Source organism: Mytilus californianus, unplaced genomic scaffold (genome assembly GCF_021869535.1).
Source record: "Mytilus californianus isolate M0D057914Y unplaced genomic scaffold, xbMytCali1.0.p SCAF_2, whole genome shotgun sequence".
NCBI classification, from domain to species: Eukaryota; Metazoa; Mollusca; class Bivalvia; order Mytilida; family Mytilidae; genus Mytilus; species Mytilus californianus.
Window position 1 is genome coordinate 115,176,474 of NW_026262668.1, and position 144,179 is coordinate 115,320,652.

General features: G+C 32.4%; 5 protein-coding genes and 1 long non-coding RNA gene across 14 annotated transcripts; 3 read left to right on the forward strand and 3 right to left on the reverse strand.

The window, feature by feature from the left end:
* The first annotated feature begins 10,749 nt into the window (after positions 1-10,749).
* On the forward strand, positions 10,750-15,888 carry LOC127727771 (uncharacterized). Its single transcript, XM_052234887.1, has 8 exons — positions 10,750-10,910; positions 11,606-11,655; positions 12,352-12,405; positions 13,359-13,412; positions 14,175-14,228; positions 15,229-15,282; positions 15,574-15,645; positions 15,878-15,888. Exons 1-8 carry the CDS (start codon positions 10,810-10,812, stop codon positions 15,886-15,888), a joined length of 450 nt encoding a protein of 149 aa, XP_052090847.1. The 5' UTR covers positions 10,750-10,809.
* A 10,405-nt stretch (positions 15,889-26,293) lies between these two features.
* On the reverse strand, positions 26,294-33,597 carry LOC127730799 (uncharacterized). The gene is made up of 7 exons (XM_052239385.1): positions 33,518-33,597; positions 32,958-33,047; positions 32,228-32,314; positions 31,450-31,507; positions 30,169-30,210; positions 29,429-29,613; positions 26,294-27,264 (listed from the first exon to the last, which is right to left on the reverse strand). The coding sequence occupies exons 1-7, from the start codon at positions 33,591-33,593 to the stop codon at positions 26,654-26,656; spliced, it is 1,149 nt and encodes a 382-aa protein (XP_052095345.1). The 5' UTR covers positions 33,594-33,597; the 3' UTR covers positions 26,294-26,653.
* An 18-nt stretch (positions 33,598-33,615) lies between these two features.
* LOC127730797 (uncharacterized) lies at positions 33,616-50,339 on the reverse strand. 9 transcript variants are annotated; one of them, XM_052239376.1, is made up of 17 exons: positions 47,657-47,732; positions 47,290-47,366; positions 46,824-46,886; positions 45,474-45,539; positions 45,108-45,184; positions 44,109-44,174; positions 43,358-43,412; positions 42,676-42,913; positions 41,835-42,067; positions 39,955-40,063; positions 38,802-39,034; positions 38,253-38,384; positions 36,847-37,008; positions 36,017-36,152; positions 34,838-34,943; positions 34,123-34,206; positions 33,616-33,698 (listed from the first exon to the last, which is right to left on the reverse strand). In XM_052239376.1, the coding sequence occupies exons 8-14, from the start codon at positions 42,911-42,913 to the stop codon at positions 36,030-36,032; spliced, it is 1,230 nt and encodes a 409-aa protein (XP_052095336.1). In that variant the 5' UTR covers positions 43,358-43,412; positions 44,109-44,174; positions 45,108-45,184; positions 45,474-45,539; positions 46,824-46,886; positions 47,290-47,366; positions 47,657-47,732; the 3' UTR covers positions 33,616-33,698; positions 34,123-34,206; positions 34,838-34,943; positions 36,017-36,029. The 9 variants fall into 9 exon arrangements, with proteins under 9 accessions (XP_052095336.1, XP_052095337.1, XP_052095339.1 ...); XM_052239377.1 differs by lacking the exons at positions 47,290-47,366; positions 47,657-47,732 and adding an exon at positions 50,007-50,339; XM_052239379.1 differs by lacking the exon at positions 46,824-46,886.
* Positions 50,340-54,686: 4,347 nt separating this feature from the next.
* LOC127730810 (uncharacterized) lies at positions 54,687-81,224 on the forward strand. The gene is made up of 2 exons (XR_007995308.1): positions 54,687-54,824; positions 80,882-81,224. It is a non-coding gene; the product is annotated as an uncharacterized LOC127730810 (long non-coding RNA).
* Positions 81,225-83,377: 2,153 nt separating this feature from the next.
* LOC127730805 (uncharacterized) lies at positions 83,378-85,326 on the forward strand. The gene is made up of 2 exons (XM_052239392.1): positions 83,378-83,592; positions 84,163-85,326. Exons 1-2 carry the CDS (start codon positions 83,508-83,510, stop codon positions 84,501-84,503), a joined length of 426 nt encoding a protein of 141 aa, XP_052095352.1. The 5' UTR covers positions 83,378-83,507; the 3' UTR covers positions 84,504-85,326.
* A 28,029-nt stretch (positions 85,327-113,355) lies between these two features.
* Positions 113,356-128,367, reverse strand: LOC127730802 (uncharacterized). Its single transcript, XM_052239389.1, has 11 exons — positions 128,354-128,367; positions 125,316-125,439; positions 123,850-123,873; positions 123,473-123,575; positions 123,186-123,218; positions 122,163-122,219; positions 121,762-121,809; positions 120,593-120,721; positions 119,494-119,754; positions 119,121-119,191; positions 113,356-118,800 (listed from the first exon to the last, which is right to left on the reverse strand). The coding sequence occupies exons 2-10, from the start codon at positions 125,430-125,432 to the stop codon at positions 119,145-119,147; spliced, it is 819 nt and encodes a 272-aa protein (XP_052095349.1). The 5' UTR covers positions 125,433-125,439; positions 128,354-128,367; the 3' UTR covers positions 113,356-118,800; positions 119,121-119,144.
* Positions 128,368-144,179: the final 15,812 nt, after the last annotated feature.

Below are 144,179 nucleotides of genomic sequence, written 5' to 3' on the forward strand. Positions count from 1 at the left end.
CTGTCAGTCTGTATGTCCTAAAGTTGGTTTCTGTTCTCTTACTTTAGTTTGCCTCAACCAAATGTTATGAAACTTATACACAATGCTAATACACAAATCACAGATCAAGTTTGAATTTTGGCGGCGTCACTTTAACGGTTCTAGAGTTATCCCCCTTTATAAATGGAAAAATTGCTGAATTTTTCATTTCCGTTCTCTAATTTTAGTTTGCCTCAATCAAATTTTATGAAACTTACACACAATGCTTATTACCACGTGTGATTTTTTTGTGGCGAAACTTTAATTGTTCTAGAGTTATTCCCCTTTATAAATCGAACAAAATTTTGCGGTCATATATTGGTATGGTATGACGTTGGCGTCGTCGTCATCGTCCGAAGACACATTCGTTTTCGCACAATAACTTTTATTTTAAGTGAATGGATCTCTATGAAATTTTACCATAAGGTTCAATTCCACAAAAGGAAGGTCGGGATCGATTTTGGGGGTTATGGTACCAACAGTTAAGGAATAAGGGGCCAAAAGGGGCAAAAAATAAGCATTTTTATAACTTCCAGACAATAACTTGTGTTTTAGTGTATGGATATCTCTGACATTGTACCACAAGGTTCCATATCACAAAGGGAATGCTAGGATTGATTTTGGGGGTAATTACCTCAAAATTTTAGGAATTAGGGGCCAAAAAAGGGGCAAAAAACAAGCATTTTTCTAGTTTCATGACAATAACTTGTAAGTGTATGGATCTTTCTGAAATTGTACTACAAGGTTCCAAATCACAAAGGGAAAGCTGGAATTGAGTTTGGGGGTAATAATTGCCCAAAACGTTTAGGATTAAGGGACTAAAAATAAGCATTTTTCTAGTTTCCAGACAATAACTTGTGTTCAAGTTCTTAGACCACATTCATTCTGTGTCAGAAACCTATGCTGTGTCAAATATTTAATCACAATCCGAATTCAGAGCTGTATCAAGCTTGAATGTTATGTCCATACTTGCCCCAACTGTTCAGGGTTCGACCTCTGCGGTCGTATCAAGCTGCGCCCAGCGGAGCATTTTATTTTTTATTTAGATTAGACAGTTGGTTTTCCAGTTGTTTTACACTAGTAGGTTCCTCAGGATTTATTACTTGCTAATTGGTGTGAGCCAATGCTCCGTGTTGAAGGTCGTACTTTGACCTATAATGGTTTACTTTTTACACATTGTGACTTGGACGGGAGTTGTCTCATTGGCACTCATACCACATCTTCTTATTTCTATGGCTGCTGAAAGAATAGTTTATTATAATTTAAAAAACAAATAAACATCCATTAATGGGGAAAAGACCAATGGGCATATTTTGAAGTAACACATACAATATCGTAAGAAAAAAGTCAAATAATAAATAAAAAAGTATAAAAATATACACGAATCTTAAACAGGAATCTCAAATGATCCAAAACGGGTTACCAGATTCTGCTTGGTTTGTAAACTCCATTGTAATCAGAGGCAGGCTGCATGAATTAGACTGTATATTGCACCCTAGATGTATTTTGGTTATATCAATTGTTGGGTTGTTGTCTCGTTGTTTTATAGAAAAATAAAATGTAGAATGAGTGTCAATGAGATAACACTCCACCAGATACTAAACAAGGTAGAAGTTTACAACTATATAGACTTCAAATTGGACGTCGACCAGAAGCCGGCACAAATATTGGACATTAATTTGAGAACATACCTTTACATAGGACGTAGATTTGAGAACATACCTTTACATAGGACGTAGATTTGAGAACATACCTTTACAAAGGACGTAGATTTGAGAACATACCTTTACAAAGGACGTAGATTTGAGAACATACCTTTACATAGGACGTAGATTTGAGAACATACCTTTACAAAGGACGTAGATTTGAGAACATACCTTTACAAAGGACGTAGATTTGAGAACATACCTTTACGTAGGACGTGGATTTGAGAACATACCTTTACATAGGACGTAGATTTGAGAAACGGGATGTCGATCTGCATGAGTCTAATTGGATTAGAATATAATTACAAAATTGTTATGTATATATGAAATAAATAGACTGCTGATAAACTATACCCAGTCGTAGTTGAATGGCGTTTCAATGTGGGAAAACAATGCATGCTTTGAAGAAAGGTTGATATTGTGTTTTGGACAAGGTTTAAGTAAAGGCGAGTGTTCACCAGTTGTTACTTTGTGTTCTTCGGACTAATTTGATGAGCGGAACCTGTGACTAACATATAAATGATCATAAATGTATAAGTCCCAATTGAAACCTTCCAACTGATTTTAATACTGTGTTTTCATGTTGTTACGTTCCATCTCAGGTTTAACTCGCCACATTCTTTATGCGACCATGTGGTGACCTGCATGTGTTCCCATCATTGTCCGCTGATCTCTATGGATAGTTTGTTTTCATTGACAACCATGCCACCCAAACTCCGGCATTTGTATATTGTGTATCAATTCGTTGCATAAATTCACAATACATACATGAACAAATATATAAAACAAAAACAAAGAGTTTGCACTGCTGTTTTTCATCCAAAAGACAACTAGGCTTTAAACTAGCTACATATGTGCTTATATCGAAAAGTTCAGGGATATTTGAAATTTATTTTCGGAAAGAAATATATAAAAGATGCTGTTATAAATTGTTTCAGATCTTTCATATATAACCTTCAAACCAAACAAGCACCACAATGAATGTATATGAAATAACTTGAATCAATAATTAAAGAAGAATGAAGAAGCACACCTTCTCAAATTTATCTCAATGATATGACGGCATTGCTTTTAGATTATAAGAATATAGTTGAACGCCTGTTGCATTGGTAAACTGTGTACGCAGCAAACTACAGGGGCGTAGAGAGAGAGAGAGAGAGAGAGAGAGAGGGATAAAGTTAAAAAATAGGAATTGGTCTTTCTATGTATGCATTTTAAAAACTACACACAGAATAAAAGCAAGAGGAATACACATGCAACGGAATTTTTAATCCTGTAAGACATGTATGTGTACGATAAATACATACAACTGGTGTAAACTTAGAGGAACTTTTTATATTACGGGCATTGTTTAGGAAATACCAGCTACATAGTTGTTGGTAACACAACCATACCGTATACTCGCTTTGAGTGCAAAAAAAAACATAATCCCTTTAGGGATAACAAAAAAACTTGAAAATTATTATTTTCCGCTTCGCCCCAAAGCACACATCTTACTAGAATGAAGACTCTTCAACTCGTATCGATCCGGGAATAATGAATGTTACCCTGTGAACTAGTTCAATATTGACTAAGTATGTAGGTCTTGACAACACGAATAGTTCATTTTCACATCACGTCAACGTATCTCGTCCTGTGTGCATGTAATATTTGCTACCGGACATTAATAACCATTCAATCAATCAATAGTTTTCGTATACTAGTAGATGAAAAGTTGGAACTGCTGTTATTATAAAAAAAAAGTACACATTTTCCAGTACATGTTTTACGTTTTTATTTATTTTACAAACAAATCTTTTATATAGATTCGATAATTCGAAGTCGTTTCTATATGGGCCGGCTATACGAATGGTTGATTGTAAAACCATTTAAATAAATTGTTAATTCTAACTCGTTTTACTGGACTATTAGGTCTTTCAATTTTAAAAAGAACTGTCTGTCCGAGTAGGACACTAAACTGCTGATTCTTGTTCGAAAGATACACCAAACTTTTATTACACTTATCTTCACTGTTATCATCTAGATATTGCCATACAACTGGTCGAATGCATATGCATTTGTTAATTAGCTGGCTAATTAAAAACGCAGATCATGAAAAAGATCGTGATCAAAGTACCATTTACTCTGAAAAAGTTCATTAATTTCAACTTCGAATATTCCTAACTACGTAAAATTCGAAATTCCCATCTCTCTCTTGTAGAGTTTACCCTCAAAATTTTTAAACATTTAAATACATATGTTAAGCAAAATATATGAGAATGTGTCCACCAAGTATTTGGTATCCAATGATGTTTACGCTAACAGAAATTCCACATATAGTATTGTGTTTATGTTTAATGTTTGTTTTTTTTTAAATCTACTTTGCTCAATACAAATACTAGCAAACAAATCTCCGTGCTTTTAAAAGCTTGCACGTACTAAAAAAACGCAAGCGACAATGTTAAGTCTTCATTCGACTCGAAGTTAAACAAATAGTTGACCAAAAAACCACAACAAAAATGTCCAAGTTTTATTTCGGTTGTGATTGTTTTGAAACGCTATATATGCGGAGCTTCCGGGGGGCTTCGCCCCCCTGGCCCCCCTACCAGGGCTTTGCCCTGGACCTACTAGGGGCCGGCCGCCAGACCCCTCGCCCTATAGTTTGTGATTCCACTTCATTAAGAAGGTAGCTACGCCCCTGAACAACTATGTATCATTGTTGCCTTAATTGGTGTACAATTGTCCTGTATATTCTTTACCGTAATAGTGACCCAGATTGATAAACCACATTCTAAAAAAAATGGAGAACATGTAAAATGTTCATTACAGAGAGAAGTTTGTCTTTTTAAGATTTTGTTTTTGTTTTTCATCTTCTAAAAGAATCTTGTACGCACACCATTGATAAAGGCATTATATAAAATTACTTGAAATGATGATTCACTCATTTTTAAAGAAGACATTACTAGTTACTAGTACTAGAAATTTAATATGCCGCGCCAAATGTCAAAGTTATAGTGCATATGCTTTTATTCTAGATTTTTGTTGTTGAAAATAATGAGTATATTGTTATTTCCATTAATTGTTTTCCTCTATTTCTTATTTATCATAGCTGCGGTAAATCTTGTGATCATATTTGCCCGTATATGTTCGGACCAACATCATCAAATACTGTTTGATTCAATTTTAACTTTGAAGATTTTTTCATTATAATAAGCAAACATCACTATGTAAAGGGTTTTAGAATTGTTTATAATCTAGACCTTTACCTCTTATACCTAAAAATGCATTTATACCGTTTTCAAAATTGACCATGTCATCGCCACCCTTATCGCATGTACTCGAATTTTAGTACAGTGATAATATACAAACAAAGGATATAGAGTATCCATCCATGACAAAATATCAGTAAATGCACTAGAACAAAAAAAACATACTAAAAGCAAAGGAACAGCGTTTTTATTGCTGTTTTTCATCTAGATTTATACAGATGTCCATTAAAAAATAATAAACATCATTCCGATTTCCGTTCAAACAATTAAAACATTTTTGAAATGTTACCTCAAATGTCTATATCAGATACATATGAAACCTTACTTGCATTTTTTTGAAAATTTAGTTCAAACTTTTGTTAATCTAGGGGTCAACTAGAACAAGACTTGACTTTTCAAAATTGCAGTTAGAAAAGCTTGAGGATGCATGGCAGAAAGGCCTTACTTCAACAAGTAAAGACCATGCAACAGAAATTGATGTTTTAGTAAATGAAACATCAATTAGCAGAGAGAGGATTGCGGTATGCTAGTTATTTAGCTTTTGTCCAAAGTGGAAATCACGAGTTTACAAACTTTATTTGGGGGACCATAGAAATATAGGAATGTCATTTATTTTGTAAAGAAATAGCACTGTCATGCTAAATGTCGAATAAATGTGATTAAAAAGTGAAGCGAAAGATACCAAAAGAACATTCATAAATAAAAGGTCGAAAATAAACTTTCAATGCCATGGCTAGCAAAGAAAAAGACCAGCAGACAAGCCAAAATACACACAACGCAACATAGAAAAATAAAGACTGAGCTACACGACACCCCCCCCCCCCCCCCCCAAAAAAAAAAAGAAACACACAAAAAACTAAAACAAACTGGGGGTGATCTCAGATGCCCTGGAAGGGTATGCAGATCCTGCTCCACACGTGGCACCGCCAAGAATAGCCAATATTACTGAAAGTGGTGTTAAACACCAATCAATTAATCAATCAAACAATCATATCATATCATCAATGTCCTGTACGTTTTTAAATGTTCAGCAATAATGAAAACGTTTTAAATGTTTATTTATTGTTAAATATCTGATCTGATGAAAACGTCCTCATGACAGTAAGACATTAATTATTATATTTTTGTAACATAATATTTTAAGTATTTTACCTCCAGGTCTGGATTGGTAACAGAAGGGCCAAACAGAAGCGTGGTGGCCAGGGAGTTGTTCCTACCAAAAAAAGAAAGACGGTAAAAGGCCCAACGGCGTATTCCCTCTTTTCACAACAGTTTAAAAGAGGCAAGTGCAGAATAGTATAAATAGTCAAAACATGTTTAATTATTATTTTAGCTTATAAGAACTAAATATCAAATACGATCATTTTTTTTTATATTTTATCTATTTTGTACAATATTGTTTCACATGTATGCATATCATATAAGAAATATCGTTGTCTATTGTCTACACAATATTTATATATAAACTATAAACAGTTTACTTCATAACACACATGTAAGTTAATACAAAATTGTGAAATGTGGCATTCAAAATCCAAATGACGTGGATGTAAGCAACTATAGGTTATCGTGTGGCCTTCAACAATAATGAAAAGTTGATGCGAACACAAACTAATAAGGCGAGGCAAACATGTGTGTCAATACTAGTAGTTAAAAGTCATCTAACTCTTAACTTTTGTCGTAAAACGTTGAGAGCTCCTGTATGAATTTCCAGGTGTCTTTGCGATTCTTGAAATAACGATGGTCCGTTCATAAAGTTGCGTTATTTTAAAATTTGAATGAATGTTCCTGCTCAGGCAATATCAAATGTTCTATTAAAACTTACTGGTTCATTTTAAGATGACTTTACATCTTGGCATTTCATTTCACCAATAAGATTGTAATCCCCGTTATTAGGTGATACACCCAAAGAGGAACACCTGAGGTCACTAGGGGAGAAGTGGGGAAGAACTTCAGAGGAAGAAAAGGAGGCCTTCCGACAACAGGCCAAAGAAATTAGGAATGACCCATTGAAGGGCAGGACAGCAGAGGAGTTTGCTGAATTTCATATGAACTCCATAACAAATTCGGTTGGTTTATTTTTGCAAAACCTGTCATATTTAATAAAGACAAAATTATCTACATTTCTGTTTTACGACAGCATCATCATGTATGGGTTTTAACTTTTATATGTTCACAGTTTTGTTTTTTAAAGACTTAAATTTAAACTATAATGAAGATAGGTTTATAAAAATGGTGCAAAATTTTTAGATATTTCTATGACATACCCACAGGCACTTGTCTCAGAAAAAAATTTCCTATATACCTTAATATAACATTAAGGTATACAGGGGAAAAAAATTCTGAGACAAGTGCCTGTGGACATACCAAAGAATATGTAAGAATTAATGATCACAATATTGCCAATGGAACAAAACATACTTTATTTGGAAGGTACACGAAAGCAAATACAGCAGTTTTCTTTTAACATTTTTTTCTGCAACTTAATCTTTTCGAAATTTTAACTGAAATTAAATAATGCATTAATCTTTTTTATTTTATGATATGCAACTAAATGAAGTCTTTAAGGTAGTTCAGGAGTATAGAAAAAAAATGACAGAATTTTCTTATACTTTGCCAAAATGAAGATTTTACTATGCTTTTTTCCAAAAAAATAATAAAAAGTATGGGTCACCGCGCGATTTTTCAAAGTACGAGTCGTTCAAAATTGCCAAAATTTGATTAGATTGTTCATGATAAAACACATTTTTGTGCATAAAAGGAAATCTATGAATCAGAATTTTGAAATAAAGTATGAGAAGATAGGCTTTATAATATATTTTAAGAAAATAAAAAGAAAAAATCGTGTCACCGAACTTGTTTTCTTGCTACAAGTAAAAAATGAAAATTTCCTTATATGTCCAGTATAAATTTTGTACTAAAAGAGTTATCTTCCCTTAAATGGCTTATTTGAAAAATTAATTTTAAAAACACAAATATTTGGTATTTGTTAAAACATGTTCGATAATGCAATGAATAACTAAGTTTTCCTTATATAAATATACAGTGTAACCAATAAATTGCAAATCTATCTTCAAATTTGCAGATTTGGGCAAAGAACTAGACCGATTATTTACTGTGATGGTACAATTCAAGATGGCGGTATACCCCTGAACTACCTTAAAATAATGGAAACTTTGTATTGAAAGCACTTGCCGACCATGCAAGGGCTGTATAGCCAGTCAAGGTCGTTAAAAACTTCCATATATATATGGAAAGCACAAAAAATTGTCGAAAAAAATTCTGAAAACATTATGTCGTTAATTTAGAAATCTATATAATTTTTCTATGATTATTGTTGAAACATGTACACAAAAAAATCCGTTTGATTGATATAATATAACCATATGATGACTGACTTTGTAATTGGTTAACTTTCAACCATAGAAACGCAGTGACTGATCCTATTTTTATATTACACCATTAAAATTGTATGTATCCACAACATATCATTTTTTTTTTTAAATTATACTGTACCTTGACCTTAAATGTATTTTAAAGTGCAAAGGTAGCTATAAATGTATATTAAATTATATATTTATATTTCAGTGTGCTATATTGCAATCATTAGGGTATGAGGTTGCCGCTATCGCCGCAAAGGAGAGCGAGTCATCGCAACTGTTTGGGACCCCAAGAGGCTTGGAATTCATCCAAGACGTGAAATTACAAAAGGAATTCCGAGAATCTGTATTCAGTTAGTAATAATGAGTTAAATATTATAAGATTATACTTCATGTTTTTTTCAATGGACGACCGGAGAATCAAGATATTCATACAACGTACTTGTAATTCAAAAACCTTTTAAAATACAGCCTACAATATAAGTCCTATTCTTGCCTCCATTCAGTCACGTATATGATAAGAATTATTTTAAGCACATACACATATACCCTGTAAATTTCTAGGAACCAAAGAGTATAAATTTACACTTAATTTTCATGGTGTTTGACACATTTGACATGACAACATCATGACGAAAAAGATTAAGCAGAAATCATGATAACACTTTACAGAATAAAAAAGAGTGAGAAATTCGAATGTTGACAAAATTAGGAGGTGAATATATGTTCCAGATGAATAAGCAATTCGTGCTTCAATATTGCAACCCGTCAAGTCGCTCGTTGCATATAAAGAAGCTGCAATAACTCACATTTGGTAATGCAACAATAAATGAAAAGATGAAGGGAAGTGTACTCGAAAATGTTTTATATTTGTTTTACTATATTTTTAAGGACACATTGTGTATGTTGGAGATAGTATAACATGCAAAGAGACCAAAAAAGAACTAACTGAAAAAGTTAGAAAAATTTTCAATTCGTGTTGGGGTAAGTCTATTAAAATATGTCGAAAAAAAAACGAAATAAAAGAAACATGCAAACTTAAAAAAAAACATCTTAGGGACAACTTAATTTTCTAAATGATTTTTAAGAAGTCCTTTATTTACCAGTTGATCTTATAGCAAAAATTATCCCTTCTCACTTAAAAAAAAAATAATGTGTAAAAGCTACACTGTAATTTGGGATGGGCGTTTATGTCTTTTCCCTAAAGTAAGCACAGTGTATGAACAATTTTTTTTTTTATAATTTTAAGAACACGTAAGGAATACATTCGAAATATTTTATTTTGCGAAAATGTTAATCAACCTGTTCATATCAAACACGCTGTAAATTATGAGTACTTTTTTTTATCACAATTTCTATATAATGTATAGTTTAGAAACTAAAACAGTAGAATATATCAGATTTAGAGTGTCTATTAAATGATGAAACTGCCGTATATCTTTGGATGGTCAACAAACATGTTGATTTATGAGAAACGATTGGATAATTCCTTTTTGGAATTATTGCCCTTAACTGATAAGGGGAACTTCTCTTAGGCGGAACAGACAGCCTATGTTTACGAAAGAATAATAAAAAGACAGACGCAGCAGGCAAACTACAATATGTACTAGATTTACAAAACGCTGCAGACATATCGATCAATTGAATGTTAAAGTAAATGCTGATTACTGGTTATTAAATATATGTTTACATAGATATAAGAAGATGTGGTATGAGTGCCAATGAGACAACTCTCCATCCAAGTCAAAAAATATAAAAGTAAACCATTATAGGTCACAGTACGGTCTTCAACACGGAGCCTTGGCTCACACCGAACAGTAAGCTATAAAGGGCCCCAAAACAATTACTAGTGTAAAACCATTCAAACGGGAAAACCAACGGTCTAATCTATATAAAAAACGAGAAACGAGAAACACTTATGAACCACATCAACAAACGACAACTACTGAACATCAGATTCCTGACTTAGGACAGGTGCAAACAAATGCAGCGGGTTTAAACGTTTTAATGGTACCAAACCTTCACCCTTTTTCTGAAACAATAGTGTAACATCACAACATAGAAAGACACACTATAAAATATCAACTGAAATAGCTTAACTCAATCAAAGGACATATTAACACCATTGAACATACACTGAACAAATAAATTTGACCTATGACACAATGTAAATACAAAATAAGTAAACCAAGGGAAGAATAATAAAAGTAACATGTTTATATATATCAAGTTAAAAAAAAATATTGTCTTATGGCTGTCTATGTAGTATTTTCATCTTTAAAATTCTGATTGTGACATCTTAAAATAAGAATTGGCTTATTGTAGCGATTTTTTGATAAACTGAAGTTAATTAATACTACTCCTTCTTATGTGATGACATATCTCTTTTCAGCATCTGTCAGTTTGAAGAATCAGGCAGTACCCTATGGGAATATCATTAAAAACAACTCATATAGAATGGAGGGTCTGCCTGATGGTGTTATTTTCAAAGACCCTAATTCTTATGGTTTGTCTACTCTTAGGCAAATCATAAGCCAGAAAGAATCCATCAAATTTGTGTATGTATTACCCGTAGAACATGTAGAAGTAGTCACACATTTAATATTATGAAGCCACGAATATTTTTTATTTAGAAACTTGAATTGCATTTTAAGTTTTAGATTTTTCTCAATTTACAACGATTGTCTATGCTGATTTTAGTGCTAGAACAAAAGATTTGAAATAACAATATAAATGAGTTGAGTCAAACATTTAGTGCAGACACTTTCAAATGCTCCTTGAAAATACCATAACAAGTGCTAGGAATATGAAGCATCTATCGATAGTCATAGCAAGGGTATCAAGCTTTATCCTGCTTATTTTGTACCAGTGTCGATCAATTGTGAGTTTTGATAATGCAAATATTTGTAAAGAAACCGTTTATAAGATAAGATAAGATAAGATATTTTTATTCCAATTAAAGGGCCCATGACGAGCAAAAACATGTATTACAATGATTTTGATAATTGACACAATAATGTTGATATAAATCATATATAAATATGAATATAATCATCTCAATTGTAAGATGTTAAACCACAGCCAGATCAGAGCCATACACATATTAGTAAAAATATTAGTCAATTATATTTAATATTAACAGGCAAATATTCTCAATGGGTTACATACAAACATATCTGTACTATTTTGATAGTTTTCTGAGTTCAAAATAATTGTTAATATAAATTGCAATAATTGTAATAATCTCTTGAAGAAACGTGACACCAGCTTCCACACTTGCCTCATCTGCAACATCATCCAAGGGTATGTAAATGGGTAAACGGACAGAAAGTCACAGGACATGTATTCACTTTTAATTGTAGGAAATTGTTCATAAGCCTTGATAAATGAAATTTTTTTAAATTTTAATTATTCAAGGGATTTTTTCTGACATTTTGTTTTCATAACAATTTTTTAATCATTATTGATATTTATTGAATAACTTTTAATAACAAAGTTGTGATATATACTATATTTCAAGAACAAATATTTATAAAATGAGTGTTTTCTTGTTCAATGAAATATAATAACAAAACGGTATTGTGACTTTTTGTCTGTGCCTTTTTGTCCTGTGACTTTTTGTCCTGTGACTTTTTGTCTGTGACTATTTGTCCGTGACTTTTTGTCTGTGACTTTTTGTCGTGTAACTTTCTGTTTGACATTCTGTAAATCTTGTATAATATATGTAAATAAGGTTTGTACAAGTAATTCGTATTTTGCGAACATCTTGAAACAAGCAGGCCATCGGATGATTTTTAGATTCAGAAAAACAAAATATTAAGTTCTATGTTTTGCCAATTGGTTCATAAAAATTTTTCCTAAACATCTATATCTACCTCAATCAACCGAAATCCATCATAAAGATGAATATATTTCTATTTTTCAAAACGTTTATAATGCATGTGCTGAAATAAAATATCACTGATTTTATTTTAAGCTTGAGTAATTTTATATTTACAGAATTAGAAAATGGAAATATTACGGATGTCACGGATGCTCCAGCTATTCCTTTAGGTTGGTATTTTGATCCAAAGTTTGTACAGTGTATGAGATTTATTATGTTATCCACTTCAAGTTAAAGCTTTTGATTAGATTAAATTATCAAGGATGAATTTGTGTTTTCTCGGTGGTTTTGTATGCATATGAAAATATGAGTTTTATAAATTGTAAAGATATACAAACGAAATAACACAAACACATATCAAAGTCTTTAAATATGCAGTAACAACTTTACGTTATAACATATTAATAAAGTACATACAATATCATAATGATATTTACACAATATTCAATTTTATATACATACACACGAGTCACGATTGTAAATGATAACCTGTACAATGTATTAACTTCACAATATTTCAGAGTCCATGAATGTATAGAATACGCTACATATATTTCATATTCTTATTTTCAAAATGTTTATACGGCTTGAGTTCATAATATGGCGCGGAATGAAGGTCAAAAATACTTATTTACGTATATACATAATTCGATTTACGCATAATTCGATTTACGTATATACAAAAATAATTACGTATATTCGTTAATCGAATTACGTATATACAGAATTAATTCCGTATACACAGAAATCGAATTACGTATAAACAGAAATAATTCCGTATACACAGAAATCGAATTACGTACATACAGAAATATGTTATAACAATGAATTTCATTGGCAGGTTGTATTAATGTCTAGTATACAAAAATATTAACGTATATACACGAAGAATTCCGTATATACAAAAATATTTCTTTACATACGTAATTATTGACGTATATACATAATTGTATATACGGAATTCGATTTACGTATATACGTAATTATTTCTGTATAAACAGAAATAATTATGTATATACGTAAATAAATATTTTTGACCCTGATTCCGCGCCATATACCAATACATATACATATACACTCACACATTACACTTGTATAGCAGAATTATATTTATTTTATATAGAACTGAGAGAAGTACCCATGGAGGAAGTAGCCGATGCTATAGATATTACTATAGGTTAGGTTTTTTTTATCCACCATTTGTACTAAGGATGTGATGAATAAAAAAAAATAAAAAATACACTGTACGATCTTTTTTTCGGTTTTGATTATTTATGTGTTTTATTTACATTTGTTAAAATCTAAACCGATTATGTATGGTATTTTTTAAATTTTAATTATCCAAAGGAATTTTTTGGACATTTTGTTTTCATAACAATTTTTTAATCATTATTGATATTTATTGAATAACTTTTAATAACAAAGTTGTGATATATATTATATTTCAAAAAAAAAAACAAACAAATATTTATAAAATGAGTGTTTTCTTGTTCAATGAAAAATAATAACAAAACGGTATTGTGACTTTTTGTCCTGTGACTTTTTGTCCTGTGACTTTTTGTCCTGTGACTTTTTGTCTGTGACTATTTGTCCGTGACTTTTTGTCTGTGACTTTTTGTCGTGTAACTTTCTGTTTGACATTCTGTAAATCTTGTATAATATATGTAAATAAGGTTTGTACAAGTAATTCGTATTTTTCGAACATCTTGAAACAAGCAGGCCATCGGATGATTTTTAGATTCAGAAAAACAATATATTAAGTTCTATGTTTTGCCAATTGGTTCATAAAAAATTTTCCTAAACATCTATATCTACCTCAATCAACCGAAATCCATCATAAAGATGAATATATTTCTATTTTTCAAAACGTTTATAATGCATGTGCTGAAATAAAATATCACTGATTTTATTTTAAGCTTGAGTAATTTTATATTTACAGAATTAGAAAATGGAAATATTACGGATGTCACGGATGCTCCAGCTATTCCTTTAGGTTGGTATTTTGATCCAAAGTTTGTACAATGTATGAGATTTATTATGTTATCCACTTCAAGTTAAAGCTTTTGATTAGATTAAATTATCAAGGATGAATTTGTGTTTTCTCGGTGGTTTTGTATGCATATGAAAATATGAGTTTTATAAATTGTAAAGATATACAAACGAAATAACACAAACACATATCAAAGTCTTTAAATATGCAGTAACAACTTTACGTTATAACATATTAATAAAGTACATACAATATAATAATGATATTTACACAATATTCAATTTTATATACATACACACGAGTCACGATTGTAAATGATAACCTGTACAATGTATTAACTTCACAATATTTCAGAGTCCATGAATGTATAGAATACGCTACATATATTTCATATTCTTATTTTCAAAATGTTTATACGGCTTGAGTTCATAATATGGCGCGGAATGAAGGTCAAAAATACTTATTTGCGTATATACATAATTCGATTTACGTATATACAAAAATAATTACGTATATTCGTTAATCGAATTACGTATATACAGAATTAATTCCGTATACACAGAAATCGAATTACGTATAAACAGAAATAATTCCGTATACACAGAAATCGAATTACGTACATACAGAAATAATTCCGTAAAGACAGAAATCGAATTACGTATATACAGAAATATGTTATAACAATGAATTTCATTGGCAGGTTGTATTAATGTCTAGTATACAAAAATATTAACGTATATACACAAAGAATTCCGTATATACGTAAATCGAATTCCGTTTATACAAAAATATTTCTTCACATACGTAATTATTTACGTATATACATAATTGTATATACGGAATTCGATTTACGTATATACGTAATTATTTCTGTATGAACAGAATTATTATGTATATACGTAAATAAATATTTTTGACCCTGATTCCGCGCCATATACCAATACATATACATATACACTAACACATTACGCTTGTATAGCAGAATTATATTTATTTTATATAGAACTGAGAGAAGTACCCATGGAGGAAGTAGCCGATGCTATAGATATTACTATAGGTTAGTTTTTTTTTATCCACCATTTGTACTAAGGATGTGATGAATGAAAAAAAAAATAAAAAATACACTGTACGATCTTTTTTTCGGTTTTGATTATTTATGTGTTTTATTTACATTTGTTTAAATCTAAACCGATTATGTATGGTATATTAATTCATTCTGCAAGAAAAGAGGAAATCCTATATTTTTTTTTTGAAAGATTGCATGATTTAGTACAAAAACTGTATTGAAAACACTATAAAAAAGATAATACTTACATTTAGGTACAAGTGTTTACTCTTTCCATTTCAGGTGTTTCAGACACATTAGCCCATGCTGTTTCCAGTGATGCTGTAGAGGAGCATGGTGTTGAAGTACTTACAGGTTTGATTACAGTTTTTTCTGCATTATTTTGGTTTATATATATATATATATTACGAAAATATAGCTTGTCTGCAATCATCATAAAATTTTGCATTGATTGATCGTTGATTGCTTAATGTCCAATGCCCGCGCAGTGGCGTAGCTGCCGTTAGGCACTTTAGGCAGGTGCCTACACATAAGTTTTTCACAAATTTTTTTTATTAAAAAAAAAAATAAACAACGTTATCTGTAGATGCACGCTAGTGAAGTCGTCAAAACTCTTTAATAATCGAATGTCATGTGTACACTAGTCTATCATCCTTAGTGAATGGAGTATTGGATAGAATTGTATGTCATTATATTCCCCCTTATATAGAAACTATAAACTAGAACTTTGGTTCAGATCATTTCACTTCTATCAACAAATACTGGAATGAACCTCAACTTAGACACATGATTTTTTTTAATTAGTTGTTGTTGGCTTTCAACTAGCTTTCCACTTGTTCTTCATCCGATCTACAATAAAACTCTTGCCAAAGTTGGGCGTTCGTTCGTTCTGTGCAGGATGTATAAATACACAGTCACGTCTGGTCAGAATGGAGACGTTAAATCCGATACCTAGTGTAGAGAGAATGCCACGCTCTCTGCACGTTAAGAAACTTGCAACAACTCTTTGAGGGGTTCGTAGGTTTACTGAAAGGCAAAATTTCTGTTTCTATCCAATAAACCCTCATTTTCCAATGCATTTTCCGCATTTTTGCGCCTGTCCCTTTGTTGGTCTTGTACGATTTTTAATTTTAGTTTCTTGTGTATATTTCAGAATTCATTTCGTTGCTATAACCTAAAAGTCAATTTATAGTCGTATGATTATGTTACCAAATATTTTATTATTACAATGACAGCTGGCAAACATTAATCTTTAAGTGTTTATCCTTTCATTTCAGATGTTTTAGATTCATTAGCTGCAACAATTCATGGTGATGCTGTAGAGGAGCAAACAAGTGTTATTATACCTAAAGGTTTGTTTTGCTATCTTCCTTTAATTGCTTTTTGGGCTCAACACTGTATTGGCCGGATGAATTATAAAGTGGTTGTTTTTACCTAATTGGTGAAATCACTTCCTTGTTTTTTCCATCTCAGATCCCCGAATGTTCATAAATAGATAGCACAAGTTGAAGCTATTATAGAATTGTTTGGGGCATTTTTTTACAATAAGACTTAGTTATATTTTAACAAAATTTATAGAAGAGTGTACAAGATTCGTATCATTAACTGGTACAGTTTTGAACCCAACTTTTAAGTTGTGCATCTGATAAGCATCTAATATAATGGAATTGTTAAAGAAATTATTCAATTTTAAGAGAAAAAAATAGAACATTCACAGAACGATTGCACATTTTTTATATTAATGAATTGTTTGATAAGTGTGAGGGGTTTTCAAAACACTTGTAGACAATTACAATGAATTTCTTCTAAAGATATAAACAAGAAGATGTGGTATAATTGCCAATGCGACAATTCTCCACCATAGACCAAATGACACGGAGCCTATCTAAATTTGAATATGTACAAGTCATAAGACATGGTATAATGAACATTTGAGTTAATCAATTTATGAATAATATTTTGTTTATTTCATTTTTTTCCTTTATTTCAGAAGAAGAAGAGTCAAATGACATGTACAAAGTGTCCAGTCTTCTTGCCAAAAAGAAAATTGGAAGAAAACAGTTCTTTTTGGTGCACTGGGAAGGATATGAATCTTCCGAAGCTACCTGGGAACCAAGAAAGAACATTCCAAATTGTTTCATAAAATGTTTTAATAAAAATCTAACAAAAAAGTGAAAATAAACTATCTTATTGTTTAGGGCTGCATACAGTTATTTCTCCTTTTTAGTTAAGTTTTACCCTTGTCCGTCTGTACGTTCGTCCGTACGTCCCCAAATTGGTTTCCGTTCTCTAACTTTAGTTTTCCTCAACCAAATGTTATGAAACTTATACACAATGCTTATAACCACAAAACACAGATCAAGTTTGAATTTTGTGGTGTCACTTTTACCGTTCTTGAGTTATGCCCCTTTACAAATGGAAAAAATGCATATTTGCGACTGCACATCAAGCAATCAACCACCAAGATTTAATGTATGTGTTGCAAATGATTATGTTTAATATAAACAACTGACAACTGACATTGACCACAAACCGTTGCCTGTACATACCGGGCTACTTAATCAATAGTTAGAGCACTGAGAAACTAGTCTAGTAAAAACTGGCAAACCCTTGTCAGTCTGTACGTACGTCCGTACGTCCCCAAATTAGTTTCCTTTCTTTAACTTTAGTTCTCCTCAACCTAATGTTTTGAAACTTATACACAATGCAACCACAAAACACAGATCAAGTTTGAATTTTGGTGGTTTCATGTTTACCGTTCTTGAGTTATGCCCCTTTACAAATGGAAAAATTGCTAAATTTTTTGTTTCCGTTCTCTTTCTTTAGTTTGTCTCAACCAAATGTTATGAAACTTATACACAATGCTCATTACTACAAAATACAGATCAAGTTTGAATTTTGGTGGTGTCACTTATACCGTTCTATAGTTATGTCCCTTTACAAATGGAAACATTGCTTAACTTTTCATTTCCATTCTCCTACTTTAGTTTGACTCAACCAAATGTTATGAAATGTATACACAATGCTTATTACCACAAAACTCAGATCAAGTACAAATTTGTGTAGCGTCACTTTTACAATTCTTGAGTTATGTCCCTTTATAACATTATATCCAAGCGGGGGCATCATATGATTGTGTCCCATGGACACATTCCTCATTTATTCGTTTTGTTCTCTAACGTAAGTTAGCCTCCAGCAAATGTTATGAAACGTATAACCAATGCTTATTACCACAAAACACAGATTAAGCACACAATTGGGTAGTGTCTCTTTTGCCGTTCTTTAGTTATGCTCATCTATAATCATATATGCAAGCAGGGTTATCATCTGTGTCCCATGGACACATATCCCATTTATCTTATCTTGTGTCTGTTTACCCATCATTAAATGTCGTAAACCTTTGTGCATAAATATTGAGGACATATTAGAGCTTAAAGTTTTATCAAGTGGACAAGTTTTTTGCCAATAACAATTGTTGGACATGTTAAATTTGGGAGAGTACTGTTTGTTTACATGTTCGTTAGTAACAGGAAACACTTATGGGAAGTCAATGATACGTGGTATGTACGTGTTCTATAATACAGTTGGAGGAGCATTTGCATCTCTCATTCTATTGATATAAGGGGGTCTGACCCCAAAAATCATTGATCAGTTCATATGCTAAATCTGATTAGTTCAGTTTGAAGGACACCAGTAATGGTAAATCAACAATATTTGGTGTGTTGTTGGCAGAATTACAACATCGCATCCATGAAAATTAGTTGGTCAACCCCCTTAGTCATGGTGGTCGTGGACAAACCCAAGTAAGAAATTAACACCTCAAAGAAACATAAATAGAACCATACAAATATAACATTCTTGCAGGTTCTCGGATACCATCTCGCATATTAAAATAACATCTTGCAGAAATGCGCCTTGTGTGATATCGATCCTCTTCCTATTTTGAGCTTTTCCTGCTATCCGAAATAAAAATTGTGGAACTTATTTTATCGGAATCATTTGGCAATATTTTCAATCTACTGTTTCTTTACGTAAATCTCTGCAGCATTGGGGCCCACTCAGCAAGCTGTGTTCCCTTAAAGGATCGTTGTTAAAAATATAAATGTATTGAATTAGAAGTTATTCCAAATGTTGAAAGAAATTTCCCGAAAGGAAAGTTGGGCATGCACAAAATTTAATTACAGGAATATACATATTATATACACGAAGCAGTCATAGAATGTTGGCCAATATATAGATTTGATATCAATAGCAGTTTTTATCTAAATAAAATTTATGAACGGTTGGTACTGATTTAAATTAGTGTATCTTTCATAACAGTCTTGAACATTGAAACTAAATATTAGATAAAAGACACAGGTTGGCTGTCACTGTGCACCACAGTTCAACATAGAAACCTATTGGGAAAAACCAGAGAACTCTCTATGTCAGAAAACACTGTCAAACATCCAAATATACTATCCAGACTGATCTGTTTCCACACTTGTTGTTGAATAAATATGTATGTATTAAAATGTATTATTATACAATTAATACAAAATGAAACTTATTACTTGACTTTCTTATATTTTTATATATAGCCAAATGCTACTTTAAGATCATGTTATGTATAATATGTGAAATAATCAGTGTTTTGTTTTTAAGTTTTGGCGTAAATGAGATATAGCATTGTGGTGAAAATGCAAGATGACCGCTACCTAAAACAAATAATGTCACATACATTATTAAAAAAGACAACTTCTGATAAAATGGATGTGGATATGAGCAACTATACGCTACAATAGACAATATTTATTTGCACAAACAAATTAACATTAACATTACATTTACATGACGACCTATAATAATAACAAAAAAAAAATCTTGTACGTTCATGTATTTCACATCCACTTTTTTGATGTAATATTATTTGCATAGCACAAAAATGTCGGCATTCACCGCAAAAGCTAACCAAACCTTTAAACAGACTTAATCTGAAGGGATATAGTTCCGATATTTTTGTAAAGTCATTAAGAATGGCATATTTTGGTATTAATATTGATTCACTCATATAGGGTCTTTGCATCGGAAATAAACTCAACGTATTCTCAAACCATGACACGGGTTATGTTCTTTTCAAATATTTTATGATGGTATGATACTAAATCCCTAACGGGAGGGATTGTGCTTGATTCTCTGTATGAAGACATGATCTTTATATCAGTTTAATAGAGGTCTGGAGCTAGCATGTCTGTAACTGTTAGTAGTCCTTTGTTAATCTATGTATCGTTAACGTTGTCATTTTCCTTAGTTTCTTTTGTTACCTATTCTGACATCGGACTCTGAATACTTTTAAACTGAGTTTTACTGTGCGTATTGATGTGTGTTTCTTTGTTCTATATTGGTTAGATGTATAGCTGGAGGGTTGAGATCTCACAAAACATGTTTAATCCCGCCGCAAGTTTGCGCCTGTCCCAAGTGAGGAGCCTCTTAACTTTGTAAGTCTTGCATTTTTTTTAGTTCATTTATATGTTTTGGAGTTTAGTATGACGTCCATTTTTACTGACTGACTAGTACATATTTTTATTTAGGGGCCAGCTGAGGCCCACATCCGGGTGCGGGATTTTCCCGCTGCTTTGAAGACTCATTGGTGGCCTTCGGCTGTTATCTGCTCTTTGGTTGGGTTGTTGTCTTTTCTACATATTCACAATTTCCATTCTCAATTTTATTAATCAATGATAAAATATATATGACAGACAAAAAATACAATGACTGATTTATTAGTTATTTGGTATCCAACACCGAATCTACGTACGGCAGAGATAAAGCAACATAGATACCTAAAACTTGTTATGGAGTATAAGTCATTCAATCAGTAACCCAGCAATATAATACTAGTATACCATTTGACGACAATGAAGCCAACTAAGAGGCGTTCAGTTAAACACTGGTGTAGACAGAAAGACCTAAATTACACTTTACTAGATATTCTGTGTGTAATTAGTTGTCGTTTTTTTTTAAATCTAAATCAGTAGACAATTCATACAATATGTTGGTGAAATATCCCCGGTTGTTATAAAAGAACGAATTAAATATTCTTGTGTTTTCCAAAAAGTTCACCAAGTCGTTGATGGTTTTCTGTAACGAAAGAAGAAGTCTATATCAACACATAACTACACTCAATGGCAGTATCTTTCACATGTTCTGTAAACGATTAACAAATTAAATTACTCGTTTAACATACTTTATGAGCTATATAAATAACATCAACACCGGGTGTGAACCTGAGTCGTTGCATGGTGCTTAACGGCAGTGGCGGATCCACTGACTGCATTAAGAGGGGGTACAGTTCGCTCCATTCATGCTTCAGTGATTCCTTATATAAGCAACCATAATTTTCCCACAAAAAGGAGGAGGGGGTTTGATTGGCCTTTTAACGCATGCACTTAGTCAATTAAGATATTTTCCAACAAAAAGGGGGAGGGGCCTGATTCGCTTTTGAACACATGCACTTGTAAATGCTCTTTTGTTCCGACGTTGGAAAGTTCCGGGCGGAAAGAACTAACTAGCCGAAAAGTTCCGGAGGAACTTATTAACTAGTTACTTTGTTCTTCCTCTGGTTTAAAAGTTCCACCGGAACAAAGTGACTAGTTGAAAAGTCCCAACGGAACATATCAACTAGTTAGAAAGTTCCTTTTTGCCAAATTAGTCAAAACCGAAACTAACAAACTAGCACAAAAGTTCAAACGGAACTTATCAACCAGGCAGAAAGTTCCATTTGGAGAATTGATGCAAAGTAAAAGCGCAACATATTATATTTGAACCTTTCAAAGGGAAACCAAGATACTGATTACAAAAGTCAAAAGGAACTTATCAACTAGCCACAAAGTTCCTCTTTGGCAAATAAGTCAAAACCGGAACTAACAAACTAGCCCAAAAGTTCCAACGGAACTTATCAACCAGTCACAAAGTTCCATTTGGAGAATTGATGCAAAGTAAAAGCGCAACATATTACCTTTGAACCTTTTCAAAGGGGAACAAAGATACTAGCCACAAAATTCAAACGGAACTTATCAACTAGTCACAAAGTTCCTCTTTGTTAGGGTTAGGGTTAGGGTTGTGGTTAGGTTAGGGTTAGGGTTAGGGTTAGGGTTAGGGTTAGGTTAGGTAAGGTTAGGTTAGGTTAGGTTAGGGTTAGGTTAGGGTTAGGGTTAGGGTTAGGGTTAGGGTTGAGGTTAGGGTTAGGGTTAGGGTTAGGTTAGGGTTAGGTTAGGTTAGGTTAGGGTTAGGGTTAGGGTTAGGGTTAGGGTTAGGATTAGGGTTAGGGATAGGGTTAGGGTTAGGGTTAGGGTTAGGTTAGGGTTAGGGTTAGGGTTAGGGTTAGGGTTAGGGTTAGGGTTAGGGTTAACTATTCAACTAGCTACATTGTTCCGGGACTTTTCAACTAGCTACTTTTTTCCGGAACTTTTCGACTGCACTCGGAATAAAACAACTAGTTGGAAAGTTCCATCGGAACGAAATAACTAGTTCAAAAGTTCCGCCGGAACAAAGTAAATGACGGAACATAGTGGCTGTTACACACTTAGTCTATTAAGATTTATTCCCACAAAATGGGGGAGGGGTTTGATTCGCCTTTCAACGCATGCACGTAGTCAATTAAAATATTTTCACACAAAAAAGGGGGAGGGGGCTTGATTCGCCGTTGAACGCATGCACTTAGTCAATTAAGATTGGAGTCAAAAGCACATAACACCTGTTCTGTGTTGACATTATAGCTTGTGTTTATGTAGTTTATTGAATGTCTTGACGGCGATATTTTGGCATGAACCGCCACTGATATCTGTGTGCAGTACACGCAAAATGGAGAAACAACCATTTTGCAAAATTTATCTTTTTCTTTACAGACCTGTCCTATATCTTTCTTTATTGTAGCTTGATGAAAGGCATGTGACATGGACTACTCTTATCGGGTTGTAGAAATCCATCAGTTGATTCATTTACATTAGCATAATCGTAATGATGAAGGAGATCTGTTATCCGCAATAATTATTGTTTGGCGGTGTTGCCTAGAAGTGAGAAATGAAAATTGCCACACGTTACAGCCACGAACGTGCAGGGAGTAAAGAACCAGATCTCCTGTAATATATTTAGGTTAATTTCGCTGCATTTTATATATATATATATGATATTTTTAAATTGAAATTGAAGATGATGTATAACAGCTTGTCGTCCAGTGGCAAGTTATATATCTATTATATATATACTTAGCAATTATGAATGTGATATATATATATATATATATATATATATATATATATATATATTTGTATCAATCTGATGCGTTACGCCTTTTTCAACAGATTTTTATATTTCGTTCTTATATCCCAAGTCAGGAGCCTGCAATTCAGTGGTTGTCGTTTGTTGCTGTGTTACATATTTGTTTTTCGTTCATTTTTTTGTGTGTACATTAATCAGTTCGTTTTCTCGTTTGGGATGCAGTTTGGTCTTTGTTCATTGTTGAAGGTCGTATGGTGACATATAGCTGTTAATATCTATGTCATTTGGTCTCTTGCGAAGAGTTGTCTCATTGACAACCATACCACGTTTTCTTTTTTATGTGAATCAAAATAAAACTTTCATATTCGCATTCGTATGAATGACCCAATGATTTCTCTTTTGTTTCTTTCTTCCAGAAATGATTTAGCCTTTTTTATGAAAAATTTACTGTTAAAAAGGATATCATCTTGATCATTTAGTTGTTAACAGTTTCAGACTAAGCCATAATCCCCCCCCCCCAGACGAACATTTTACTAAATGGTAATTTTGTCTTGTGATCTGTAGTGACAGTAATAATTTCCCAAATTCTTTAGAACATTATTAAAGCAGTCTATCCATCATATTAATTAGTTCTTGACCAGAATATGCATTTGGGTATTTGATAATGGCATTTAAAAAGCCACAAGAACGTCCTATCGTCTAAAATGTGTTCTTCTCACTGATGTTGTTCACCATCCAGAGCTTGGCTTACTTAATGCAGATGACCAGTCCCAGACTTTTGACTACTGGCTTATACATATCTTAAGATATATTAAGTGTATACTACCATCTTGGATTCAGAAATATAGCAGTACACAATCGGACTAGTTCATTGCATAAATCTACAAGTTATGAGACATGTTGGCAATTTTTGTGTAAGACTGTGTATTGAACGGAATAAACTTAATTGGCGAATTGCATTATTTAGTCTGTTTTATCAAATACCAAATATTTGTGTTTTGCCAATGCATTTTTTTAAATAAGCCATATACGGGGAGATAACTCTTTTAGTAAATTTGTTGTGAGATGAAAAATTTTGCTCCATGATTAAGGCATCTCTGTGAATTTGAGATGACAAACAGAAATAAAAGTGATGTGCCTTCGATTCACTGATGGCTTATTACATGTGCTTATAGTGATTTTGTAACATGATTTGAAACTCAATACTATATTTTTTTCATCAGGTTTTGACTGCTAGGTTATGCATTGGTCATCAACAGTTTAAATTGTCAGAGAAATGATGAAAATGGCCCTTTGTGTTGACCATGAAGAATGGAGTTTGCTCATTGATGAAGACTGTACAGTGCCCTATAGTTGTTTATTTCTCTCTTGTGGAGAGTTGTTTTAATGGCAATCATATACCACATCTTATTTTTATACTAAATGGATTCTCCAGTCATAAATTGCATTGTAAAGTGTTTTTCACACTTTTCAGGGAATATACAAAACATATTGTCATTGGTATACAATAGTTGAAAAAGACATTAATGATCCATGACTTTAGTGTGACAGAATGGCTGCAAATTTATAATTAGAGGGGACCTAGCTATGCTGAGAAGCATTGCGTTAGTTGTAGTTTTGAGAAACAGAAACAGTGTATGATGCAAGTAAATATATTTATTAAAGAAATTGTACATTTAATTTATGTATACAGTGTTTTTTTGGGGGTTTACATAAAGGCTCATTGAATAAAAAATTATTATGCATCCAATAAGAAACAATTTCGTTGCTTACAGTTTCTCTCTGTCTCTCTTTAACAAAAGTAATTTTTCAATACAATAGCCTTAAACTCTTATTTTCATTAATTAATTTGTATTGCAGTAAAGAATATAAAATTCAGCTTGTGGTAAAACAAAATGCAAGTTACAACATGTATACAACAAATATTATACCAATCAGTTGATGAACTTCTGAGATCCAATTTTTGTAGTTCTCAATTTTGCTCCTGACACATTCACTCCATCTTAAGCAAAAACCTTTATTTCCAATACAATGTTTTGAAACTGTTAAGATTATTAGTTAATCTTTATTGTTGTATAGTATAAAAAACTCAGCTTCTTTATTGCTGTGTTACAAACAAAATGCAAATTACAGCATAATATACAACAAACAACAAATCTTATAACAATAAGTTTATCAAGAGTCACTTGTCCTCAGTTCCATTGATGATTTAGAAAAGGAACCTAAATTTTGTAATTTGAGGGCTTGAGTATGTATTGTAACTTTTTTTTGTAAGTACAACTCATAAAGTCAGCTTTTTTAGAAATAATTTCAGAGAAGTAACTTTTTTTTCATTTTTATTTCTTTTGGAAAAAGAAATGAAATTCATCTTCTATATCATATTATAATATTTAGAAATTCTTGCTTTAATAACATTTCTATAGATTCAATTTCCTTTATAGTTTTGCATGACAATTAATTTTCAGAATCATAATATCTTTGAAATATATATACCATGAATATACATTCTGTGCATCTAACATCTTAAAGATTTCAATCAATTCCTTTTAATAGCCAAATAATAACTTTAGTATGTAGCCTAGAATAAATTATAAGTCCACAGAACATGCATATATTTTTTGATATTTTTTTATGCAAATATTTATTAATCAAAGCTTTCAAAGTAAAAAAAAAGTGTTGAATATTATTTGTTTTTTCCTGAAACAAAACTGATAGACCAAACACCGACTTACATAAATGTTTTAGCCTATTATTCAGGATACTACTAAATATTTTAGATAGACAGTTGTTTTTAGAAATACTTCTGTAGATATCGATTCCAGAATGAAATTTTATATAATCATAAAAGATGAATTCCAATGTTTTGGATATTAAATAACCATTTTTAAATTAGATTAAAAAGTTGAAATTCTCATTAAAGAGTGATGATTTGATGAGGAATCATCCTACATACTTTGCAAGCACATTTACCTCTGTTAAATTTTGTATTTTCTTATTGTTTAAAGCTGTTTTTTGTTTAAATACATTGAAAATAAGAAAATCACAGTAATTTTATTATAATATCCAAAAAAGTATGCCCAGAAGGAACGCTAAGAGAAAGACAGTTTTAGAGGTCCTCCATGTCTTCTTCATCACTACTCTCTTCCTCATCATCACTTTCAATGTCCTCAACTGATATCTCCTCCTTTATAGCCATTTCTTTCAACATTTGTTGCATCCTTTCATGATCATCAGTCAATATGCTATCAGTTAACTGAGATTCAACAGACACTTCCCCAATGTACTCTGAAAACTGCCTGTTTAATCTTATAATAACCATTTCATAGTACATTCCTTCTTTTATTAAGAATGCAGTTTCTCCTGCAGTTGGATGTTCCCCTAGTTTTACTTTCACAATATTGTACTGATGTTTGTACCAATTAGTGACAGACCTCATTTCTTGCTTGAGCAAAGTTTGTTCTTCGATGGCTCGATCAATGAGGCATTTCAGTTGAATAATTTCCTGTTTTATTGTGTTTGGAATATCTGACACAACCTCCAAATCTACCATGCATTTATAAATTTCACTGTCAATGTCCTTGACAGTATCAAAAGTGATCTGCTCTGGTAAACCTTCAGAGGAATCCCCAATCATGTTGTAAGCTGCAATGGATTTGTGAATTTTTTTTGATATGCACTTTAACTGTTTTGACAGTTTAATGAAAACAGCCTGTCCTTCTGAAATATCAATAAAATGTACAATATTATAGTATTATATAGTGTTATACATATGAGATAAGTATACAGTGCTAACACATCTTTCATAGAGGAATTGGATGTCAACAAGAAATAATGTTTAAATATTTATTCTAATATGACGTGCTTCTTTCGCTTTGTAAACAACACCGTGATAAAATTCTCGATATATCTATACTTAGCGCAAACTCCGAGATATACATAATAATGGATGTTACAATATACCTCCCATGTAAATCCACATGTATCGAAACCTATTTGCAAACGCTATGCCGATTTTTTTTTAAAAATTGCAATTAAAAAAAAGACTACAGAACTTTTATTCTTATTCGGATGCATAACAAAAAGGAATAAATGCACAAGTGCTCGGTGAAATCTACAAAATCCAAATAAAATAAAATTCCGCGAAAGTCCACTAATGCTTTTGGCTCCTTAGTAAGGAAATGTCAACTTTGGATTACGAGAAAAACATGTAATCAAAAATGGTAAATGTTGGGTTTGAAAATTAAAAGAATTAAGAACAATTTTTCTAGCTGTTATTCACGAAATATTTATGCAAGCTACAGATTTATTAGAATTTTTTAGCTTTATCTAAAATGGAGTAAAAAAGAACAGCCCCACATACGGCATACCCACTCTCACTTCAGTTTTTTAATGACCGTATTTGTCCTCTTAGAATCAAAATAATTCATGGAAGCCATAGATTTGTTGGAAATTTACACATGGCCTGGGCCGTGATATTCGTTAATTTTATCCCTCACTAATGCTCAGCATAAAAAAATCGAATATCACGGCCCAGGCCATGTGTAAATTTCCAACAAATCTATGGCTTCCATGAATTATTTCTTAAATAATGTCATGGTCAGTATATGCATTCAGTTTCGATGGAAGTTGAAGACCAATGAATTTTAAAGGAATCAATCACACAGTAAAGCCTGCTAACATTATTGTTGATACTAAATTTAAGGGTGTTATGAAGTGTTTTAATTCTTTGTATTGAGAAAAATCTTATTTCAATTTTCATAAATTGTCGTTATGCAAAAAATATCATAAAGTTATGTTAGCTCAAAGAAGGCAAGTTCAACATAGATTATTAAATATTGTTTTTATTGGTACTGATATTGATTTTGTTATCAGTAAATTAAAAGCAAACTAAATATTATTGTTATTTACATATACACATTTATGGATCTACAATCTGTCGATACCTGTATCTTGGCATTGCACAAGGTCATGTTTTTCTCTGACTGTTTATGATGTCTTAACACTAAATCCATTGGATGTTGGATGTGTACGGATTGATAATTTAGTCTTAGATGCATAATATTTTTTTTTTATTAGTTGTTAGTGGCTTTGAACTAGCTGTCAGTAACTGCGAGTACTCTCAGATCTGTACTTAGTGTCTTTTTGTTGTTTGGATGTACAAGTACCCGGCCATGCCCACTTGTATTTGTAGTATTTGTATTTTTATCCATCTGATGAGTTTAGCCTCTTTCAACTGATTTTTATAGTTCGTTCTTATGTTGTACTGTTACACCACTGTTCCAGGTTAGGGGAGGGTTGGGATCCCGCTAACATGTTAAACCCAGCCACATTCTGTATGTATGTGCCTGTCCCAAGTCAGGAGCCTGTTATTCAGTGGTTGTCGTTTGTTTATGTGTTACATATTTGTTTTTCGTTCATTTTTTGTACATAAATTAGGCCGTTAGTTTTCTCATTTGAATTGTTTTACATTGTCATTTCGGGGCCTTTTATAGCTGACTGTGCGGTATGGGCTTTGCTCATTGTTGAAGGCCATACGGTGACCTATAGTTGTTAATTTCTGTGTCATTTGGTGTCTTGTGGGGAGTTGTCTCATTGGCAATCATACCACATCTTCTTTTTTATAAGTATGGAATGAAAAAGTGCATTACACGAGGAAGCCTGCATGATAAAAATTTCTGGAAGATCTGATTTGCAGTTCTACCGAAAAATGTTACTAAAATTTCATACATGGCCATTATTTGTAAAATAAAGCATAGTAAGTTCAGTAAACATGAAGTTGTTAGAGATAAATGAAAAAAGCATCACAGGATTGAGCATGCTTACATAAAGGAAGTTTTAGATTCCCTTCCCTTCGTTCTATGGGTAATAAAACTTTGCTTACTTGAATATTTGCGCAATAACCGTAGTAAATAGTGCCTCTCTGAAACATGTTTCTTCAGGGTTACAAGTTGTAATTTTTTTTGTTTTTCTTTCACAATCTTTACATCCTTCTTATAGTTTTCGTCAGTTTGATGCAATCTAGAGGTCTTGTTCTTTTTTTCAAATGTTGATAAGGTTTTCTCTAGTCTGTAAAGATATTTGAATAAAAAATTTATACATCAAAATGTTTAGTTATTTTTATATATTGTTATATATGCCTTTCAAAACAACTTTTTAACATAATCAGCAGTCATTTCACGGAATTTCCAGGCAAAACTCTGCTCATGAGATCACAAGTGAGTAGTAAGACTCAACTGGTCGGCAAAACAAGCCTGACTTTCCATGTATGTACTTTATATTGGGTAAAAACTGAAGACAAAAAGTGTACAAAATTCAGAATATTTGCACAAAAGTGTAGCTTTTCTAGTGTAATATGCGTGTTTTCAAATGTTCATACATGTTAAAACATTTCTAAGGTATTTAAATAAGGTCACAATTAATCTTAGATCATCATGTTAACTAGTTTTATATCTTTTAAACTTTTATTAAAGGATGCGAATGTTATTTTCCCTTCTGTTTTATATTTTAAATGATACTGTATATAATTGCCCTAAATATGCATCATGCCAGGTTGTAAAAAAAAAGGCAATTGCTGTCAAAATAAATATTATTACAATTTCTTAAAGTTTTCGTAATCATCACCTCTCTTTTTCTTCCTTGAACTTGTCATCTAGTTGTTCATATCTGAAAATTAAGAATGACAATATTAGAAATAAATATATATACTTACAAAAAGCTTATTACTTAAAAGTACATAAAAATCTTCTATTTATTTCTCTTAAATGAGTAATCATTTTTGGTAGCAGTCATGTTGTAGCCCTAATCACAACCAATATAAATATAGATTATTACATTGATACAAGTGGATTATTGGATTTGTCCAATCAAGATAGTTAAATTATCAATTTTAAAGTCCGAGCCTCGGCAAGATTGGATCGAGATTGGATAAATCTGATAATCCACGCGTAACTATGTAATAATCTGTTTCTCTAATGATAAAAATTTTCCTTTTTTTCTAAACTAAAATCCCCTTCGAGTGCCTTCCACTTTCCATGAAGTTGTCAATTTTATTAACACTTGTTAGAACATTTTGATCATTTCAGAGAGCTGAGAAAGGTTATGACCCTTAAACTCAGCCAGTCATCTTCTGAGATCACACAACCACACATTGATTAAATTTTTTTATACAATGGGTTCGGAAAGGGATATATTTCCATAGAATTAGAGAAAATCATTTATAAATAAAGACATCTGGCATGATTAGTTAATATATTGCTAATGAGACCACTTTCCATAAAAAACACCTAAGATGTGAACACTAATAAACACTTTGATCATCAAACAATGGAATCACTATAAAAATAAATGGAATGTACTATTGGTATATTCTGTCAATCATAATATATGCATGGTCAATATTGTACATTTTCAACATGATTTTTAATAATATCGTTGTAACTACAATGCTGTTCCTTTTTCCTTGAAAGTTACCAACCAAATTAGACTTAACTCTGGGTTTGTACTAAAATGAGTAATTTTGTAATGGGTGCCACATGTGGAGCAGGATCTGCTTATCCTTAGATCACCTCCAGTTTTAGTGAGTTTCCTGTTGTACAAGTACAAATAAAGCAAAACTTTATTTGTGTACCTGTTATTTGTACAATAGTTGGCTGATTGCAGGATAAATGTAAACTAATATGCAATTTAGAAAAATAACGGCCTGATTTATGTACAACATAATGAACAAAAACAAATATAATAATTTATTCACATTTTACTGGTCATTATTGTGGAACTTCTATGACCATTCTATTCAGTAGACGATGAGTACTGGAGGATGCATGATGGAAATGTTATATGTAATCATATTATATTCAATATGATATCGAGGCCTTAAAATGTACTGTTTATTTTTTGACATACCCAATTCTGTAATATCTTTGAAGACTGAGAATATATTCATCTGTCTTGTTCAGTTTAACTGGAAAAAAAACCGAACACAAATGAAGAAGGTAAATTAATTTTTACTGGCATTTACAAGAATCAAATGTATTAAATATAAAAGTAGTTTACAGCCTCTGATATAAAAAACCTTGTTTGTGATTTCTATATGTGTAAACATAGAGTTTATATGGCATTAGTAAGGAAAGAATGCTTGCTTAAAATTAATTTTTATGACATCCTTTATTAATTCCAAATGTTTTGTTTCTACCCCATATATTAGTTTTGGAACAGTTGGTAGAGTTGCAGTGTACAAAGATAATGTAACAACCAAATATTATCTCAAAATATATTACTAATTTGAAGTAGAAATTGTACTCAGCGCCGAACATGATAGAAATGTTACGAAACCAATCTACATGTTTCTGATCCTAGCTGGCTAATAAATTTTGATATTTTAAGACAATGTATATAGTTTTAATACTCAATATGTCTAGAATGGAAATTATATCAAAATTAATTCAGAGTCCTCTTAACTATAAAAAAAAGAGTTTTTTACTAAAATATAAGGAGGTCTTACTGTGAGATACTTTCATATATGTGACATGTAAACGTTTTAATTTTGAACACAGTACAGTAGAAAATGATCATGTTTTGACAAAACTTGAAAATAGGAGATGTATAAGTGCGTTGTGTGATACAGTTTCTTTCATTTTTCATTGAAATATAAATTTAAAACATATGGATTATTAAAACTTACTTGTTGCATCATTGTTTTGAGTGTGTAGCACTGAAGACTTTTCCTCTTCAATCCATTGGATAATCTTATCATTTCCAATAACCTTGTCTGAATACAAACAAACATGGAATTATAGTTTGCAAGTTGATATACTTCACATATGTTTTACACATAACTTATATAAATATACAACAAAAATTTCATTGTAACAATTAACATTATCTGTGGTTTAATTTTTTTTCAACCTGAACATTTGGTTATAATATTAATGGATTAAATAGATAAAAATATTTTTCTTCAATCATGTTGGAATGCTGTTCAATGTGAAGAAAGCATCCTTAATCATAATATTTGATGTTTGTATTTGTGCTTTGGTCTCAGATAAGGTGTTTAACATTTTTTTTTACATAAAACAGACACAAAGTGAGGGCAAAAACTCATTCCTTAGGTAATTTGAGCTAAAATGACTAAGCAAACTATTTGTGGCAGTTAACTGTTCCAAGATAGGAAGTTGGTTGACTGAATTGCAGACAAAACTAAATTTTATTGAAACACTTTCTCAAAAGCAATACAAAGAGTTGATTGGTTTTGTTTCTGGGTAAAAGTTTTTTATCTAAAGATTTTTATAATGCCTTTATAAATGATATGAACAGATAATCAACTTCAGCATATGAGGACACATGATATTCATTAAATAGTAATAACTAAATAAAAGTAACAAGTTATTTATTTTTGAAAGATAGTTTCTTACCATGAACAGTTGATACAATCTCCTTCATGGCCACATCACTGTTTTCCTCAATTTTCTTTGATCTTTTGAATTTCATAACCAATTTGTAACCTGCATGTTGGAATTAAGTTTTATTATCAATATAAAATTTTGATTCTCTAAAATTGCTGATATAAACCTATTATACAAGTTTTATAAAAATTTGGCAATAATTTTATGTGTGAGTGCTAACTGTTGACCAGATGGAAGGACAAGCAGAATTTCTATGTTCCCCTCAATTCTAAAATAAAATTTTCTAAATCAAGGGAGCAAAATTAATTTAGTATCTTAAACTTTTTTATTTGACTTGATAAAACTGGCATTAAAGAAATGTCTCATCTGCCTTTTATAAATACGAAATCATTAGCTGTTATATTATGATAAACATGCATATACTTTGACCTATAATGGTTTACTTTTATAAATTTTGACTTGGATGGAGAGTTGTCTCATTGGCACTCATACCACATCTTCCTATATCTATATGCAACAAGTCACAGGCAGCATTCCTCCATTACACATTTGCAATTTTCTGTAATTACCTAGTTTATCTCTGATTTTCTGACCGAAGTAAATAAGGCCATCTGTCAACAGGTCTGTTCTATTTTCAGGCGTCATCTCTTTTGTGCTAGAAGAAAATCCACCCAAATAAGACCATAACCTTTCGATACCTTCGCCGTCTGTAAGACCATGATTTTCTGTCCTCCTAGGTCCATACAAAATCTACAAGTATATAAATATTATAACATAAACTTCAATATATTATAGACAAATGTCTAACAACAGTCATTTAAATATGAATACCAAGTTTTTTATATTAAAAAATCTTCAAAATTTAAAATGTTGCTAAGAAAAGAGAAATCATATCATAGTAAACCCATATAGAAAACAACATATTTGGTCTTAAAACTTGCTATAAAAAAAATTTTCATGTTAACATATACTGAAAATCTTTTCAAACCATTCTAGTATAATATATATAAACACAATATGCGAGTACATGATATATGAGCAACACAGTCAATTGATGTCTAATTAAAGTTTTGTGAGTTCTTAAGTTTCCATTTTAATGTATAACAATTACATATACAAATATGTACTGAACCAACCAATAGTTTAACAAACATGTGAAATTAGATTATCTTACTTGACATGAAATACTGTGTCCATAGCAGTGGAAAATTGGTATAGAAAATGTAATTTTTTCTAAAATGTCGTTTCGCCCTGCTTTCTGAAAAAAAAAAAAGATTGTGTTGAATCAAATTAAGACTCCTGTAAACATTTTTATAAAGTTTCAATGATCTTGATTCAAACTGCTGAATAACTAATTGATAAAACTAAATGTGGTATGATTGCAAATGATAAAAAAATCTAACTGTAATAGTGCAAATTTACAACTTCAATATGACTGCAATATTTATGTAAAGTTTAAGGGATTTAGATTATACATCATATGAGAAAGGAATGTCACTGACTAATACTGTATTTTGTAAATTTATTAAAATGACACCCAGTAAATGTCAAGTCGAAATAATGGAAGGAAATCCTTGAAACATTTCTATAATATGATATCAGATGCACAACTGCTATAAGTTTGTAACCTCTCTGTGTCATTAAAACTGTCAGAGAATTTATTACATAAAGTTTATACTGTCTTGGTGTCCTGTATAAATTTTGTGAAATATTACTATGTTGATGAAAAAAAATCATAAAAATTTCTTACCAGGCTGTGCATGGCTTAATTTTTTGTAATTATTTAATGAAGTTTTAAGATTCGTGGGTAAATTTTCTAGTATTTTCTAATAAATTGAATTACATTACTGCCCAAACTATATACAGTACAAATGAAAAAAGTTTCAAACCTCTAGATGTCTTTTTAACAAACATGCAATGTCATACGAGATGTGCAGGTGTTTGTCTTTGTTTGCACTTAAAAGCAGTTCTATCAGAAAAACAGCATATCCCAGTCTACAAAATAAAAAGAGAAATGTTTCTTGAAATGACAAAAAATTGGTTTCCTATTTTTAAGTGAATTCAAATTCAAACTGCATATGTCCCTGTAAGGAATGACTGTAATTTTTTTTCTGTCTATGAAGAAATAACATCAAAAAAGTGGTGCACACTGAATAACCCGTGTAGCGTGTTATTTTAAAGTGTGCACCACATTTTTTATGTTATTTAGAATAGACAGAAAAAATATTACAGTCATTCCTTATAATTTAATTCTAAATTCCATTTTAAACCAGAGTAAATCATGAAAAAACGTTGAAGACGTCACGGTCACTTGACTAAATTATGTCTATGAGCTGATAAACAAAACACCGTCAGCCAATCAGAAGAAGCGTTACATCCAAAATTAAATTATTCTTTCATAACCATAATCCTTTTCTCTTCTATTCACATCTCCTTACCACTGAATACAATTCTCATTAATTTAGATTTATGTCATGAGCAACAAAAACCTTTCAGTAGTCTAAAACCCTTCAACATCACTTCGACTTTAGTGTAGTTTTTAATGTATTTTGATAGACTTTTATTTGAACTGTGACTTTAAATAAAATTTGTATTGATTTTTTTATTTGAATATATTGCATAAGATTCTATCAAACATCAATCTAAAAATTGATTACATTACATGATATGCAAATATTTCTATAAAACACATAAGGTGAAATAAATAGGCATAAATTTGGAAAGTTAGCCTTACATGAACATACTAACTGGTGAGGTCACAGTTTTCATGGTAAATAAAAAAAATTATTATTTTAATCTGAAAATGAACTAATTTCACAGTATCCTACTTCTGTGTTTAATGAACCATAAAATAAGGGTTAAAGCCATATATGGTGAAAGTTCACATATTAATGACTGCATGTTCTAAGTTTCAAGTTGATGTAACCACAACATTTGTTCAAATATCCTAAACAAAAACATTTATCTGATATGGGAAGGAGAACAAATGACATACAAATCTGAAAACATAATAAGGAAGGAAGGCCTTAAAATTACATTTTCTAAAAATTATCTATAATAGAACTAACTTTTCACCATGTTTTAAACTAAAAACTTCTGAGGGTAATCGTGTCTACAGGTAGCTCCAAACACTGCTGTTTCCGACAATTTCTTGTTTTTTGCTTTGGATCTTAAGTCATTTCCTGCTTGGAAATCGCTACATTCCTGAAAAAAGATATAAAAGCTATCAATTTCTCATCTTTTTTTTAACTACTTGCCGTTTTTCAAATACAAAAAAAATCAGCATTAATTATTTTTATATCCATATGTCTCAAATGTACTAAAATAAGTGTTTCTCGTTTCTCGTTTTTTATATAGATTAGACCATTGGTTTTCCCGTTTGAATGGCTTTACACTAGTAAGTTTTGGGGCCCTTTATAGCTTAATGTTCGGTGATCCAAGGCTCCGTGTTGAAAACCATACTGTGACCTATAATGGTTTACTTTTATAAATTTTGACTTGGATGGAGAGTTGTTTCATTGGCACTCATACCACATCTTCTTATATCTACTAAAAATAAAAACCTAAAATATATTATTCATCAAATGCAATAGTCCTAAATTTGAAGAAATTTTGGAAACAATTTTGGAATTCTTCATCTTTGATTTTTATGTCTAGAATTCATGAGGCATTTTAATTAAACATATATATGGAACTTATGGAAGGCAACTTTAATTAGCTAGTATGGATGGGTGTGAAAGGGTTTAAAAATGTATGCAGGTCTCTTGACTGCTTCAGTAATTCCCTACATAATCAATCAATTTTTTCCCACATAAGGGGGGGGGGGGGGGGGGGGGGGGGGGGCTGGGCCCCATGGATCCGCCTATGGTAAATAAATAAAATATGAAACACAAAATACCTTTTCTATTTTTGGAGTGTCATATTTCTTTATGAAATCATCTACCAATTCCTGTTGAACGAAAAAATTATCTTTGTGTTTTGGTTCAAGCCAGTGGTTACCAGATGAAGATTTCCGAACCAACTGAAAGTCTGCATCAAAACAAAAGATACTGGTTTCTGTCTAAAAAAGAAATGTTTGGGGTATATTAATCTACTGTTATAATGAAAATCATACGCAAAATGTTTTTACTAGAAACTAAAATATCAGTCAATTGTACGAAAGTGCACCGGATAATTAAAAATAATTATCAGATAAATTATCAGATAAATATTTAAAATAAATAAAAACTTACGTCAACATCATTTAAGGAGTGTATTAAGTAGAGATGGATTCTTGCTAAGGAATGAACATAGGTGCGCTAAGCATCATTTCAGTTCAAAATTTTGTGAAGCTGTTTCAAAGTGATGATAATAACAAAAGAAATTGATAAATCACTTTATCATATACTTACACTAAATAACATATGATTTTTACCGTATGATAATAGCATAAAATTAACGTAATTCCATGTTTTTTTCGAATTGGTGCATAGAGGGCTGATATGAAAAGTTTATCACATGCTTCGAATATTATCTCATGGCCCTTTCCGTAACCTTATCGCATGGCATTCCGGTTATACTCGGGAAATTCCGGAAAATACACACCAATGGTACTTTTCAGTGAAAAACATTACAAAGTAGGGTACAAAACAATTATTTGGATACAGGAAAGTATATTGTGTAAAATTCAATAAAAAACAAACAAACAAACTAACAAATGATAAAATAAACGCATTTTAAAAAAATTCCAACATATTTCTGAAAGTTACTTTAAAATGGTGACTTTTCCAAACGGTGTTCATTACATCTATTGTTGAATTTTTTTTAATCGTCCATATAAGAATAGATCATACTGTTGTTTTTCTTCTCTGTTGATGCATTTGATAGAATTTCATTTTGGATGTACTACCTTTGGGGTCCGACGTCTGTAAACTTTACACTCTTTGAACTTCTATTTGAGAACCACTTAAAAGGATTTATTATATTAATCTGTTATTTTCTCCATTGTTGAAGTATATGATAAAAAGATCATAGCACGTCATTTTTCATATCGCATGTTTTATCAGCCCTCGGTCAATATCAGCCCTCGAGCCATGCGATTCTTGGGCTGATATTGAACCTAGGACTGATAATACATGCGATATGAAAAATGCCATGCAATAATCTGATAGTACAGTGATTGATTGATTGTTGTTCCTCTTTTTGTTTATGGTGTTGCATGTGGGCTATTGTATTCTACTGATTATTGCTTTTATACTGTGGCAAATATTTCATTAAAATTTATCAATCATTCAATGTTAATCTAGCACATTATATCAATTATACCTCAAAACAAGCTGGACAGGTACAACCATCATCTAGATCTGGAAAATTATTGGTTAAATAGTCCATTTGGTATACAAACTGACGAAATTGGTGAATTGTTTCTGCCATTAAACTCTTATAAATTTCTTTTCCCTAAAAGTAGAGTTAAAAATTAAATTTAAGAATACGCAATTGTGGCTATATGGATTATAAGGGAAAAGATAAAACCCTCACCACCACCACCAACCAAACCTTAAAGGCTGTACCGTGACCTATAGTTGTTAATTTCTGTGTCATTTGATCTCTTGTGAATAGTTGTCTCATTGGCAATCACACCACATCATTTTATATATAAATGTGTAAAAAAATACTGTATCCTTTATAAACAACATAATTATCTAAATTTTTCAAGACACATATTTTATTGGTACTTTTCATTCTTTCAAATGTATACAGTGTCATTTATTTTTTGAAATGCCTTATATAAGTTATATAACAATAGGATATGCTGAGGGTTTTATAACAGCAAAACTATAAATCTCATTAGTATTGAATCTTAATTAAATTAACCTCTTTTGTGACCAACATCTTGTACAACTTTGGTTGTCTAGCTTTTAAAGCTTCACAAAACCCCTTCACGGATACATGGCACTCGAGCAATAAACCATTTAACCAGCGAAGTAAATCAATGTGGAAGGCTAAATGAGGTGTTTTTGGTGAGGCAGGCCACAGATTGTATGACAACAAGGTAATTGCTTCCTCCTCACAAGAACAAAATTGAATTTTTCTAAGATGTTGTCTACCTGAAAAATAAAGACAATTATTACAGGTAACAATAAATAGAGAAATTGTTTTTAAAAGTTACAAGTCTTGCAAAAAAAATGCTTAAAAAACAGAAGTTAATTAGTGTATTCCACTTTGGACCACCTATCACTTTAAAAATTTTAATTGAAAAAAAATATTTAATGTCACAGTACCCAAATTTCGCCTATTTAGCAAAAATAGCAGCGAAAATCTTACAAGATTTCTTAGGGACTAAACAATTTGTATTTTTTTATTATTTGACATTATGCAAGTCTTTCAAATAGTATTTGAAAGAGTTGCATAATATAGGTATATATATATCTAAATATTCACAAAATACAGTACAAATCAACAGATAAAGTATTCACTGAAAAAAGTAAAATCTATGAAAACGTCGCCATGCAACATCAATAAAAGGTCATCTTTTAAAAATGAGCAAATAAAATATGAAATGAGCATCCATTTCTTAAAAATTGAATAGTAAGCATGACCTTATGTCAAATTGTTCTAAATGATTGAAGAAATAAAACAAAACACCTTTTATTTAACTTCTAAGGATGTGAATTTAAGCATGGATGCAATTTGGGTACTCCTCATAACAGACTCATGGATCGTATGAAGGTCGGTTCGAACCCATTTTTCTATGATTCGATATAGATTCAAATTCAAATTAATGGAACTTTATAGTAAATAAGGATTCATCTACCAAATAAACACAAAATAGAAACTTTTGTTTGGATCATAAATGAATGTTACAGGTGAAAAATCTGTCAAAATAGTTGCAATTTGGTATATGTATATATTTTTTTTATTTTTTTGTCTAAATCATATCAAATGTCCATTTAAAAGTAATTGATACCTTTATCCAACCTAAGAAATGCTACAAAAGAAAGTATGTTAGTTACTATATAAAGAATACCTTTATCATCGATAACTACTATTTCTTTCATGTAGTCAGTTGTACACATGTCATGTTGTCTTCTCTTCCAAGGCTTAGTTGGAGGTGCATAGCCTATAAATGCCCCATGCTATAAAAGAAGCATGTGTTTTAATCAATTTACCTTTAATTGGTTCATCATTACAAAAATAATACTAATCTTTGATATAATTCTTATAGTAAACTATTATTAGTTCAACCAAAGTCTACAATAAAAACCTAAACTATTGTTTTGAACTAATTTTAATGGTCTTCTTCAATGCCCTTACTGCTAAATTTAACAATTGTTAATGTGTGTGCATGAGGAAAGACAAAACCATAATGTTTAATGATACTCAGATCAATGGTTTGCTTTTCAATGTTATTATATTATTGTCGCATTAAAAAATACCCAAAATCTCTTCTTTATATAATCATACAGTGCATATATCATCAAATTTATAGGTTGTTGTAATTTAAAAAAACTAATATATCAAGCTATCACAGGGGTAGGGGTATGTTGAATATAAGAATCAATTGTGTTCAGTAACTTCTTTTAAATTATGAAATCCAGGATCTTAATAAAATCACTACCTTTTTTTGTATTCCAATAACTGCAAACTAGAGGCTCTAAAGAGCCTGTGTCGCTCATCTTGGTCTATGTGCATATTAAACAAAGGACACAGATGGATTCATGACAAAATTGTGTTTTGGTGATGGTGATGTGTTTGTAGATCTTACTTTACTGAACATTCTTGCTCCTTACTATTATCTCTATCTATAATGAACTTGGCCCAGTAGTTACAGTGGAAAATATTTTGTAAAAATTTACAAAAATTTACAAAATTTATGAAAATTGTAAAAAATTTACTATAAAGGGCAATAACTCCTTAAGGGGTCAATTGACAATTTTGGTCATGTTTGACTTATTTGTAGATCTTACTTTGCTGTACATTTTTGCTGTTTACAGTTTATCTCTATCTATAATAATATTCAAGATAATAACCAAAAGCTGCAAAATTTTCTTAAAATTACCAATTCAGGGGCAGCAACCCAACAACATGTTGCCTGATTGGTCTGAAAATTTCAGGGCAGATAGATCTTGACGTGAAAAACAATTTTATTCCGTGTCAGGTTTGCTCTAAAGGCTTTGGTTTCAGAGATATAAGCCAAAATCTACATTTTACCCCTATGTTCTATTTTTAGCCATGGTGGCCATCTTGGTTGGTTGGCCAGGTCACCGGAAACATTTTTTAAACTAGATACCCCAATGATGATTGTGGCCAAGTTTGGTTAAATTTGGCCAAGTAGTTTCAGAGGAGAAGATTTTTGTAAAAGTTAACGACGACGGACGACGACAACGACGACAAAGACAGACGACGGACGATAGACGCCAAGTGATGAGAAAAGCTCACTTGGCCCTGTGGGCCAGGTGAGCTAAAAACATTATATTAAACTGCCAATAAGTATGAATAAGAAGAGACATTGGGGTGAAAGAGACCCCAACCAAATAACAAACATTGACAACAAAAAGAAAATACATCCAGATATCATGCCTCAAATAAATTAAACCAAGCATGGCCAATTTCCACAAAAATTGTAATAATTAAACAAACAGAAATAATATGATCAATCAACACCTATTTCTAATTTTATACATTTATAACAAAAATCAATACATGAAACCATAAAAACAACCTGGTCTATGATAAATATTTCATAAAGCAATTATCTGCATGTATCTTCATGCTTTATTAAGAAGGGGGGCTGTCATCACACATACATTTTTATTAATTTCAGAAATTCTTACTGAAAAGATCTGCTTTACTAAATTACAAGTTAATTTTACATGGTTTTTCTTTAAAAAAAGGGGAAAATCTTACCATCCATTTCTCAAAAACATGTAAATGTGGAAATTGATGCCTAATTTCCAGACAACTTTCACATATAACTGGCCAAGATATACAATCTATGCATCGGTAGAGATCAAGGTTTTCAATTCCACAATCCTGGCATTTAAAATCGACTACTGCTTCTTTTTCTTTTGCTGCAGACACCAGCTTCTTGCATAATTCTGACCAATGGTTTAAACGTTGGAACTTGGCTTTAGCATATTCTTAAAAAAAAGTACTAAAGTATTTGGTACTGTAAGTATAAAAAACAACCTAAAAATATCAAAATTAAATTCCAATTAGACAATCTTTTGCATGATATTTATACTTAATGAATAATTACAACACATATTTTACAGTCACCTTCATCAATGATGTTAACACATTTGCACCTTTTAAAAAATACCAATAAAATTATGATGACAGAATATGCAGAATTATCAATTTTTTTTTATACCATTTTTTGGTCAACTTTCAAGTTCTTTCTGGCTTAAAAAATTCAATTTTATAAGCCCGTTTACAGAACATTCGTTTTATTGTATATTGTTGTTTGTCTGTCCGTCTGTAATCAACACGTCTGAGAATCACTCAAAAAAGGCTTAAACCTTTGAAACTTGAAACTTTGGTGAATGGTTTATATCTATTAAGATAAGCTTCCTTTATTTTTTAATACATTTCTGATATGATATTGATGAGTTATGGACATTTTTTCATTGAAAAAATGAAGGGCATATAATGCACTCATGGCACACCTCTTTATTCATCTTATAACCCATAATTCTACTTTAAGGAGATCATAAATGCCACTTTAAAATAATAACACTTCACATACTATTTTTAGGGTCAACTGTAAAAGGTGTTTCATGCTCATTGTTCAGCTGTACATCACCATTTCTTTCTGGTTCATTGTTCATCACCTGTGCATTTATAGTTTCATCTTTATCATTTTTGGCACCAGCAGTTTTATCAATTGATGATAAAGGTTTGTATGACTTAGTTATTGTTTTCTTTTTCCCATTTTGATGGACTACAAAAGTGCATGGCACCTTTCTTTTCTTTATATGAGACATCTAAAAAATAAATAATTAAAAATCATCAAACTAAAAGTACAATTAAATTATCAATTTGTATTTATAGAATATATATTATATATAAAAATATCAGTTTCTTTTTGTATTGTTTGATTGCTGTCTCATTGACATATTCCTCTGTTTTTTAGGCAATTCGTTGTGTTCATATGTCATGTTACTCAGTCCAAAAGTTGCTAAGTTCAAAATTTGAAAAAAAACAGTGGTGTAATGCTACTAAGAATAAACAACTTATGCTTGATTATCTCCCCTTTCAAAATTTTACCATTTACAATTAAAATATATTTCTGAATTTTCGTTGATAAAATAAATTTAATAAGTATTCTTAAAAGATTTGATATATTTCTGAATTTTATTTCATTATACATTATAGAAGGTTGTATTAAATTATCATATCTAAACATTTTGACTAAAATGTTTACTTACAATATAAATTGAATGGACCTTTAATTACATCAGTACTTGGTTATAAATCTTCGTACTGAAAATATATCAAATTCTTAAGGTCACTATCATTGTTTGCCTTTCATACATATGGTCATATCATATGTTTTCTTGGTCATATGTTTTCGAACTATGCATGCTTTTTCAATGGAAATCGTGACGTCATAATGCATTCTTAATATAACGAAAACCTATGAGACGATGATATATATATATTATGGTGTTAGCGCTGTATAACCACAGATAATCCAACAGAGAATGTCTGTCATATAAAGTTGTCACAGGTTTAGACACACTTATATATATATCTATAATACTAAAATAACAAGGTCCATTTTGTTAGCCTTCATGACGTAAACACGACAAATCAAAGAATTTGACTTATACATAACTTATATAGGACAATGGTGTTGATTAAAAATTACATCAGTCCAACCCTTTTGTTTTCCACATTATAGATATTGCCAATGATTAACAAGTGCCATGTGGAATCAGATACCGATACCAATAGTATATGTCACATGTATGTATTTTCTGTATCTTCCTCCAAAAAGAGCACTATCTGGTACCATATCAAAAATATGTTGCTCCTAGTGCAAAATGTAAATCCTATTTAAAAAGTGCTTGATTACCTCCCCTTTCATAATTTTATAATTTAATTACAATTAAAAAACATTTCCCAATTTTATTGGATAAAATAAATAAGCAAATAGTTTCTTTAGTGCTTACTTACCAATACATGTAGTATTAAATTAACTGGAACTTGGATCACATGAGTTCACAGTAAACTATCTTCAATCTAAAATATCATTCAGTAAATTATAAAGGTCACATTCAGTTGCTGTTATTTTCATTAATGATATATATAAAATAATAGCCAACAATAAATCTTACGGAGCGATGGATCATATAATTATGATACAGTACACTACAAAATACAATATATAACCAGTCTAAAAGGGTACAACATCACCAACAATATATATATATGTATACATATATGTTGTTTGTGCTGTATTTAGACCCCTCTACCAAGAAATTTGTTTTGCATGCACACATATAAAAATTGCGGTTTTTATCCAACGCAATCATAGGTTTGAACGTTGTTTTCAATTTAGACTTGTGTATACATATATGTACATAGTAAATTTGCTGGTTGGTTCTTTTTATAGACTTATATATATACATATATATATAAGTTTTAACTTTCACTGCAGACCATGTACTAACCTCTACTTGTCTCTTTTGGTATTGTTCAGTTACTGACTCATTGACATATTCCTCATATATTTTTTGTTTGTATTTCTTGGAAAACCACTATATTCTTTAAGCAATTAAAAGTTTGAATTTTCTCTGTAGACTTTATACTGACCTCTTCTTGTCTCTTTTGGTATTGTTCAGTTGCTGTCTCATTGACATATTCCTCATATATTTTTTGTTTGTATTTCTTGATAAACCACAGTGGTCTAAAATATTTTTATGCAATTAATATTGTAATGATATCCTTTTACTTTTTTTCTACCATGTGACAAAAGATACTTAGCCAAAAATGTTTATTCTGTTTTCAAAAGAACTAAAAGAACTGGTGTAATGCTACTTCTAATGGAACAACTCTTGATTATCTCCCCTTTCAGAGTTTTATCAATTAGAATTAAAATTTATTCCTGAATTTTGTTTGATTAAATGAATAAGTAAAAGTTCCTATATATTTGACTTCAATGCCGCAACTTACCAATACAAATGTAATAACAACTTAACTGGGCCTTGAAACACATGACATCAGTACACAGTAGTTATTAGCTCTTCAAACTGAAAATATAATTGAATTATTAAGGTCACATTCATTTTCAGATACTGAAACCAATAGTATATATCAAATGTATGTATTTTAATTTTCTATATCTTTCTCCTTTTATAAGAGCACTCCCTTGTACCATATCAAAAAAATATTGCTCCTAGTGCAAAATGTAAATCCTATTTAAAAAGTGCTTGATTACCTCCCCTTTCATAATTTTATAATTAAATTACAATTAAAAACCATTTCCCTATTTTATTGGATAAAATAAATAAGCAAATAGTTACTTTAGTGCTTACTTACCAATACATGTAGTATTAAATTAACTGGACCTTGGATCACATGAGTTCACAGTAAACTATCTTCAATCTAAAATATCATTCAGTAAATTATAAAGGTCACATTCAGTTGCTGTTATTTTCATATATGTATGTATATAAGTTATCACTTTTTCTGTAGACTATCCACTGACCTCAACTTGTCTCTATTTGTATTTGGTTAGTTGCTGTCTCATTGACATATTCCTCATATTTTTTGTTTGTATTTCTTGGTCAACCACTATTTCTTTATACAATTTATAGTGCAATGATGTCATGTTACGTTTTGCCTAAACCAACGTTGCTATTAGTGCAAAATGTTCATATACATTGCAAAGGAAATTAAAGAACCTTAGTGAGCGCGCTCACATACCCCATGTCCCCACATTCTCATTGGAGAAATAAAATAAGTGTAAGAAAAAAAAATTGTATCAGAAAAAAAATTGAATCATAATTTCCTGTCAATATGCACATCTACATAGTATGTCCATATTATCTACACAGTTTCAAGAAATTCTGTTGTGTGGTTTGAGAGGAGTTGCGATGACAAAAGGTTGCAGTAGCATATTGGGCAAATAAGTTCAAAGGGGCGTAACTCATGGAAAAAAAAATGAATCGTAATTTCCTGTCGATATGCACATCTACGTAGTATGTCCTTATTATCTGAAAAGGTTTCATGAAATTCTGTTGTGTGGTTTGAGAGGAGTTGCGATGACAAAAGGTTGCAGTAGTATATTTGGCAAATAAGTTCAAAGGGGCGTAACTCATGGAAAAAAAATTGAATCGTAATTTCCTGTCGATATGCACATCTACGTAGTATGTCCTTATTATCTGAAAAGGTTTCATGAAATTCTGTTGTGTGGTTTGAGAGGAGTTGTGATGACAAAAGGTTGCAGTAGTACATTAAAGTAAATAAGTTCAAAGGGGCGTAACTCCTAGAAAAAAAATTAAATCGTAATTTCCTGTCGATATGCACAACTACATAGTATGTCCTTATTATCTAAAAAGGTTTCGTGAAATTCTGTTGTGTGGTTTGAGAAGAGTTGCGATGACAAGAAATAGGACTGACGGACTGACGGATGGACAGACGGACAGATGGACAGACAGACAGACGGACGGACAGACGGACGGACAGACGGACAGACAGGTCAAAAACATTATACCCTCCGCAACTCGTTGCGTGGGGTATAATAAAAGCACTGATATGATGCTACTTGTAATGAAACAAGTACCTTTTAAATATCTCCCCTTTCAAAATTATATCATTTACAAATGAAATACACTATGAACAAACTAGTAGACATTCCTATACAATTTGACTACAATGTTTACTTACCAATAGGTATGACTTGCCCTAGCCTTCAACTACATCAGCGCATAGTATTATTATATCTTCAAACTAAAAAAAAACAAACTGTAAATTAGAAGGTCACTTTTATTTTGCTACAAATAAATTTCATATATATCTAAAAGTTTGAATTTCTCTGTAGACCATGTACTGACCTCTACTTGTCTCTTTTTGTATTGTTCAGTTGCTGTCTCATTGACATATTCCTCATATATTTTTTGTTTGTATTTCTTGGTAAACCACTTTATTCTTTATACAATTAATATTGTGATGATATCATTTTACTTTTTGTCTACTAATAGAACGGGTGTAATTCTACTTCTAATGGAACAACTCTTGATTATCTCCCCTTTCAGAGTTTTATCAATAAGAATTAAAATTTATTCCTGAATTTTGTTTGATTAAATGAATAAGTAAAAGTTCCTATATATTTGACTTCAATGCCGCAACTTACCAATACAAATGTAATAACAACTTAACTGGGCCTTGAAACACATGACATCAGTACACAGTAGTTATTAGCTCTTCAAACTGAAAATATAATTGAATTATTAAGGTCACATTCATTTTCAGATACTGAAACCAATAGTATATATCAAATGTATGTATTTTTATTTTTCTATATCTTTCTCCTTTTATAAGAGCACTCCCTTGTACCATATCAAAAAAATATTGCTCCTAGTGCAAAATGTAAATCCTATTTAAAAAGTGCTTGATTACCTCCCCTTTCATAATTTTATAATTTAATTACAATTAAAAAACATTTCCCAATTGTATTGGATAAAATTAATAAGCAAATAGTTTCTTTAGTGCTTACTTACCAATACATGTAGTATTAAATTAACTGGACCTTGGATCACATGAGTTCACAGTAAACTATCTTCAATCTAAAATATCATTCAGTAAATTATAAAGGTCACATTCAGTTGCTGTTATTTTCATATATGTATGTATATAAGTTATAACTTTTTCTGTAGACTATCCACTGACCTCTACTTGTCTCTTTTTGTATTGTTCAGTTGCTGTCTCATTGACATATTCCTCATATATTTTTTGTTTGTATTTCTTGGTAAACCACTTTATTCTTTATACAATTAATATTGTGATGATATCATTTTACTTTTTGTCTACTAATAGAACGGGTGTAATTCTACTTCTAATGGAACAACTCTTGATTATTTCCCCTTTCAGAGTTTTATCAATTAGAATTAAAATTTATTTCTGTATGTTCTTTAATAAAAAAAAATAAGAAAACATTTTTATACAATTAGACTATAATGCCATCTAACCAATAGTAATAAATAAATTAGACAGAGTTACATGACATCAATACATAGTAAAGCTCTTCAAACTGAAAATAAATAAAGGTCATCTTTTTGCTGTAGATTTATATATATGTATATATAAGTAGAAAATGTTTATGAAAACTTTATGTTGACCTCTACTTGTCTCTTTTTGTATTGTTTGGTTACTGTTTAATTTTCACTTACTGCTCATATTTTAAGTTGTATAACAGAAGGGGGTTTTACATGTAAACCACTCTATTGTATTCCATTTATTTTGCAATCATATATTTATATATTTAGCTCTATTTGTCTCTTCTGTGTGAGTAACTATTGGTGCTAATTATTAATCCTATTCATAAGAATAAAAAAAGCACTGATGAAATGCTACTTTAAATGAAAGCTTCTGATTATCTCCCCTTTAACAAATTTTATCATTTACAATTCAGTATATTTCTAAAAAAAATAATTTTTAAATAAAAAGTTTACTAAAATGTTCACTATAATAATTATAATTATAAATTTATTGACCCATAGAACCAGAAAAACCTAAATTTATGTAAGGGTTTTCAGACAAATTTCCTATTAAATATTCCTATTGGATTTATAATAGTATAAAGGCTTGTTAATTTATAAGCCATTTATTTTGTGTCATATAGCTTTGATGTTTAATGTAAAACTTTTTAATTAGAAACTAAATTGTACAAGTCTTTAAATATATTTTTGTTTTTCGAAATTGTGAAATTTTTTTATTCACCCCCTCTCTTACTTTAGGTATGGCATATACCTATTTTACCTAAAATACTATCAACCTATCCATAACTTTAAACAATTAAGGCCACAAGTTCTATCTTATATTAATTTCCATGATCTTAAATTATTTTTAAGGATTTAAACTTTGCTAAATTTTTGTCATCATCTCTAATTGACTAGGTTAGGAATGAAAGTTTATTCTTATAGTTTGGTTCCAGTTTCGTTGTAAAAATAAAGTGAGATAAGTAGTTAGGATTCATTTTTCTTTTTATGTTTTTATTGTCAAAATCCAGAAAAGTCATGTTTTCACCGAGATGGTTTCAGTATTGTACACGCCCCTACCCTACCGGAAGTGTACCATTACTATGTTTGTTTGGCAAAATAAACAGAATATTACGTTTTAAGTTAATTTTGTTGCATTCTAATTCGATTTTGGTTATCATTTTAAGCCCAAACGGATACTTTTAATTGAATTTCAGATACCATTAGTCTGTAAATTTAATTATTAAAGTTCACATTCCTCAAAATGAGATCGTTCAAAGTTATTTTTTTGAAATGAAAGAAAACCTCGAGGGTCCGGAGGGGAGGGGGGGGGACTGGGATGGGTCATGATATTCCTTGCTTTTGAGGGTCACCCATGCTATTTTCAAGCTGTAAATAAATCGTAAAATAAAATATTTTTGGAGCAATCTGGGACTATTAACGTGTTAGTATAATAGTATCAGGAGGAATAGAAGACACTGAGAACTTTAAAATAAATATTCAGGCTCTATAATGTGCTTCCAGGAAGAAATAAAAGAAAATAAAACGGAATCACAAAAATTGATTCTTGCTTCAAGCATGGCAAGTAAAAAAATATCGTTACCATCCCTTCACAACATTTTTACTATCTCCTTAGTATGTCGAACAGTCGAAAATTCAATCTAAATGTTTGGTAATTGTAAACAAAAGTCCTGATAACACAGTAAATCAACTAGTTTTCTTTAAAAAAAAAAAACAAACAGCATTGCTCATAAATTTCAATTTTGTCTCATAATTTGCAGCGTAAAATTAATCAAAAACTAGACTAATATTGTGCGTATTGCTCTTTTATATATTAACCCAAGGTGTCAGTACATGTAGTTAATCTATCTACCTTTTAAAATGTAAAACTACCAAATTTGTTAAAATGGCCGCAGCTTTCTTCTTGTTCAAGTACCACGTTCTTTCTAAAACAGCAAATGAGAGTGTTTCCGAAAAGACTTTTAATCTTTAAATAAGCTAACAGCACACTGTACAGTATATACAGTATAATTTGTTACAATTCAAAAAGAAAGCGAGTGTTTCCGAAAAGACATTTCATCTTCGAATAAGCTAACAGCATACTGCAGCATACTGTACGGTATATACAGTATACGTTGTTACAATTTCAAAAAGGCTAATAACACTAATAACTTTCTTATTGATGAAGCAAATAGTTATAGGATGGGGTGAAATGCGATTAGAATATGGGCTTAAGAAGTTTTGAAATTTCACGGCCCATGTATTCCTATAATTATTATGTGTTCGATTCCAATTTCTTTTGCAGAAAATTACTCGACATACAACTACTATAGTATGTATAGTATATAACATCATGATCCAGTCCGTGCTTAATATAACTGAATGCCATTAAACAACCAAAGACACCAACATGTAAATTCAAAGCGATGATTAGTTATGTTTTAGAAGCGTCATTTAGTGTTTTGCCAACTCCCCTCCCAACCACTCAAAACAGAGGTCTCGTGGATTTTCATCCTTAATCCGTATTAGACTCTAATAAGTCCCCGATGTGTATAATACAGTGAAATACAGTATTACAATATAACATTAGGGGTGTATATCGGACCGTCGGACTACTGAACTGTCGGAATTTCGGGTTGTCGGATTATAGCTACGCTTTTGTAGGTTCTAGTAAACTATTTGATTACCAAGAGTTAGACCTTTGAAAAATCCTTTCTAATATATAAAATTTTAGAATTCATGCACAGAATAATCTACTGAGGAAAGTTCAAATCAACAGAAGTAACTGTATACGTCTTATAAAGAAAATAAAGTGAATATATACTATAAGCACACAGACCTACATATATATATATAAAACCTTTAAGTTTTTCAGCAAGAACTGCACCCAGGAATAAAATAGTTTACAAGCCTTACATTTCGAAATATTAAAGCGTGGTCCCAAATAACCAAATATCAAAGTAAGTGTTAACCTCATCAGTACGATCGAGCAAAAGAAAACTTAATTACATAAGTATACAATAAGGCGTCACTGTCATTCATAATATTTCTTAAACGGACCCCCCTTCCCCTTTATTTAATTTTGAATTCCTTACTCCTCTGTTAACAATATTTTTTGTCTGAGTTAATATTGTCGGAATGTCTGTCCATTTTGCAGCATAAAGATACTATAGAAGTCGTCATGAATGAAAAAAGTTCGTCTCTTAATTCACACTGGGTTGATTTGCTTGCAATTATAACTACATGTAGCCTCGGGGTAGGTTTCATTGTTATTAGCTTCATTTATGGTTAATCCAGACATTTTACCGCTTCCACTACAAAAGTTTGGGCACACGCGGGGTCCCCCTTTTTTTCAAAATCCTGGATCCGCATCTGATGTCGCGGTGGATCTTCTATACAAAAAGAGGCAGATGCATTGTAGTCATCGGATTAAATTTTATAGATTAATTTAAGTTTTTAACAGTCGTTTTACAACGTGTAAACATTCGTCGGCCAGTGTTATTTTACTTTCATAACAAGTTTTATTTAAAAAAAAAAAACGGATTGTGTGCAGTGGCACATCATCCAATAACAATGTCCGGACCAAGAAATGCTTCCATGTTTTTATAACTTTTAGCAGCATCCATAGTAAAATAAATCAGAAAATGAAAGAAATACAAATGTAAACAGAAAATCGATAATGTTTTGATCAATACACGTGCGTTATTTTCACGGTTGTAATGGCGGATCGGTCACGTGAGAGGTTAATGGATGCGCCCATGTTTTCTAGGTCAATTACAGACAAAAACCAAAACAAACAAAGGTATTCTGATGACACATAAATTACAAAGTTTAAGTTAAAGAAATAGTTTAAATCTTAAATAACAGTACCTGAACGTATCACTCCTTATGCTCCTGGTAAGTTTGTTGTCTTCACTTTTCTCACTATTTGAGTTTACTACACAATATCCAAACAAAATTTATGATTATCGTTCACAAATGTAAAATTAAGTGTCTAAATTATTCATAACGAACAACAGTACGGTTTACTGTGTGCCTGTATAATCTTGATAATTCCCCACAACACTAAATGCTTGTCAATCACAGCATGATTTTACGGCATGTACTAAAACGTTGAGTGGAGTGGAGTGGAGTGTTAGAGTGGAGTGGTGGAGTGTTGGAGTGGAGTCATAGAGTGAACACATGGAGTAAGGAAATGGAGTGGAGAGGAGTAAAGGATTTTGGTTAAATATTGAACGAATCCATAAATCAATCACACTTCATATCAAATGAAATTGTTAACGAATTCAAATGAAAATCTCAAATGAAAATCATTTATAATTGTTTTTTTTTTCTTCTTTTTTATTGAAATTGCAAAACACGATGATTTTATCTTATTTCATTTGTCATATTTGATTATTCATCAAAGTTGGACAATGTTTTGGGTAGCATTTTATGACAGCTCAGTTAGAGGTGTGATGATATTGTTTATCTAGTAATAATTTTTACTGTTCGGAATTGTAGTGTATTTCTAATGGCAGTTTTTTCTGGACTTCGTTTATCTTAATCATTATATAATGTCTCATCACAAACAATTAAAATGCATCAATCAATTCACCTTGAAGGGTAAATAATTATCTGATGAAATGAAAAACCCATCATTGTTTCAAATATCAGTGAACGAAAACGTCTGCATTCAATTGTCTCTAGACACTTTCAATTGAAACAATAACAACACCCATAAGTTATACAAATTAATTCATAAAATATATTTCTTGTAATATTCATTTCATGCGTCCAAAGCTCTTTTCTGCTTCTGTTTGACTCTGACAGACTTTGCAGGGAATAAGACATACATTTTTTTAACTAGGGGCTAAACCTGCCACAATGTGAAAATTAACAAAAGCACTATGGGCATTTCAATAAAAGTTTTGTGAGCTCGTCCAAAATTTTAGTAGCATAGGCTACTGGGCCCTTGTTAATCCTTTTCCCTGCTTAGTATATCGTATTAAATACATGTTGTCAATGTTCAAGTTTATTATTTCCATATAATTATGTATGATATCTGAAACTTCAGTATTGTGTATTTTATTGCTCTTCCAATTCTTATAATTTTATGGAAATAATAAACTTGAACATTGACAACATGTATTTAATACGATATACTAAGCAGGGAAAAGGATTAACAAGGGCCCAGTAGCCTATGCTACTAAAATTTTGGACGAGCTCACAAAACTTTTATTGAAATGCCCATAGTGCTTTTGTTAATTTTCACATTGTGGCAGGTTTAGCCCCTAGTTAAAAAAATGTATTTCTTATTCCCTGCAAAGTCTGTCAGAGTCAAGAGCTTTGGACGCATGAAATTTATGTAACGTATTGTTTTCATTTTTTTAATAATATTTGATAACTAGTGACTGAAAAATCATCTAGTCAATAAAGATATTAAAATTATTAATATTTTTGTTAACAAGGGACCAATATATAATAAAACTTAATTATCAATCAACATTTTCACTTTGATTTTATCGTGTTAATTTAATGACTGTACTTTTTAAAATATTTTGTTTCTTCCAATTATAAATAGATAACGACAATGTCTCTAACCACCGTCACCTGTCAATAGAACCCATAAAACTGTCATTACTATAATATTACTATAACAGTATAATTCTAATTTTCGGACGTGACCTAAATGTTTAAAAGATTATCCCATGAATCTGATGTGCTACATTTCATGTGAATGACAAGATTCTTAAATATTGAAATGTATAAAAAAAATCATTAATTGATCATCATCGAATAAAACTATATAATTTATGTCAAACAGACAAATTTTTCATTCTTGATTTAAAATTAACTTAAATGAATGCTATATTGATCTCCATAGATAAATAGATCTTTTACCAAATAAGCAAATTCATATCTTTTGCAAATGAAACATACAGAAACCAAGTGTCGTTTTTCTTGCAAAGAACTGTTCTGTTTATGCTGTTGTTTTGTATATACTTGAAGTTTATAACTTAAACTTTGCTTTGCAAGTAAAAATATTTACACCAGAATGTTGTTAACTAAGGTAAAATTGCTGAAAGGCCCCTTCCTAAGTTATAGATATCTATCATTTAACATTAATCATAATATTTTGGGGTGTAAATTAGATACACCTACTCGGGCTAACGCCCTCGTGGTGCATCTTACACATTTCAGGACATCTTTAAATGTGTGTGCGACCTAGACTGCATGTTTGGAGATATAACCTTAAATCATACCTATGACACATCCAAGGTGAATTATATTGGTACAATGTACATGAATGCAGTTGGACGTTGTCGAGACCAAACATCCAAATTCATTCTATGATTTTTAAAGCTATAAAAACATATCTTACAAATTGGTTTAATTTTAAAACTATGGACCCAACAACTCAACTACACTCCATTTTCTAACTCCATGTTTTCACTCCATGACTCCACTCCAACACTCCAACACTCCACTCCACCACTCCACTCCACTCCACTCAACCTTTTAGTACATGCCTGATTTTACTACAGATCTCGGAAATAGTCGTCATCATCTCGTCTGCAAATCTAACTTAATGTACGCGTAAAATTTCACATTTATAATACTGCCATATGTTGTTGTGTATTTTAATGAATGTTGATGCCATCTACGACAAAAGAAGTGACAGCGAAAAAAAGAACAAAATTGGCGACAGGTATGTTTAATACATGATTAACAAATATTTATAACTGTGGCTGTACAATGAATTGACGCTTGTTGAAATAAACGATGAAAAACCTAAGAATTAATTCAATGATCTTCAAATTATTGTGTTCAAACATGCATCGATCTTAAAAGACATCGAAAAATTAGAAAAATTCAAATCCTTAAATGCTGTACGAGTATAAGACATGGAATTTTATCTTTTGTGATTTAGAACAAGTTAAAATGTATAGTCAATAATGGGTTAAGTGTACTAAATGCATGTTTTAAGTGAACACGTGATCTATTTTCACTGCTCTTTGGTCGGGTTGTTGTTGATGCATTCCCCATTCCCACCCTCAATTTTAACAAAGCTTATACATATAGTGTTAATATACTGTAACAGCAACCTAATAATACACCATTATTCTTCTTTTTATGATACTAGTAATCAGGCATTCAGTAAGAATCAATTCTAATGCATATTTTCTCCGAGGAAAGGGGATGAAATATTCTTGTTTACGTACTGATCACTGCAGTGGCGGATTTACTTAGAGTCAGAGTGGGGCACGTGCCCCTCCCCATCGCAAGGTCAAGGTCACCAGCAAACTTTGTATTGCTATTGAATCTACTTATCCACATCTAAGATATTATTTACAGCTTGATTTGACTTATAAACTTGTCGTTAATCAAACCCAGGCTCAAGTGGCGGATCCAGAACTTTTTCTAAAGGGGGAGGGGGCGCTGACTGACCTAAGGGGGCGCTCCAGTCATGCTTCATTGAATCTCTATATAACCAACCAAATTTTTCCCATGAAAGAGGGGGCCGGGCCACCCAGGTTCCCGTAGATCCGCCTATGGCAGCTTCAACATGCGTTATTTATGACAGCTTATCGTTTGGTGTGTAAATATTGACACCTGTCTGAAATGTCTCTTTGCAAAAGCTTTTATGTAAACTACATGTTAATTTGAACAGCACGAATATTTCTATTGGTTTAATAAACAATATTACAGATAAAGGATGTACTTAGGTGAAATTGAAAAAATCTAGAGTTTAAAAAGTTGATACTATAAGTCAGAAAGGAATTAGTAAAGGAACAAAATAAGCTAAAAATATTGATAGGTTATAGAGCTCCTTTTCGAGATATCTAATCTTTAAAAAATGGTGGGAAAAGGCTGACTCTTACCTTATATTTAGTATTGGCATTATTTGGGTCTCATATCGAAAGAAAAGAAATCTGGAATCTGCTTAATTCTTGGTTAATGACGTTTTATGAGCTATTGAAGTCTTAAATGAAAAGAAAAATGGGTGTTATGGGGCAAAATATTTTACCCTGTATCGTATAAAAAAAAACGAAGGAGTCAGAACATTTGACAAGAATTCCTCATTAAGATCATTTAACAGGTGAAATCTTCTGTTCAGGAAAGAAATTATATGCCAGTTGTTTTAGTGTTTATTGGAACACCTTCAATAAACTGTAAAAGCGGTTTCCTAAACCCCGGCTAATTACCCACCAGGTCTGGGGGCATGCACCCAATATTAGTATCCTCATGGAAGTATTATATTGACAGGAACTCCAACAAGTGGACTTCAATCGTTTATAGTGCGATGCCGCGTTAACTATCTGTTAATTAACTCGACATGTCGTATGGATACATGGGTTTCGATCGATTTTTTGGAACCTCGTGACATTGTAATACGGAACATACCGAAATAACCGGATGTGTACTTCATTGTCAAGGAAACGACATTTACCGACCATGTCATTAATGACAAATATGTCAATTTTTACGCAATGTTTGCCTTAAAATAAATAAAAAGGAAGAAACGAAATCCCCGCAACTATTTTCATAAAAAAAAAAACAAACAAAAAAACAAAATTACCCACAAGCCATAAACATTTCAGTTTAAGTTACAATCAATTTAAATAGTTTTTTTTTATTCATGAAAGAGGCGTTGATAAACACGCATAACGGTTATATATACAGGCTTGAAAATCATACAATTCTTATAAAAAGTATTAATCAGCAATTATCATCGCGCTTTACTCCTAACTTTGACAATGTTTTTTTAATTTAAGTGTTTATTGAAAAAATTTCCAAAAAAAAATAAATTCAAAAGTTGATTCCCATAGCGGCTGGTGCCGGGGGAGGTTTTGAGGCTTTGATCGGAAAAATATCAAATATTTTGATTATTTGTTAACTGAATGTTATCATGAGAACCAAATTTCAATTTATTTATGTCATGTGTATGTGTGTAAATGCTTAACAGTTCTGAAACATCTTACACCGTATGTTAAGCAATTTATGTTTTTGTTTCTCGTTGCATGAAATATTTGGCATTGGACATTCAGTTAACAAATAAATGATTTCCAAGCCTGTATATATAACCGTTAAAAAAGAAAAAGACAAACAGACAAACAAAAATACACAAAACACAATATAGAAAATAAAGACTTAGCAACACGAAACCCACCAAAACTGGGGATAATCTCGTTCTCTGGAAGAGAAGGAGATCCTGCTCCACATGTGGCACCCGTCGTGTTGCTGGTGTTAGTAATAACCTAAACAGTCAACCTAGTCTGAGATTACTCTGACGTATGACAGATTTTTTACGAATGGCTTTAAATATTTCTTGATGCATTTAAAGAACGATCACCATGATGGGCCTTAAACAGTAAATATTGGTTTTTATTCTTAAATGTCGTGTTGCTTAGTCTTTATTTTCTATATTGTGTTTTGTGTACTTTTGTTTGTCTGTTTGTCTTTTTCTTTTTTAGCCATGGCGTTGTCAGTTTGTTTTCGATTTATGAGTTTGAATGTCCCTCTTTCTGTTAAGTTGTTTATAACTTTGGAATTATTATAAAAGGTGTAACAATTGATCTGCCTCGTAACCTTCTAATGCTATGTAGAAGTCATCACATGCGTGTAATTAGTTGATAAATACGTTAATAACATTTTTCTACACTGAGACGAAAGAGAAAACCATAAATATTCTTGTAACATTCGAAAAAAATGTACAACCTTTAAGTTAAATTTAATCAATATAATACTTTCATGGTATGCTGAAAAAGAACATGTAATGACTATTAATATAATACGTAGCACTGAATAATGCTGATAATGGAACATATTATGCAGAAATTACTTTTTTTTCAATTTTCCCATAAACTTCTATAGTAATACCTATCCATTTTGATACACCAAAAATTACTTTCCATTCCACATCTTGCAAAACTTAATTTGCATTTTAAAATTTGTTTGATATACATTGTTGATTTACTTCATGCACTGCAAGTTGGCGTTAATGATGACAGAAATACAAAACTGTAGACCGCTTTACTTCAAAGCCATAATTTCGATAAATATGGTAAATGTAACCATCCGGTTATCAGGTTTATCAAAACATTTGTACACAATTTCGATCAACCTTATATCACGATGAATTAATCAATATGTGGAGTCGTGTGTAATGCTGATTCAAATTATTATGTCTATAAATCTTACATTACTTTGATTTACTAGAAAATTAATTGAAGTTGTATGATTTAAAAATTAATAGTTAAATGACTAAAAATTGTGCATCTATAGTGTTTATAAGAGAATAGAAATATAATGGTCACCTAGACTTCTACAAGCAGAAAATAAAATCCTTACTGACGTATAGAGTGCATGCGGGATTTATAATTAAGCAACCACTAAATTTTGAAATGTAGGCCTTTCATCCAAATCGACCCCGGCTGAACCAAAGTACAAAAATATACGACAAAAGGAACGATTTTTCGTTCCTTATTGTTAATTTTCCTCTTTTTTTTTTTTGGACGGTGGTGTTCCTTCTGCACCATCTTACGGTGTTTATGCATCACAACTCGTTCGCTATGCACGTGTCTGTTGTGACGTTTCGGATTTTAATGAACGTAATCTATTTATAACTGGTAAATTATTAAGTCAGGGATTTCGTTACCAAATTATTTAAAACCTTTACTAAACTCTTCCATAAATATTTAGATTTTGTTCGGAAGTTTGGTTGTATTTTTAATCGGAAAGCACACCCTAGTTTTTACGGAGATGTACATGTAGTTTGTCGAGCCTGGAAATTTAGATACGATCCGGGTAAACTTATCGTTACTTTTATTAAACTTATTCTAAAAAGATTACCAATTCAACGCTATAATTAGATCTTTTTGTACTGTTTTCATTGGTATAGTGGTTATCAGTAAATCAAAACCAAACTAAATATTAATTTAAAAAGGCACATTCATTTATAATAAATCCATTATATAGATCATGTAGATGTTGGATGTGAACTTATTTTATATTTTAGTCTTAGATGCATGATTTTATTAGTTATTATTGGCTTTGAACAGCTGTCAATAACTGCGAGTACACTCAGATCTGTACTTAGTGTCTTTTTTTAGTGGGGATGTATAGGTACTCTGCGTTTTTGTAAGATGTATTTTTTCTTTGTTTCGATCTATCCATGTATCGAGTTAAGCCATTTTCAACTGATTTTTATAGTTCGTTCTTATGTTGTACTGTTACACCACTATCCCAGGTTAGGGGAGGGTTGGCGCTCCTTCAAACTTGTTTAAACCCGCCACATTCTGTATGTACTTGTCCCAAGTCAGGAGCCCGTAATTCAGTTGTTGTCGTTTATTGCTGTATATCATATTTGTTTTTCGTTTATTATTTTGCACATAAATCAGGAGGTTAGTTTTCTTTTTTGAATTGTTTTACATTTGTCATTTCAGTGCCTTTAACAGCTAACTATGCGGTATGGGTTTTACTCATTGTCGAAGGCCGTACGATGACCTATAGTTGTGTCATTTTGTCTCTTGAGAAGATTTGTCTCATTAGCAATCGTACCACATCTTCTTATTTTTATAATGACATATTATACATATAGATTAGACCGTTAGTTTTCCTGTTTGAATGGTTTAACACTAGTCATTTTTTGGTCCCTTTTATAGCTTGCTGTTCGGTGTGAACCAAGGGTCCGTGTTGAAGGCCGTACTTTGACCTATAATATTTTACTTTTACAAACTGTGACTTGGATGGAGAGTTGTCTCATTAGCACTCATACCACATCTTCTTATATCTATTATTATGATGATATGGACAAACGAATAAACTATTTTATAACAAAGCCTCGTCTCAATTTTTATGATATTCTATGAAAATTCTGTTTTGATCTCCTTTCATACGTAGACGTACAGTGTGCCACCGATTAGTTCCAAATTATAAATTATGTTTATGCGTTGAGTATACAATTCCTTGGCGTTACATCATGTACATAGTATCTACAATTCATAGTTCACAGCTGGTCATAATCATCTATAATATTCTGGTCATCAGATAAGTTCATGCTGTGAAGACAAATACACAAACGTTTGACTAAATTATTTACTGATTAACTATATGTGCTGGATACGTAGGGTTGCCAGTGGCGGATCCTGGGGGGTGGGGGGTCCTTGAGTTGGAACTCCCCGCCCCTTTTAACCTGGGTTGGGAACCCGTCCCCCTTTTTGAAATCGCCCCTGCAATCGTCATAATCACACCTTGCTTTTCCGATAAATTCGTCACCTCTTAAATACTTTCCACTATTTGCCCTTTCATATCTTTCAGTATGAAGAAATTTCACTTTCAATATACAATAAACAAGTGTGGTCAGATAAATGTAGTGACACCCCAGAGATAGATTTATATTATTTAAAAAGTTACATTGCCGTTCCCTCTTAAAAGACGCTGACATTGTGGAATTTCTTTAAATAACTGTTATCATGTTTCATGTATACAAACCGTTGAATGTTAGGTGCAAATGTCAAAATGGTCGGATTTATAGCATCAGTGGAAATACCACATTGGAATAAATAAAGATTAATTGGTTTAACAATTAGCTGTAGCATTTACAACTGTGGTTTAACTGCATCAAAAATAGATACTGACACCTGATTCAGATAAGTACTTACAGTGACTTATGATATAATCAAGCAAGTGATAAATTCAACACCACGCTGAAGTACGTCCATTATTCATTTTTCATTATTCAAAATTCAATAATGAATAATGAAATAGTTCATTATTCACTATTTAATATCAAGTGATGAATAATGAATAATGAAATAGTTTATGTTTCATTATTCAAGTTAAAGCGGTGAATTGTGAAATAAAAATAAAAAAATTTACTGTGACATTTTAGCTATATCCCGTATTTCTAAATTAGTCTTTTTGGTGTTATCTAACAAATATTCAAATTGATATCAGAAAAAATAAATAAAAACACTCTTTAAATTCTAATTTGATTTATTTATCTGCTTCCTAGTTTCGGAGGATAAACTATATTTTTAACAAGTCGATTGTTCAGCAATGACCATTAGAGGGGTTACGGAGGACCTAAATGCCAAAATACGCGTGAAAATTTAGAAATAGCCTATTTTGAATAATGAAATGGATATTTTGAATAATGGAATGGACTGCTGCGACCCTTTAACCCCTAATTATAGATATACCTTATACCTCATTCGAAAGCTTATTAAGAGAGGAACAAAAGGTATATAGTCAATATGTTCCGCAACGCATATAAGAGGAGTAACGAAGGACCTAAATATCGAAATACGCGTGAACATTAAGAAATAGCTTATTTTGAATAATGGAATGGACTGCTGCAACCCGTCAGCCCCTAATCAAGGAAAAATTTATACACCAAATTAAAGCTTATTGATAGAGGAATAAACTGAGTATAAACGGTATGTGCCGCAATGACCATTAGAGGGGTTACGGAGGACCTAAATGCCAAAATACGCGTGAAAATTAAGAAATAGCCAATTTTGAATAATGAAATGGATATTTTGAATAATGGAATGGACTGCTGCGACCCTTTAACCCCTAATTATAGATATACCTTATACCTCATTCGAAAGCTTATTAAGAGAAGAACAAAAGGTTTATAGTCAATATGTTCCGCAACGCATATTAGAGGAGTAACGAAGGACCTAAATATCGAAATACGCGTGAACATTAAGAAATAGCTTATTTTGAATAATGGAATGGACTGCTGCAACCCGTCAGCCCCTAATCAAGGAAAAATTTATACACCAAATTAAAGCTTATTGATAGAGGAATAAACTGAGTATAAACGATATGTGCCGCAATGACCATTAGAGGCGTTACGGAGGACCTAAATGCCAAAATACGCGTGAAAATTAAGAAATAGCCAATTTTGAATAATGAGATGGATATTTTGAATAATGGAATGGACTGCTGCGACCCTTTAACCCCTAATTATAGATATACCGTATACCTCATTCGAAAGCTTATTAAGAGAGGAACAAAAGATGTATAGTCAATATGTTCCGCAATGCATATTAGAGGAGTAACGAAGGACTTAAATATCGAAATACGCGTGAACATTAAGAAATAGCTTATTTTGAATAATGGAATGGACTGCTGCAACCCGTCAGCCCCTAATCAAGGAACAATTTATACACCAAATTAAAGCTTATTGATAGAGAAATAAACTGAATATAAACTATATGTGCCGCAATGACCATTAGAGGGGTTACGGAGGACCAAAATGCCAAAATACGCGTGAAAATTAAGAAATAGCCAATTTTGAATAATGAAATGGATATTTTGAACAATGTAATGGACTGCTGCGACCCTTTAACCCCTAATTATAGATATACCTTATACCTCATTCGAAAGCTTATTAAGAGAGGAACAAAAGATATATAGTCAATATGTTCCGCAACGCATATTAGAGGAGTAACGAAGGACCTAAATATCGAAATACGCGTGAACATTAAGAAATAGCTTATTTTGAATAATGGAATGGACTGCTGCAACCCGTCAGCCCCTAATCAAGGAAAAATGTATACACCAAATTAAAGCTTATTGATAGAGAAATAAACTGAATATAAACGATATGTGCCGCAATGACCATTAGAGGGGTTACTGAGGACCAAAATGCCAAAATACGCTTGAAAATTAAGAAATAGCCAATTTTGAATAATGAAATGGATATTTTGAATAATGGAATGGACTGCTGCAACCCTTTAACCCCTAATTATAGATATACCTTATACCTCATTCGAAAGCTTATTAAGAGAGGAACAAAAGGTATATAGTCAATATGTTCCGCAACGCATATTAGAGGAGTAACGAAGGACCTAAATATCGAAATACGCGTGAACATTAAGAAATAGCTTATTTTGAATAATGGAATGGACTGCTGCAACCCTTCAGCCCCTAATCAAGGAAAAATGTATACACCAAATTAGAGCTTATTGATAGAGGAATAAACTGAGTATAAACGATATACGCGTCAACAATAAGAAATAGCTTATTTTGAATAATGGAATGAACTGTTACGACCTTTCAGCCCCTAATTACAGAGAAACCTTAAACGTCATTCGAAAGCTTATCAATAGAGGAACAAAAGGTACATAGTCAATATGTCCCGCAACGCCTATTAGAGGAGTTCCGGAGGACCTAAATTTCAAAATACGCGTCAACAATAAGAAATGGCTTATTTTGAATAATGGAATGGAATGCTACGACCCTTCAGCCCCTAATTACAGAGAAACCTTATACACCATTCGAAAGCTTATGGACAGAGGAACAAAATGGTTATAATCAATATGTGCCGCAATGCCCATTAGAGCGGTAACGGAGGACCTAAATGCCAAAATAAGCGTGAACATTAAGAAATAACCAATTTTGAATAATGGAAAAACGATTTTGAATAATGGAATGAACTGCTGCGCTGCTGCGACCCTTAGGTTCGCCAATTTGTTTACTTATTACTTATTTATTATTCGTTACTTATTCTTTATTCCTAATTCCGTATTTCTTACCTATTCGTTACTGAATCATTATTCCTTATTCGTTACTTGTTTTTCCTTATAATCTTTTCATATGTTGCCCCCCTTTAATGCTTTCTTTTTTTTCCTTAACTCTGGTTTGAGGAGGTAAAAATAACCTGTAAGCGCGTATGTACCCGTTTCAGCGCTCGAATGATACCCTATTACTTGTTCGCTACTTATTCGTTCCTTATTCCTTTTGATACGCTACCCCTTTTTGATGCTTTCTTTTCTTGTCTTTGGTGTTAGCTATGGGTTCGGTGAGTTGATATTTCCTGTTAAATCGGATGTCTCCGTCTTTGCGCTCGACTGATACCCTGTTACTTATTCGCTACTTATTTGTTCCTTATTCGATTTTTATACGTTGCATCTTGTTAATGCTTTATTTCCTTTTCTTTTCTTGGTTTTTGTTCTTGGTTCGTAGAGGTGAAATTGCCCTATTAGCGCGTATGTATCTGTTTTTGCGCTCGACTGATACCATGTTGCTTATTATACATTGCCCCCTTTTAATGATTTCGTCTTATTTCTTTTCATGTCTTTGGTGTTGATATAAAAAATAAGATGTGGTATTATTGCCAATGAGACAAATCTTCACAAGAGACCAAATGACACAGAAATTAACTATAGGTTACCGTACGGCCTTCAACAATGAGCAAAGCCCATACCGCATAGTCAGCTATAAAAGGCCCCGAAATGACAAATGTAAAACAATTCAAACGAGAAAACTAACGGCCTAATTTATGTACAAAAAATGAACGAAAAACAAATATGTAACACAGCAACAAACGACAACCACTGAATTACAGGATCCTGGCTTTGGACAGGCACATACACACAGAATGTGGCTGGGTTAAACATGTTAGCGGGACCCCACCCACCTAACCTGGGACAGTGGTGTAACAGTACAACATAAGAACGAACTATAAAAATCAGTTGAAAAAGGCTTAACTCATCAGATGGATACAAATAGAAATACATCTAACAAAAACACAGAGTGGACGTGGCCGGGTACTTGTACATCCCTTTTAGTTCTTTTCATGTCTTTGGTGTTAGTTCTGTTTTTGCAGAGTTAGAATATTTAAAGCCCGTTAGCGCATATGTACCAGTTTCAACGCTCGACTGATTCCTTGTTACTTATTCGCTAGTTATTTGTTCCTTATTCGCCTTTTATAGGCTGCACCTGTTTAATGCTTTCTTTTCTGTTCTTCTCTCTAGTGTTAGTTCTTAGTTCGTAGCGGTGAAATTGTCCTATTAGCGCATATAGACCCGTTTCCGCGCTTGACTGATGCCCTGTTACTTATTCGTTTATCCTTATTCTTTTTTTTTTAAATGGTTGTAGGATTATTCTAACTTGATTTTTTCTTTTTGCATGATTGGAATGAAACATTTACACAAGTAATATATTGAACTGGGAAGGGAAGGGAAGTTATATAAAAATAAGGAGATGTGGTATGATTGCTAATGAGAAAACTATCCTTCAAAGTTCAAACGAAGTGGATGTAAGCAATCATAGGCAACTGTACGGCCTACAACAATGAGGGGGGAAACATACCTTGTAGTCGGCTATAAAAGGCCACGACATGCAAAAATGTGAAACAACTAACGGCCTATTTTATAACAAAACAGTTTACAATAAAACAAATATAACAGACATGAACAAACGACAACAACTGAAATAAAAAAAAACCCTGACTTTGGACAAGTACATAAAGAATATGACGGGTTAAAACATGTTTGTAAGCGCTCAATCTCCCCTAACCTGGGTAAGTGGTGTTACATCACAACATAAAGCATCGAAATAAGAGTACTCGCAGTTACTCAAACCCAATTACCAGTAAAAGATAAATTATGTTATCCCAGACTTATATATCAATCTTTACACATCCAACATATTTAATGTGAAGACGTCATAAACAGTCTGAGAAATGCATTACCCTGTGCAATGCCCAAATATATGTTAACAGTATCGATAGGATGTAGGAATATATATAGCAATATATATTTAGTTTTCATGGTTCAATTTTATCAAAAATAAACTCAGTGATAATACCAATAAAAACAATCTTTAAAGATTTTTCTACTGTGGTAAATTTATAACCTTTAATGATAAGTTTATATATAGGATCAATTAGTTTCATTGATCGTATTTAAATTTACGGGCTTTATAATCAACATTGTCGTAAAAATTAGGATGTGGTATTCCATTTTTAATAAGAACTCTTCAGATACAGCCAAACGTCTAAACTAAATATTGAATTTGGATGGTTTTAATTTTATTTTTGATAACGAAATCCCTGACTTAATAATCTATCAGTTAAACATGAATTACGTTCATTGAAATCAAAAACATGACTACAGACATGGGCAAAGAGAACACATTGTTGAAAATACACACCGTAAGTAGGGGCGAAAGGAACGCCACCATTCTAAAGGCGAAAATTAACAATAAATCGTCTCTTTTGTCGTAAATTTTTGTATAGAGTTTCCGTGTGCAACTTTTACGGGATTCATTTTCACTGTCGTATGCGAGTATGTCTATTGTAGACAAAAAAAGATGATGGAAAAAACTGCGTTTGTTTACTTTTTGAAAATAAAAAATAATTGATTTGAAAGTATGTTTTAACACAATTTCATTAGAATATAACTTTGTAATGTATAAAAACAGGATTAAAGTCCAAAAAAGTGTAACTAAAGCAGCTGAATCCATAATATTGATTACTGAATGCGATTCATTTTAACTATAAATGCGATCATTTCTGATGTGGATTTTTTGGAGGTGCGATGAATTTTCATTGTTGTTTTATATGATAATTCGACATGCAACAACTGAAAATAGTCTTTTAATGACTTTAATATTGATGATATTTACAATTTGAAATGCAAGCTATGCAGATGCTTACTTAAATATACACGGGTATAACCAACGTATGGTTGATTCCGGACGTTGTGCGTTGTAAACCGTTCGTCAATTTTTTTTTTCAGTACGTTTGTTGCGTGTTTTCGTCAAAGGTCTGTACCGTTCGTTAGTAAAACATCGAGAACAAAATTAGCTGTTATTATTGAAATACCTATCTTTTATTTTTTGTTAGCAAGCATTTGAAAATACTAAAACTATTTAACATTTCTAACATTTCATATTGAAGATTAAAACAACCTGAATTTTGTATTTGTTTGACGTGAAACAGAACTTACTGGAGCTAGAGAAGCCCACTCATCGGCAGCGCCTGATTGCAATCCAGTTTTTTTAAAAATCCAGTATTTTGATCTTGAGTTCAATGGTCAAGCTCATTCGAAGGTCAGGGTAATATGCGTCACATCGCCTTAAGATGATACACGTTCATATCATGCATATTCAAATATTTTTTGATGAGTTTGCTATCAGTGTGTCATGGATCCGGAAATATACTGGAGTAGAACATCAATGACTATGACGTTTTTTTAAAGCTTTGTAAGCTTTGAAAATTTGTCACACCGTTTCATACATATTTCCTCCATATTGATAGGCTTTTGCACAACGAACAGTACAAGAATGTACAACGAACGGTTCTAAAGAAAGCAAACAAACTACAAAGAGAATAAATCGTACAGTGCCAAAATTCTGAGGTCAGTTTTTCAAATAAATGTCTAACAACGGGTTTCTCATTCGCATTATGTATTTTAATCAACAACAAATCACAAAATACACGGTCGCATTTAGTGTAAGAGCCAACCAACTATGCTATATTTGTAGTTTAATCAAGTTTGAGTTACACAGAGTGTTTGTTTTTATCAATATATAATGCTGTCAGGGGCAGTAAACTTTGATTTCATAAACATCGAATACTTAACTGAACAGTACGTCAATTAGTCTTTGGTGAAAATATTAGGACGGTTTATCTACCAATATAGCTTTGCGATGCAGCGATTAACGTCCGGAATCAACTGTACGGCGGTTATACCCCGAACAATTTAAACATGTAATAATAAACTGTATTCAATATATCCTTGTATTCTTACAATTACGTATTTGCTTATTTGTAACAACGATTTATAAGAAATTCAAACATAAATTAAGGTGACTCAACTGATGCTCGAAATTTCTTTACTGTATAAGATGTATACACAATGGCATGAGAAATATCAATTATCCAGTCATCCAAGCGTCAAATGTAAAGCAATTGTTTGTGCGAGATGAAAACGTTACCACTCATTCAATCGTGAAATGAAGATCGTCTTTTGAATGCTCTTTGTTATCTAAGATGCATCCATTAGAGCTATTTTCCTAATTCTTGTAGATTAAAGGTTTGGCTGGCATGCTTGCTTTGTTTTTATAAATGTTTGCTCAAATTAATTTCAATGCCTAAGCAAACATTTATACAAACAAAGCAAGCAAGCCAACCGCACTTTTAAACTACAAGCATTAGGAAAATAGCTCTAATGACGTTTTATTTGTATGTGATGTAGATTTAGACCGAAACCGAAAACTTTGCTTTTTCGGTGACGTGGATTGCCTTAACTGTCCAAGATATATGTATTCAATGATGGCGTGTCATATGAAAGGATAAATTTTATCCTACATATAGATCTGAATCTGGAAAAATTATTGCAGAAAATAGAATGGACAATATTAGCAATAAATGCTATTTTTTTGGAATTTATTGATATATTACCCCAGACTTTCACTCACAAAGTATGCATATATAATCAATCCTTCTGACTTCACAATTTTTGCTAGAAAGTCGGCTGAATTAAGACTTTATATGATGAAAATTAATTAATTTCCATCTGTGAAAATGCATCGCATGTACAATAGAAATGAATCGCCCCTACAGTGAAAATGAAGTCTAGTATCATTATTCGACAGTTAACATGAATCGCATAACGAAAACAGAATAGTGGAATTTAATTCAATATCAACATGCTGAATAACAAAACCTGTTTTAGGTTATACAACATTAATAATTATGTTAAAAGGTACATTTTTCAGCAAATGAACCTTAACTGCTGCGTTTCAATATCTTGCACGCTCTGTTCGTGAACTATTCTTAATATTTATCTATTTGTGTATCAATTTTACACCTGGATGGCTGTAGGCGCGATGAAAACCCGTCCGCATCTCATACCTATATTGTGAATTTATAAAAACAGTACACATGATGTATTATTTCTTATTTTATTCAAAAATCATCTGTTTATTTATCTTTCTATATTAGAAATTCATAACGGAAACAGCAAAAATGGTATTTCAGGATTCGCACATTATATACACTGATTTTTGCTTTTTAAGTGTCTATCTATTCTTTTTTTTATATAGTTTTCAAGATAGTAGGCAAAGACGTAAAATATTGGTAAAAATCGACAGTAACTTCTACAAAAACTTATTTGTGGTACTTGACTTGCTGATCATTTTTGCTTTCTTATGTTTTTATCTATCTGATTACAGTTTTTCAAATTGATAAAAAAAAACGTCATTAGAGCACAATAACTCGGAGAGTCGTCTGACGATAACGACTATGTGCTTTGATCATTTTTGGAATATTAGCCAAAAGTTTTGAAATAATAGATAATAAGTAGACCTGATCATTTTGAACATTTCAACCTCTTTCTATTTGTCTATTTTTCTCTATTGCCTCAATTAGTAGCAGTTTTCAAGATAATAGACAAAACCTGCATTTTATTCCTGTGTTCTATTTTAAGCCATGTCGGCCAAGTTGGTTGGCAAGCGGGGTTATCAGACATATTTCTAAACTAGATACTCTAATTATGATTGTGGCCAATTTTGGTTAAATTGCCCAGTAGTTTCAGAGGAGAAGATTTCTGTAAAAGTTAACGACGACGGACGACGACGGCCAAGTGATGATAAAAGCTCACTTGGCCTTTTTGGCCAGGTGAGCTAAAAAAATGATATACAGATAGTAGCACAGATTTATCTTGCTTGGTGGAATGAAACTTATACAGATGGTTGATATAGGGAATAGGTTAAAATTACTATTAGTTCAAATACAGGTTCGGTACAGTATCCCATTATCAATTATTAATTGAAACACATGTATACAGACAAAATATTTTCAATGTAGGTTCCTGCTTCTCTCTCACTATAATTGCAAGCATATGTACATAAAATGTAGTTCGGGTAGCATCAGTTGGCAGTGAAGCTTTTACTGGTATTTTTTTACAAGCATATTTGTAAGATTCTGGTCCCTACTATCATTTGAATACGGCATTGCAGCTCATATTGATAATATCTTTTCTTCCTCTATAATAAGGGGCTGAAGGGTCGCCGCAGTCCATTCCATTATTCAAAATAAGCTATTTCTTAATGTTCACGCGTATTTCGATATTTAGGTCCTTCGTTACTCCTCTAATATGCGTTGCGGAACATATTGACTATATATCTTTTGTTCCTCTCTTAATAAGCTTTCGAATGAGGTATAAGGTATATCTATAATTAGGGGATAAAGGGTCGCAGCAGTCCATTCCATTATTCAATATATCCATTTCATTATTTAAAATTGGCTATTTCTTAATTTTCACGCGTATTTTGGCATTTAGGTCCTCCGTAACCCCTCTAATGGTCATTGCGGCACATATCGTTTATACTCAGTTTATTCCTCTATCAATAAGCTTTAATTTGGTGTATAAATTTTTCCTTGATTAGGGGCTGACGGGTTGCAGCAGTCCATTCCATTATTCAAAATAAGCTATTTCTTAATGTTCACGCGTATTTCGATATGTAGGTCCTTCGTTACTCCTCTAATATGCGTTGCGGAACATATTGACTATATATCTTTTGTTCCTCTCTTAATAAGCTTTCGAATGAGGTATAAGGTATATCTACAATTAGGGGATAAAGGGTCGCAGCAGTCCATTCCATTATTCAATATATCCATTTCATTATTCAAAATTGGCTATTTCTTAATTTTCACGCGTATTTTGGCATTTAGGTCCTCCGTAACCCCTGTAATGGTCATTACTGAACAATCGACTTGTTATATCTATAATTAGTGGATGAAGAATAGCAAAGGTCCAGTGAAAATAAAAAAAGACCACGTAGAGTATTTTAATTTATAAATATATGTTTTGGTATTCAGGTCGTCCATACATTGAACCAAGGAATTCCTGTTAAAAATAGTTAGGAAAACCCACTAGTTTATCCTCCGAAACTAGGAAGCAGATAAATAAATCAAATTAGAATTTAAAGAGTGTTTTTATTTATTTTTTCTGATATCAATTGGAATATTTGTTAGATAACACCAAAAAGACTAATTTAGAAATACGGGATATAGCTAAAATGTCACAGTCAATTTTTTTATTTTTATTTCACTATTCACCGCTTTAACTTGAATAATGAAACATAAACTATTTCATTATTCATTATTCATCACTTGATATTGAATAGTGAATAATGAACTATTTCATTATTCATTATTGAATTTTGAATAATGAAAAATGAATAATGGACGTACTTCAGCGCGGTAAATTCAACCTATTGATATATGTAATCTGAATGTCTCATATGGAGCATGAAATAGTGACCTATTTCAGCGGCTCATCCCTACCACTCGTTATATTATAACATTAAGTGCCCCCTCCCCCCATTTTCCGAGCAAAGGATATATATATATATTCGTTTGCATAATGGTTAGAAAGGTCATTTCATACGAAAACAATATTTGTTTTATTGAATTTTGCGCTAAATCGGTAAGTTAAAAAACTTACGAAGCCGTGTTACAAAGTAGGTATGCATATTTACATTACGGCATTTATCAGATTATCAATTATCGAAGATTAATATCATTTGTATATATATTCAAAAATGTTGCTTAAATGAACCTAACTGGATTGCGATTGGCATGAACAAATATCTGCATATTTGTTTGAATTGTTTTACATTTGTCATTTTATAGCTGACTATGTGGTATGGGTTTTGCTCAATGTTGAAGGCCGTATGGTGACCTATACTTGCAAGCTTCTACGTCATTAAGTCTCTTGTGGAGAGTTGTCTCATTGGCAATCACACATGTACCACATCTTCTTATTTTTATATTTATCAAATTTTTGAAAAAAAGAGAGAAAAAAAAAAGAAACTTTTATACAAGTTTTCTAAATATAAATCTTACAAGCGGTGATCAAAGACATCATTTGTTAAAGTAGAAAAAGGAGAAATAAAATAATTGTATTCAAAATTTTAGAATAAGGTATACAATTAGAGAGTTTTTTCATAGATACATATTTCAAAGTCATACATATGATAGTCACGATGGTACACTTTCATTTCAATTATGCATCAAGTATTTATAGAGTACAAGTGGTATATTTTCGTTTTATCAGACAGCCCAACGACACAAGTAACCAAAAGACAGTTGGACAGACAGACGTCCATTTTTAACATTCTGATTTCGTGATGAAAGAAAATTTATAAATCATTTGTTTTTTGTCCAGAATAAAACTTGATAAAGCAAAGTATAATATATTGTCATTTCTGAAATACGGATTATAAAAATAAAGCATAGCACCATACCGATCCATTTTGCGTCTTGTGAAACATCTTCATAGCAATTATCATTCGTAATGTTAGAAAATTTTGGATAGATAATGTGTTTTTGTTCAGAGTAATTTTTGATAAAACAAAGCGTTCATTGACATATATTCATAGCTTTCGTCAATATAATGATATATATTCAAAGACGAGGAATTACTGCCATGCCGATTCTGTTTTCCTCTCATGAAACAATGTTGTCATTTTTGAAATATGGATCATCAAAATTCCTACTTCTAGCATGAATACCACTCACTACATGTTCTCAAAGAAGCATACCGGTAGTTACTGCGAGAATACCTTTCTGCGATACCAGTTCCCTTTTGCGTCTAGTGAAACATTTTAATTGTAGCAAATCAGTTTGATTGCATCATTTACCAGAAATTAAAATTTGTATTATCATACAAATATAAAACTGCTTGTTTAACTTCCACTGACAAATATTTGACATATGCAAAACGAATCCTCTGTCCAAATGACACAATTATGACGTATTTCTCGCTAACAATTAGCTAGTTAATTGGTATATGTGCGTACCTTGCAAGGTCCTTATGCCCGTCTGATAGTTTTCAATTGATCTCGAGCTCATTTCATGGATCAGTGAAAATGCAAGTGTGTTAATTTTTGAATAAAGCATGTAATTACTATTTTTCACTGTTTTATGCACAATATATATGAATAACCCGAATAATTCAGACTATCTTTTTAATCGATATCTTTTGTTAATCACAAGATGTGTTATTTGCTAGATATTTATGATGCATACAATTAAAAGTGAACAGACAACACCGTGCTGTAATCAATACTTGTGGGAAAGTCAAATGACCAACGCTTAGTGAGAATGAAATAACAAACAACCATCAATTCTGAAACACAAAAATTCACAGCTGCAGACTCCTTCATCTCTATCTCTTCTTCTAAATTTGCACAAGAGAAATTTTAATAGCAGATACCCGGTTTGATGCCGTACCAACCGTAGCACGACATGGGAGCCGAGATTGAACGAAAATAATTGATATATACACTTAATATCAACGTACGTTTTATGAATCATAATCAACAGTATTGGAAGTATTTTGAGCTGCATCATGGCATTATTTTCACTTGGATATAATGCGTATCTATAGCAAACGATAGTGTGTGTACTCGATTATGCTTTCAAGTAACTGTTGCACGAATGGTTTATAAGCAGATTTAGTAGACATTACTTTATATTATATCTGATTTTGCATGCTATAAATATCATGAAAAAAGCATAACATGAATAGGTTGGAATTTTATGGGTAGGTTTTTAGAAAACATGATAAAATAAGATCAATTTCAACATACACAAGCTAGTAATCTCATTTTTAAAGGGATAGAAGCTACGACAAAATTATGACCAAGTTTTAAAGTGCTAAAATCAAAGATATGTACTAAAAATTAACAATAAGATCGCTGGAATGTTTATATAAACTACAGAAGTGTTAATAATTGATAATTAATATCGTGTTGCGTGCCTATTCATCTCATTAATTATGCATCGGGTTTACTTCCCGAACTTTGCCGACACAGCGAGTGAAATGACCCAGATATAAATAGATATGAACATGTGTTTTTTGTTTTCTTACGTATTTGATAATTTCTTTAAATTAAACGTACATATTTGACACCATTTATCAAATTGTGTAAACAACAAAATATAACAAAGGCCTGCATATTATTAGAACCCAAGGTTCTCAAACAATGGCGATATTATACTCTTGTTTTTACAATTGTATGACAAAACAATGCCGATAATGTATACACGTGTTTGTGAATTGAATTGGGGCCATCATGAAGGATACACCGGAAGAATAATATTAAATTGTAAAGAAGTTAATTTTTAAAATTCTGCTAAGTTGGGAGATTACTGCCCGTAAATTTTGGACAACAACGATTTGAACACGTCGCGATTTGTTTTCATGTGATCTGGAATAGTTTAGAAATGTAAACATTTCGCAAACCGTCGTATTGTCGGCTACTTCTGTGTGGCTTTGCCTGCGTGACAGGTCGTTTAAGTGATTCTAATGACCGATATCATCGCCGTTATTTATTTTCAATTTACAATAACTTGTCTGCACCTCTTTTCTGTTCCTTTTTCTCGCAGAAACTGTAAATACACGTTCCATTCCCGCGACAACATTCCTCTGTTCGACATTTTCCCTTCGAGGGACAACGTGCGATTGCGCATTGATGTCTGCCTAGTAAAGGTTAACATAGGTCATATGAATAAGGGTTGGCTTAACATCGAATTTTTGTCTGTAGACAATAATTAAATTCAAGTGTAAAACGTTAAAAAGTTTCTAAATGCTAAATGGAAAGTAAACAGTGAAGGTTTTATTTATACTTTATTAACTTTTTGTACAAATTCCGGCATATATATTAAAAAATGAATTTAATGAAAATCGTAGCTACTATCTGTTTAAGGTATTAATGCCTCGCACACCAGGATCAAGCTAGCAGCCACTGCGCTTGCAGCCAGTTTTCAGATATGACTATAAACCCAAAAGTTGCATCAGATTCAAACTTAGTACTAGAAACCGTTTTCATTAATATATGACTACTCAATTATCTGTTTTAAAAATACAATTAAGCAGTCAAAGACACTCTGATTAAATGAATTTCAAAATTTCATTTCGTGTTCATTAATTTAACGACAATTCATTTAATAGCGTCTTTGACTGCTTCATTTTATATATAAAACAGACGATTTAATGGTTACTAGTATATTTTTTTTAATAAAAGAAAATTAATTTAGAATGAATCTTATGCAATTTTTTATGGTTTATAGACATACCTGGAAAATGGCTGCTATCGGAGTGGCTGGTCGTTCATACGTACATCAAGTTAATTCGAATTTGAACGATGTTGGTCGAGCGGGTATTACATAGTATTACATACCAAGTGTACAAGCTTAAATGAAAAAGTAAAGATGAGCGTAATCAGTATCAAATCCTTGCATTCTTTACTGCAATTCAATACTTTTATAATTCTTATATTTTTTCTGTGTTTTCACAAAAATCGTCTTACACATGTATGAGAAATTTTACCAATAATTAAAGTACGAAGAAAGGATCAAATTATAAGATACTCTAATAAGGTATCTATTATAGAACACGAGTGTTAGTGCAATTTAGTATAAGATGGTGGCGATGGGTTGCTGCTTAAAGTCAAGAGGCAAAGTTAATTTTTATTTAGGACGGGAACATATGTTAATGTGATATGCATAATAAACCCTGCTTTGTACTAGACCGACTTGCTGGGATGGATTTACAACTTGCTCGCTCACAAGGCAACAGTCCGTAGGAAGACATCAGATGCGGATCCGGGATTTTGAAAAAGGGGGGGGGGGGACTGGGGCCTCTTATTAGGCAATGTTTGGAGTGGAACATGTAAAACATTTTCATTAACCACAAAAGTAGCTCCATAAGGAGGATTCGGGTAAAATCCGCCGCTTCACATGTCACCCTAGTCGGACATCTTATTCTAATTCCGAGCCGACCAGTCTTTTCTCTTACTCCTTAATGCTGCGTGCTCAGCGTAGTCGCAGCAAATGTCACTTTTAAAGTTTATGTTTTGACCAAGCCGGGTTTCGATCCCATGACCTCCTGCACTCGATGTAGACATGCTACCACGACACCACTGAAAGTTGTTCTTGTTATTTGTATGCCCCACCTACGATAGTAGAGGGGCATTATGTTTCCTGGTCTGTACGTCCGTTCGTCCGTTCGTTCGTCCGTCCGTCTGTCCCGCTTCAGGTTAAAGTTTTTGGTCAAGGTAGTTTTTGATGAAGTTGAAGTCCAATCAACTTAAACTTCGTACACATGTTCCCTATGATTTGATCTTTCTAATTTAAATGCCAAATTAGATTTTTGACCCCAATTTCATGGTCCACTGAACATAGAAAATGATAGTGCGATGGGGCATCCGTGTACTATGGATAAGTTCTTGTTAAATATAATTCAATGCTTCTAGATATTGCTTTTTTTCATCGGCAACAGACTTATAAAGATTTATTTTCAAATGTGTATGCTCCCGCCGTAGCGGAGGGGTCTATAAGTTTTTTATCCTTGCATGTCTGTACGTCCGTAAGAACGTCCCATAATTTGTTTCCGTTCTCTAACTTTAGTTTGCCTCAACCAAATGTTATGAAACTTATACACAATGCTTATTACCACAAAACACAGATCAAATTTGAATTTTGGTGGCGTCACTCCTGCCATTCTTGAGTTATACCCCTTTACAAATGGAAAAATTGCTGAAGTTTTTGTTTCCTGTTCTCTAACTTTAGTTTGCCTCAACTTAATGTTATGAAACTTATACACAATGCTTATTACCACAAAACATAGACCAAGGTTGAATTTTGGTGGCGTCATTTTAACCGTTCTAGAGTTATGCCCCTTTACAAATGGAAAAATTGATAATTTTTTTTGTTTCCGTTCTCTAACTTTAGTTTGCCTCAACCAAACTTTATGGAACTTATACACAATGTTTTTTACTACAAAACACAGACCAAGTTTGAATATTGATGGCGTCACTTTTGCCGTTCTAGAGTTATGCCCCTTTACAAATGGAAAAAAATGCTTATTTTTTTGTTTCCTTTCTCTAACTTTAATTTTCCTCAACCAAATGTTATGAAACTTATACACAATACTTATTACTACAAAACACAGATCAAGTTTAAACTTTGATGGCGTCATTTTTTACCGTTCTAGAGTTATGCCCTTTACAAATGGAAAAATTGCTGGATTTTTTGTTCCGGTTGTCTAGCTTAAGTTTTCCTCAACTAAATGTTATCAAACGTATACACAATGCTAATTACCACAAAACTCAGAGCAAGTACAAATTTGGGTAGCGTCACTTTTACAGTTCTTGAATTGTGTCCCTTTATAACATTATATGCAAGCGGGGGCAGCATCTGTGTCCATCCCCATTTATTTAGTTTATTTTTTTAGAATGCATTTCTTAAAGGTTTGATTTTTATACGACCGCAAAAAAATTTTTGTGGTCGTATATTGGTATGACGTTGGCGTCGTCGTCGTCCGGCGTCGTCGTCGTCGTCGTCGTCGTCGTCGTCTGGCGTCGTCCGGCGTCGTCCGAAGACACATTGGTTTTCGCACTCTAACTTTAGTTTAAGTGAATGGATCTTTATGAAATTTTACCACAAGGTTCAATACCACAAAAGGAAGGTTGGGATTGATTTTGGGGGTTATGGTAATAACAGTAAAGGAATTAGGGGCCAAAAAGGGGCCAAAAATAAGCATTTTTGTAACTTCCAGACATAACTTGTGTGTTAGTGTATGGATCTCTCTGACATTGTACCACAAGGTTCCATATCACTAAAGGAATGCTGGGATTGATTTTGGGGGTAATTGCCTCCAAATTTTAGGAATTAGGGGCCAAAAAGGGGCAAAAAACAAGCATTTTTCTAGTTTCATGACAATAACTTGTGTGTAAGTGTATGGATCTTTCTGAAATTGTACTACAAGGTTCCATATCACAAAGGGAAAGCTGGGTTTGAGTTTGGGGGTAATTGCCCTAAATGTTTAGGAATTTGGGGCCAAAAAGGGGCCAAAAAACACATTTTTTTCTAGTTTCCAGACAATAACTTGTGTTCAAGTGTATTGATCTCTCTGAAATTGTACTGCAAGGTACCATACCACAAAGGGAAGGCTGGGATTGAGTTTGGGGGTGATGAATCATAATGGGGGTTCAAAAAATTTTGGGGGGGGGGGGATTTATTTTTTTTTTCTTTTTTTCCTTTTTTGTTTCTTTTAAAATTTTCCATTTTAAGTTGGTTATTTCTGATTTAAATTTAAAATCAAATAATAATGATATGGTAGGAGATACACACCAAACAGGATGTGTAAATTATTATATAATAAGTATTGTGCAATAGCAAGAAATTTTCAATTGCACAGTATTGCACAATAGCAAGAAATCTTCAATTGCACAGTATTGCGCAATAGCAAGAAATCTTCAATTGCACAGTATTGCGCAATAGCAAGAAATATCCAATAGCACAATATTGCGCAATAGCAAGAAATTGTCAATTGTACAGTATTGCGCAATAGCAAGAAATATTTAATAGCACAGGATTGTGCAAAAGAAGATACTTCCTATAAATTGCTTATTTCTTGACCAATTTCAATGGGGTTTTATTCTTGATTTCATGGGGTTCTTTAATATGCTGAATCTAATCGTGTATTTAGTTTTTGGATTTTGGGCCCCGTTTTTAAATTGGTCCACATTGAGGTCCAAAGGGTCCAAAATTAAACTTTGTTTGATTTCATCAAAAATTGAATTATTGGGGTTCTTTGATATGCCGAATCTAACTGTGTATTTAGATTCTTAAATTTTGGTTCCGTTTTCAAATTGGTCTACATTAAGGTCCAAAGGGTCCAAAATTAAACTTAGTTTGATTTTAACAAAAATTGAATTCTTTGGGTTCTTTGATATGCTGAATCTAAACATGTATTTAGATTTTTGATTATGGGCCCAGTTTTCAAGTTGGTCCAAATCGGGGTCCAAAATTAAACTTTGTTTGATTTCAACAAAAATTGAATATATGGGGTTCTTTGATATGCTGAATCTAACCATGTATTTAGATTTTTGATTTTTGGGCCCCGTTATCAACTTTGTCCACATTGAGGTCAAAAGGGTCCAAAATTAAACTTTGTTTGATTTCATCAAAAATTGAATTATTGGGGTTCTTTGATATGCCGAATCTAACCGTGTATTTAGATTCTTAATTTTTGGTTCCGTTTTCAAATTGGTCTACATTAAGGTCCAAAGGGTCCAAAATTAAACTTAGTTTGATTTTAACAAAAATTGAATTCTTAGGGTTCTTTGATATGCTGAATCTAAACATGTATTTAGATTTTTGATTATGGGCCCAGTTTTCAAGTTGGTCCAAATCGGGGTCCAAAATTAAACTTTGTTTGATTTCAACAAAAATTGAATATATGGGGTTCTTTGATATGCTGAATCTAACCATGTATTTAGATTTTTGATTTTTGGGCCCCGTTATCAACTTTGTCCACATTGAGGTCAAAAGGGTCCAAAATTAAACTTTGTTTGATTTCATCAAAAATTGAATTATTGGGGTTCTTTGATATGCCGAATCTAACCGTGTATTTAGATTCTTAATTTTTGGTTCCGTTTTCAAATTGGTCTACATTAAGGTCCAAAGGGTCCAAAATTAAACTTAGTTTGATTTTAACAAAAATTGAATTCTTAGGGTTCTTTGATATGCTGAATCTAAACATGTATTTAGATTTTTGATTATGGGCCCAGTTTTCAAGTTGGTCCAAATCGGGGTCCAAAATTAAACTTTGTTTGATTTCAACAAAAATTGAATATATGGGGTTCTTTGATATGCTGAATCTAACCATGTATTTAGATTTTTGATTTTTGGGCCCCGTTATCAACTTTGTCCACATTGAGGTCAAAAGGGTCCAAAATTAAACTTTGTTTGATTTCATCAAAAATTGAATTCTTGGGGTTCTTTGATATGCTGAATCTAACCATGTATTTAGATTTTGGATATTGGACCATAATAGGTGAATGTCCAATTTAAAATTTTTAAGTTCTTAGACCACATTCAATCTGTGTTAGAAACCTATGCTGTGTCAAATATTTAATCTCAATCCAAATCCAAAGCTGTATCAAGCTTGAATGTTGTGTCCATACTTCCCCCAACTGTTCAGGGTTCGACCTCTGCGGTCGTATCAAGCTGCGCCCTGCGGAGCATTTTATTAGCGTATAAAACAAATTTGGTGACCTTATTTAATTTCTACTGTAACGTCACCACAATTGCTATACTCTATAACGCTATTATACCATACAGTGTCGTAAAAAAATCGTGAGCGTGAACTATTCCTAACTATTGCCAATTCTCAAGCGTAATCAATTGATGAGGAAATAGACTTACTAGGTTTTAAGGACATTTCTGCTACCAATACAAAAACGCACATTGGCAAATATGTAAATATACTGCAAGTGAAAGAAAGTTACTGTATAGACTGTAACTCCATCTTTTCTAAATTAGACAGGGTTTCACATCTATTTTTAAATGTTTGTATTGTCTTCATTTTTATGAATCAAATATCGAGTTTGAAATTTTCCCGATTAACACAGTGTTGACAGAATGATTCTCATGATACATATTTTAAAACTGAGCTTATAGTTCGCGCAAACCTCCTCAAAATTTGTTGTATACTCAGATATCAGAATGTCTGTAAAGGGGCTTGTACTCTTTCTTAATGATATCAAAATTGCCCTATGCAGGTACAATCTTCTCATGTTATAGATATCAACATCAGAATGACAATAACAGAAAGTATTGAGACATTCAATGCAGTTAACCCTGTAACCAATATACATATAGCAGGCTTATTTTTACGTAAGGGAGCTACCATTTGACTTTAATTGGGGGAAAAGGGGGGGGGGATGAAAAATATTGTCCTGCATTTTTTTTTAATTGTAATCTCTGTCCTGCCTTTTTCTTTTTGTTTTTCCCTCTATTCGGTCCTGACGTTTTTTTCAAATTTCATTCCAAGTCCTCCCTCCCCTAAAAATGAAATGGAAGCTTCCTTATAATATTAACGTAACGTCACACTGTCTGGTACATGTAGCAATCTTTTGTATCAACGATTTATCTATTTACAGGAAAGGAAAAGAAGACTTCTACCCAAGGCGTGATATCTTTACAGGAAAGAAAAAGATGACTTCTACCCAAGGCATGATACATTTACAGGAAAGGAAAAGAAGACGTGTACTCAAGGCAAGATATATTTACAGGAAAGGAAAAGAAAACTTCTACTCAAGGCATGATATATTTACAGGAAAGGAAAAGAAGACTCCAACTTAAGGCATGATCTACTACTACTGTATAAAGACACAAAAAAAAAGACAGAGCTTATTGTCTATTTAATCTGTATGGTTTGAATTATAATATTTGCTGTAAATGTTGAACAGTTGAAATTAAAACCACATTCTGCAAGATTATAAACTCACTTCAAATGTGTCAATTTTTTTCATGGTCTCCCATAGGGTGTATTTTTTTTCAAACGGGCTGGGAAATTCACCAGATTAAATTGATTGATTGATTGATTTGTTGGTGTTTAACGCCACTTTCAACACTATTGTGCTATTTCGTGGAGGTCATTTTTTATTGCTGGAGGAAGCCGGATTGCCCGAAGAAAACCACGAACCTTCGATAGGAAAACTGACAATCATGGGCCTAGTCAATTAAGATTAGAGTCGAGCGCACCTTGCACGAGCGGAATTCGAATTCATAATCTCAGCGTTGACTGGTTAGTGATACAGTAGTTGGACTACTTGGAGCACTCGGCAACCAAGGCCCCGACAGATTAAAACATACGAGTTAATTTATAGCTATTCATAAATAAGGGGCTCGGGTATGATTGTCAATGAGACAACTATTCCTCAAAGATCATTTTAAGTGGTTTTTAACAATTAACGGCAACCTTACGGCCTTCAACATGAGGAAACCATACTGTTTAGTCGCCTATTAAAGGCCCCGATATACACGATTACAGTTGAACAAGAGTCTGTGAGGAAATTAGCCCGTTTCCTATACTGTATCATCTCTATCTCTGATGTTTGTTGTTTAATTTATCAGTGTGAATGTTTCCCAGCCAATAATTCCTTTCAATTGTGTTATCTGCTGCTGAAAATGTTTCACCACAGTGACTCTTTTCTATTCTTACAGTATCTGTTAGACGACATATTTCTCGCTGTTGTATACAACGGAATGTGCAATCATTGTGCAATGCATGAGTATTTTCTTCAAGCCTGTGAACTTATTTTGGTTATCATCTCTGTGGGAATAATTCCCAAGTCTATAGATAACTATTTGGTTAAAATCTTTGTAAAGAAATTTCCCTAGTCTAAATATTTTATTTGGTTATCAACTGTGTAAGGACATTTCCCCATTCTATTGATTTCGGTATCGTTCACATCTTTTTTTGGGAAATTTCCCCAGTCTATTGATTTATTTTTGGTTATGAAATTAATTTTAATGATTTCGTTTTCGTTATCATCTTTTTTTGGAAATTTCCCCAGACTTTTGGTTTCTTTTTGGTTATCAACTTTGTAGGGAAATTTCCCCATTCTATTGACTTCTTGTTGGTTATCATCTTCTTGGGGAGATTTCCCCATTCTATTGACTTCTTGTTGGTTATCATCTTTTTGGGGAAATTTCCCCATTCTATTGATTTCTTGTTGGTTATCATCTTTTTGGGGAGATTTCCCCATTCCATTGACTTCTTGTTGGTTATCGTCTTTTTGGGGAAATTTCCCCATTCGATTGACTTCTTGTTGGTTGTCGTCTTTTTCGGGGAAATTTTACCATTCTATTGATTTCTTTTTAGTTTTCATCATTTTGGGGATATTTTATCATTTTATTGATTTCTTTTTCGTTAACATCGTTTTAGGGAAATTTCCCCATTCTATTGATTTGTTGTTTGTCATCATCTTTTTGGGGAAATTTCCCAAATTATTGATATCTTATTGGTTATCAACTTTATGGGGAAATTTATTTATACGTTTCTTGTACATGTAAAGTAAAACGTGTTTTTAAAGCGCTTTAATGCCTTTCTGGTTGCCGGGTTGATCCTTCCTTCCGCGATATCCAACTTATCTACGTGGGGGGTCATTAGGCTCCAAGTAGATCCGGAAATGTTGAATTCTCTACTCTTCTTATTGTGATATAAAATGTTTTTTGTTTCATTTCATTTACATTGGGAAATAGAGAAACGATCATTGTGTTTTGTTAGTTTTAAAAACTTTTGATATATTTGTATTTTGCATTATAAGCAGTCAACCGATTGACAAACTAGAATTATTTGAATTCCGTGTGGAAAGAGGTCGGGTTAATTTCCAGTGTTATCTGCAATCTAGATGTTTATAAATCATTTCAGTCGTTGATATAATAATTAAAGGTCGACTGAACATGAATTATATTATACAATTTAAAGCGCATTTCTGTTTATGCACGTGAACACGTCTAACGATATTGTTATTTCGCAGTTATAAAAAGTAGCAAATTATCGTTCCTGAATAGGTGGCGCCGTGGTAGACTATCCTGTTCCTCAATTTCCGGTTTCTGCACTGCAACTATTACAGTGACATTTTTAATTAACGATGCCAAGTACTTGTTGTTGTGTACCTGGATGTCATTTAAGAGGAGGACATGCATTTCAAAATGACATAAAAAGAAGGAAAAGTTGGATCAACGCCATGGCCCATACGCATATTGGACGAGAACACGATGAAATCGTGGAGTCCTTCTCAATCAGCTGAAGTTTGCAAGGCACATTTTACTGAAAAAGACTACGTGCAGGAAACTATTCATGGTAAAACTCTATTTTCTTTTTGAAATATATAGTTATATATGTAATCGCCATGCGAATAAACCAAAGTCTGTTTACAACCGCAATTATCGTTTTAGAATAAAAGGGGGTGGTTAATTCAAGACGTCATAAATTCTTTGATTACGATTCAATGTGATCTGTTTGAGATTTTTTGGTGATTGCTACAATTATAATGATTTCTTACAAGAGGTATATCATACTGAGAATTATTTTAGCAGTAATTATGCTAATGTAGTAATGACAGGAATGCATAAGCTATGCCTCATAGACTTTCTAGAAAAATATCAATGACAATGTTAACAGGAACAATACAATGACATGCTCTCATCTATATTATAGTTATTTAGATACAAACACTGTACGTTTGTTGCATAAGTCTCTCATTGTTTGTCCTTTGGATTTACATAACATACATTGAATCAGGCAAGCATAGTTTTATCCAGATTGTAATGAATAAATCTAGTTAATATTTTGCCAGGTAGTACAAAGTATACATTGCTAATGGAAGTTCATTTAATTATCAAAAAACTAATGTTTTATAACCTTTTTCAGGGTGCAAACCCACCATACAGAGACTTAAGTCTACTGCTATTCCCAGCCTATTTTCCTGGACCAAGCAAGAGACTGAACCGTCCGCAAAAAAAAAATCAGAGCAGTTTCCTGTGAAAACAAAAGAACTAAACTTGATGAATATTGTAGTAGAAATCGAGGAAAGTTTTGATTGTAAAGTTGGTTTTCCTGAAGAAGTCATTCATACTACAGAAAGGATTTATGACTGTCCACCACCAACTGTCGAGCTAATGTTGAGCTTAACAGATGGAATTACGCAAACACCATCAATGCCTATGTTTTCAGCAGAGAATTTTGAAATTAACACATGTGACACAGCCTGAGCCATGCATTTTTATACCAGTTTAGAGTTGTATACTAAATTTTTATTTGTTTTGACTACACTTGGTCCAGCAGCACATTGTTTGAGATACATATATTTTCAAATTGATAGGGTGTCAGTTGAAAATCAGTTTTTTTATGACTTTGATGAAATTGAGGCATTCGTTATACAACCAACTTTGAACTGTCTAGATTCTAGATTGAATCTAGTGTTAAGAATATTGTGAATACATGGATTGTTTTATGTCTAAATAGTGGTGTGAGGCTAACACTTGGCCATCTAGTGGTTTAGTCAGGTATTTTTCGCCATCCAACTTCAAATTAAAGTTTCCTACAACTTGGATTATTATTGACAGAATATTCCGTGAAAAAACCTAAAGCTCCTAGAGCTCAGGCAACCTTTTCATCATATAAAAACAGAAACACTGAAAATACTTGTATGTTTGACACCTGGTGGTTTAATCAACTATGTCTCTGTTGCATATGTTGGTTGTACCAGTGACTGTCAAATAGTTGAAAGATGTAGAATAGTTCAATTATGTGATCCAGGTGACAGTGTGATGGTAGACAAAGATTTGTTTGCTAACTTTTTTCAAAAAAAGAAACAGAATTAGTTCCAAAACTCTTATACGGGATTGAAAAGTCTCCAATTAACACATGCACATACATGTAGAGCGAATTATTGGACTTGGCAAAACATACAAAATTCTAATAAATCCTATGAATGGAACTGAAACAAAACTTTCATCCGAAATAACATTTAGTTGTATTATGTTGTGTAATTTTAGAACTTGTATTGTGCCAAAGCATGCATAAATAAAAGTGACGCAATGAATTTTGTTCTGATATATATCATGTAGATATATTTACAATTACATGCACATGTAAATTATAATGCATATAAAAATAAGGAGATGTGGTATGATATTCAGTTTGTTTATTAAACCAAAGGGCATAAGAAATGGGTTTAAGCAGTTACAGGTGTTACTGTCACCGTACAATCTCCAACAATGAGAAAAACTCGTACCGTGTAAAAAATTTCAGAGATCTTACAACTAAGTTTTGTTGTCTTACCTTGACTTTGGTGAATTGTTTATATCTGTTGATGTAAATATAAAAAAGAAGATGTGGTATGATTGCCAATGAGACAACTCTCCACAAGAGACCAAATGACACAGAAATTAACAGCTATAGGTCACAGTACGGCCTTCAACAATGAGCAAAGCCCATACCGAACAGTCAGCTATAAAAGGCCCTGAAATGACAATGTAAAACAATTCAAACAAGAAAACTAACGGCCTAATTTATGTACAAAAAATGAACGAATAACAAATATGCAACACATAAACAAACGACAACCACTGAATTACAGGCTCCTGACTTGGGACAGGCACATACATGTACATACAGTATGTGGTAGGGTTAAACATGTTAGCGGGATCCCAACCCTCCCCCTAACCTGGGACAGTGGTGTAACAGTACAATATAAGAACGAACTATAAAAATCAGTTGAAAAGGGCTTAACTCATCAGATTGATATATACAAATACAAGTGGACGTGGCCGGGTAGTTGTACATCCAAACAACAAAAAGACACCAAGTACAGATCTGAGAGTTCTCGCAGTTACTGACAGCTAGTTCAAAGCCACTAACAACTGTTAAAAAAATCTTGCATCTAAGACTAAATTATCAATCCATAAGCTCCCTTTAGAATTTTATAAATTTTAGATTTTACATTTCTGAGTTATGGAGTTTTTATTCGTTAAAAAGGGTGGATTTTCCAGTTTTTGGACAACAACTCAAAAATGCTTTGAGCAGTTCGCATGAAACTTTGGTGAATTATTTATAGCTATTGATGTAATCTCCCTATTGATTTTCATAAATTTCAAATATGACACTGAGAAGAAATTGAACTTTATTTGTTTATAGTCTGGCAACAGATTTATTAAGTATTGTGTCACAGCACAGTGTATTGCACAACAGCACAGTGTATTGCACAACAGCAAGAAATCTTTAATTGAAAATAAATTCAATTCATATAACCCATTTCAAGTTCTTTGACTACATTTATTCAGAAACTATAACATGTCAAATATTTAATTACAATCCAAATTCAGACATGTATCAAGCTTGAATATTGTGTCCATTTTTGGCCCAACTGTTCAGGGTTGGACCTCTGCGGGTGTATCCAGCTGCGCTCAGCAAATCAGTTTATTTCTTAATTCAGAACTTCTTTTTAGCTCACCGTTGCCCAAAGGGTCCCATGTGAGCTTATGCAATCACTTGGCATCCTCCGTCGTCTGTCGTCGTAAACTATTTCAAAAATCTTCTCCTCTGAAACTACTGGACCAAACTTTAAATAAATGTTCCTTAGGGTATCTAGTTTATAAATTGTATCCGAAGTTTTGATCCATCGACAAACATGGCCACCATGGCTAAAAATAGAACATAGGGGTCAAATGCAGTTTTTATACGACCGCAAAAAAATTTTTGTGGTCGTATATTGGTATGACGTTGGCGTCGTCGTCGTCCGAAGACACATTAGTTTTCGCACTCTAACTTTAGTTTAAGTGAATGGATCTCAATGAAATTTTACCATAAGGTTCAATACCACAAAAGGAAGGTGGGGATTGATTTTGGGGGGTTATGGTACCAACAGTTAAGGAATTAGGGGCCAAAAAGGGCCAAAAATAAGCATTTTTGTAACTTCCAGACATAACTTGTGTGTTAGTGTATGGATCTCTCTGACATTGTACCACAAGGTTCCATATCACAAAGGGAATGCAGGGATTGATTTTGGGGGTAATTGCCTCCAAATTTTAGGAATTAGGGGTCAAAAAGGGGCAAAAAACAAGCATTTTTCTAGTTTCATGACAATAACTTGTGTGTAAGTGTATGGATCTTTATGAAATTGTACTGCAAGGTTCCATATCACAAAGGGAAAGCTGGAATTGAGTTTGGGGGTAATTGCCCAAAAAGTTCAGGAATAAGGGGCCAAAAATAAGCATTTTTCTAGTTTCCAGACAATAACTTGTGTTCAAGTGTATGGATCTCTCTGAAATTGTACTGCAAGGTACCATACCACAAAGGGAAGGCTGGGATTGATTTTGGGGGTAATTCCCTCAAAATTTTAGTAATGAGGGGCCATAAAAGGGCAAAAAAAACAAGCATTTTTCTAGTTCCAGGACAATAACTTGTGTGTAAGTGTATGGATCTTTATGAAATTGTACTGCAAGGTTCCATATCACAAAGGGAAAGCTGGGTTTGAGTTTGGGGGTAATTGCCTTAAACATTTAGGAATTTGGGGCCAAAAAGGGGCCAAAAAACAAGCATTTTTCTAGTTTCCAGACAATAACTTGTGTTCAAGTGTATGGATCTCTCTGAAATTGTACTGCAAGGTACCATACCATAAAGGGAAGGCTGGGATTGAGTTTGGGGGTGATAAATCATAAGGGGATTCAAAAAACTTTTGGGGGGGATTTTTTTTCCCTTTTTTTTCTTTAAAATTTTCCATTTTAAATTGGTTATTTCTGATTTATATATAAAAGCAAATAATAATGATATGGTTTGAATAGGTAAATTAAAAATTTTTAAGTTCTTAGACCACTTTCATTCTGTGTCAGAAACCTATGCTGTGTCAAATATTTAATTACAATCCAAATTCAGTGCTGAATCAAGCTTGAATGTTGTGTCCATACTTGCCCCAACTGTTCAGGGTTCGACCTCTGCGGTCGTATCAAGCTGCGACCCAGCGGAGCATTTTATTAGCTTATATCTTAAAAACTAAAGCTTTTAGAGCAAATCTGACATGGGGTAAAATTGCTCAATTGGTCGAGATCTATCAGCCCTGAAATTTTCAGACGAATCAAACAACCCATTGTTGGGTTGCTGCCACTAAATTGATAGTTTTAATGAAATTTTGCAGTTTTTTGTTATTATTTTGAATATTATTATAGAAATATATAAACTGTAAGCAGCAATAATGTTCAGCAAAGTAAGATCTACAAAAAAGTTAATATGACCATAATTGTCAATTGACCCCTTAAGGAGTTATTGCTCTTTAAAGACAATTTTACACAATTTGTTCATCAAGTTTGCTAACATTTAAAAATCTTCTCCTCTGAAATACAGGTGAGCGATTCAGGCTCTTGAGAGCCTCTTGTTTCATTCATAAATTACTTTATACTTGGAAATATAATTTTTCTTGGAGTTATAGTTTCTAAAAAAAGTATTGTCATTGAAAGAGTTGACATGTTGCAATGCACATTTATTCTACATAGTACTATGGTACCAAATCAAAAGTTTATATAAAAGAAAGGTTTCCCATCATAGTTTAGTTATATACATTTGTTTTGTACCTGAGGTCGTTGAATATAGATCATTATATAAATAAGGAGATGTGTTATGATTGCCAATGAAACAACTATCATCCATACTTACCAGTAACAAACCACATTTGCAAAGTTGAATAAAATACAGTTGATAACATTTATTTATTACTAAAAAGAAAATGCCTAACTATTTTAAACAGTATTTGACTATAAACATAGATAAAAAAGGTATAAACTGGACATAATGCACTAGTTCATAAACAAGTGAGAACAATCGCCTTCATATAGTGCTCAGAATCTGACTTTCATAAAACTTGTTCAATATCATTAGAGAACTCTAAATCTTAAATACTGAAAGCCACTTCTGATAAGTACACTGTACTATGCAAGATAAATTATCTTAGATAATGATATAACTGGACTAAAAATACACACAACCTGTAATTAACTGCCTTTACAGTGCTTTCGCGCTTTGATTTCCTTTTCCTCCTAGTTTTGTTGTGTAGTGTTATTTGATACCATCATCAAATATATGTGTTACAATCATGCCAGTTAAATGTATGTTGGAATATTTTGTTCACACAAATAGAAAACATTGAAAAAAGAGAATAAAATAGAAATTATCTTTTTCAAATAGATTGCGTTTTATGTCAATGTTGCCTACGATTTAGTCGAAAAGGCATGTTTGCATTTAAACATGATTAAAAAAAGTAAATAAGTTTGACTTCGTAAAAAACATATTTTTACCTCAATTAGCTCGTATATATTCTTTTCGAACTTTAAATACCCCTTTTTTTATTATGGAAAATCATTCTCCGCCCTGATATTGACAATTAGCGATGTGCTATCTTAACATAGAATAACAAAATGATCGCTATTTGCAGATGGCAGATTTTTGGGGAACTGCAAACACTTCAATAGAAGGCTGTTCCATGAACAATAATTAATAATTGCATCTTAAAATTACAAAACAAATATTCCTTGACCTAAAACATATTTTATTTATCTATTTTTTTAGCATACAAATATCGATCCCCCAAGATATATTTTGCTTTTGGAACAATTTTTCATTTTTTTAGGATTTTTGATGAATTTCAATTTTCGGGAAATATTGCGCATATAACCTCATATTTTTTGTTTGATTTGGAAATAATGTATTATGGTATATATATAAAGTTCATATGATCTTTTGAAAAATTTTATGGTACAAGAATTAGAAAATGGCTTTTTGTTTAGTAATCGCAAAAATTGGAATGTTTTTTCATGACCTTTGACCTTGATTTAACAGAAAATGCACCGTACGATTTTTTTACGACCGGACAAAACAGAAAGTAAAGATTATTAGCTTTCAAATGATATATAATACAGTCGTGTGTTAGGTGGTGCATTAAAGTCGTTAACTAAGTGTCTTTTTGAAATAAGTCACTCGCCTATAACATATATATCCTTTCAAAACACGGAATACAAGTTCCTAGGTTCATTATACTTATTACTTGACATATTTCAATTGCCTCTACTGGGCTTAATTGGTTCGTTAATGATAGGGTTTCAGAAGAACAATTATTTGTTTACATTTTACCCCCAAGATGGTACTCAGAATAAAAGCTTCTGCGGCTCCTGGTTAGATGATACAGGGTTGAAATCATAATTAATCGAAGGCTTATTAATTCAAAAAAATCAAATTCATATTGAACAAAGTGTAAAAATATATACAATTTATGTACGAAGGAGCCATTCCATATGTAAACACTGTACGTGTATTCTCAAAGTAAATAGTGTGACAGTTTATTTCACCTTATAAGTTTTCTTCCAGTCTGAAACAGTCATTTTGAAATAGTTCTATATGGCATCACTACGGCATAAACTATATAATGTTATTTTGTTCATTAAGTATGATGGGGGGATGCAATATAGAGTTCTTGCTTGTGCAATATTCTTAACTTTAAAGCACTTAATCTATAGTACATATCAATGTTTATATATTTCTAACTATGTTATTCTTTCTATATCATACACTAGATATAAAAATAAGAAGATGTGGTATAATTGCCAATGAGACAACTCTCCACAAGAGACCAAATGACACAGAAATTACCAACTATAGGTCACCGTACGACCTTCTACAATGAGCAAAACTCATACCGCATATTCAGCTATAAAAGGCCCCGAAAGGACAAAAGTAAAACAATTCAAATGAGAAAACTAACGGCCTAATTTATGTACAAAATAATGAACGAGAAACAAATATGATACACAGAAACAAACGACAACCACTGAATTACAGGCTCTTGACTTGGGAGAGGCACATAAATAATGTGGCGGGATTAAACATGTTAGCGGGCGCCCAACCCTCCCCTAACCTGGGACAGTGGTGTAACAGTACAACATAAGAACAGACTATTAAAATCAGTTGAAAAATGCTTAATTCATCAGATGGATACATCAGAAATACATATAACAAAAACACAGAGTGGACGTGACAGGGTACTTAATATACATCCCCACAACAAAAGGACACTAATACAGATCTGAGAGTACTCGCAGTTACTGACAGCTAGTTCAAATCATCCTTATCACACACGGCTCCAAATGGACTGTTCTTATGCTAATTAAAAAGGAGTCCACGCCCGATCAGCTGAAAAAAATTTCAGTTTGAATGGAGAGTGGTATACCAAGTCGTGGTGCCTAAAGTTTATAGGCAAAAAATTATTGGTCTTGCCCATGACACCCCCTTGGCCGGACAATTAGGTATAAGGAAGACTTTCCTTAAGATCTTGCAACATTTTTACTGGCCCAGACTTAAGGATGATGTCACCTTATACTGCAAATCATGCAATATATGTCAGGTTGTTGGTAAGCCTAACCAGAAAATACCACCAGCACCACTTCTGCCAATCCAGCCTTTGAAGAACCTTTCAGTCGAGTACTAATTGATTGCGTTGGACCTTTACCGAAGACCAAGACTGGAAATGCGTATTTATTGACAATCATATGTACATCCACTCGTTTTCCTGAGGCTATTCCGTTAAGGAATATAAAAACACCAGCTATTGTCTTAGCTCTAATAAAAATGTTCACATTAGTCTATACAGTCCGACCAGGGTTCAAATTTCATGTCAGGTTTATTTCAGCAGGTCTTTTACCAGTTAGGGATTGCTCAGTATAGGTCAAGTGATTATCATCCAGAATCTCAAGGTACCTTACAGCATTTTCATCAAATATTGAAGAACATGATCACAACTTTTTGTCTTCAATTTGACAGGGACTAGGATGATGGCGTACACTTTTTAGAGGTTGTTCAAGAATCCTTTGGTTTTAGCCCTTTGAGTTGGTATGTGGTCATACGGTAAAAGGACCTTTGAAACTGACTTGAATATTCTAGACTATGTATCTAGATTTAAAGAAAAATTGTATGCTGCTTGTTAAATTGCTCAGACAAATTTAAAAACTGTTCAGAATAAGATGAAAATATGGTATGATAAGGATGCCAGGGACAGAGTTTTTGAGCCTGGTGATAAAGTACTTGTATTTTTGCCAATTCTTCGGCATCCTTTATAGGCTAAATAATGTGGTCCTTATACAATAGAGAGTAAAATCAATGATTTGAATTATATTGTAAAAACTATAGCTCGGCGTAAACAAAATAGAGTGTGTCACATTAATATGTTAAAACCATATTTTGAACGTGTTAATGAAGGTGAGAGCAAAACAGTTGCAACTTTGCATGGTTAAATTGGAGAACGATAATGACAAACCAAATATAGTTGAACCATCTTTCAAATTTGATTCTAAAACTATGGAACAAACAGTAATTTTGTCGAATTTAGACTCAAAACTTGCATATCTGCCTTTTGATCGTAGTGAAAAATTGAAAACTTTGTCATGACGTCGATGTAGGCGATGCTTCTCCAATTGAGCAACATCCTTACCGGCTCAATCCAGTAAAACTGGAATTTATGAGAAAAGAAATTAGATATATGCTTGACAATGATATTATTGAGCCGAGTAACAGTGAATGGAGCTATCCTTGTCTCCGTGTGCACAAACCAGATAAAACCTTTCGTTTCGTAACTGATTTCAGAAAAGTTAATTCTGTTTCAAAATCTGATTCCTATCCGATTCGGAGGATAGATGACTGCATTGATAACATTGGGCAAGCAAAATTTGTGATCAATTTGATTTATTGAAAGGTTACTGGCAAGTGCTCTTGACAACGAGAGCTCGTGAAATATCAGATTTTGTCACCCCAGACGCATTATTTCAGTATGCTGTGATGCCGTTTGGTATGAAAAGTGCTCCAGCTACATTTAAAAGAATGTTTAATAATGTTATAAAAGATTTAGACTGTTGTTATGCTTATATTGATAATATTGTATGAAGTGATAACTGGGAAGAGCATATAACACATTTATATGATACTTTTGATAGGTTGTCACAATCAAATTTGACTGTTAATCTTGGAAAACGTTAATTTTGTCAGACCAGTGAGGCCACTGTTGATTATTTAGGGCATACAGTTGGCCAGGGTCAAGTGAAACCTAATATGGCTTAAGTGGATGCAATTACCAAATTTCCTCCTCCTACAAATAAAAAAACAACTTATGAGATATTCAGGCATGATTGGATTTTACAGGAAATTCTGTTCAAATGTTGCTACTGTTGTACAACCATTGACTCATATTTTACGGAAAGATTCTAAATTCATCTGGAGTGATAATTGTCAAAATGCTTTTGAAAATAGTAAATCACTTTTAATAAACAGTCCAGTTCTGATCACTCCAGACTTTAAAAAACAATTCAAACTTTCCGTTGACGCAAGTGATGTAGGAGTTTGAGCCGTTTTATATAAAAAACAGATGATAATGTTGAGAAACCTATATCATATTTTTCTAAGAAATTAGATAAACATCAGCAAAATTATTCAACTATTGAAAAAGAGTGCTTGGCACTGTTGTCTGCACTTCAACATTTTGATGTATATTTAAATCCCAATATGCATCCTATTCTTGTTTATACTGATCATAATCCTCTCACCTTAAATACAAAAAATGAGAAACAAGAACCAGAGGTTGACTAAGTGGAGTTTATTGTTACAGGAATATGATGTTGTTATAAAACACATTAAAGGTAAAGATAATGTAATAGCAGATGCGTTATCTAGATCTTATTGATAACACTGTATATATATTTACCTAATTATTGTATATATTGTTCATGAAAAGTTCTCGTTACACAAACTTTTTTAAGGGGGAGGTGTTATGAGATTGTAATTATTATAATTATTTACCTTGGCCTAATTTGTTTTGTGTGGATTTATTAGATGTAACATAGTTGTTTACAAAATAATGTTATAATTGTGCAGTTTAGAAATCACTGGAACACTCGTAGATACTGATTGAATGAAAAGTGTTCTAGAAGTTTCCCTTCTGAAGTTTTCTAGAGGTTTCGCCTCTACAGTATTCTAGAAGTTTCCGGGGTAACTATATATATACTGACGATGAATTGTAAATTTAAACATAAATATACAAGTATTCGCAAAGGATCTCTGGAGTTGTTTATTGGTAAATTCTATAACATTATACTAGTTTATGTGACTTATTGGACATAATTGTTTTGTTCAACGATATGAAACTAGTTATGGTAAAAGAACATTTATGTATTCTGAAACCTTGTTATGGAACTCCTTGCCTTTGACTTTGAAAGAAAGTAAAACTATAAATGATTTTAAAACAAAATGTCAAGCTTATCTCTTAAAATACAAGAAAAGAACTTATCTCGCTAACATGTTTAACCCCGCCACATTCTGTATGTATGTGCCTGTCCCAAGTCAGGAGCCTGTAATTCAGTGGTTGTTTGTTTATGTGTTACATATTTGCTTTTCGTTCATTTTTTGTACATAAATTAGGCCGTTAGTTTTCTCGTTTGAATTGTTTTACATTGTCATTTCGGTCTTTTATAGCTGACTGTGTGGTATGGGCTTTGCTCATTGTTGAAGGCCGTACGTTGATCTATAGTTGTTAATTTCTGTGTCATTTGGTCTCTTGTGGAGAGTTGTCTCATAGGCAATCATACCACATCTTCTTTTTTATATTTTCACAGTTTTAATGTAACAATTTTATTATAAATATACTTTTTATTTAGGCCAATGTTATTTATTTATCTACCTGTACTATATCATATGTGCTCTTGTATGCAGTGTAGTCTCGAGTGTAGTATGTTTTTGCTTTATTACCCTTCTGTTTATGTATTATTATGTTTTATTATATGTAGATTAAAAGGCAACAGGGTGGATTAACTGTTTTGTTAACTGAGTAACCTTCTGAAAATAAAGAATTTATTATTATTTTTATTAATATTCTGTTTGGATTCCCGCAACAGTGAAGAGAAGAATTCCGGATACAGAAAAGACTAGGATTGGACATTCAAATATATTAGCACTTAAGTTGACATTTCTGTGTGTATAATATTTCTTGTAAAATTGTATAATAAATCTTGTTAAATTTATTATTGATTTTGTCTTTTGTTGGCTATAATTTAAAGGTGATTTCTGGCCGAAACAAGTATTGTTTTATATTGAAACCAAAACTTCTCCTTGGGGTAAGATTTCCATACAGGTCTTAAATAATCTTTTTGACAATTTAGTACGTCCAGTCTTGACTTGCAACTCGGAAATTTAATTAATGGATCTTTATTTTATCTATCAGAAGTCTAAAATTCGAGCCGAAAAAAAGTGGGAAAAATCTTGATGCATTTTATCTTAAAGACAAAAAATCCCTCTGAAAAGTTCATTTAAACTTTTGTCTATTTAAATTGGATATAAAAAAGGTCTGCTTCAAATATTTAGGCCGTGAAGATCTGAACTTGTAAGATTGCTATTAGATAATTGCACTCATTTTAAATTTATTAATAATTTTTTTAACATATTGTCAGTGTCAGATTAAGAAAATATATGTATATCAAAAATATTAAATATCTTACCTTCATATAGTTCTAGATAAATTCAAACAGGAATTGTCGGTGTTAAACTGGCTATAATAACACGACGGACTTTTCATAATAATATTGATATAAATAACATATCATGTTTTCCCCAAACAGTTCGAAAAGTTACAATTTGGTAACCTTTGACCTTAATGATGCTGAAATATCACGATGTCCACGTTAATTGAATTATAGTGCAAAGTTGTGTAATGGGTACGTCGTAGTTACCAATACTGGTTTTTAGAATGTAATGTATTGAATAATTACTTTAACAGATGCATACCGAAATAATCGCGTCTTATGATGTGTGGTATTTGTGTTACTTTATCATGGCATACTGTAAAACATGGTATGGTACGATGGTATGGTATGTGTTATGGTATGGTGGTATGGTACGAATACCACCATACCATGGTATGCATGAATGGTACCATGGTATGGTATGATGGTATGGTGCAAATTACTATACCATGGTATAATTTGATGGTATGGTTTTTTGAAGTAGGAAATTAGGTAATTTGAAACATGATTTTTTTAATTTGCTGACATTATGTATCTGGTTCATTTCTTCGGTCCTACATCTTTCCCAAGAAACCAAATTGCATATCTTCTCTCAATTATGAAATATTTAAGGAGGGCTTACCATGCTGATAAGATGACAGATATTATTACTTATCAAACAGATTACCAAAAAAAAAAATAAATGGGGAATGTGTCCATGGGACACAGATGATGCCCCCGCTTGCATATTATATAAAGTTATAAAGCCACGTAACTGAAGAACGGTAAAAGTGACGCTACCCAAATGTGTACTTGATCTGAGTTTTGTGGTAATAAGTAGTGTGTATAAGTCTAATATCATTTGGTTGAGGCTAACTTAAGTTAGAGAACAGAAACGTGTTGTTTTCAATTTTTTTCCCACGAACTCTAAATTTTGATGAGATCCATATGCGAAAAATTTGGTCTTTCTAACTATCGGTTTTGGTTTTCTCTTCATTCATTTGTAGGTTTCCTCATCAATTACATTGATACTTGAACCAGTGTCGATAAGAACGTTTATATTTGATTCATTGATTTTGACACAAATTCTTGGCTGATCACGTGTAATAGAGTTCACGGTTCCTTTTGTCGATTCTGTCTGAAGTCCAAAAACATATTCATCATCTGAACTACTGTCTATCTTTGATTGACATTCAAAGTTGTTTTCAAAATCTGAATTCTCCAGCGTATTCATAGATCGTTTAGTATTAGCATTCCTTTTTGACCGACACATCTTCTCGAAGTGGTTAGGCTTCTTACAAAAATTGCAGGATTTTCCTTGAGCAGGACATTTCCCTCGGAGTGGAAATTCACCGCCACAATTCCTACATTTGTTGTTTGAACCACACGTTGTTCAGGACGCTTATCTTGTTGTAAATATCTTGGTTGATTTCTCCTAACATTTGTCTTCTTGTGTAAAGCGTTGGTCTCGAGTTTCTCATCTTTGTGCTCGATTTCGTTTGCTTGTTTTTCAGATAATTCTAGGGCTCTTGCTGACGACAACAATTGTTCCAAAGTCATATCTTCTCTTAGAGCTTTTATTCTCAGTCTTGAAGAAAAACATCCTTGAACAAACCTATGATTTTGACGTTAAGTACAAATCCGGAAAATTAAATGCCTGCCGCAGATTACATGTCAAGACATCCAAATATAAACGTATCAAATCGAACTGATCATTCCGATGTAGCAGAGGAATTTGTGAATTATATTTCAAACAAGCATTCTGAGAGTATTGCATAGCAATACATAGTCCCCTATCGGTTTAAAATTCTTTATACTGGAACAAAATGCTAACTTGATCTATAACTTGTCATGGTGTAAACAATATAACAAATATCAGGTCAATATATTCAAGCATGACGAAAAAAGTGTGGAAAACTGATTATTTAAGTAAATTTTCCAAGGACCATATCTCTGCTCAAATCATCAGACCGGAACAAAATTGGAACTTGATCTGTAACTTGTCATAATAAAACTATATACCAATAATCAAATCAATATCTTCATACATGAAGCAAAAAGTGCGGAAAACTGATTATTTGAGTGAATTTTCTAAGTCCAAGGACCATAACTCTGCACAAAATCATCAGACCCAAACAAAATTCGAACTTGATCTGTAATTTGTCATGATAAAACTGTATACCAATTATTCAATCAATATCTTCTAGCATGACGAAAAAAAATGGGAAAAACTGATTATTTGAGTGAATTTTCTATGTCCAAGGACAATAACTCTGCACAAAATCACAAGACCGGAACAAAATTCAAACTTGATCTGTAACCTGTCATGATAAAACTATACACTAATTATCAAATCAATATCTTTAAGCATGACGAAATAAAATGCTTCGCTGGGGCGCAGCTTGATACGACCGCAGAGTTCGAACCCTGAACAGTTGGGGCAAGTATGGACACAAAATTCAAGCTTGATACAGCTATGACTTTGGATTGTCATTAAATATTTGACACAGCATAGGTTTCTGACACAAGATGAATGTGGTGTAAGAACTGGAAAAAATTTAATATACCTATTATGGTGGAATATCCATAAACTAAATTGTTTGTTAATTTCAATATATCAAAGAATATGTAGAATTCAATGTTTGATGTAATGTAATAAAGTTGAAATTTGGACCGTTTTTGTTCAATGTGGACCAATTTGGTAACATGTATAAATAATCAAAAATCTAAATACATGGGAGCCCATTTAAATACATCATAAAGGTATTAAAATAGAAAGTGACATCATAGTCATGGCTAAATATAAACAAAAATCCTTAATCAGCAACATTTAAAGTAATATCTAAAAATAAAATTCCTTTGTAACCATAAAAGCCCATTTAAATACATCATAAAGATATTAAAATAGAAAATGACATCATAGTCATGGCTAAACATAGCAAATAACCCTTAATCAGCATCATTGAACAGTAATATCTAAAAATGGAAATTACATCATAAAGGTATTAAAATAGAAAATTACATCATAGTCATGGCTAAAAATAAAAAAAATCCTTAATCAGCATCAGCAACATTTTATAGTAATATCTAAAAATAAAATTCCTTTGTAACCATAAAAGCCCATTTAAATACATCATAACAGATATTAATATAGAAAATGACATCATAGTCATGGCTAAACATAGCAAAAACCTTAATCAGCATCATTTAACAGTAATATCTAAAAATAAAAATTTCTTTGCAACCATAAAAGTAAAATAGAAAATGACATCATAATCATAGCTAAAAATAAACAAAAATTTTTTTTATTGGCAAATCTTAAATGGAGTTTATTATACTTAAACAATAAATTTGCAACCATAAACATGATAAAACCCCATTTAAACACATCATAAAAGTATTAAATAATTCAACTACATCATAAGGCTATAAAAATAGAAAATGACTTCATAGTCAAGGCTAAAGGTAAACAAAAAACCTTCATCAGCAAAATTTTATATTGGCAAATTTCCAATGAAGTTTATTACACTAAAATTGTTGGCAAATTTCCAATGCATTTATTAACAATAAAGTTATTGGCAAATTTCCAATTTACATAATTTAAAAGCAGTGTAGATGAGATATTTAAATGAGTTTGAATTACCAACCTTACACTGCTTTTAAATAATGTTCTTTACTCAATTATTTGTCTATTAAAATGGAAACCCTTGTTTTTTAACCTTTTTTCCCCTTATTCCTTAAACATTAGAGCCATAACCCCCCCCCCCCCCCCCCCCCAAAGCCAATTATTACTTTCCAATGTAACCTAAATTTCCAATATACATAATTTTAAATTTCAATTCCTCATGATATATAACCGTATCATTATTATTTTCTTTCATATATAAATCTGAAACAACCATCTTTAAATGGAAAATTTTAAAGAAAAAAAAGGAAAAAAAAAAATCCTACCCCCCACACATTTTTTCAACCCCCTTTTGATTCATCACCCCCCACCTCAATCACAACCTTCAATTTGTGGTATGGTACATTGCAATACAATTTCACAGAGATCCATACACTTGAACACAAGTTTTTGTTGCAAACTAAAAAAATCCTTATTTTCGACCAATATTTGGCCCCTTCTTCATAAATGTTTGAGCAATTAACCCCAAAACTCAATTCCTACTTTCTCTTCGTGATAAAAAATAACTAACTTAAAATGTAAATTTTAAACAAAAAAAAAAGGAAAAAAAAAAATTACCCCTTTTTTGACCCCCGCCCCCCTTATGATTCATCACCCCCACCCCCCTTTCCCCCCAAACCAAGCTCAATAACAGCCTTGCCTTTGTGGTATGGTACCTTGTAATACAATTTTAGAGAGATCCATACACTTGAACACAAGTTATTGTCTAGAAACTAAAAAATGCTTATTTCAAACCCCTTTTTAGGCCCCTTATTACTAAACGTTTTGGGCAATTACCACAACACTCAATTCCAGCTTTCCCTTTGTGAAATGGAACCTTGTAGTAAAATTTCAGAAAGATCCATACACTTACACACAAGATATTGTCATGAAACTAGAAAAATGCTTGTTTTTTGCCCCCTTTTGGCCCCTTATTCCTAAAATTTTGAGGCAATTAACCCCAAAATCAATCCCAGCATTGACCCTTTGTGATATGGAATCTTGTGGTACAATGTCAAAGAGATCCATATGCTAACACACAAGTTATGTCTGGAAGTTACAAAAATGCTTATTTTCGGCCCCTTTTTGGCCCCTAATTCCTTAACTGTTGGTACCATAACCCCCAAAATCAATCCCCACCTTCCTATTGTGGTATTGAACCTTATGGTAAAATTTCATAGAGATCCATTCACTTAAACTAAAGTTAGAGTGCGAAAACCATTGTGTATTCGGACGACGACGCCGGACGACGACGACGCCGGACGACGACGACGACGACGACGACGACGACGACCTCAAAATTTTTTTGCGGTCGTATAAAAATGTGCGGAAAACTGATTATTTGAGTGAATTTTCTAAGTCCAAGGACCATAACTCTGCACAAAATCATCAGACCGGAACAAAATTCTAACTTGATCTGTAACTTGTCATGATAAAACAATACACCAAATATCAAATCAATATGCTCAAGCACAAAGAAAAAAAGTGTGGAAAACTGATTTGCCGGACTGACGGATGGACAGACAGACAGACGGACAGAGTGCAAACATAAAGTCCCCTTCGACTTCGTCGGTAGGGGACTAATAACGCAGTACCGAAAGGGAAACACGTTAACTATAAGAGGAAAACAACGGAACAACAGAAACATTAAACTGCAACAAAAACAAACGCCAACATACATAGAAACGGACTATTTGATAACAACTGCCATATTCCTGACTTGGTACAGGACATTTTAAGAAAAAATGGTGGGGTGAACCAGGTTTTATGGCTAGCCAAACCTTCCATTTATTAGTATATGGCAATGTTAAAACTGCCGCTAAAATGACAACACTACGTGCCAGGAATACAGTACAAGAACACTCAGCACAGAAAAATACATAAATAAATAATATAATAGTATATTACAACATGTAAACCGCAGAATAACAACGGACACCTCCCACGAATTCACGACAGCACACCAGGATACTACATACGAAGTATTCACTGCGCGTCACATGAATGGATCAACGCCATAAAAAGTGACGTATTTTTTAGACGTTTATATTATCACAGGTAAATTTCTAAAAATAAAATAGATTTCTTTTATCTATAGACAGGTTTATGAGCCATGTTTCTGTTGATAAAGATTTGAACGAGCGATGACCTTTCTCCAGCTGTTTAAGATTTAAATGTGTATAACGGTACAGATTAAATCTGTCATAGATACAGATCAAGAACGACTGATGAAGTATAACAAATTGACACATAAGTGAAAGTAATCAAATCAATTATGAATGACTAATATCTATTATATATAATTACACAGGCTTGTATTCAAGTTATCATATATATATATATATACAAAAGAAATAAAAAACACAATAATAATTAAAAATATAAAAATATGGAAATTGGCGTTACGGGCAACATGCTAGCAATTGATTTGTATTTAAAAATAAAAAAATTAAAATTAAAAATACATTGTACAAATCTCAATTAAATTCACATTATTCGAGCATCTATCGCGGCACTTGCACTATACGACAGAGTGTAGATGTTGTACCGTGACTTCAAATAACTTTGACCATATTCTTTAAGGAGAAAGTCACGAGCCACTTTAGTATACATCAACAGAAACATAACTTATAGAGTATTGAATGAAACCTCAAACAATGTGAACCTAATAGCAAAGCGAGCATTTTAAAAGAGCGTATTTACAAGAGCTCGAAGCATAATTCAAAGAACAATGTGTTACTTCAAAATACCTCTCTACGAGTGACATGTTGAGCGCTGGCCCATCCCATGTCAAACATAGGTAACTCAAGTATACCCACTCTTTTAGTTTATTTTAGTTTAATTTTAATACCTGCATGTAGTGCTGGCCCAGCCCATGCTTAGAGGGTATGGGCTCACTTTGCAACCTGAGACGGATAACCTCGAGTGAAAAAACCATTTGCACACTAAAAAATGTATCCAAAAGAACTGTCAAATGGACAAACAAATGATTCGTTCACCCGACGAGAGAGCTGCCTAGTTACCCGTTTTATTCAGGGCTGCCTGAGAACTCAGGTAATAATTTTGTGACTAGTAAAGAATTGATGAAATCCATTATAACATTGCCCAAACAAAATGCTACGCATGCTACCCTTGTAACGCATTGAGTATCCTCAAAATTATTCCGAGAGAGTGGTTGTGCCAAATTGAATATTTTTTACAACTTTACAAAAATAAGCAGAAATTGATAATATAATAAAATACAAAAAATAATAATGAATCATTAAATGTCACATACGAAGTAAAGAACAAAATTGTACTAATATCTGATTTGAACTAAAGAATCGTAATTATTTGCACATTTTCAACAGAGCTTGACGAATGTCAACTTCAGATGTTCTGATATAACGAGTGTAACAGTCAGATTTCCAACGCCCTAAATTTGAAATAATGTGATCTTGGAAACCATTAGAACTACAAGTTATGGCTGCTCCTATTCTGAAAGAATGTCCACTGTATTTATCGGTATTTAAACCTATGTGTGTTAGAATTGCTTTCAATTTGTCTATAAATAACGATCTGCGTAAAGCTAAATTACTACTGTCAATCAATAGCGGATCATTATCTGTTGCACCGTTCAGTTTCCTGGATGTTACGTATTTTGACAACTGTACATATGGACAAATATTATAATTAGTTTTAAAAAGTTTAATAATTACTCCATGACGAAAAATGTCGGTTTTGGATGCCTTTAAACGTAAATTAACTTGACAATCAGATACAAATACTACATCATCCATAGTTAAGTTTAAAGCTGCATGGGACGACTGTCTGCATGTTAATTCCGAACACCTCAGGAAACCGAAAAATCCTATAACAGCTGCAGTTGATATAGTAAAATCTAAATGCGGATCGAAAATACCTTTCTGTAAATGTTGATAAATCTGATGAAGCATACTATACAGTAATCGGTAGTTTTTGTCGTACACTTTTGTTTTCGGTTTTCTTTAATCTTTTCAGAATATTTTGTATACGTAGCAAAGGCTTACCTACATTATAAAACTAAAGGATTGACACTATAACTTGCAATAGAAAAATGACGTATTCCAGCAAGATATAACTTGATAGTAGAATATTTCAACCCTAACACTGACTGGCAATATGATACAAATCAAATTTATATATCCTCAGATATATTAGACATTACATTTCCAATGATTTATTCTCCCTCGAATTGGGAGGTACGGAATTTAAGAAAACACTTATATCCAGATGTGTACACATCTCTTGTAGCACTATTTATGCTTTTACTCCACAAATTATTAATTACACAACTCAGTTCCACAAAATTTCTGAGTGGGGCGGGCAGTGACAAGGTTTCACTGATGCTGTCGCACACAGTTGACGAAAACGGTCCATCTGAAATCGAGAAAGAGCATTTGCTATAGTATTACATTTTCCAGCTACATGAGTGGCGTGAATAATAAAATCATATTTTGCGGAGCACCAACTTAGACGTCTCATCAATCTCATAATTTCTAATGATTTTGATCTTCCTTTCTTTATAATTAAGACTGTAGCCATATTATCACAGTGAAATAGGATACGCTTCCCTGACCACTCATTACCCTATATAATCGCAGCAATTACTATCGGATATAATTCCATGTAAGCCATAGATAATGATAATTCCGTATCTAATTTCATTTCTACGGGCCATAACGCTTGAAACCAGCATTTTTAAAATAACCTCCAAATCCCACGGTTGACGCAGCATCAGTATATTAATCAAAGTCAGACGCATTTACTATATTATCATCAATAAAGAACGGAATTCCATTCCACTGATCTAAGAACTTATACCACAATGATGAATCATTTCTACAACCAGAATTTAAAATGACATGGTGGTAAAGTTCTTAAATAAAGTGAGCGATGTTAAGTAGATACGATATAAAAGATCTCCCTGGAATAATAACTCTCATAGCAAAATTTAAATGACCCAATAAACTTAACATCTCACGTTTTGTACATGTTTTGCGATTGATGAAAAGAAGTAGATATTCCTTGATTCGACATAATTTATCTGCGGGTAATCTAGCTTCCATACGAATGGTGTCCAAAATAATACCCAAGTATTCGATGCATGTTACTGGTCCTTAAGTTTTATGTGTTGCAATCGGAATTACAAGTGAAGCAAACACGGAATCTATATTTTCATAGTAGCATCGGCGTTTGCTAAAGTTCTGTCGATTGTTAAAAAAACATCTAGTAGATGCAGAACTGTATTAATTCCATAATTATTGTGTAAAATTCAACACAAAGCGATAGATAAATTGTCACTAAATTTAGGACTTGAACGACATCCAAATGCAAATCTAGTGTAAAAGTAATACATATTTTCCTATTTAAATACATATAAATGCCATAAACTCGGATGAATTTATTTCTATAAAAATAGATGTGAAGACATATTCTATTCAGCATGCATGCATCTGCATGGGTTTTTTTAAATATTTTTTTTTTTCTTCAGCATGAATTGACAGGCATTTACATATATTCATCTATAGTGGCACCTAATTAAGCAAGCGAGATAAATAAGCATAAATAAAGGCAACAGTAGTATACCGCTGTTCGAAATTCATAAATCGATTGAGAAAAAAACAAATCCGGGTAACAAACTAAAACTGAGGGAAACACATTAAATATAAGAGGAGAACTACGACACAACAGAAACACAACATTAAAATTTAACACACACAGAAACGAACTATAATATAACAATGGCCATTTTCCTGACTTGGTACAGGACATTTTAAGAAAAAAATGGTGGGTTGAACCTGGTTTTGTGGCTAGCCAAACCTCCCGCTTTTATGGCAATGTTAAATATAAAATTGAAATGACAACATTACATGACAGGACTACAATACAAATTAATTGGAGAACATATAGGACAGAGAAACATACGAATAATAGCTAACAAAAGGTACCAGGTTTAAATCTAATACGCAAGACGCGCGTTTCGTCCACACAAGACTAACCAGTGACGCTCAGATCAAAAAAGTTCGAAAGCCAAAACAAGTACAAAGTTGAAGAGCATTGAGGACCAAAAGTTCCAAAACGTTGTGCCAAATACGGCTAAGGTTATATGTCTGGGATAAGAAAATCCTTAGAATTTAGAATAAGTCATACTTTTGCAAACAGTAAATTTATAAAAATTACTATATAATAGATATACATGATAACACCGAAGTGGTGACTAACTACAGAATAAAAACGGATACATAAAACAACATAAACCAGCACATAAAAATTCACAGGCGAGTTAGCCAAAGAGATCAACGCAAAAAAAAAGGTGACGTCACATTTGAATTTCTGAAATTTCCCCAAAATTGGATTGAATTGATAGCGTTTGATTTTGTCAGTTTTAATGACTACTCCTTTTTGAATTTGCCTTGGAGTTAAGTATTTTTGTTATACCTTTTTTCTTAGTTATTTCTAATTTTATAATCAGACAATATCAGAAAGGTTGTTTGTTTAAATCATGTCAGTACCGAAGTAATGAATAATGAGCTGATGATACCCTCGGGGACAGATGGTCCACCAGCAGCTGTTAAAAAGGAAAACAATACGTTAAATAATTTCATGCGTCCGAAATAAAATTGTGTGCGTCCGAAGCGCTTTTCTTGATTTACCTTATAATGTGTCGTTAAATGTAATACTAGTATATAAAAGAATACTATCAAACAGCTTGTATTATTCTATCTGTAACATACGAAATTCAACCAAAAGCATACATAAATAACACAACTGTCGATAGCAAACTCTCGTGGTAACGCAATCATAGGTTCAACACTGTACGGGTAAAACAAAAGATATGAACACTTGTATTTGGCATTAAGAAGTAAAAACAAACACTGGTCTTGAAATTAATAAATATCCATCAATCCAACCATCAAATCTTTTGGCTTCCAATCAATGTTACATTTTTTTACTGAAATTTCTGAGAAAGGTAAATTCTATTTTAAATGTATGTTTGAAAAGAGACTTAGGCAAATTGGTCAAAAACTCATTAAAAGTAAAAAAAAAACAAAAATATCGAACTCCAAGGAAAATATACTTATGTTGACCAATTTTCCTAATGGCATTTATATAAACGATATTTGCGACAGTTTTAAAGGAAAATTATTATACACCAAGATACTCATTCATTACGTGTTGCAGTTTTTGTTTGACACTTGAACAGTTGTGCCACTATTAAAGTACTACTTATTGACACTGGATATCTCTATCCAAAACTGCGGAGGAATCCGATTTCCAAGGAGCATTTAAAGAAAAGTTTGTAACAGTGTGTAAGTAAAATCTGGACCCGATTACTGAATCCTATCCAGGTTTTACCTACCCACCGTTACAATCCGCGGATGTCGGATCGGAATACCCGTTGTGTTCTTTGTATCTTTTGTATCTATTGTTATCTGTAGATTTATTTAATTCATGTCGTTTGGCTTTTCACGGAATCCATCCAGCAGCGTCTTATTTAATATACAAGTCGAGAAAACTAAGCCATATATAGAAAGATTTGCCGGTGAAAGGATTTTCAAAATTTTACTATGATTCTGTACCGAAGTACAACAGTGGTGGATAAGGGTAGGCATTATTTGAAATAAATGAAAACCACATCAGTCTTATTTGATGCACTTCACTAAATAAACCGTATACTCCGGTACTGATATGACTTATAACAAACCCTACTAAAGTTGTCCGTTTATAAATTTTGAAATTACAAAGAAACTGAGGTTTCAACTCCCTCAGGCAAAGGTGACCTTAGATGGATTGCCCATTTTTGTAAAGATTATTCAAGAAGATATTTCGGGGACATTAGCAAAAACTATGGGAATCGCATGAACTCAAAAAGGAGCGAGACTGGGTACGTCGAAAGGATAACCCTATGCATGCATCGTCCGCCATGCGAATCAAAACTCCGTCAAAGTGTCAAAATCGGGGAAAAGACACAACCGGGGTGAATTACAGATCAGAAGACTATTCTGGTATCCAAATGTATAAAAAGACTGAGAAAGCATGTCACTAGTGAGATGAGACATAGGCATATCGTATCGGTCAACCAATATTGAATTTATTTAGACATGAACAAAAATTAAATCAGAGAAAAGAAAAATGAAGACAGCGAAATAACGTTGTTGAAGCAGATTTAATGTACGTCATCTACATGAACATTTTAATTGCTGATACTTAATATAAACTTGATCATCCTACAACTATCAAGAAAGTTTAAAAGTCTACTGCTATCTGTATGTTATCGCCATTTGTTAAGTCAGGTAACCATTCAGAAGTTTGTTAATATCTTAAATAAATTGAAATAAGCGGCAGTCACGGAGAAAAAACAAAAGAGGACAAAAATAACACCCACGACATCAACACAGCACACTGAGATCTTACAGACAAAAAAATGACAAACATAAAAGCCATGACAGCAGCACAAGAACACTTAGAACTTACAGACAAAATGATGACAAACATAAAACCCATGACATTAGCCAAAGCTAACTTAGAACTGACAGAGAAAAGATGACAAACATTAGACCCATGACATCAGCACAATCAAACTGAGAACTGACAGACAAAAGAAGACGAACATCAACCCCATGACATCAGCACAAGTACAGTGGGAACTGACAGACAAAAGACGACAAAAATGAATCCCATGACATCAACACAAGCACACTGACAACTGACAGACAAAAGGCGATAAACATAATACTCATGACATAAGCACATGCACACTAAGAACTGACAGAGAAAATATGACAAACATAAAATCTATGACATCAGCACAAACACACTAAGATCTTACAGACAAAAGAAGACAAGCACCACGTCCGGTCTGTTTGATGTTTTTCTTCTTTGTATTGTTCGGATGAGTCAAGCCTTTTTCAACTGATTTTTATAGTTTTTTCTTATGTTTTGCTGTTACACAGCTGTCTTAGGTTAGGGGAGGGTTGAGCGCTCACAAACATATTTAACATCGGCACAAGAACACTGAGAACTGACAGACAAAAAACGACAAACATGAAACCTCTGACATCAACACACGCACATGGAGAACTGACTAAATTAGTGGCAACAGTTAGTCACTGATGATCAAATATCATAAATTCAGAACACGAAACCAAGTTCAAAAAACTGAAAGAATCACATGAACTCCACACGGAGCTAGATAATGTGATTCGATAGGGTATCAAGCATGTCCTGCTATGCATGCTCACCTACCACGAGAATCTACACTAAACACTATGATACAATGTGTAAAATTACAGACTATTTTAGCCTCTAAAGATCTGAGACCGTCAAAAAATGTCGCCATTGAGTCGTTTTTTTCCTCGTCACCCTGTTGGATAAGTTTTTGTGTAAATAGTACACCCCTAATAACGAAGTCCGTATAATGGGAACATACGCGAGCGTATCATATGAGGTATTTTTTAAACGCCATAAGACGAGAAACGGGGTTTATGAAAGTTGAGAACTAGGAAGTTGAAAATAGGAAACCTGAAGTCATAACTTATGTCATATATTTTACTTTGAAGTGGTCCATTCGTGTCAATATCAAGGAAAATATCAACATGTGAAGCAGACCTCCTAGTGGACTGGGATATATGAGCTGCAAGCACTCATTAAAATGTGGTGATTGAGTAACAGGACATCGGAAAATAAGCAGTCTATTGATAACCTCGGTCTTGTTGACTTATTTGTACGTCTTGCTTTGCTACCAACATATGTTGCTTACAGTTTTATCTTGGTTTAAAGATAATTGCCCAAAACGATAGAAATGGTATTGATAGCTATTGCAGGGCAAAATCTAATACCGGTATGAAGAGTTAATTGACATAATTTATAATGTTGACTTATTTTCCCGCTGGTAATTTCTTCTTATATAGAATGTTTCTGCCGTTTATATTTTTGAAATAGCCAAAAACACAAAAAAAATGTTTAAAATAAATCATCACTTGAGTGCAATAACTTCTCTAAGGTGTCGACAAACAACTTCAAGTATGTTGACTTATCTGTAGATTTTGATTTGTTGTTAAAAGTAAAATAACAAAAAGTAACATGACATCAGAAAATTAGCAGTATGTTGATAACCTCGGTCTTGTTTAGATGATTACAAGTTGAAGTCTGTAACACTAACCCTCTATTGTATTTTTCATCATAAAACTAAAAATGCACAATGGGTAAAAACGGTTATTCTAGGTAGCACAAAAGTCTACTTTGTTGAAACATACAGCTGTTTGTGTTTAAAACGAAACATCTTTGTTATCTGATCAGAAGTAAAGACAGTTAAAGTACCGAGAGAAAAGTAGTTCCAATGAGCTAATACTTGGACACACTGCTACTGATATTTCAAAAGCAAAGAATATATTTTTTTGGAAATTTTTATGGAATTTTTAATTGTCGAAATTGTCAATTTAAGTTTAACAGCAACCAGGTAATCTTATTTTGCATAGGTAAGCATATATTACAAGCTCCATAACTGTATCCCAGATTGTAATGTTAAGTTCTATATCGGAATAATTGCTTGATTTATTTTTGTTTAAATCACCTTATTAATCACAAATATTAAAAAAAAAAATGTTTATATAAAAAAAATTTAAGACCCTGGTTGGTATCATTTTAAACCCTTCGAAAGAAATCAGCGGGGTTGAGTATATAGTTTTTGCCTCGTCTTTCAGTCAGTCTGTCCGTCCGTCAGTAACCTCGTTTCGTAAAGCTTAATCAAATACTTTATATCGGATTACAACCTTACGTCGATATATGGTCATCTATAATGAGAAAAAGAACCAAAGTCAAAGGTCAATGTCAACGTTTAATTTGTGCAGAAAATTGGTTTCCAAATCATATACTACATATAGGATTAAGTTCTCTAAAAACTCTAAGTTTTGAATATGAAGAATGTAATTTTTTTTTCAATTTAATTCCAAATATAGTCATCTAGAAATATGCCGTCTCTGATGTTTTTACGAAAACTTTTGGAATATTTTTCTATTTTGCTCTCTGTCCTCCAATGTGTTGCTTCATTTGTTTTAATTCAATTCTTCCTTTTTTAACGAAAAAGTTTTAGCTGTTTGAATAGAACCATCCGAACTTTTTAATTGCTGTGCTCCCATAAAAGGGCATTAGCTGTCAAACTCATTTTCACCGATTTGACTCATATTTTCACATTTGATTCCTAACAAACTAAAACTTATATTCAAATTACAAAGTCTAAAACAAACAAATAACAAACTAAAACGTATATTCAAATTACAAAGTCTAAAACAAACAAATAACAAACTAAAACGTATATTCAAATTACAAAGTCTAAAACAAACAAATAACAATGCATGGACTTGATAATATGTATCAGTATTTCGTATGTGATTTAGTCGAGACGCCATCTAAATAACCATCACGATGACCTACTAAGACTACCGACGGTCATATAACCTGATATAAACATAAATATAAAGATATATAGTTAGCGATCACGTGCAATTTAATGTTTCTAGGTCTGTTTTATTTCATGTTATTGGTTCAAAAAATATGTTAATCATCGTTTTTACCTGTAAGAGAATGATTTTTTGAGGATCGAATCAGGCAACGATTGGTACATCCTTGTTTCACTTTCAATGTTGACATTCTTTCTCTTTTAATAGAGACCACGCCTAATACACGCGTAACCCATTCTCTAGCTAAAGGGTTAAATTGAAGGTAGCATGAATACGAATTCAACTGAAGTTTAATGATTCACTTGCAAGTAAATAATACATCAGTGATGATTTTTAGCTTATTTTGACAAATTTGGAATAAACTAACTGCTTATAACTTTTTTCAAAATACTGCGTTCATTAATACTTGAAAGAAATAGAATCGTTATCAATTTTTTTGTCTAAATCGTAGCTAACGCCCCTTTAGGTTGCACTTTGTAAATACAGCTATTTCACTAGCCACGCCTCTTTTGGGGAGATATATAATATTCTCATAGATATGTTAATTTGTTTACGTACTGGTTCCCAGATATGATCTCTGTGTTTCATCTCATAGAGACATAACTTGGGAATATTACCAGTATAGAAAAACATGGTAGCGCCTAAAATTTAATTCTTAGGATGTCCAAAAGTTAAGGTAGGGGTAGTATAGAATTTTAGTATAAGTTTAAACTCTTAGAAGTTCAGGGCATATAAATGTTGAAAATATGCCGCACAGCTCTATATTTTGACCTTTGAATAAAATAGTAGTTCATATCAACTTTCCGTTCTGGGATATAAGTTTTCACGAAACTTCATAGTAAAAGTGGCACAGTTTTATCCGCAAAGGGAGTTCCTATGGAAAATTGCATTGTCTTTATTTACAGAATTGCAACCTATATAGGGTGAAAAAAGAGAACATATAGAATTTCATAAATCTGGTTTATCTCAGAGATTTAAATGAAATTAACTCAAATACAAAGTTTTATGAATATTTCATGAAGATTAAGAAAATCCAGGACTTTCACTATGATGACTCAGCATAAATTCACAGTTTACAGTATGCATAGTTTACTTAAAGGCCTGAATTCAAAATAAATCCTTAATGTATGCATATTTGTAATTTGAATTGTTTAGAAGTGCTTATATTTACTCTTCGCAGTCATTGAAACTCATAGATCTTTCCTGAATATTGTTTTTGCGGTGTTTTTGTTCTGTTGATAACCCAAAAAGTAAGCCGTAACACCTGAATGTGCTTTTTTGAAACCGCGGCATAAAAAAATACAAGCTAGAAATACAAAAATACCTCAATAAAACTAACAATAGTGTGTTTTATCCTAAATGTGTACTGAATATTCCATATTTACAGTAAAAGCAGAATAATTTAGCCAATGTGAGGCCCCAGTGAAAAAAAACCAGAAAAATGCCTACCCCCTGGATCACAAAACAGATAATTTAACCTGTAAATGGTATGATTTTATTATTTTAAAGGTTTTTTGTGTAGAAAACAATAACTGAGCTTTGAAATTAAGCAAAAAACAAATGTTAGCAGTCAGTTCTATAAAACTTTTAGTGAAGTCATACATTATACTGGTAACCTCATACATACAACTTTTGAAAATACGGCTTTGTTTTAACACTTCTAGTTCATATATTAGCTAAATTATGTTAGATATATGGTTAGAGATGATATTGTTGTGACAACATTTCTACACTGACCATTTGAGGTAGAAATTGTTAACTATAATTGACAAATAGACATACAGTAAGATGTAGACTGGAGACAAAGGCAGGATTGGATACTTAATAAAATCTTGAATGTTGGAATGATCAATTGAATAAATGTTTGTATAGGTTGCACTTTGTTTATACAGCTGTTTCACAAGCACGCCTCTTTTGGGGAGATATATAATATTCATAGATATGTTAATTTGTTTACGTACTGGTTCCCAGATATGATCTCTGTGTTTCATCTCATAGAGACATAACTTGGGAATGTTACCAGTATAGAAAAACATGGTAGCGCCTAAAATTTAATTCTTAGGATGTCCAAAAGTTAAGGTAGGGGTAGTATAGAATTTTAGTATAAGTTTAAACTCTTAGAAGTTCAGGGCATATAAATGTTGAAAATATGCCGCACAGCCCTATATTTTGACCTTTGAATAAAATAGTAGTGCATATCAACTGTCCGTTCTGGGATATAATTTTTCACGAAACTTCATAGTAAAAGTGGCACAGTTTTATCCGCAAAGGGAGTTCCTATGGGAAATTGCATCGTCTATATTTACAGAATTGCAACCTATAAAGCTACTATTAGACTGAGACTAACTTTTTGAGTTATCATAACCATTGTATGTCATATAAACCCTACATATCATCATATGTTTTTTTTAAATATTTTATTCATACAATAGAAGTCATAGAAGCCTTAGCACAATAAAGTGTTGATATATAAAAACAAATAAACACATAAATGCAATTACATAACATTATGAAGGACGGAATTAGATTTATCACTTTATACATATTGGCCAACATTGTCCTAAATAAGTAACAGATATATAACAATGTAAATAAAAAATAAAGTTTACATAAATAATTAAAAACAAATATTTTTCCACCCAAATTCATTTAAGATAATATGTCCTATGTCTACCAATATGATGCGAAAGACCCCATGGCTTTATCATTTATAGATATGAATCTATAGCAATGGTCAAAATCTAGAACATCAAATTTACCTTTGACCTTGAACTAAATTTCAAGGTCATACAACAAGGACCTCAAATTAAATGACCCAAAGTCTCTACTATATATTGGAAATGAGTTCTATCCCAATACAGATCATTTTAAGTTTTGGAGGGGAGGAAACTCCCATCAAGTGTTAACGCACCCTTTTAACCAAAATATATAAGTTACGACATGTAGGAACTAACAGTTTAATAAAAAAAAATGTCAATATCTTATACGGTTTCTGAAGAGAAGCATTAATAAGCCAAATTAAAATTCAGTTCAAAAGACCCCAGGTCTCTATAACTTATGGTTTACCAGTTACAATTACATTTCACTTATTTTAAATACAGAAGGGAAAATAACTCTATAATGGATTCTCCGGAACGCTTCGGTCAAAATTATTCTTAAGATCCTTAGGATATAACGAGCAAATTGGTTAAATAATTTTGTCGTAATCTTTTATGGTTGCAAAGGAGATGCGCACACAAGATAAATAGTGTTTGGGGAGATAACTCTTACAATAAAAAGTATTCTGTTAAACAGGGTCAGTTTCAAAAGCGCAATAACTGTTCGATATCATATGCAAAAAATCTAAGCGACATCTTGCGAAACCATTATACACCGCAAGAAAAAAATTGTGGCGGAAGAAGAAAAAAATAATATTCAGAACAAAATCAATAGGTCTTTCCATAGAAAAGTGGAAAGACCTAGTAACAATACATTTGTTAAAAAGCTGTGCAACTACATATCAATTATTATAGTTTCTTGAGATGAAATCAAAAGTTTTATTATAGACGAAAGTGTATTTTTCCTGGTTATCAATAAATAGACATCTTATATGCTTTGAGCCATTTGACTTACTCATTTAACTGATGAATAAATAAAAATAAATAAAAAGTACTCATTAACTATAGACTTTCAATATATCAATTTGGAACTGATAACATGATAACACAAAGGGAATACAACAAACAATTTTAATTAGAAGATATCTGTCAATACAACAATGAAATCAATAAAATGTTAAGCATACATAAAGCCCGTGTCTGTAGTTACGTTAACGTAATCTATGTATATCTGGTAACTTATAACGTCAAGGATTTCGTTACCACAAATTACTTACAACCTTTATTCTTTCTTCAAAAATACAAAAAAAAGTTTTGGAAGTTTGGCTGTAGGTGTTGAAAAATTATCCCAAACGGGATAGCACATCTTAATTTTTGGTTTGTTTATCGATTCTTTCTATTTAGATACGATCCGGAATCAAATTTAAACTGGAGTTAGACCTTTGAATATTGTTTTACCGGTTTAAATACTGATTTGAATAAAATTAAGAATGGAAATGGGGAATGTGTCAAAAAGACAACAACCCGACCAAAGAGCAGAAAACAGCCGAAGGCCACCAATGTGTCTTCAACACAGCTAGAAAATCCAGCACCCGGAGGCGGGCTTCAGCTTGCCCCTAAACAAAAATGTGTACTAGTTCAGTAAAAATGGAAGTCACACTAAAGTCCGAAACATACAAATAAACTAAAATTAAAAAAAACATACAAGAATAACAAAGATAAATAGATTAAAACCCAGCTAAATGTTATTGCTATTCACGCTCTTTCATTCTGTTGATACCTATATTTTGGCATTGCACAAGATCATGTTTTTCTCTGACGGTTAATGCTTCTTTACACTTTATCTATTGGATGAAGGATGTGTAATGTTGACCTTTAAGTCTTCAATACATGATATTTGTAAAAATTGTTAACGGCTATGAATTAGTTTTCTGTAACAACGAGTATTCAAAAATCTGATCTTCGTGTATTTAGTGGTTTTGTTAGTTGTTTTGTGCCTAGTATCGTGCTGATGAGTTACGCCCTTTTTAACTGATTTGTATAGTTTGTTCTTATATTATGCTGTTACACTACTGTCACGGGTTAGGGGAGGTTTGGACGCCTGCAAACAAGTTTAGCCCCGCCACATTATGTATGTGCCTGTCCTAAGTCAATGGCCTGTAAGTCTAGGGACGTTTGTTGTCGTTTTTCGTTTAATGTTTTGTACATAAATCAGGCCGTTAATTTTCTCGTTTGAATTCTTTGACATTTTCAATTTCAGGGCCTTTTATTGCCTGCTATGCGGTATGGGATTTTGTCATCGGTGAAGGTCGTACGATGACATGTAGTTGCTTATTTCTTCGTCATTTTGGTATTTGGAAATCATACCACATCTACTTATATATATAAATTTGAGCATTATGCATAATAATTGTTAAGCAATTGTATCTCATGGAGGAGTTATATTTAATTTTACTGTGTGCATAACTGGGTTCTAAAAATGTTATATTTTCAAATCTCTTATCTTAAAAAAAATCATTACTTCTATTTGTGTTGCCATTTTTTTTACTTTATTAACAATATTATGATAAATGCATAGATTCGATGCGGACAGGCTGCTTTCAAGGCACATATGTGAAACACTTGTCATATCTGAACTGTACAGATCAACTACAGTCCTTGGATGGCGTAAACTTCACACCATACACCATTACACCATTCACCATACACCATTACACCATACACCCTGTGCCATTACACTTTACACGTTACACATTTGCACCATACACCTTACACATTACACCATAATGCAATTTAATTTCAAAGAAAGCGTGCGACTACAAAATTATTTATTTATTTAAAAAAAAACGAATTTGATCACAATATTGTAAATTAATGTATAAAATCAAAAATCAGTTCTTAACAATATTTTGCATAGTTTTAAATGTCGTACACCATTCGTTCACACCATTCCCGATCGCACGTTACACCATTACACCATTCCCCTTACACCATACACCATAGCCCCATACACCTTTTACCATTGCAACCATATGCCATACACCATTACACCATACACGTTTTTTTTGGGAAGTTTACACCATCCAAGGGCTGTAGTATTATTGGTTTAAACATGCATTGTGAGAGTATTTCATGGAAATACATAGTTCCCTACCGGTTAAAAGTTCATTGTCATGGTGTAAACTATAAAACAAATATCAAACCAATATCTTCAAGCATGACGAAAAAATGTGTGGAAAACTGATTAATTCCGTGAATTTTCTAAGTCCTAGGTCCTAGAACCATAACTCTACAAAAAAATTATTTGAACCAAACAAAATTCGAATTTGATCTGTAACTGGTCATGGTAGAACTATATATCAAATATCAAATCAATATCTTCAAGCATGATGAAAAAAAATGGGGAAAACTAATTACTTGCCTGAATTTTATCAGTCGAAGGACCATAACTCTGCACAAAATCATCAGACCGGAACAAAATTCGAACTTGATCTTGTGGTAGAACTATATATCAAATATCCAATCAAAATCTTCAAGCATAACAAAAAAAGTGCGGAAAACTGATTACTTGTGTGAATTGTCGAATACCAAGGAAAATAGCTCTGCACGAAATCATCTGACCGGAACTAAATTCGAACTTGATCTGTAACGTGTCATGATAAAACTGTATACCAAATATCAAATCAATATCTTCAAACACGAAGGAAAAAATGTGGGAAACTAATTTGCCGAAATGACGGATGGACAGACAGATGGACAGAGTGCAAACCTATAGTTCCCTTCGACTTCGTCGGTAGGGGACTAATGATTCTGAAGCTATCTGCCAATAATAAGTTATACATTGACTTGATGTCAAATACAAACGAACCACTCAAAGAACTAGATGGAATATTTAATATTACCGAGTATACTTTAAAACTCAAGTCTGCAAATTGTATATAAATTGAAACTAGAGGCTCTCAAGAGCCTGTGTCGCTCACCTGCATTTACTGATGCTTTGGAAATCATGTAACATAAGGTTAAAATCATAATTAATAGTATTAGATATTAGATATTATAATGATATCTAAGATAATAACAAAAAACTGCAAAATTTTTGTAAAATTACTAACTCAGGGGCAGCAACCCAACAACGGGTTGTCGGATTCGTCTGAAAATTTCAGGGCAGATAAATCTAAATCTGATGTACATGTTTGCCACCTGTCAGATTTGCTCTAAATGCTTTAGTTTCAGAGATATAAACCAAAAACTGCATTTTACCCCTATGTTCTATTTTTAACCAAGTCCGCCATGATGGTTGGAAGGCGGGGTCATCTGACAAATTTTTTAAACTAGATACCCTAATAATGATTATGGCCAAGTATGGTTAAATTTGTCTCAGTAGTTTCAGAGAAGAAGATTTTTGTAAAAGATTACAAAAATTTACAAAAAATTGTTAAAAATTGACTATTAAGGGCAATAACTCCTAAAGGAGTCGACTAACAAATTTTGGTCATGACAACTTATTTGTAGATCTCACTTTGCTGAACATAATTGCTGTTTACAGTTTATCTCTATCTATAATAATATTCAAGATAATAACCAAAAACTGCAAAATTTCCTTAAAATTACCAATTCAGGGGCAGCAACCCAACAACAGGTTGTCAGATTTGTCTGAAAATTTCAGGGCAGATATATCTTGAGCTGATAATCAGTTTTACCCTATGTCAGATTTACTCTAAATGCTTTGGTTTCAGAGATATAAGCCAAAATCTACATTTTACCCCTATGTTCTATTTTTTAGCCATGGCAGCCATCTTGGTTGGTTGGCGGAGTCATCGGACACAATTTTTAAACTAGATACCCTAATGATGATTGTGGCCTAGTTTGGTTAAATTTGGCCTAGTGGTTTCAGAGGAGAAGATTTTTGTAAAAAGCTAACGACGACGGACGACGACGACGACGACGACGACGACGCCGACGACGGACGCCAAGTGATGAGAAAAGCTCACTTGGCCCTTCGGGCCAGGTGAGCTAAAAAAAGAAGCCAAATATCAAAGAAATTTGTGTACTACTACAGGTGACTGGCTATTCTTGTGTTTCTCACTCTTCGAGAGATCATTGTATCTCTGCCTGCGTTATACATATCTAGGGGGCGATTTCATCCATCAACTAGACGATGGTTAAACAACGGCAAACAGCTGTTTCTCCTTGCAATTGTTTGTTTCAACTTCTTGGATGAAGCCTAACTCAATTTAATTTTCTACCTGCCAAAATAAAAAGAAAGAGTGCTATATAACTTTTTTTCTTGAAAAGGCAATGCCTTGATTTTTCTCTACGCAAATTCCTTTTCATGGTTTATTTCCTTCTTCAGAAATTTGTATGTCACAAAAAAAAATCCCAAGACAAGTAATGATTGAACCCCAGTTTAAAATAACTATTTTTAATATCAAAATCTTTAATTTTCATCAGAAAATTCAAAGGGGATAGATGCCTGTAATAAGTAAAATCTTATAACGGGATTGATGGTATAACCAATGGACAACCGAAATATAAATCTGTTTGGAATAATTGTTAATTTGTTTACCTTTTCTCCGTCATGAGGTAGCATTCAGTTACAAGCTTCCAGGTTACCACTTCTTTCTTCGATATTGGACTCTGTCATATGGAAATGAAAAGAAAAAGGAAATATGAAGTTGTTTGTTCCATGTGACACTTATTATCATAACGTATTGTTTTCATTTTTTATCAATCTTTTTTTTAAATATAATGTAACGTATGTTTCTTACTCAAAACTTCAAATCATCCTATTTAATTATTCATAAAACAAACATAATTTTGAAAAGTTTGAAAGTTTTTTCCTTTAATTGCAGTTTTGGGGACTAGTTAACGCAACGTAACGTACTTGCCCATAATAAACTTTAAGTCTAAAACCAAATGTACCATTAAAATTTTCTTACCCGTGAAATTTTGGCAATGGTAATATTTTCCAGACCGTATCGATTTCAGGAAACACTCCTCAAAAGTTGATATGTTGCAGCTTTGTAAATTATGCTGTTCAAGTTCTTTTAAAAAGCATATGCGTTGTGTTATAACACTACACATGACCCCACTATAACCTTCATTACAGTGAGATTTCACCTGATTTTGAGAGTAACTAGAGCAACTCGCATAGCCTCGGACTTTAAATTGATTATTGAAAATCTTTGCACACCAATTACCTACATGTAAAAAGAATAAAAAAATGCACATGAATAGTTTATAAGTGATTTATCCGTTGGTAAAGAATATTATTACAGGTGCTTTTCACCAGAGTTTGATTTTGAAAAAAAAGCAACTCGCATTGCCTCCGTCTTTAAAACGATTGTTCAATTCATCTCTACATTTATAACATATACAGAGTATACAAATTCACTGGATTATTTTATAACTGAATTTCTACTTAGGAATAGTAGCTCTCTTTCGTTTTTATATAATCAAAGTGTGATTTCTTTTTCATAATTGTTACATTGGATTCAGAATATATATTATATGTTTACCAAGGTAACTATATAATTATTACATTATTGCTGAATATTTATTATATAAAAAGATATGGTATGAATGCCAATGAAATGAAGATCCATCAGAGTCCAAGTGACGTGATGATAGGTTACTGTACAGCCTACAACAATGAACAAAACCCAAACATATTAAAGGCCCCGATTCATGACAGGTCTAAATGTGGAACAGTTTAAAAAAAAACCACCAGCTTGATTTATGGCAATACAATAAAAACTAAATATATGACAGACAGCAACCAACGACTGCCTCTGAATTGCAGACTCATGAATTTGGGTTAAACATGTTTGTTAGCGCTCAACCCTCAGCTGACTTGGACAGTGGTGTAACAGAGCAACATAAGAACAAAGGGTAACAATCAGTTATAACACAAATATGCTCAAATATAAGATAGTATTGACGAGACATGTAATGGTATTTTATGTGTAAATGACTGAAAACATTACTATGTCTTGATATGTTGTAACTCAAAAACAATACGATAGTATAATTACTTACAAGATTTTTTAGAGTCATCGGCTGGTCGACCTCCCAATTCTTTATCGTTGACACAGTGAACTTTCTTGTCACAGAAGCAAAACGATGGAAGTTTGCTTCCGTCTGTACATTCCTCGCACAAATGACTACCTAAACGAAACCCACAAATATTTGGTTATAAATGATTTTAAAGATATTTCAAAAGTAGTTCACATTACTAATTCCATTTGTTAGTATGTGGGTATACAACACAATATGCATAGTGGTACATATCGTATATTGATCAAACTTTTACTCTTGCATAAATGATGATCAGAGTAAATGTAATTGTTAAAATATGTACTTGTTATCACATGTATGATCATCAAATATTGAGATCAATCTAACCAAAGAAATTTGAAAATGTCAATTTATTGCATTCAATTGTGATAGTTCACAAGGTAACAATCCACGAAGACATGTCACCTGACCCGGATATATTTTTTCTAAAGCCGCGTGCATAGCAGATACTAATTTTCAAGTCTTAAGTTTGACCCAGCCGGGAATCGAAACACAATCTCCAGCACACAAGACTAGCTTTTACAATATTATCTCGGAATCACTTGACTAACAAGGTGGTACCTCTCAATTACAATTATTTTATAATAACTATCAGATAAATAAACGATAAGTGTTAAAACTAAAAAAAAAACCAAAATACAAATATTGTTAATAATATGGTAACAGGGTTTAATGTCAATACACTTTGCGTCTTAATCATAGCTGATGCTTCTTTAAAATGATGTTCTTATAATCTCTAATTTATCTTATAGCTAAAATTGAGACCAGTCTAATCCAGGAGTGGATTCAAGCTGAGAATACATGCAGTATATTGACAATACATACTGGAGCAATATATTACGTCCTAGATTCAATCTTGGTTGACGGAACCAAATTTCGTTCAAATGTTTTTTTTTTTTTTTTGAAAATGTAAGATTCGCGTGTCTATCAATCTGAAAACTGGATCAGCATCTGTAATACAGTCCAGGAAAGTCGGATCGGCAACCTAACACGTCATATGTTCTACTGTTGCTATTATGAATGATGATGCATCCGATCTAACTCAATTTTGGATTTTTTAAGAATTCTATCAGATGAGTTGCCTTCGGTATAATATGGCAACATATGTACAGTTTAATAGAATTACTTACTTGATTCATCCTTACCAATGTTACAGTACTTGTTGACATATTTTGATCCTACAAAATATCGAGTTATAGTTCGACATTGAATTTTTAAGGTAAAAGTTGAGACCATATAATTATTTTATTTGTTCAGAATGATTTTAAGATTAGGTAAATAATTAACAAAGGTAAATACATGTAACTAACCAAGGTAAATAATTCACAAAGTCTGATAACTATCTGATGAACAAAATGAGTAGCCAAATGGTTTTTTTTTTCAAACCACGGATGCTCTCATCATAATATATTCACTAGTATATGAAATATTACCATTAAATGTGATAATCCATTAGTTACATTTAAGGTATTAACATTGCACCATTATTTATTTTATTCTATGGTAAATCTGTCTATATCAAGATACTTGCCTATTTCGCATACACTCCCATAGGCAAATGGATCTTTTTTCAGTTCCGTCACAAAAACTGAAATTTTAATCAATTTGGCAAATATCAATAGCCTGCATTTAAGTATTATATTTTAAGTGTTACCTTTCTGTCCAGTTGTTTCAGCGCTTCCCAATTGTTTCTGTGTTTACCTGTCCAGTTATTTTAGCGTCTGGTAATTGTTTTAGTGTTTCCCATTTGTTTCTGTGTTGTATAACTGTCCAGTTGTTTCAGTGTTTGATGGTGATTTCAGAGTTCGCCATTTGTTTCAGTATTTCCCGTTTGTTTCTGTGTTCAACTTTCCAGTATTTCAGTGTTTTTTGTGATAATGTTTACCTGTCCATTTTTTTCAGTGTTTGTCATTTAGTTCTGTGTTTAACTGTCAAGTTGATTCATTGTTTGACATTTGTTTCTGTCTTTGACAATTGTTTCAGTATTTACTATAGTTGTTTCAGTGTTTGCAGTTTGTTTCTGTGTTTAACTGTCTAAATGTTTCAGTAATACATCAAATATATTTGCAGTGTGTTTCTATGTTTACCTTGTCCAGTTGTTTCTGTGTTTAAGAAATAAGAAAAAAATCATAAAACGGCGGACGGTGTTTCATGCAGTTACATGGTTGTGTAATCTGCCAGTGAAACAATCAAATTTAACCTAAAAATCGTACAAAGTTATATAATGCATAGAAAAAAAGGGAAAAATCCAAAATTTGCTTTTGATTGCCTTTTCGTCATTTTGGTCATGTTATTAGCCGTTTTTCTTCGATTCGGTGTTTTGATTGTTCCTTTGGTATAATCTGCATCTTTTTTTTATATAAATAACTTCAAATTAGGAAAATAGATCCTTCTAGGTAATTGTAGTGTGTTCAATAGTATTCGATCGTGCAATATTATTTTCCCTTTAAAAATTATTTGAACAAGATATGAAAATAATGAAAATGTATATCTTAATAAGAATTATGTTGTATCTCTTACTATCTTCCAATAACTTGCATGAAACAGTACTCACCTCCCGATGTATTGTAAATGCACTTATTCGCTGCTGTAAATATAAAAGAGGTGAAATTTAAACACTTCCGTGCAACTGATCGTGTTATTTTTCTGTGTAACATACATTTTTGGTTTGAAATGTTATTCCAAGAATTGCTATTTGTTTCAGTTGCCATTTCACTTTTAATGTCCAGTTTGTTATAAAACTACATACAGAAACAACTTCGTTCTGATAGATTTACGCGAGAAAATATTTTACTGTACAGTATTGTTTGTTTTTTGGAAAATAATTACAAAATAACCTACTGTTTTCGACCTTCAAATTAGATTGTAGTGAATTCTTGAAGTCCTCTTGACCTTTTGGTTGTGTCACTACCACGATACACACTATTGCTATAAATATAATGGCCTAAAAATAGTGAAAAAATCAATTCAAGAGCAAATAATGTTATCAGTATATAGATTAAAAATAAAGGTAGTAATTAATATTTGCATTGAAAGATATATATTTAGGTGAACTAGATTCGTATTTGAACCTCATCGTTCTCTTTTTATGTCATTTAGGTTGATGTATATTTCCAGCATAAGATATAGAATTAAATAGAATATCTCAATTTTCAGCATTTTATATTGACAGTTTTTCCAAACGTATTTATGTGGCAAGAAAAAGAAACTCAACTTACCAAAACTATCATACCAATTACGCACTGAAAAAGAAGATAATAGTAAAGAAAACGCTACAAACAATAGATGGCTCATTTCACTTGCTAGTTTAATAACCATATCACGGAATTATAATAAGCAACCAAAAATCAATGTGACAAAAAGTGTTCGCAATGAATACGAACATGATATCATACAAAATTTCAAAATAAAAAGATTAGCCTGATACAACTTAAGATTTAAATAAACAACGAGATGTAAAATGTAGGTCATGATGAAAATACTGAATGGCTGCGTAGCGTCCACGTCAAATTGAATGCATAATAATAATAATAATAATAATAATAATAATAATAATAATAATATATCATATATCATCCATAGCATATTCAGGACAAGAACATGTTAATATAATAAGAATATAAACCCTGCTTTGTACTAGACCGACCAGTCTTTGCTCTTACTCCTTAATGTCGCTTGCTTAGCGGAGAAGAAGCAAATAACAATTTCAAATTCTTTTGTCTGATCCGGCCGGGGTTCGAACCCACGTTCTCCCGCACTCGAGGCGAACATTCTACCACGAAACCACCGAGGCGGCAAAATGTAGGTCATAACGTACTTTTCTTTGTAAAAACGTACTTTTCTTTGTAAAACACTACTTTACTTCTTTAAATGCATCCTTACACAGCTATGTATGAGTGTAGGTCACTTAGTATCTGGGATGTAGGTAAAATCATTACTGATATCTTTTTTGAGCTGCTGTTTTATTTCATCCCGTACACCAATTTATATAATTGTAAGTCACTTGATTTTGAACGTATACTTAAAATCGGAAATGGTATTTTGATTCATAGAATCGTAAAATATTTGTCATTCGCCATTCATCTTATAGCAATCAGTCAGATTTATCTGTACACATTTTTTATATATGACTCTGTCTATTTCTCTTTTCCGTTGGCTTCAAATACACGTCGACGTTATCTAACGCCGAAGGTAAGTTCTAATTGTTCCCCTCAGCCCAATTCGGGCGATCTTCCGAATAGGCATGAAAATATGGCATTGGACTTAAGGTAAACAATCAATCAATCGTTCAAACAAACACATACTGCATCAACCATACTTTTCTTCTTACGTTTAATGGATATAAAAAAATTTTAAGTGTCATAGAAAATTCATTTTAAAAGGCAAAAGCATATTTTATTCGTTTAAATCTTTCAACAACCCAGGCAAAATATTGACCGACAATGCTAATTCTTACAAAAAATATTTTGTTTTGGTCATTCACGTTCTAACGTTTCTATGTATTTCATTCCTTTATTTTTTTAAATGTTTGACTATGAGCGTTCCTGATGAAGGTAAATCCAGAAAAGCGCTTTGGATGCACGAGTTTTTCAAAATAATTAATTTTCTGTTGGGGAATCAAGAAAGGGAATTTGCGATCCAAAATAAAATAACGTGAAACTGAGCGACATTTTTATTTTCTTACCGGCTTCCAATGCTTACGACAAAAACTACATCTTCGGTTGATACTTTTATTATCAGTTGTGGTATCATTTGTGGTATCATCTGTTCCTACTATGACATAATTTTCGTTCATCATCATGGAATACCTGAAATTGCACCATACCTTTAAAATGAAAAATCATTTTTTGTGTTGTTTGGTTGTTGTAAAATATAAGTGAATTTAGACCTATTATTTTGTTGATAATATGAATATGTAATTACACATATGATACGCAATATACTTTACAAAAATAATATGATGCATTTTGCAGTTCCCGCACTCTGGGGTTACAACTCTTTTACAGCCTAAGTATACTGATGTGTATGCTGCTTACCTCCGGCTTTATTTCTGGAAATGTTACTATATATACTATTATATTGCTAGTCAAATGCGTTTTGGTAAAATATACTTTTTCACTTTTTTCGGTCTTTTAGAAAATGTTGTTTGTGCTGTATTTAGACCCCTCTACCAAGAAATTTGTTTTGCATGCACACGTATAAATATTGCGGTTTTTATCCAACGCAATCATAGGTTTGAACGTTGTTTCCAATTTAGACTTTTTTACTATTATATTTATATATATACCTTTGACTTGAGACAGTTTGACATTGTTGATATACAATGAATTGTTCAAATCCAATAATTGAAACAGCTTTATAACCATTAACACATACTTGATATTTTTTTCATTGATGATTGCACATTACCGCTGAGAAAACAAGTTTGTTTTTGTAAGAATGTTCAGGGTATATCACTTAAATGCATGGGTTGATGAAATATTTGACCGAATAATCAAATTTCCACTTATTCCATGATTTTCAATATTAACATGTATAGCTCTCCCTCTGTTTATCACACTGAAAATACTAGATAGGATATCAGATTTGTGTTCTATAATACCTACCTAACCTAAAATCGGAAGTATATAATAAACATTTATTCTAAAACCAGTCGTTGACATGATACGGGTTATGTTCTTTTCATATATTTTATGATGGTATGATACTAAACCCCTAACGGGAGGGATTGTGCTTGATTTTCATATGATGAAGACATAATCTTTCAATCAGTTTAATTGAGGTCTGGAGCTGGCATGTCAGTAACTGCTAGTACTACTTTGTTAATTTATGTATCATTGTCATTTTGCTTAGTTTCTTTTGTTACCTACTCTGACATCGGACTCAGACTTTTAAACTGATTTTTACTGTGCGTATTGCTGTGTGTTTGTTTTTTCTACATTTGCTAGAGGTATAAGGGAGGGTTGAGATCTCACAAAACATGTTTAACCCCGCCACATTTTTGCGCCTGTCCCAAGTCAGGAGCCTCTGGCCTTTGTTAGACTTGTATGAATTTTAATTTTAGTTCATTTATATGTTTTGGAGTTTAGTATGACGTCCATTATCACTGAACTAGTACACACTTTTCTTTAGGGGCCAGCTGAAGCACTCTTTCGGGTGCGGGATTTTCTCGCAGTGTTGAAGACCCATTGGTGGCCTTCGGCTGTTTTCTGCTCTTTGGTCGGGTTGTTGTCTCTTTGACACATTCCCTATTTCCATTTTCAATTTTATTGTATTCCATATAGACACGGCATGCCCAGACTTCAGAATCAAAATGTTGTGTGTGGGAGATTTGTTGCATACCTAGTAGTATTAGCCCTGTATAACCCTAGGTTATCTGATAGAGAAATTGTGTCGTAATTTTTTTCACATATACAGACAGAGTTGTGGTGTTACATCTTACACAGTCTACCCGAATTATTTGCCCAACACATTCATTTTTTTTCCTGCCAAGTTATCTAACATAGATCTCGCAATGTGTGTGATCGTCAGTTTTCAAAGAATTCCGCTCAAACCGGTGCTAGGGGCCGTCTTACACTTGCAGTGAGGTGAGAGTTGTTTTGCTCCGTGTCGAAGGCCTCAATGTGACTTTTTTTAATGCGCATGTACTGATTTTGTGTCATGGATGGATACCTCATATCCTTTCTTCTCAAGTATCGTTTTCATAACAGTGTGACGATTTTTTTGGCGCGCTCAAGTCTCCCATTTACTGGGTTAAATTAGGTGAACGTTCGTCTGTAACGCCCACTTACCACGTCGTATTTATCATAGACATTTAAACTGTGGGGTCACCAAAGGTTCTCAACGCCTAAATCAAATAATTCGAAAAATTAGTACAGGAATAACCTTTGTGTTTTGATTAATATTGAATGCTTAAACGTTCTTTACTTGCGTTATTGGTATGTTTTGATAAACATTTTTTATTACATCGCACGTTCTTTATACATAAAAATTAATTTAACTACCTTTAAAAGTTACAATGTATGTGTTGGCTATTATCTTTTTCGGACGTCAAAGCGATTAACCCATTGCGGTTGTCTAATTTTTTCACTTAGTATCTTTTAACTTTTATCTTGTGTAAAATTTTATTTTAGATCGAATGCATGATCAACTTTCAATAGTTTCCTCTTTTTTTTTGACATGAAACAAAGTATTTTTTTCCTTTCCAATTTTTTTTTTAAACGGCCCAACCTTTACACACACAATAATTGACGACAGTTTATATATCAACTTCGTCCTTTTGAAGATCGCAATGAAAATGTGAATATAAGATATGCATCATGCAGGAAATTAATTTTTAATATGTGGTCAAAATTATCTCGAAGCGGAAAAAGCAACAGCTTAATATGGACTGAAATTGAAATAATTGTTATAATTTACTTTTTCCAATATAAACATTATATAATTTTTTTTTTTTTTTAATTTCTTTTTATTTCAAATTGAGACTATCGTAATGTTGTTACAATTTCGATGTATTATAAAATTATATAACGATGAACTGTATGCCAGGAAAAATTAAGAAATTGTACATAGTTAAACATTAACGTATGTGTGTGTGTGACGAGACATTGAATAAGCAGCACTTGTTACAATACAGGTAGTTCTCGTCAGCACATTCAATATGTGAAACCGAAAGAAAATAAAATTATTATCAATATTAATGTGTCTATACAATTGTCTTACCGACTTTTTTCAGCTGTGAACAAATTAATTAAACAAACAGTGAATTGTTACTCTGTTGTATGCAAGACATGTATTAGGATTTGAAAGATATGTGAAACCGAAAGTAAATAAAATTATAATCAATATTAATGTGTCTATACAATTGTCTTACCGACTTTTTTCAGCTGTGAACAAGTTATTAAACAAACAGTGAATTTTTACTCTATATTGTTTGCAAGACATGTATTGGGATTTGAAAGATATGTATTGGGATTTCCATATTTTCCCCCAACTATGGCGGTTTGAGCCACTTACCTGTCAATTAAGACGAATTGTGATCTAAATATAGATACTGGGATTTTTAATACTTAAAACGTCACTATTTGTATTATCTACGGAGGCCCATTTAGGACCTTCCAAAAATATAATTTGAATTCCAAATCACGATCACGAATTCGTGATAACGAATTTGTGGAATTTGTTATAACAGCTTTTAAAATTCGCAATTACGAATTAAATTCGTTATCACAATTTCATATATCTAGTAGCCATAACTAAGGAGTCAAGCATATAATAAGTAAGAAATGAAAATTAAATTATTCTACGAACACTTGTTTACCTTTTTTATCATACACCAAAAGGAGAATCAGACTATGACGCATATACCAGTCGATTGTAAGCCCCTAGGGTCCGGTCATTTATAACTCAAATGGGGGGGGAGGGGGCTTACAGGAATATAAAGGGGGGCTTGAAAATTGTGGGAATCAAAATTTTCACTTCTTCAATTAGGGAGGGGGGCACTTGCTATATACATGTAATGAGTGGTAGACATGAGCCGCTTGAATAGGTCACTATTTTCAGGTTCATGATATATGATAAGGTCGAGACATTAAGATTGAATATATGACGAGGCTGCTGATCTGATCATATGGCGATTGTTTTACATATGCGGTTAAAACCAGTGTCGAAAATGCATCAGATATTTGTCAAATTTATCTATCTCTCCATGAAATAATCATGATAGGTACAGACATATTTTTTGACAAAATATATGTCATAAGGTATATATTTTTGAGATAAAATGCCTATATACGAAAAGGGTGGGTACTGGATCACTCGGCTTCTCACCCCTAGCACAAAATGATCTAAGTGTCCCTCCCCTCCTGGGGGTAGAAATAAATCGAGCAATTTTGTATTTCAAACATACAAAATCTATGCTACTAAAGGAAGAGACCGATTTCATTGAGCCGCAACTCCTCTGAAACCATACAAAGTCGGAAATATTTGTGATATATGTGACGTATAACTGTAGTGTTTTGTACTTCCTAAATTTGTCTTTGATACAATCTTTTTTTTCCCCCAGAAAACGACATTTTTGAAAACATATCCAAATTCGGAGACCGTTATCGATCCGTGTCTTATACGCTTTCGTGCATGCTCAGTCGACGTACTGCCCGCGAAATCCAAGTGAAAGTAAGAAGAAAGGATAGAAAATAGGACAGTTAGGCCTATAAGGATCCTGTATTGTATTGTAAATGCATCATTTTGCTAAATTAAACGACATCCACCCCTTTTTACTCAGTTGCAGAACTGTCCAAAAATGAAATGGGCGTTGGACTTGTCGAAGTGATCCTCCCCCTTTTTATGTGTAAACACAGGCACCCGACGTCCGGACCCCTCCCCCTTTTTATGTGTAAACACAAGCACCCTTGACACTCTTTGTTTCAACACTTGCCCAATTGTACCGCGATTTCGCCGTCATCTTCTAGTGATAACTAAATTGATGCATACCCTTATCATCATCTAATTCTTCTGAAGTAGCGTCTGTGTCAATTGATTCATATGCCATGTATATAATTATCTGTCGTAGCATCATGGATGTCTCCAAACATCATTTAAATGTTTGTTTAATGTTCTGCTTCAGTTTGTTTGTTGCTGATAACACTACGATATCAGTGAAAGCTGACTTGATGACTTAGTTTTTGCAACGCTTTTCGAATTTTTTTTTAGTGTATCCCTTTTCATAAGAAAACTGATAATACTTATAACTGTTTCTTTCTTAGATTTGTATCGAAATAACTAATGACCAAGCATTTAATGTAACGGTTTAAGTGGTCTTGATGAATTGCATACATTTTTCCAAAGCTTTAAAATTTTCCTTTTTTATGTGTACATTTTTTTTAGTTTTAACGATACATATTAAAAGGTATATTTTAAATAAGATACTGATATATGAAATCTATCTTCTTTTACATATTCAAACAACGAATAGACAACAGTGGCGGATCCAGGGTGTTTTAGGGGTCACAGTAAGAAAATTGTTTAACATTTTGACATGTACAGTCATTATATATGCACAATGGTATCTTCTCCACCGTGTAGTGTACTTTATTATATTGTACATATTTCCAAGAATAACCTTTTGTACACTGTTGAGTCATCAGAAAAAAAAGTAGTTGTGGTCGCAAGATAGCTTTCTGTCATCCGGAATGTAAGAAAACTTTTCACCATCCCATATCTATTTCAAGGATTTTTATTTTATTTTTTAGGAACTGTTTACATTTGTACCAATAGATCTCGGTTTTTATTTAAGTGTCATTCTTATCATATCTCTGTATGTGAATTATTCCCTTTTATGACCTATAGAGATTAATTCAGACAGGGGCACACCAACCAACCCCCTCTAAAATCTGGAAGAAAATATTTTGACTTGCTCTGTTCGGCTCAATTTTTAGGCAAAAAAGAGGTAGGAGATGCAGAGACTCAATGCAGAGAGCTTTAAAAATCTCCTGAAATAACTTGGTTGCATGCTGTTTGCTTATTTGGAACTGAGGTAAATATAGGAACAGGCAAGGTTTTTCATATCGCTTCGTTTCATGATTTACCCGGTCATTTCTCGGGAACTCGGATTCTAATTTTATAATTGCTATGTCTATTTTTGAACCTTATTTGTAAGAAAATGGTTATTAATCAACATTTGGATTTATATTTTGATGTAATTTGAATTCTGAATTCTTCTGTAAAAAGTCTACTAGAGCACCTGCCGAGGAAGGCCATGCAAAAATAAGGTTTCATTTTACCCAACATTACTAATCTAGTATTTATTTGATATTACATATTTCTTTAAAATGTACAATATATTTATACCTAAAATACGTTTTGAGTGTTTGCTCTTTGTTCACCGCTAGTGCCAACTATTTCAAGCATACATATTCAGAACAGGAAATATAGGTATTGAGAAATGGAGAAGGCCAAATTTTTGCTGCATCTACAGAATTTAATAGAATAGAATATGCTAGCACTGTACTCAGTTCTAAGTAATTTGTTGCTATCATTTTTTTTTAATATATATTGTGAAAGTACGTGGTAATTTACGAAATGTATTAACATCAATTTATGAAATGTATTTATTAACTTACCTTGGTGTCTGATATTTCAAAATTAGATAACAACAGTGTTCATTCTCAGTTTATATCGCGTGTGAATTGTGGGAATTTTCGAGGTTATTAATATATAAAAAAAAAAAAAAAAACCACGATCTATAAATAACATAAATCATTCTACCTTATTTTTAGACCTTTGTGTATTTTCAACTTGTAAGATATAGGGAGATTTTCTAATCTATCCTACAAATGGTCATGATAAAGTCAGAAGTAGGCGGAAAAGAACATACAAAGTTCATAGCGGATTTAATGGATTTGAAGGCAAATATATAATCTGATAACAAGTTAATATTATTTTCTATGGAAAGCAAAGGTGTCTTAATTCCAACTTTGCAATTCTGAAATTGTATGTCTGTAATTTAAGATTCCAACTTTGCAATTCTTAATTTGTAACAGCGCAACTCGATAAATGAACGTTTGAGAATTGCAACTCGACCTATTCAATCGTGTAATTCAAATTTCCAATTTTGATTTTCGATACTTTCTTCATGGTACGAGTACTTTTGTAATTTGTACATTTGTGATATGTGCCTTTGTAAGCTTAAAATCTGTTGTTCGAAATTTGTAATATGTCAATTTGGATCTTGCATTTATGTTATATGAAAAGTGTTTTTTTTCTTCAGTTGAAAACTCGTAAATTAACATTTAGCTGACGCGAACAAACCGCGCGGCAACATTTGTATATCGATATTATGATACATTTTGTATTATGGTACATTTCTTATTATGATAACAGATGGCGTCATGGTCGGAACTTTCGCAGATAAATAACTCGACATTAAACAAAATCAATCTATAATAAATTTGGCCTATACCATTATGTATATTTATTGATTGATTTATTGATTTCTGGTGTTTGATCCCACTTTCAGCACTATTGAATATCTCGTGGCGGTCAGTTTTTTTTTATGAAAGAAGCCGGAGTGCCAGGACAGAACCACTGACCTTCGGCAGGAAATATTTATATATAGAAATAAAGTAAACAAACTATTCCTTTGTTGAAATTTTTATTTTAATATTAATTACTGAGAAAGAATGTCCATACTTGCTAGATTTTGATTTTCGAGGATTCTTTATTGTTTTTCTGCTCTTAACGAATTAAATTTGTTTTACAGCTACTCAAAATTCGTCATCCTAAGTTTGTCATAACTCCTCTAAATGGATTATCAGTAATAGTTATCCCATGAGGACGCGGTGTGTCAGTGTAAGATCACCCCGATGGCCTTCCTAGTGGGATAACTATTTTACATCCCAGCTCTTCTAGACTATATGAAAAAAACATTAACGCTTCATAACATCTAGTTCAGAATGCCATACCATAATTATAATATACTTCATATATTACTATATAGTATATACCCTTTATGAGCCCCTAATACAACGTGGATTTTTTTCTACATAATTTTGAAAGTTAGTCTTTTTAATCCGCTTAAATATTTCTAAGTTTTATTGTGTGTTCGATATTCCCGCCAAAATGTTACAGAACAAAAGAAAGCATGCAGAACAAAACAACTGAAGGTATGGTGATCTGGTAGGGGTGACTCAGATCACCTCTGTTAGAACAAAGGAGTTTGGATGTAAACCTTTGTACTTCACTTCAATATTGGTTTTCACACAGAGATCTTTTTGTATTATTTTTGAACTTCGAGTTGGAGTGTCGATCAACAATTTCAATAGCTTTGAGAACAACTTCAAGATTAGTTTTCACACGTTTTCTTTTCAGCAAAACATGGATAACGATTTGCTTGATTTGTCATCGACATCAGAGGAACAAGATGAATTTGGTGAAGAGTTTATTCCAGGTGCTGTCGGTCCGGATCAGTCTTCTGAAAATGAGGTAGAGGCCTCTAGTCCTAAAATACTTGATCATTTCAAAGGCTAAGTAGAGAAAGCCAAAAACAGTAATGAGGAATTGGAGTTGAGGGTACAGCTATTGGAGAAAAAGGAGATGATCTAAGAAATCAACAACTACGAGAGCGTATTAACAACTCTACTTCTTCAAAATTATCTCCTCATTACGCCACTTAATTTTTTAAATCATAAAACTGGAGGCCATTGTAGGGATGACGCGCTGTGAATTTAGCTCTTGAAAAAAGATAAGTTTATCCACATAACATCCTTACATGACAGTTGTGTTTTAAAAGACAAATATATCTACTAGCTATAAAGCAACATTTAATGTACTTGTATGACCTTGGTCAACGTAAAACTACTAGTATTGTCTGATCGGTAGTCAAGTGGAATTTTCGAAAATTCAAAAACATTAAAAAAAATTCTAATTAAATATTTCGTAGAAGGGCAGACTAAAAATTTTCAAAAGTTGAAGACTAATAATCCTACAAGACAAAATGGTCGAATCAAACACGCTAGATTTTTTTTCGGCGGAATTTATGTTTATGCACAAAAAAGATCCATATTATTTTGCACCTACCACAATCGACTGTAATGTTAAAATTTGTCTTTGATTTAAAGTTTACAACTATTTCGAAGCTCCATACTATAATCTAAGTAAAAACACGTATATAAGATGTATAAAATCCTAAATTATTGAAACTTTTGCAATAACAAATCAGAAAAGGAAGGTAGATTAAGACTTTTACAAAAAGTTTCTTATTTTTCACCTGTTTATCAATGGTCGGTTATTCTTGCTTTTTATGCTAGTTGTTACGACAGATTGTAATTGGTAAGAACACTTAGAAAGATGACCCTCAAGTGCTAGAATCTGCTGTTTTAAGCGGTAATTATTAATCTCAAGAATTTAGGTCTAGTGCTAAATCTTCGTTGAAAAATCAACCATCTGGTTTTGTTACATCCCTCTTGTAAGAAAGTGCGAAATCATGCAGGTGCACGACAATTTCCCAAATACTCATTTTTATCAATACAATCATTAACAGAGCTACCTTTTGGAAAACTAATGTGCATTATAACCCTTCTTTCGTCCTAATCAGCTTTTGGGACGGAATTTAATGGAGATAAAATAAGATCATCTTTTAAGGGATTACTTTTGAAAAGACCTAGTATAGCACCAAATGAAGCTTCCTTCTTTATATATTTATCTATATCTTTAAGGAAAGCGGTTGATTTACATTGTCCAAATGTGGATAAATCAGTCGAAATTGTCAAGCAGAAAGGTCCGCAGTGTCATATTTTCAAACGCAATTTGCATGAGGCTAAAAGACAATTTCCACTGGACCCCAAGGATTACGATCTGGTAGGTTTTTTTTCAGTGGCGCAATAATCTTTTTGTGGACATAGTACTGCCCATGGGATTAAAATCGTCGGCATATATGTGTCAAAGAATGACAAATGCAGTGTCTTTTATTGTTAAAAAGTTTGGTGTTGAAGTCGTTAATTATCTGGACGACTTTTCAGATTTTGAAACAGGTGCTCGACAATTGTGGTTTGGAAGAATCCCTTGAAAAAAGCCCCCCCCCCCCCCCCCCTCTCTTGTAACAGGATTTCTTTTATTTGTGGCTGGTTTGATACGGAGGGAGAAAATGACGTAAGAAGTTATTCCTGCTAGGCGTACTGAAATTTTGGCTTTGGTTAATGCTTGGTTGTTGAAAAGTAAGGTGTTCAGAAAAGAAGTGCAATCGTTGATTGGAAAGTTAAACTTCATAGCCAGTTGTGTTATGCCGGGAAGAATATTCATTTCTAGAATTCTAAACTTCTTGAGAGAATTTGAATTTGATGATCAGTGTTTAGAATTATCAGAGGAGTTTAAAAGGGATATTTTCTGGCGGTCAGAATTCTTGCTGATTTTTTTATGGTGTTTTTAGTCTGGAAGAATGGACAAGACCAGATCAGTTTTTTGCATGTTTGTCTGGTTGCGGTGGAATTTCGTCTTCACAGTATTTTCAATGTGTATTTCCGAGTTTTATTATTAAGCAAAATTTACATATTAAATATTTGAAACTGTTGACTGTGATTGTTTGTTTAAAAGAATGGGTTTAAAGGGGGTAGATAATTTGCATTTATTGTGACAATGCTGTTTCTGTTCATGTCATAAATCATGGTCGTTCCAGGAGTAGGTTTTTACAAGCTTGTTTAAAAGTTTGCATTTGTTTGTGCTATCAATGAGTGTGAGATTAAAACAATTTATATGAATGGAAAGGATAATAGAGGTTCCGATTTATTATCTAGGTGGGATTTGTCTCCCTTTTATCAGTTTTTGGTGCCGTAAACGAGTGAACGTTTACTATGGAAAATTAGACATCGCAATTTTAATATAAATAAATTATGTAATGTTATTATTCATGTTGGCATTTCCATGATATATTCACTATATCTAGTGATCAATTTAGAATAAATATTAATTTGATTATTCAAGAAATTAGGGATGATAACTCTTCTTGCAGGATACTTTTATCTTCTTTATTGCCTAGACCAGTAGATTTTAAACTTTCTGACAGCTAAGTGAGAAATTTTAATTCACAACGTCTTGAGTTTTCAAGATCAGGATGGGTAAATGTTAGCTACATGGCTGCTTGTAAATATTTTATTGACAGATTTGATAGGCCGAATTTCTCTTTATTTCATAATACAGACCGATTACATTTGAATCGTGCTGGACTTCCAAAAAAATGCTCATTTTATAGCCAATACATTGGCTCATTTGATTTGAGAGGACACTCCTTACGAGAATGCCTACGTTTAATTCTGACCTCTTTTTATATGTACAGGGGGGGGGGGGGGCAGATTTCTCTTTTAATTTTTTTGGAGGATGACTTTAGCATATCCCTAATTATATCATTTTTGGACGCTAGGGAAGCTTGTTTGTTAGCATTTGTTAATATTTACTATAGGAGTGCATTCTTGATTCATTTTTGACACCTTAATTTTTTGGCTGACCTTCGGTTTGGCAGGTTCATTTTATGTAATAACATTTTTTGAATTTCTATCTTGGTAATTCTTAGAATTGTTTATTGATTATTATTGAACTATTGTGTTAGTAATTCCTTATCATTAGCCTCATAAAATGTTTTTATCATTATAGTTTTTTTTTTGAAAGTAATTTGGAAATTTTTATTTCAATAAGAATGATTAATTGCTGAGAAAGAAATTTCCATTCTTGCTAGATTTCAATTTTTCGTGGATTCATTACTGTTTTTTTCTGCTCTTAACAAATTAAATTCGTTTTATTGCTACTTCATCGTCATCCTATAAAAAAAAGAAGATACGGAAGATCTTTAGCATATGAAGCCACGATTCATACTACTGGATACAAACTCACTGTTAATTTAACATATTTAAACGTTGTATCCGGGGCTTATAAAGGGTATATACTATATAGTAATATATAAAGTATATTATAATTATTGTATGGCATTCTGAACTAGATGTTATGAATCGTAAATGTTTTTTCATATATTCTAGAAGAGCTGGGATGTAAAATAGTTATCCCACTCGGACTTGGTGTGTCAGTGTAAGATCACCCTCCGGCCTCCGGCCGTCGGGGTGATCTTAGACTAGCTGACACACCGCGTCCTCATGGGATAACTATTACAGACAACTCTCCACAAGAGACCAAATGACATAGAAATTAACAATTATAGGTCACCGTACGGTTTGTCATTACTTCTCTTATTGGATTTTCAGTTGAAATCTACACACCTGCATTCACCTGTTAAATTACGTAACGGGTTGTCTGTTGAAAGGTATATACTATGAAGTTTAGAGCGCGGGGCTTGCCCCGAGCACTTAATTTCATAGTGTTACAGGGGCGGGTCCAGGTGAGGGCGTAATGGGCGTACGCCCCACCCCCCCCCCCCCCCCCCCTTTTCAAAAAAAAAAAGAAAAGAAAAAAACTATCGTTATCTGATAATATTGTAATGAATATGGCAATTTATGCATTTCACAATTATTTTATGTTTTTTAGCAAAATAAAGGTCTAAAAAAGATTTGCTTCTACACCCCCTCTTTCAAATATCATAGAAATGCCCCTGGTGTATACGTTTAGGTTAGATTATACTTGGTCATGCTTTATGAATATGTAATGCCCGAGGCATAGCCAAGGGTTTTAATTGTTCTTACAACATGAACAAGTATTGTCCAAACAATTTAGAACATAATCACACATGACATAACACAATAAGCCTCTCCCATTGTAATAATCAAACCTGAATATTTGCTCACTTATGCTAAATATTGTGAGAGTGTTAACATGGTTAGTACATGTAAAGTGGATGTAAATCATATTTAATAGTCATTTCAAAAGATGGAATGAAATAACAATGAGCTCGAGATAGTTTTGTGATAAAAAAATATATCAAAAAATGGAGATTACTTCTGCTTCAGGTACAATTTAATACTTATATATCTAGAATTCCTTCATTTAAAAAAGCACACAATGTTATGTAAATCAGCTTTTCTAAAATTGTATAATATTGAAATTAACAAAACGTAATCAATGAATTTTAAAAATTACAATCGTTTCAACATCAGATGCTGACTTTTTTAAATGTTGAATGTAATGTTATTTTCTTGTTAGCTCACCTGGCCCGAAGGGACAAGTGAGCTTTTCTCATCACTTGGCGTCCGTCGTCCGTCGTCGTCGTCGTTAACTTTTTACATTTTGAACCTTTTCTAGAGAACCACGGAATGGAATAAAACCAAACATGACATGAATGTTCCTTATGAGGTGCTGACCAAGTGTTGTTACTTTCAAGCCGATCCATCATCCAAGATGGCCACCAGCGGGGGACTTCGTTTGACATAGGACCCTATGGACAATACATACAATTGTCTTCTTTTAGAGAACCGCTGAATGGAATGAAACCAAACATGGCATGAATGTTCCTTATGAGGTGCTGACCAAGTGTTGTTACTTTGAAGCTGATCCATCATCCAAGATGGCCGCTAGCGGGGGACATCGTTTAACATAGGCCCCTTTGGGAAATACATACAAATGTTTTTTTAGAGAACCACTAAATGGAATGAAATGAAACATGGCATGAATGCTCCTTATGAGGTGCTGACCAAGTGTTGTAACTTTATAGGCGATCAATCATCCAAGATGGCCGCCAGTTGGGGGAACTCGGTTTACAATGGACCCTATGGAAAATACATACAAATGTCTTCTTTTAGAGAACCACTGAATGGGATAAAACCAAACATAGCATGAATGTTTCTTATGAGAAGCTGACCAAGTGTTGTTACTTTGTAGCCAATCCATCATCCAAGATGGCCGTCAGAGAGGGACTTAGTTTAACATAGGACCCTATGGGAAATACATACAAATGTCTTCTTTTAGAGAGCCACTTAATGGAATGAAATGAAACATTGCATGAATGTTCCTTATGAGGTGCTGACCAAGTGTTGTAACTTTGTAGGCGATCAATCATCCAAGATGGCCGCCAGCGGGGATATAGTTTAACAAAGCACCCTATGTGAAATATATACAAATGTCTTCTTCTAGAAAACCGCTTAATGGATTGAAACCAAACAAACATAGGACCCTATGGGAAATACATACAAATGTTTTCTTCTAGAGGACCACCGTATAGAATGAAACCACACATGGCATGAATGTTCCTAATGAGGTGCTGACCAAGTGTTTAATTTTGTAGCCGAACCATCATCCAAGATGGCCGCCAGCAGGGGACTTAGTTTAACATAAGACCCTATGGGAAATACATACAAATGCTTCCTCTAGAGGAGCACTGAATGGAATGAAACCAAACATGGCAGAAATGTTTCTTATGAGGTGCTGATGAAGACCTTAATACATGTATCTTTATAGATTGAGATATACTGTAAACTCCAAAAATATCAAGAAAAGAAGATCTACACATAAGTCAACATGAGAAAAATGGTCAATTGACATCTTGTTGGAGTTATTGTCCTTATAAAGTAATTTTCTACAATTTCAATGAATTTATTGGTAATTTCTGTAAACTTTACAAAAGTCTTCTGCTTTTGATTGAATTTCGAGGCTAATATTAAACCAAATTTGGCCTCAATCATTATTAGGGTATCTTTTATGATTTTAATCTATTTTTACATGATTTCCAAAACCAAAGTAGAATCAGGTGAGCGACACAGGCTCTTGTGAGCCTCTAGTTTTTTTTTAACCAACAAACGTTCTTAAAAAAACCAGTGCAGTTTTTAAGAGTTCACTTTAATAATTAATCTGCAATGAAGAGTCATTCATTTATAGCACTTTATAGTGTACTATGTGAATAATCAACAACAGAAAATTCCTCACTAAAATAACACCTGATTAAATATTCATATTTAGGAAACTTATACAATTCCTACTATTTCATCGTACTGTTGTGTCATCTAATGTCTAAAACACAATTTATCATAATTTCAAAAATTATAAGAAAGTCCTTACATCACTAAAACTAATTCATAAATGAAATACATCAAAAAGATGCCATGCATTCATTATAAACATTGCATTTACAATGGAACGAATTCTTGAATACAACCAATCACGAGATCATTTGAGCCTTTAGCACTTTACCATATCCCAGTTTTTAAGAGAATGATAACCCCTTCCATCATGCTAATTTTTTATTATCATAACGCACCCATAGATGTGTTATAATTACGACATGAAAAACTTAAAATATGCATTATCTGACTTATATACCGTCAAATAATATAATTACAGCAAAAAATAAAAAGGGGTTAGTATGTTTTTTCTATGGTTTAATGACATTTTTACCGCGGAAAATCAGATTATTTTTTTCAAGAATTTTAAACAAACTTAGTCAGAATAATTGTTCTTTCTTTTCCTGACAGTGCCATTTTTCTTCAAAATTGAGAATCAGGATAGAATAGTATATATTATAGTCCTCCGCCGTTAATTTATGTGACTGTTTCCCTATAGAAAATTAGTGTACATGGTGATTTGATAGTGTAAAAGGTTTATATAAATGTATAAAAATCAAAAACTGAAACGAAGAAAGCACAAAATTGTTATGCACATTTCTACATGTAACACGAGAAAAAAAAAACCACCAGCCATCTATAGGTCATAGTACGATTTTCAATACGGTGTGAATCAAAAAGATTTTATACTTTTGTTTTTCAAGAATCCTACACACGAATGTAACAAACTTTAGCTTGTTTTAAAAGTTTTGCATTATAACTTTATCTCACTTCATGTCCCTTTATCATATCAATAAATTAACATAACTTCTCATTATTTGTGTCGAACGTTAAGCTGTGACTTAACAGTTTTTTTCTGGTACTAGTATTTCAATCTCATAAATGGAGATAATGATTGCTTCTGTCCGAAATCTTTAAAGAATATTAAAGACTCCAAATACTAGTGAAACGACTTTTAACTCTTGCAACTGCCACCCACTTTATCATTTGACAAATGCAAACTGTCAAACTAACAATAACTGCATCTGTCAATTACAACATGTAATAAACAATATGAAAGTTCTAGAACAACAACTTACTCATAAACACGACCCTAACTACATAAATGGCTATGTCGCTACAGCAAATCAAATTTGTTTGGCAGACAATTTTTAAATCCCAAGAAGTTGTGATAGAGTTTCAAAAAGCCAAAAGATTGGAGCAAGTTTGTTAAAAAATTAAATGATGAGAATAATTGCTATTAAAATCTTATCAGCCAATAAACCAATATGCCTAGGAAGTCCCAACATGCAAACAAAAAAGTGAACCCAGATTGTGAATATCAAGAACACCTAGATACTAAACAATCAATTGTAGACAAATAAGAAGGAACACATTCAGTACTAATGTGTAGAGATATCAATGATACATTCTTAAATAATAGGAATAGCAGCCAAACGGGGACCTATAGTTATTAACTTCTATGTCATTTGTTCTCTGGTGGAGAGTTTTCTCATTAGAAATCATATCACATCTTCTTATTTTCAAATGATACAAAATTTAAGCAGATCATAAGGAAAAACAATATGATTGTCCAAACAGACATGAAAAACAATCAAACCATATATTCTAATGATATCTTCATCTCAAATAGATTATGTTACCTCAAGCAAGACATTCTTGAAACAACAATAGTTTTCCAGCAAAGTCCAGTTAATTCCTCAACACATTTGACACTAAACATCAAAATAGGAAGAAGAAAAATAATTCTACATACAAACTGCTGTAGGACAAAGTGGATAGAAAACTTTAATCAATCAAAATTTAAAACAAACGCATCTGTTGAACAACAAAAAGCTCACCAAACTTAATGGCTTCAAAAGAAAAGCAACTCAAACTGTAAGACAGTAATAAAAACAGCAAAATCAGACACAGAGAATTAGATATGGCAGGACGTCCTAGGACCTTTTTTGTGCTAAGAAAGAAACAAAACGTATCATAAGACAACAACCGAGAAAACAATACAATATAGCTGTTGAACGACAACAATTGTTTGACAAATTGGAGTGTAACCTAAATGACAAAAATTCTTTCGACTAATAAAACAAATATAGTCAAATGTAAATCATATGTACCAGAATATACTATGAAAAAAAGAAAAAATAGCTTCAGCCTCAAATGAACAGAGTAAAATATTTTGAGAATATTTTCAAGAATTAGCCACCCCAAATTATCCAGAAAATTCATTGACCAATTAATGCAAAATAGTCAAAGAAGATATGAATACATCAAGGAAGTCCCAAAGTTTGACAGGAAAAGGAAAAACTGATGTTGGCAAGGCAGAAATAAAGAAAGCCATATCAAAAATAAAGAATGGCAAGACAGCCAATGAGTATGTGATAAGAACAGAGCATATAAAGCATACTAAAGATGAAGAACTAACTGCTTATCCAAATTCTTCAAATCATATATTCAAAGAAGGTAGAGTGGCAAAATCATTTAAAACTGTAGAAATTACACTTGTTCTGAAGAAAGAAAAAAATGCCATGCATACAAAAAATTATAGAGGTACCACTGTTACATTAATACATGGCAAAATATTTAAATATGTACTGTTAGAAAAGTCTGAAAACATAAAATGAATAAATCAAATATGAAGTTCGGATTTACCGAAGGGCTATTCCCAAATATGGCTTTACTCATACTATGAGGTATGTTGGAAAGAATAAATTATTAATTATAACAACCCTTGATAGCCAAAAAGCATTCGAGGTGGTAAATCATCAAATTTAATTGGACATAATTAATTTTCTTTGCATAGATATTCAGTTCTTGGACATAATCGAAGACATGTATGATGATATAACGTCTACTGTGAACTGGCATGGAGATTAAAGCTTCAGCTTTAAAATTGACCAAGACGTAGGGACAATGTGGAGTCTTATCAACTCATATGTACTAACAATATATAAATGAACTACTTTAAAATCCGGAAATAGTCATTGTATTGGTATCTCGATTGGGAACGCTTACGTAGGATGCCCAACCTGTGCTGACGATGTTGTCTTACTTTAATACGATGATAAAGAAATGCAAGAAATGTTGGACACAGTTTACACATGGGTATTATACCCAAAGTCGGGTATCAATTTACGTTGAAAAAAAAATCTTATTTTGTATTTCATCATGATAGCTGTAATGGCGCAAATTTCATATAAACTACAACATTTTTCCATTTAAGACCATAGTTCAAATGAAAACTTAATACAAAGATAACGGTCTCCAAAAATTCCACTTTACAGGAGATCACAGATTTCAAAATACATCATATGAAGAGTAATATGGTCATAAAAAATATGTCCAAATAAAAATAAGAAACTTTAACAATGAATTAAAAAGTCGTGAACTTCGTGAAAACTATATAGAAATCAAAGGTGAGACTACACACCTTGAACTCAAGACAACAACTTCCGATGAGAGGATGACTAATGAATAACATTGGCTAGGAGAACTTTATACTCCCTGAATTATAGTGGAGTCCATGAGACAAATGGATTCAACCCTAGAACATCATTCAAACCATACCAAATGTATGTTTTTCCAAGATAATTTTTTGACCTTGAAACAATTAATATTCTAATCAAAGACATGATTTCACTCTGCAGTTTCCATCTAATCACATTGAAACACTCCTAATCGTTACCAAACAGAACAGCTACCCTAGCAGTATATCTCCTAGTTGGTACTCTTTTTGCTGCAGAAATTCACAAAAGACTGTTTAGTCTTTTACATCCAATTGCTATGAGTGATAATAACTCTATCTGGGATATAGCTCGGAGGCAATATAGTAGTGGAGCACTATGTAGCTTCTTTGTTAAGATACAATAAATCCTCACTATGTACCAATTACCATCATTCAGTGAAAAAATGAACGGCCTTTACAATAAATTAGATTTAAAAAAAATAATTGTCAGAACATCAATTTATTCATCATCTACTTTACAGGTTTTTCCTTTACTGTTTTGTACATTAATCGAGCCGTTAGTTTTTTCGTTTAAATTGTTTCCATTTGTCGTTTCGAGGCC

Excerpts from the sequence above, each read along its gene's own strand:
- LOC127727771 (XM_052234887.1), top strand. The coding sequence starts at position 10,810 with ATGGAGGGTCTGCCTGATGGTGTTATTTTCAAAGACCCTAATTCTTAT. Across the intron at positions 10,911-11,605 it reads AAAGAATCCATCAAATTTGT|AAACGTGACACCAGCTTCCA; the intron begins GTATGTATTACC and ends AATCTCTTGAAG. Across the intron at positions 14,229-15,228 it reads TGCTCCAGCTATTCCTTTAG|AACTGAGAGAAGTACCCATG; the intron begins GTTGGTATTTTG and ends TATTTTATATAG.
- LOC127730799 (XM_052239385.1), bottom strand. The coding sequence starts at position 33,593 with ATGACGCCTGAAAATAGAACAGACCTGTTGACAGATGGCCTTATTTAC. Across the intron at positions 30,211-31,449 it reads CAAAGATATTACAGAATTGG|ATATGAACAACTAGATGACA; the intron begins GTATGTCAAAAA and ends CTTAATTTTCAG. Across the intron at positions 27,265-29,428 it reads GTTATTGCGCAAATATTCAA|AAGGACAGGCTGTTTTCATT; the intron begins GTAAGCAAAGTT and ends TTGATATTTCAG.
- LOC127730797 (XM_052239377.1), bottom strand. The coding sequence starts at position 42,913 with ATGTCTCATATAAAGAAAAGAAAGGTGCCATGCACTTTTGTAGTCCAT. Across the intron at positions 40,064-41,834 it reads ATGTTTTTGAGAAATGGATG|CATGGGGCATTTATAGGCTA; the intron begins GTAAGATTTTCC and ends CTTCTTTTATAG. Across the intron at positions 39,035-39,954 it reads AGTAGTTATCGATGATAAAG|GTAGACAACATCTTAGAAAA; the intron begins GTATTCTTTATA and ends TTTATTTTTCAG.
- LOC127730805 (XM_052239392.1), top strand. The coding sequence starts at position 83,508 with ATGAAATCGTGGAGTCCTTCTCAATCAGCTGAAGTTTGCAAGGCACAT. Across the intron at positions 83,593-84,162 it reads CGTGCAGGAAACTATTCATG|GGTGCAAACCCACCATACAG; the intron begins GTAAAACTCTAT and ends AACCTTTTTCAG.
- LOC127730802 (XM_052239389.1), bottom strand. The coding sequence starts at position 125,432 with ATGATGATGAACGAAAATTATGTCATAGTAGGAACAGATGATACCACA. Across the intron at positions 123,576-123,849 it reads TAATTGGTATGATAGTTTTG|GCCATTATATTTATAGCAAT; the intron begins GTAAGTTGAGTT and ends CACTATTTTTAG. Across the intron at positions 123,219-123,472 it reads TAATTTGAAGGTCGAAAACA|CAGCGAATAAGTGCATTTAC; the intron begins GTAGGTTATTTT and ends TTATATTTACAG.